Source organism: Ornithorhynchus anatinus, chromosome 7 (genome assembly GCF_004115215.2).
Source record: "Ornithorhynchus anatinus isolate Pmale09 chromosome 7, mOrnAna1.pri.v4, whole genome shotgun sequence".
NCBI classification, from domain to species: Eukaryota; Metazoa; Chordata; class Mammalia; order Monotremata; family Ornithorhynchidae; genus Ornithorhynchus; species Ornithorhynchus anatinus.
The window spans coordinates 41,728,937-41,850,832 of record NC_041734.1 but is presented as its reverse complement, the minus strand read 5'-3'; the positions used below and the strand labels follow the sequence as shown (position 1 = coordinate 41,850,832).

At 47.4% G+C, this 121,896-nt stretch overlaps 3 protein-coding genes across 8 annotated transcripts; 2 read left to right on the top strand and 1 right to left on the bottom strand.

The window, feature by feature from the left end:
* Window positions 1–4,522: 4,522 nt before the first annotated feature.
* Window positions 4,523–18,103, bottom strand: CFAP410 (cilia and flagella associated protein 410). The gene is made up of 7 exons (XM_029069260.2): window positions 17,905–18,103; window positions 15,026–15,044; window positions 13,046–13,092; window positions 10,622–10,851; window positions 7,864–8,038; window positions 6,819–6,912; window positions 4,523–5,326 (listed from the first exon to the last, which is right to left on the bottom strand). The coding sequence occupies exons 1-7, from the start codon at window positions 17,979–17,981 to the stop codon at window positions 5,195–5,197; spliced, it is 774 nt and encodes a 257-aa protein (XP_028925093.1). The 5' UTR covers window positions 17,982–18,103; the 3' UTR covers window positions 4,523–5,194.
* A 6,897-nt stretch (window positions 18,104–25,000) lies between these two features.
* Window positions 25,001–74,277, top strand: TRPM2 (transient receptor potential cation channel subfamily M member 2). Of its 6 annotated transcripts, none has more exons than XM_029069352.2 (34): window positions 25,005–25,252; window positions 26,092–26,158; window positions 32,250–32,507; window positions 32,924–33,009; window positions 33,609–33,768; window positions 35,268–35,448; window positions 37,019–37,185; window positions 37,372–37,552; window positions 38,229–38,290; window positions 38,791–38,991; window positions 41,789–41,891; window positions 42,877–42,998; window positions 43,480–43,830; window positions 44,366–44,503; window positions 45,645–45,774; window positions 45,999–46,144; window positions 47,905–48,017; window positions 49,324–49,537; window positions 53,149–53,267; window positions 53,948–54,080; window positions 54,351–54,522; window positions 54,804–54,987; window positions 56,452–56,633; window positions 58,329–58,461; window positions 60,908–60,995; window positions 62,322–62,409; window positions 63,856–64,007; window positions 65,031–65,107; window positions 66,089–66,190; window positions 66,636–66,722; window positions 69,724–69,829; window positions 71,004–71,105; window positions 71,991–72,107; window positions 72,871–74,277. In XM_029069352.2, exons 3-34 carry the CDS (start codon window positions 32,343–32,345, stop codon window positions 72,994–72,996), a joined length of 4,488 nt encoding a protein of 1,495 aa, XP_028925185.1. In that variant the 5' UTR covers window positions 25,005–25,252; window positions 26,092–26,158; window positions 32,250–32,342; the 3' UTR covers window positions 72,997–74,277. The 6 variants fall into 6 exon arrangements, with proteins under 6 accessions (XP_039768488.1, XP_039768487.1, XP_028925185.1 ...); XM_029069351.2 differs by having other exon boundaries at window positions 25,006–25,252; window positions 33,609–33,777; XM_039912552.1 differs by lacking the exon at window positions 25,005–25,252 and adding an exon at window positions 25,292–25,389 and having other exon boundaries at window positions 33,609–33,777.
* A 13,804-nt stretch (window positions 74,278–88,081) lies between these two features.
* Window positions 88,082–89,717, top strand: LRRC3 (leucine rich repeat containing 3). Its single transcript, XM_001513895.5, has one exon. It carries the CDS (start codon window positions 88,269–88,271, stop codon window positions 89,040–89,042), a length of 774 nt encoding a protein of 257 aa, XP_001513945.4. The 5' UTR covers window positions 88,082–88,268; the 3' UTR covers window positions 89,043–89,717.
* The last annotated feature ends 32,179 nt before the right edge of the window (window positions 89,718–121,896 follow it).

The following is a 121,896-nucleotide window of genomic DNA, read 5'->3' as shown; positions in this document are numbered from 1 at the left end:
AAAGAAATTTCTTTCTTTCCTAAAGAGGATGGGCCGAGAACTTTCAGTAGAATACACTGTAGCGGCGGAGGACTGTGGATCCTACTCTTTGATCTCTTCAGGGAAGCAGAGAAGCTTCTCTCCCTCACTATAACCCACCTCCTTCGTTATGCAGACAGACGCAAAGGCGAGAGTGTATTTGTGTGCGTGTGTGTGAGAAAGAGAGTGTGAATATATGTCATTTCTTAATTGCTTACTATGAGCCAAGCATTATACTACTTCCTGGGGTAGACACAAGCTAATCGGGTCTCATCGGGCTCACTGTTTCAGAAGGTTGGGAAGGCCAGACTGAGTCGCGAGAGGCTCGAACCCTCCGTCCGTGGTTCCCGTCCCTCCTGTATTTATGACGGTCTTTGTCCTCCATTTTGGTTTTGCGTTTTCATCGTTTCAGTCTCCTGCCTGTGATTCTTAGACTCTGAGTGCCTGGAGGGCCAGGAAGTGTGTTTAACTCCCACCTGTACGTGTGTGCGTGTGTTTCCCGGCGCTCAGTGAGCGTGGACAAATACAGAAAAGCCCTCAAAGCCGTATCTGTGACTGTCGTACTCTATAAGAGTGCGCAGGAAGTCAAATTCCAACCAGCGCAGGCTCCTGGGCTTCCAAGAAGTGGCCAGGGCCCGGTCCTGGAGGAGATGATGCGTGCGGTGACGGGTTTTCCCCATCAGTGGCTCTCTCCGCTCCCAGATCACCTTCTCTGAGGACCGCAAGCTCCAGGGCCGCTGCTACGAGTGCAGCGGGGACTGTGCTGACCTGCAGGCAATACCTCACTCGCTGCAACTCCATCCGGGTGGACTGCGGCTTGTGGGTCTTGTACGAGCGGGCGAACTACGAGTACGTCCTGAGGCGCGGAGAGTACGCCGACTACCAGCGGTGGATGGGGCCGAACGATTCCGTCGGATCCTGCCGCGGCGTTCCCCGGGTGAGTCCAGGGGAGTCAGCGGGAAGGCTGAGGGCCGGGGGCCGGAGGGTGTCGGATGATTTCCGGGGAATGGAAAGAAATTAATGCCGGCCCCCGTGGGAGGAGTTCCACCTCTCCCCCTGTGCTTCCACACCGGCCTATTTTTTTTTTTAAAAAAGGCTTTTTTTTCCGTGCTCATGTGCCCGGCACTGTGCTAAGCGCTGGGGTACATAAAAGCTCATCAGGTTGGCCACAGCCCCACGTGGGGCTCACAATCAAACCCCGTTTTACAGACGAGGGAACCGAAGCCCAGAGAAGTGAGGTGACTTGAGGCAAAGGTCGTGGGTTCTAATCCCGGCTCCGCCACTTGTCAGCTGTGTGACTTTGGGCAAGTCGCTTCACTTCTCTGTGCCTCAGTGACCTCAGCTGTAAAATGGGGAATAAGCCTGTGAGCCCCACCTGAGACAACCTGCTAAATCTGTATCTCCCCCAGCGCTTGGAACAGTGCTTGACACATGGTAAGCGCTTAACAAATACCATCATCATCATTATCGAATAGCAAAAGCAAAAAAATGTGAGGGGAGGAGGAAGTGGCGGGGGGAACGTTTTTGCCCACTAGATTTCTACGGATCATTAGCATCTAGTTTAAAATCTTTCGTCAAGACGGACAGAACGGTTCTGTGGAAGAAACCCAGACTTAGAAATTGCGGCAGGGATTGATTTATTGAAACTAGGCTTGAAACGTACACCACAAGCAAGTAATTTCAGAGAGAAGCGAACACTTCCCGACAGGAAAAGTAGTCGGTCTGCTTCTGTCTTACAAACTTCGGAGACTGCGGCCACGGGTTCTGGGCCCGCGGTCGTGACACCCGGACACCGGCACTGGTGGGGGAACCTCAAGCTTTCTTGATAAAATGATATGAATCATTTAGAGAATAGTTACTTTGGGGAATGAGGATTCAAACAGCACAGGAGAGACAAATTGATTATCTCTCTTCTGATGGAACAGCTGAATCGTTCACATAAAAAGTCACCGTCACCTCCAACTTTCTGAACCATCTCGCTCCCTTTCTCCCACTCCTCCTTTCTCCGTCCCTACCGCTGATCCTTGGGAACTTCAATACCCACGTGGATATTCCCGACAGCCTTCCCGGTAACCGCTTCCTCTCACTCATCAACTCCCCCGACCTGCTCCTTTCCACCGCACCAACTCACCGAGTCGGGACACGGGCTTAATTTCATCGTCTCCGGGAACCGTACGGTCTCTGACCTCGCCAAGTCTGAAACTCCCCTCTCCGCCCGCCATCTCCTCGCTTGCGTTCTCTGCTGCGCATCCCCTCCCTGTGAAACTGTCTCGTCCCCACGCAGAGAACTCCAATCTCTCGCCTAATTCCAATTTTCCAAAGTCATCACACCCATCGACGTCCTTACCCATCCTGAGTTCTCTTGATGCGTAAATCCCCACCCTCGGTACTGCCCTCACCACAGAACACAACCGCCCTGCTCCCGTCACTTCGCTTATCTTGTGCCACCAACCCACGATCTTGTGTCACCTCCACGGTTCCTCTGTTCTTGTGCTCGAGCCAACTGACCCTCGCCGGTTATAACTCTGCCCAGCGACAATATCGCTCCATCTTCATGGACTCCCACACCCACTGCCCGTGCCAGCTCTCTCAGAGCTTTGACTCCCTCCTCCAACTCCCTGTCCCCCCGCCTCCCCTCCTCCTTGGCCCTACCGACCTCACCACCGATTTCAGTGGAAAAATTGAAACCGTCGGGTGTGATTTCCTGCACTTCTTCAGTCCTGGCCTCCTCTTCTCACTTCCCAGGAGTATCTCATGAGGAGATCTCCCGCCTCGTCTTAAACCTACCCCTTCTCCACCTGCCTCTCCGAGCCCAGCCCCTCACACCTTATTGAAACACCTGGCCTCCCCCTTCTTCCCTCCCTAACCGCCATCTTCAACACTTCGCTCTCCGCTGACATCTCCCCCACTGCCATCGAACATGCCCGTTTAACCCCTATCCTAAAAAAAAAAAATCTCCCTCCTTCCATTCCTTCCTAAATTCTTTTAGTGAACTGTTTACACCCGTTGCCTCCACTCCCTCTCCTCCGATTCTCTCCTTGACCACCTGCAACCTGGCTCCTGTGCTCGTCCCCTCATTTGTATATATTTTTATTACCCTATTTATTTTGTTGATGAGATGTTACATCCCCGTGATTCTATTTATTGCTACTGTTTTTGTCTGTCCGTCTCCCCCGATTAGACTTTGAGCCCGTCAATGGGCAGGGACTGCCTCTATCTGTTGCCCAGTTGTACATTCCAAGCGCTTAGCACAGTGCTCTGCACATAGTCCTTCTTGCCAAATCCAACAGGCTCTACTCTATCTCCTGATTTTTAACCATACTTTAGATTTATGAACTTGGCTGATTTATCAACCACGCCGCGTCTGAGAAGCAGCATGGCTGAGTGGAAAGAGGCCGGGCTTGGGAGTAACGGGACGTGGGTTCTAATTCCCACTCCGCCACTTGTCGGCTGTGTGACCTCGGGCGAGTCACATAACTTCTCTGTGCCTCGGTTACCTCATCTGCAAAATGGGGACCTCTCGTCTACATCCTCTCTCTGGCCTGGAATGCCTTCCACTTATGAATAATAATAATAATTACGGTATTCGTCGGCTTACCGTGTGCCAAGCCCTGCAGTCGATACAAGGCGATCAGTCTGAACACAGTCTCTGTCCCACCTGGGGCTCGCAGTCTCGATCCCCACTTTACAGATGAGGTAACCGAGGCCCAGAGAGGTTAAGTGACTTTCCCAAGGTCACCCAGGAGATAAGTGGCAGAGCCGGGACTGGAACCCACACCATCTGGCCCCCAAGCCCGTGTTCCTGCCACTAGGCCGTGCTTCCGCTCTACACAGCCGGCAATTCCTTTCCCCATCTTCAAAGCCTCACCGTAGGCACACCTCCTCCGAGAGGCCTTCCCTGATTAAGCCCTCGTTTCCTCTTCTCTCGCTCCCTTCTGCGCTGCCCCTGCTTGGATCCGTTCCCTTTATTCCCCCCTCCCTCAACCCCATAGCACTCACGTACATATCCGTAATTTATTTACATTGACACCTGTCTCCCGCTCTGGACTATCAGAGAGGCAGCGTGGCTCGGTGGAAAGAGCCCGGGCTTGGGAGTCAGAGGTCACGGGTTCGAACCCCAGCTCTGCCGCTTGTCAGCTGACTGTGGGCAAGTCACTTCCCTTCTCTGGGCCTCAGTTCCCTCATCTGTAAAATGGGGATGAAGACCGTGAGCCTCACGTGGAACGACCTGATGACCCTGTATCTCCTCCAACGCTTAGAACAGTGCTCTGCACATAGTAAACGCTTAACAAATACCAGCATTACTATTATTACTGTGGGCCGCGAATTTGGCTACCAACTTATTATACTCTCATATTGTACTCTCCCAAGTGATCAGTACAGTGCTCTGCACACAGTAAGCACTGAGAACAAATGATTGATTAAGCAGTAGTGGCTCTCCGGGCCACTCTTCAAATCAGATTAAAAACAGGACAAGAAGGGAAAACAAAATGGAGCAGTAGCGTCCTGAGAAAAATGGTATTTATTTTGCAATCGACTTTTACATGTGTTCATTTAGAAAATACAGGTCAATGCTGTATTTTGGAAAAATATGTACTTTAATGGGGAAAATTACTTTCAAGGCCCTCCATTATGAGTCACGCTTCAGCGCGGTCCCTTACTTTACGAAGGGAGAGAAAATGAAAAAGAAGATCGACGGTGGAGACCGATTCTCGCATGCTATTTCCGGGAAAGGACAACTCTCGGAGACGCCAGCATCAGTCGAACGTGCTCGGAGTCACGTCGGTCACCACGAAGAGGCAATCGAAAGAATGATCTCTTTTACCTTTCTCGGGGTCATTTGAGTGTACTGGCGAACACGCAACCCTCCGGAGGAAGAGCAACATCTCTCCTGAAAAGTTCCACGGAGCGGTGAGTGGGGTCGTCCGGATACGGGCCCGAGGAGCGTCACGAATGATTCGGTCACGGGTCCCGAACACAGGCGTGACAACGGACGGCTCTCTGGTGGCCGGGTGATCCGAGCTTCCGACGTGAAGTTGCCACCCACCCCAGCTCTCACCCGAGGCCGGGGCACCTGGAGAAAACGCAGCAGGGAACTGGATGAGATGAAAATGAGGCCGCGCGAGCGGGGTCGCGCCGTTGGGCCGGACCGTTTTTCGGATCCCCGCGGCAGCCTCTACTGATCCTCCTCCTGACACTCCTTTCTCCGTAGGGCCTGGAGCCTGCTTCCAATCGTCTGATGGATGATGTCCAGTCCCTCTGTGTCTAGTTCCTTCAGGAGCAGCAAGATGGCATTTAGGATGTTGTTCTGCGGAAAGAGAGATATCAACCGCCATACGCAACCTGGCTGCATGCCACTTCTGATGCTCACGCTACAGTAAAACAAAAAAAAAAAACCGGCAACGGCCCCACAGCCGGCTCCTCGAGTAATCCCCTCGGCACCGTTCACGGGCCGGACTTGGCGTCAGAGGGCAAGTCGGGAGGACACACAGCGAAGTTCTGGAAGGTGGACACAGAGGCCACTTTCACCTCAGCACAACTGTGCTCCCTTTCCCTCCGCTCCACCCCCGTCCCCTCAGCGCTGTGCTCGTCCGCTCATTTGTATATATTTTTATTACCCTATTTATTCTGTTAATGAGATGTCCGTCCCCTTGATTCTATTCACTGCTATTGTTTCTGTCTGTCCGTCTCCCCCGATTAGACTTTGAGCCCGTCGATGGGCAGGGCTCGTCTCTATCTGTTGCCGACTCGTCCATTCCAAGCGCTTAGTACGGTGCTCTGCGCACAGTAAGCGCTCAATAAATACTACTGAATGAAGAGAATGAGCGACAGCAGCAGGACATCAAACGACCGCTGCACGGAACCCTGAAATTGGGAAACTGAAAGCACGGAGGGCAGAGGAACTATTTTAAGGACACAATAAAACAAGGCCTCAGACAACGCTACAGCCCAGCAATTCTCTCCCGAGGGCTTAGTACAGTGCTTGGCACGTAGTGGGGGCTCAATCAATAATGCCGACTGACCGGCATAGACACATGAGAGGTGGGACCGGGGGATGGATCCAGGCACACAAACATGTGGGAAGGGAAAAATGCAGTCGGGGTGACATCCGGGGACAGTAGCAGTTGTGGCTCAGTGGAGAGAGCCCGGGCTTGGGAGTCAGAGGTCATGGGTTCTAATCCTGGCTCTGCCACTCGTCTGCTGTGCGACCTTGGGCGAGCCACTTCTCTGGGCCTCAGTTACCTCATCTGTAAAATGGGGATGAGGACTGTGAGCGCCACGTGGGACAACCTGATCACTCTGTATTTACCCCGGCGCTTAGAAGGGTGCTCGGCCCATAGTAAGCGCTTAATACCACCGTGAATTAACTGAATCCTTATTCTGCTTGCAGCCTGGGGCCAACAGCATCCCTAGTGCTCAGAGCACCCACTCCTACCTTGAAGCCAGAGTTGGGAGAGAGTTGCAGGATTGAGACCTCTCTTGGCTCTAGATTCCAGCCGGCTCCTTTCTTACTGCAAGGGGTGGGAAGCTAACCAAGCTGCAGAGGTGAAGTCTGTGGCTCCACCCCCACAAACCCAATTCTTCTTGGACAACGGACTCGTGAACCGTTCCCCCCAGAGCTCAGGCCCGCCTGTGAGCAAACATTTCCAAATACATTTCACACTGGGACAGAGCTCATGGATCCAAGACTTTCCCCCAGATATGAAGAAACTCTGTATCTCTGATGAATTTTCTGGCCTATTACAAGAGGACATCACAGTGATCCGAATTACGACATTAATATCGAAAACCACACTCACCCTCTTCTTTCTGCTACTGTCTGTTTCCCGGGGGGAGAAGGAGGAAAATCTATCCCGCAGAAGTGGCTTCATCCCAAGCTGTTCACGAATTTTACTGGCAGGAGGAGAATGAGACGAAGTAAGTTTACGCTACCCTTTTCCATGGAGTGGACTTTTCTAAATTAAATAATTCCAATTTCTGTAGCTTTCTTCTTTTCACAAATGATGACATACGGATTCCAGCACAGAACAAGCACTAGGCCTATAACAGTACAGACCTTTCACCTCCCATCCACCTCCACAGTTCCTCCCACGCATTCCCTACCCACATTCACTCCCGGATTTATTAGCAGGAGGGAAAACTATGAGAGGAAAAAGTAACGCGATTAGGAATACCGACACCTATGCGTAGGGTCTATTTTCCTGCCTTTTATACGTTATTTCTCTCCTCTGACTCTTGTCTTCACTGTCTTAAAATGAGGCAGGGTGGAAAACTGAGCTTAGTTCCACCTTCTAAAAGGATCTCCTAATGCAGGATCGAGCGGAGAGATGACGCCGTTGACCTTTTCAATGACAGTGAACTCATCCCTTTCTCCGGACCTCTGAAAATCCCCAGCATCGTTCTTGACTCTTATCGCGTCAAGACCCTTTCTGTTGTTTTTGTGACCAGCCAGGCGACATCTTCAAAGTGCAAAAGTCATGATAGGTTGGAATATACCGCCTGGAGCTGTAGGCTAACAGACCCCGCTTTAAGAATCCCTTCTTCCCCTTTCTCAATTTTAGTTGTGATTTCCCAAAGAGGGCGAGGAAGGGAGAGAAAAACGGTACAGCCGAATAGGCGGTGCATTCCCTCTAGACTGTAAGCTCGTCACGGGCAGTAATTCTGTTGTACGGCACTCTTCCAAGCACTCAGTAAGTGCTCTGCACAGGGTAAAGACTCAATAGATACCACAGATCGATTCCCTCATGTCAAGGATAATTTTTAGGAGAGGTTGCTACAGACACCCTTTCACAATCCTGGGCTACCTCAGCCCCCAGAACAACTCTCCCTATTCCGAGTCCTCACTTTGTCTCCTCCATACTGTAGTTAAGCGGGTCACTTTGCGTCTCCGCCGCGGAATCCGACACACTCAGTTCACAGGACATTTCCGGATGGCCATTCTCTGTGCCCTGACGGACCGGAGCACTTATTATCTCCTCCCCTTCCACCAGAGCCTGAGACAGCTCTTCTTCTGTCACATCTACGAGAGGAATTAGGAATCAAATAAGGGCCAGTTGGGATGATGATGAACAAAACACAACCTTCCCCATCCTCCGCCCCCCCCAGAGCGACTCCAAGGCCTTCAGGCCTACAAAATTGGAATTGTCCACGCTCTCACAGCTCAGACGACTGCACGGTTTGGTCACGTCTGCTTCCTTCCCGCTGCCCCTTACCCCCAACCACCAAGTCAAGGGAACCCAAGTGTCTGTCTCAGTGGAAAGGGCCCGGGCTTGGGAGTCGGAGGTCACGGGTTCCAATCCCGGCTCTGCCACCCGTCACCTCTGTGACTGTGGGCAAGTCATTTCACTTCTCGGTGCCTCAGCGACCTCATCTGTCAAATGGGGATTAACTGCGAGCCTCGCGGGGGACCACCTGATGACCCTGTATCTCCCCCAGCGCTTAGAACGGTGCTCTGCACATAGGAAACGCTTAACGAATACCAACGTTATTATTATTATCTGTCAGAAGCAAATACCTCTATTCTCAACCAGCGGATGTAGCAGTCACGGCAGGTTAGCCAGGCTTTCCAAATCCTTGGGGACTCTTACTTATAATAATACTAATGACTGTGGTATTTGTGAAGCACCTACTGTGTTCCAGGCACTGTACTAGGCGCTGGGGTAGACATAAGCTAATTGGGTTGGACACAGTCCCTGTCCCACACAGGGCTCGCAGCCTTCATCCTATTTGACAGATGAGGGAACTGAGGCACGGATTCACGACGTGACTTGCCCGCGGTCACCCAGCAGACAGATGGCAGAGCCGGGATTAGAACCCACGACCTTCTGACTCCCCGGGCCGCCATGCTGCCTCATAAGGTGCCCCTCCTCTGAAACACCCTTCCCTGACGGCTGGGCTACGCCCAGGCAGAAGTCTTGGGGGCCTACTGGATCCAACATCATCTCCTGGGGGGGGGACTGAGGCTGAAGAGGTACGATGGCCTCTAAGGGCTGTAATCTCTTAGATCATCTCCCTATCGGAATCTCTATTAAAATGGAGAACTCGTAATCTTTATGAGCTCACAAGGGGACCTCTGCGCCTGGAGAGGCTTTAGTGGCGACCCAGCGGTTCCCTTGTTGGGAAACACTTTCCCCACCAGCCCGAGGAGGCTCAAATCTGGGGATGAGGAAGATCGCTCTTAATCGTATCGGGCCAGGCTATGGGAAGGTCCACCGATGGTCCTGAGCCCAGTGATGGGGCATAAACTGCGTTCGGGCAAATGCACCCGTTTTTTTTTCAATCTTGTACAGCGACAGCCCTCTCCACATACGCGTCTACTCAGTTCTCCCCCAACGGAGGTTTTCATTACATTAGAGAGGCAGCGTGGCTCGGGGGAAAGAGCCCATGCTTGGGAGTCAGAGGTCGGGGGCTCTAATCCCGGCTCCGCCGCTTGTCAGCTGGGTGACAAGTCACTTCCCTTCTCCGTGCCTCAGTGACCTCATCTGTAAAATGGGGATGAAGACCGTGAGCCCTGTGTGAGACAATCCGATTACCCAGCGCTCAGAAGGGTGCTTGGCACAGAGTAAGCACTTAACTACCAACGTTATTATTACACAGTTAAGACATAACACAATGCAAGTATTAGTTCTTCTGACCATACAGAGAGATTTGGGATAATTCGATCTCTAAGTTGGGGCAACATAGGAAGAAATACATGCGGACAGGCACGTGGTCGAAAGGGGAAGCTGCCTCTATCCCAGCCTTACTGAGCTGTACCACGCGGGACTCCGCGTGCCCGTGGGCATTTGCAATTTTACGTTATTGAATCCCGTAAAATGACATGCGGCAAGGTTAGAAGGCACTCCGCTAGTGGGGTATACAGAACCACACCCTAGGAATGTGTACCCAAAAACGTCAGTCATGGAGGTGATAACAACAATAATAATGGTGGCATTGGTTAAGCGCTTACTCTGTGCAAAGCACTGTTCTAAGCGCTGGGGGGATACAAGGTGATCAGGTTGTCCCAGGTGGGGCTCCCAGTTTTAATCCCCATTTTACAGATGAGGGAACTGAGGCACGGAGAGGTTAAGTGACTTGCCCGAAGTCACACGGCTGGCAAGCGGCGGAGTCGGGATTAGAACCCGGGACCTCTGACTCCCAAGCCCGGGTTCCTTCCACCGAGCCGCGCCGCTTCTCTAGGTATTAACGAACCACCCGCGTCCCAGCCCACTAATTCCCCCGCTCAACGGTTCCTCTAACCCAATGTTAAGTTCACAACGTTTGGAGGAAACACGACCTTCCCGCTCAAGGGAAGGCGAATGCATTTAAAGGGAAACAAAATGGAAAGATGTCTGCCCACAAGAGGAAGCAGAGGTTGAAGGGGGTGTCTACTACCCAGAGAATAAAAACGTGGGCTCCAAGAAAAATGCGGTTCTGGAAATAACCAGAGGTAAGGGGAGGGGAAAAAAAAATCTTACAAACCAGGAGGCTTCCATTTCATGTTACCTTCTGAAACAGGGCCAAGCGGGGAATCTAGCGTGCGACCGTTCTTAGCAGATCTCATCCACCCTGCCTGCCGTCTCAGAGTCCCCGAGCCTTTCCGAAAGTTCCCCGCGGTACCTACTCTGGTTGTCCAGCTTTTGGAGGTTAGGGAGGTTTCGCAGAACAGTCATCCTGTATCGGTGGGGATCGGAACCACAGCAGGGGTTCTCGGCCAGCCACAGGACCCTCAACCGGGGCAGGTCTTTCAGGTAGAAGAGCTCGGCCAAGCTGGAGATGCTATTCTTCCTCAGGTAGAGTTCGCTCAGATGCAGGCAGTGACTTATCGGCTCCAGGCTTGAGACTCCGTTGACGCTACATCGAGATCGGAACATCAGAAACCGATTCGGCTTTCGAACGCCTCCGGTGGGAGGCAAATCGGTAAACCAAACAGAAGCGCTGGACACGGCCGTCGGTCAACCCGAAATAAAGCCCCCAGACTGGCGAAGAGGCACGGGAGAAGAATGGGACGGCTGAAATTGGGGAGGCCGGGCCGGCCTTAGGTCAGATCACCCCTCAAATTGAAGAGAATTACTTCTATGCACGCTGCACGTTTACGGGGAAGTTCAACATCCCCCTTCGGTTTTCAGCAGTCTAGTGCAAAGAGCGTGGGCTGGAAAAGTGAGGATTTTAGAAAGCTCCCTACCACCGGTCTGCCGAAAGATGCCGGGGCTGTCATTTAACCTTTCCGGATCTCAGTTTCCCCATCTATCAAATGAAAGGATACTGGCCTTTCCCCACTCACGGGGAGCTTGAAGACAAAATGAGGCTGATGCCAGAGTGCTTCGCAAAAATAAAAGAGCGCTACAAATGCAGGACGTTCTCATCACTGCTGTTAGGTTCTTTAGTGAGGCATTAACGAAAGAGGCGATCTACTTTATGCTCATTTTAAAGAGGAAGTTACCGAGGTCCAAAGAGGTTAGCTCACTTACCCGAGTCAGAGTAAGTGGTAAGCTGAAAAATTCAAAGCAGCTCTTCCGTTTTATTTCTTACATTTTACCCGGAGCTGTGAGCTATAAGAAACTTGGACAATAAAGCAATGAAAATAGCTTCAGGTAAACATTAAAACCCCCTTTATTTTAACTTAGTACTATTATTATCACTGTACTTATAAGCACTGATCCGAACATTGGGCAGATGCAAGTTAATCAGGCTGGACACGGTCCCTGTTCCGTATGGGGCTCGCAGCTTAAGTGGGAGGGAAAACAGACCCTGGATCCCCATTTTGCAGATGAAGAAACCGAGGTACAGATAAGTTAAGATTAGAACCCGGGTCCTCTGACTCCCAGTGCTCTTTCCACTACCATGCTGATCCTTTGAAATATCTTTGGCGTGGGAAGCGGTAAACTTTCAGGTGACATTATCTTACTGGGCAGTGGTTTTGTGCATTTTCAGAAAAATTATTCAGAGTTTGAGAATTGTTCTACGGAGTTGAGGGTGCAAAGTCTAGGCCTACTGCCGATCAAACCTGTGCTATAGATCAGTGTTGGGTTTACAAACGAAACGTTTCATTCCAAGAGCCTCGGAAGAGAGATTCAGGTAAAGACGTAGTTTCATCGTGCAGTTAAGTTAGCTAGAAAAGTTACGGCTTTGGGATACCAGAGAATAAAGACGGACCGTAAGGAGGTGGTTCACTGTTGACGAAATCTCTCGAAACTGACCGAAGGGATGTCAAAACCCAGAAAGGTCTGGCAAGTGACTCAGAAATATTGCAAGAACTGCCCGGCTTGCTCGGAACGGCGACGAAGGTCGGAAGAAGGAATCCTATTGTTAAATCGTACTCTCCCGAGCGCTTAGCACAGTGTTTTGGACACAGGAAGCGCTCAGTAAATCCGACCGAACGAGTGAATCTTAAATAGGTCTTTATGGGACAGCGGGGAAACAAGTCATTCGTGACGTGCCTAGAGGCTAAAAAGGGTGGAAAGGAGAATACTAATGATGTTGGTACTTAAGCGCTTACTATGTGCAGAGCACTGTTCCAAGCGCTGGGGTAGATACGAGGTAATCAGGTTGTCCCTCGTGCGGCTCACGGTCTTCAACCCCATTTTACAGATGAGGTCACTGAGGCCCAGAGAAGTGAAGTGACTTGCCCACAGTCACAAACAGCTGACGGATGGCAGAGCCGGGATTCGAACCCGTGACCTCTGACTCCCAAGCCCGGGCTCTTTCCACTGAGCCACGCTGAGAATTTAGCTGGGACCAGTTCCACCCTCAGAAAAGTCTCAGCCAAGGTACTTTGCAAGGTCCCTCCCAGTGACACAGTACGACTGGAGAGAGGCGGAACTAACGGGCGAACAAAGCTATAATTCTCAACCCTTTTGCCAATCCCCGGTAGAGTTGAGAAGACGGCGCTCGCTGCCTTCTGCCCTGACTTTCCAGGTAAATTCCGCTCCCATTTCCTGTGGTGATCTGCTATCGCTGAGGACCTTATATGAACGAAAGCTTCCAGAGACTCCGAACAATTAATCTTATTAAAAAAACAAAACAAAAACTGAAGGCATTTGCTCACCTGAGAGTAATTACTTCAATGCTGGGCAACTCTCGGCATATTGAAATCTAGAGGGGGAGAAAAAAACGACAAGAATTTCTGAAGATTTTTCCTTTACAGGCGAAAGCTGAAAAACTGTTTATAACGAAGAGGGAAAAAAAGGAAGAGGCGAATCCAATCTCTAGCAAGTTTAAACGTGAAGGCTCCTTACTTGAGACTCATTTTCATTATTTATATTTTTACATCGGATCTTAGAAATAAAGAAGCTCGAGCACCCTCAGAGTTGTGGGGGAAGAGTCTGCCGCAAGAAAATTAAGGCTTCCTGTCTCTCCTTATATATAAATACAGAGCTGAAACCCGCATGCAGGAAAACACGACGACTCTGGCCCGTCTTGATTTCACCGTGCCTCGACGCCGCAACGGGACGGAGAGTCCAGCGTTGAGATGGTGGGTGAGAAGTCGGCGCACAAAGGCACGGGGAGCGGCGACAAATCGACGCACGGGCTTCGGCACGATCAAATTTCTCTTTATCAAGCACAGCCTCGGGTTCCTTTCCTCGCATCGAATTCCAAGGATAGATCAGGTATCGGTCTTCAGAATAAGCAGGGTCCCTTTATCACTCTGCTTTTGCTGAGCTGCACCCAAACGTTTACAGTGACTTCAAACGAATTCGGAGAGGGCTGGATGGGGAGGCTCTGAAAGGACGAGGACGACAGCATCACGGGCCAAGGATGTTAAAAGATGTGGAGCGTTGGGTTTTAACAGGCCAAGCACCAGTCCCCCGGTTCTCATTCTGTTAATGAAACGTACGTCGCCTCGATTCTATTTAGTCGCCACTGTCTTTACGAGACGTTCTTCCCCTCGGCTCTATTTATCGCCATCGTTCCCGTCCGTCCGTCTCCCCCGATTAGCCCGTCAGACGGCAGGGACCGTCTCCGTCTGTTGCCGACTTGTTCATTCCAAGCGCTTAGTCCGGTGCTCTGCACACGGTAAGCGCTCCATAAATACTATTGAATGAAAGCTCTCCCTGGCTAACAGGCGGGGTCTCCCAGTGAGGCGACGTGAAGGGCTTTTTCCCCGACCATCTCAGAAACGGGCAAAAAATGGATCGAGGAGCAAGAGAAATCGGACTGTTAAAAGCAAGCTCAACTCCACCACCCTGACCCTGGCACGGCCTGGCTTTCCGGAGAAGGAAGTACGGTCCGAGCGGGCGTGAATTTTGCTGCTGCGGCCACAGTGCTCAGAGGACACCCTCGCTAACGGGACCCTCAGGAACCGTGACTTTGCCCAGATCCCAGAATCTCCCAGTCAACCCATCCCACAGCCCCGGACCTCGTCGCCGGGGAGTCGGGTTCGGCCGGCACGGCGGGCACGGCGTCCCGGCAGGGTCGAGCCGTTTTCGGAAAGAGGCGAACCCCGATTAGGTGGAAATCCTCTCCACCTGCTCCGAGATCACCTCCGGGATCTGTGACGGGATGGTAATCGTGACCACCCCCGGAGAGGATCCCTTATTGGAGATGACCTCAATCCAGTTACAAGATGGCGATCGTCTAGATTCATTATGATGAACCCGAAAAGCACCGTGATTAAAGCTGCCATTGTCTTTACGAGACGTTCTTCCCCTCGACTCTATTTATCGCCATCGTTCGCGTCCGTCCGACTCCCCCGATCAGACCGCGAGCCCGTCAGACGGCAGGGACCGTCTCTATCTGTTGCCGACTTGTTCGTTCCAAGCGCTTAGGGCAGTGCTCTGCACCTAGTAAGCGCTCAATAAATACTACTGAATGAATAAAGAAGGAAGTTGAAAAATTCCAGCAGTTTCTAAAGTACGGAGAAGCTAAGCGCTCCAAAGATTAGAGTACCGTGTACGGGCCAGTGATTTCCTCTGCGGGTCACAGGGCACGGCAAGAGTTCTATCTCCTGGAATTCCTTTTTATTAGGGAATGTGAGATCGATTTTAAATGAGAGACCCGACGTGGAAATCACCAGCATAGTACTTACGTCTGTAAGGTGGCTGCCCCTAAAAAAAAAACCAAAAACACACACACAAAAAGTTAATACTTTTAAATCGTCAAGAAAAAATTGGTAAACAGTCTTAAAACGAACGGAGACACTGGGACTACGTAGAGGTGATAGGGGTCTCTTTCAGGAGACTTGGGGAAGTTTGATATCACCACTATCGCTGATAGGATTTACTGAATCTCTTCTTTCTAATAAATAACGTTGGTATTTGTTAAGCGCTTACTATGTGCAGAGCACCGTTCTAAGCGCTGGGGGAGATACAGGCTCCCGGTCTTCATCCCCATTTGCCAGACGAGGTCACTGAGGCCGAGAGAAGTGACTCGCCCGCGGTCCCACAGCTGACAAGTGGCCGAGCCGGGATTCGGACCCACGACCCGCGGCTCCCAAGCCCGGGCTCTTTCCACTGAGCCACGCTGCTTCTCGCAACTCTACCGTACTCTCCCGAGTGCTTAGGTCAGTGCTCAGCACACGGGAAGGGCTTAAAAAAACCCCATTGATTAAACTGACTGATTGATCGTATCTCGGAGGATAGTGGGAAGTTAGTGTACCCGTGCATGCACATAAACTGTAATTTATTTTACTATCTGTCTTCCCCTCTAAACTGTAAACTCTTTACTGGAGAGAGAAGAGGCAGGGAGGTCAGCAAGGAGGCTGATGCAAGAGCCCGGGCTTGGGAGTCACGGGTTCGAATTCCGGCTCTGCCACTCGTCAGCTGTGTGACTGTGGGCAAGTCACTTCGCTTCTCTGGGCCCCGGTTACCTCATCTGTCAAATGGGGATGAAGCCCGGGAGCCTCCCGTGGGACAACCCGATGACCCCGGATCTCCCCCGGCGCTTAGGACGGTGCTCTGCACATAGTAAGCGCTTAACAAATACCAACAGTATTACTATTCACTTCTCTGGGCCTCAGTGACCTCATCTGTCAAATGGGGATGAAGACCGTGAGCCTCCCGTGGGACAACCCGATGACCCCGGATCTCCCCCAGCGCTTAGCACGGTGCTGTGCACATAGTAAGCGCCTAACAAGTACCAACGTTATTATTATGATGATTATAATGAGGTAAACATCCCCTTGATTCTATTTATCGTGATTAAGTTGATTTGTTTTCACCCATCTGCCTGCTCGCATTAGAGAGACATGCAGGGCTGGTCTCTCTCTTTTGACCAACTGTCCAATCCAGGCGCTTAGTCCAGTGCTCTGCACACAGTAAGCGCTCGATAAATACTATTGGATATCAGTATCGACCGGCCCCCGTCACTGGGCAGGGCTGGTCTCTCTCTGTTGCCCAACTGTCCCTTCCAAGCGCTTAGTCCAGCGCTCCGCACATAGTAAGCGCTTAACAAATACCAACATCATTATTAACCTCTCTGGGCCTCAGTTCCCTCCTCTGTCAAATGGGGATGAAGCCTGGGAGCCTCCCGTGGGACAACCTGATGACCCTGGATCTCCCCCAGCGCTTAGGACAGTGCTCGGCACATAGTAAGCGCTTAACAGACACCAACATTATTATTATTATTCTTATTATTCTCTGGGCCTCAGTGACCTCATCTGTCAAATGGGGATTAAGACCGGGAGCCTCCCGTGGGACAACCTGATGACCCTGGATCTCCCCCAGCGCTTAGCACAGTGCTGCGCACAGAGTAAGCGCTCACTAAATACTATAGAATGAACTAGGCCAGGCGGCGCCGGTCCTGTGGATGCGCAAATAAAGGAGAGGTGTGGATATAATGCAGAATAGAGAAGCAGCGCGGCTCAGTGGAAAGAGCCCGGGCTTGGAAGTCAGAGGTCATGGGTTCGAATCCCGGCTCCGCCACTTGTCAGCTGTGTGACCCTGGGCAAGTCACTTCACTTCTCTGGGCCTCAGTGACCTCATCTGCAAAATGGGGGTGAAGCCTGGGAGCCTCCCGGGGGACAACCCGATGACCCTGGATCTCCCCCAGCGCTTACGACAGTGCTCTGCACATAGTAAGCGCTTAACAAACACCAACGTTATTCTTATTATTCTCTGGGCCTCAGTGACCTCCTCTGTCAAATGGGGATGAAGCCTGGGAACCTCCCGTGGGACCGCCTGATGACCCTGGATCTCCCCCAGCGCTTAGGACAGCGCTCTGCACATAGTAAGCACTTAAATACCCACAGTATTATTATGAACTTCTCTGGGCCTCAGTGACCTCCTCTGCCAAATGGGGATGAAGCCTGGGAGCCTCCCGTGGGCCAACCTGATGACCCTGGATCTCCCCCAGCGCTTAGGACAGCGCTCTGCACATAGTAAGCACTTAAATACCCACAGTATTATTATGAACTTCTCTGGGCCTCAGTGACCTCCTCTGCCAAATGGGGATGAAGCCTGGGAGCCTCCCGTGGGCCAACCTGATGACCCTGGATCTCCCCCAGCGCTTAGGACAGTGCTCGGCACATAGTAAGCGCTTAACAGACACCAACATTATTATTCTTATTATTCTCTGGGCCTCAGTGACCTCCTCTGCCAAATGGGGATGAAGCCTGGGAGCCTCCCGTGGGACAACCTGATGACCCTGGATCTCCCCCAGCGCTTACGACAGTGCTCGGCACATAGTAAGCGCTTAACAGACACCAACGTTATTATTCTTATTATTCTCTGGGCCTCAGTGACCTCCTCTGCCAAATGGGGGTGAAGCCTGGGAGCCTCCCGTGGGACCGCCTGATGACCCTGGATCTCCCCCAGCGCTTAGCACAGTGCTGTGCACACAGGAAGCGCTTAGCAGATACCAACATTATTAAATGGCTGTTTGGGGGGGGGGGGGGAGCAAGGGGGTGTCGGGGGCCCTGGGCAGCGCTCCCAGAGTGCAGCGCGCGGGGCGGCCCCTCCCCCCCCTCACCAACAGTTGAGCTTCCGCACTCTCTCCAGCTCCGAGGCCTTGGCCCGGGACAGGACCATCTCCCGCGTCAGCTTCATCGTTCGGGCCGGTTCGGTTCGGTTCGGTTCGGTTCGGTTCGGTCCGGTGGGGCTTGGCCTAACCCGGCCCGCGGCCCTGCCCGGCCTGGCCAGTCCTGCTCGGCTCCAGGGGGCGGGGCTACGTCTCCAGGGGCGGGGCTGCGTCTCCAGGGGCGGGGCTACGTCTCTAAGGGGCGGGGTCGCGTCTCTAAGGGGCGGGGCCGCGTCTCCAAGGGGCGTGCTCCGCTCGAGGGCCTCGGGACGGGGACCCGGGGCACGTGACACGCCCAGGGGCGGGGCTACGTCTCTAGGGGCGGGACGGCGTCTCTAAGGGGCGGGACTGCGTCTCCAGGGGCGGGGCTACGTCCCTAAGGGGCGGGGCTGCGTCTCTAAGGGGCGGGGCTGCGTCTCCAGGGGCGGGGCTGCGTCTCCAAGGGGCGTGCTCCGCTCGAGGGCCTCGGGACGGGGACCCGGGGCACGTGACACGCCCAGGGGCGGGGCTACGTCTCTAAGGGGCGGGGCTGCGTCTCTAAGGGGCGGGGCTGCGTCGCCAGGGGCGGGGCTGCGTCTCCAAGGGGCGTGCTCCGCTCGAGGGCCTCAAGACGGGGACCTGGGGCACGTGACAAGCCCGGGGCGAGGGGGGGGGCTACGTTCGAGGGCGTAGAATCGGGGGCCAGGGGCACGTGACCTGCCCGGGGGGTGGGGCTACGCCTCTAGGGGGAGGGGCTCCGCTCGGGGGCCTCGAGACGGGGCCTGGGGCACGTGACAGTCCGAGGGGGCGGGGCTTCGTCTCCAGGGGGCGGAGTTGGGTCACCAAGGAGGCACGTGACATTCCAATTCCCCGCCCCCTTTTGGCCTCAGAGAATCAGTGACATGCGCAGACGCAGGTTCTCGCCCTCCATTCATTCATCCATGCATTCATTCATTCATCCATCCATTCATTCATTCATCAATTCATTCATTCAATCCTATTTATGGAGCACTTACGATGGGCAGAGCACTATACTGAGCGCCCGGGAAGTAAAATTGAGAAGCAGCGCGGCTCAGTGGAAAGAGCCCGGGCTTGGGAGTCAGAAGTCATGGGTTCGAATCCCACCTCGGCCGCTTGCCAGCTGGGTGACTTTGGGCAGGTCACTTCCCACCTCTCTGGGCCTCAGTGACCTCATCTGTCAAATGGGGATGAAGACCGTGAGCCCCACGTGGGACAACCTGATTCCCCTGTGTCTACCCCAGCGCTTAGAACAGTGCTCTGCACGTAGGAAGCGCTTAACAGATACCAACATTATTATTGTCAGCTGTGTGACTTTGGGCAAGTCACTTCACTTCTCTGGGCCTCAGTGACCTCATCTGTCAAATGGGGGTTAACTGTGAGCCTCCCGTGGGCCAACCTGATGACCCCGTATCTCCCCCAGCGCTTAGAACAGTGCTCGGCACATAGTAAGCGCTTAACGAATACCAACATTATTATTAAATACCCCGGGGTAGAATCTGGCTAGGTTGGGAACTGGTTTGAGGGCACGTGTTCTTGTTTTATTGCTATTGTTCTCGTCTGTCCGTCGCCCCGGATTAGACCGTGAGCCCGTCAAAGGGCAGGGCCTGTCTCTATCTGTTACCCATCTGTCCATTCCAAGCGCTTAGTCCAGTGCTCCGCACATAGTAAGCGCTCAATAAATACTATTGAATGAATGACTGAATCTAGTGATGCCACTGTATTCCTGCAACCGCTCTGTAGGCCTTCATTAAACATTACTATTAATTGGCAAAGTGGAAGAAACCAGAGAAGCAGCTCGGCTCAGGAGAAAGAGCCCGGGCTGGGGAGTCAGAGGTCATGGGTTCGAATGCCGGCTCGGCCACTTGTCAGCTGTGTGACCGTGGGCAAGTCACTTCACTTCTCTGGGCCTCCGTTCCCTCATCTGGAAAATGAGAATTAACTGTGAGTCTCTCGTGGGACAACCTGATGGACCCTGGATCACCCCCAGCGCTTAGAACAGCGCTCTGCACCTAGTAAGTGCTTAACAAATACCAACATTATTATCCTGTCTTAAGATTCCCCAGGTCTAGAAAAGCAGCGTGGCTCCGTGGAAAGAGCCCGGGCTGGGGAGTCAGAGGGCATGGGTTCGAATCCCTGCTCCGCCGCTTGTCAGCTGTGTGACCGAGCAAGTCACTTCACTTCTCTGTGCCTCAGTGACCTCATCTGGAAAATGGGGATGGAGACTGTGAGCCCCACGTGGGACAACCTGATCACCTAGTGTCCTCCCCAGCGCTTAGAATAGTGCTTTGCACATAGTAAGTGTTTTTACAAATGCCATCATTTTTATTATTAGGGAGGTTAGAGTCTGGACCAACTGATGGCTGAAAAAGGCTCCTCAGCTCCATAGGGTCCACGCTGGAGAGTCGTAGCCTCCTAGACCGTAAGCCCGTCAAAGGGCAGGGACCGTCTCGATCTGTTACCCATCTGTCCATTCCAAGCGCTTAGTCCAGTGCTCTGCACATAGTAAGCGCTCAGTAAATACTATTGAATGAATGAATAAGAGGGCAAGAAGTAGAGATGCCATTTTAGCTCCATTCCGGCCTCCAAATGGAGCTAAATGGAGGCCAAGTGGAGGCCGGAATGGAAGCTGGGTGCCTTACCCAAAACCCAAGGGGCAAAGCCAATGACAAAGGTTGACCCCTCCCCAACCCACCGTGATCGGGTGACTGTTAAAGTGAATACAAGGCTCAACTGTGCAGGGCTCTAATAAATAATAATAATAATAACTATGGTATTTTATTAAGCACTTACTTTGTGCCAGGCACTGGACTGAACTCTGCTGTGGATACGAGCAAGTCGGGTTGGACACAGTCCCTCGTCCCAAGTGGGGCTCGCCGTCTCCGCCCCCATTTTACAGATGAGGTGAATGAGGCACAGAGAAGTGAAGTGACTTGCCCAAGGTCACCCAGCAAACAAGGGGGGGAGTCAGGATTAGAACCCATGACCTTCTGACGCTCAGGCCGGTGGCTCAGTGGAAAGAGCCAGGGCTTGGGGGGGGTCAGAGATCATGGGTTCGAATCCCGGCTCTGCCATTTGGCAGCTGTGTGACGGTGGGCAAGTCACTTCACTTCTCTGGGCCTCAGTTACCTCATCTGTAAAAGGGGAATTAACTGTGAGCCTCCCGTGGGACAACCTGATGACCCTGTATCTCCCCCAGCGCTTAGAACGGTGCTCTGCACATAGTAAGCGCTTAACAAATACCAACATTATTATGACCAACTAGGCCGTACTGCTTCGAACTCTAACTTCCCTTAAGTCTAGAGGAGTTAAGGGAAAGAAAATCCTAGGACAAATCTTGTGAACTTGTTCACGAGAAGAATGTGCTAGAATGGATTGCAGTCATTGCCTAAAAGAAGAAAAAGAGCTTAATGACTAAAACGAGATGATTTCTGAAATGCTCTCAATAGACACGCTACTTACGTTTCTTATCCCATGCCTCTTCCCATCCAGAATCATGACCTCATTGCTCCCATGTATTATTCACGGCCAGAAGATCCAAACACCGAACGGGTAGAAATTAAATTTTACTAACACAGCCTCATTTATGCTGTTAGAGGTTTCTCCGACCTAGACGTAATGTACTTTCCACCGTTTCCGCAGCCTGTTAGAAACAAATTCCATTTTGATTTACTTTCTGGTGAAGTTTAAAGAAAAAAAAAAAACTTGATGGTCTTCTCGATTTTTATCTTGCTCGTTCGTAGGGAGAGAGCATTCATGTTTTGAGGTTGCTGCTCGCAGAACACGGCCTTCTGGAACATTCCCGCTCTCTCCCGGGCAGTGTAGATCGCAGCTGCTCTGCGGGGTGATCTAAGTGCTCTCAAAATAATTTCACTAGTATTTACCTTAGATGAGATTTTTCAAGGGAGGGCTTCGGGCTTCGGATCACCAGCCTCTCCTCTGGGCATGTGGTCGTTAATGGCGTTGTTTTGCCGTGACTACGTTGCTTATAAAATATTAAAGGCATTCGCAATGTAGTGTGACCTCATTGAAAGAGAAAGTTATCATGCCAGAGGTAACCACACAGATTATCTGGAGCCAGAGGCCCTAACCGCGGCCTGCGGGGAGGAGGGGGCAGTTTGGGAAGTGTCCGGAGCCCATTCTTAGCGTGTTTCAATCTTTGAAGGAATTATTCATTCGTTCAATAGCATTTATTGAGCGCTTACTATGTGCAGAGCACTGTACTAAGCGCTTGGAATGGACACATCGGCAACAGAGAGAGACAGTCCCTGCCCTCTGACGGGCTTACGGTCTAATCGGGGGAGACGGGGCAGACGAGAACAATGGAAATAAAACAATGGCAAATAAATAGAATCAGGGTGATATACATCTCATTAAACAAAATAAATAGGGTGATGAAGATATACACAGTTAAATTAATTACTAGCTTCATCGGACTGATATTTAAGACCGGAGGGGATTGGAAAAGCAGAGAGAAAAATGAAACACCTCAGAGGCAAGAAACCCCAACTGAGCCTATTTGCTTTCATTTGGACTCCCCAGTTCAAGAGCCATTGATTGAAATAATCTTTTTTTTCGTCTTTAGTGGGGGAGAACTTGGATCTTCTCTCTCTTTTTCCTCATATTTATCGAAAGTCCATGGTGTCTGCTTGAGGTTTACGGGAAAGAAGGAAAATTGGTGATATTTGTTTCAAGGAGTTTACAACATAATTGGGGGACTGGTAGACAAAAATGGACAAATGTCACGGTTAAGAGGGAGAGGAGGCATATAAATGCTCAATATACAAATCTGAAGTCAGAAATAAAGCAGGTCACGTCATTAAATCGATTCAATAGTAAGGGGAATTGAAGAATATAGTAAGTGCCGGCCTGGAGACGAGGTCACACAGCAGACGAGGTCTGAGAACTTTTATAGATGGGGTCCAATCAGGGATTTTTCCATCTAGTGAGCCCCATTCACTTGGCGGACGCGTACTTAACTGGCAGTCACCCCCTACAGACACCTCAAACACTCTGGCGCTTAGAAGCGTTCAACAAATATATTTATTATCAGTCACCTCTCTGACGTACAAATATCCGACATGAATGATCCTGGACCACTTAGCTCTACGTCTTCACTCAGCGCAGACAGCGGTGGACTTTCCTCCTGGGATCCTCAAGGGAAGGAGTCCAGTGTTTTTGCAGTACCCTCCAAGGAGGATATTGCGACCTTTGGACATTGGATATTCATCCCATCCCCAGTCCCACAGCCCTTACGTATATATCTTTAAATTATTCCGTCGTATTTACTGAGCGCTTACTGTTTGCAAAGCGCTGCAAATTTACAGAGTGCTATTGTCAATCAGTTATTTTTATCGCTATCTCTCTCCCCCCCTAGACTTTGAGTTCGTCTGAGCAGGGAACGTAGCTGCTAGTTCTGTTGTTTTGTGCTCTTGCAGGCACTTAGTACAGTTCTCTGCACCTAATAAGCACTCGATAGATACCATTGATTGATTGATTGGATTGATTGGGAGGATCTCTTCTGGGATCTCATCTTCCTGGACTCTTGCTTGAATCCTGGGGTGGCCTCAAAGAGCTTCCCTAGTTGTTCGGGTTGGTTTCGGGTCCTGAACTGGATTCATTAGGTCCATTTTCTGTTCCGTAGAGAAGGGCCAGCTGTTTTTCCAAACACAAATGTGCATCCACAGCCGCCATCCTCCACCGGGGCAAGCTTCGAGGTCGTATCAGGCTGAGTCCTTCAGTTCCACTTGCGCGTTATGAATCGGAAGCGCGTCCACTAATGCGGTTGTGCCCTCCCAAGTACTTGGTAGAGTGCTCTGCACTCAGTAAGCGCTAAATAAATACCACTGATTGCCTGACGGCAGGGACTGTCTGTATCTGTTGCCGACTCGTTCATTCCAAGCGCTTAGTACAGTGCTCTGCACGTAGTAAGCGCTCCATAAATACTATTGAATCAATGAATGATTGACTTGGAGTGTGGAAATGACTGCCCTAGAAGAAGGGAGAGCTAGAAAACTTCTTTGCTAAGGATCGAAGCCCTGGACTGACCCCCCGCCTTGTCCCCGAGGACTTGTCAGCTGTGTGACTGTGGGCAAGTCACTTCACTGTGCCTCAGTGACCTCATCTGTAAAATGGGGATTAACTGTGAGCCTCACGTGGGACAAGCTGATGACCCTGGATCTACCCCAGCGCTTAGAACAGTGCTCTGCACATAGTAAGCGCTTAACAAATAACAACATTATTATTTAGTGAGCACCTACTGAGTGTAATGCCCGGTACTAGGCACTGGGAAAAGTACATGGAAAACCCAAGATCTGCTTCCCGTTGGCAAGGAGTTTACAGTCTAGTGGAGGAGACACACAACATATTTACGAATAGCAGAGTCAGAATTAATCGTCGCATACGACTTGGTCTGCCCATATACGCCGGGGCCGAGGGCGAATAGATGCATAAATGCCGAAGACGGCCGTTGGGTTGATGTGACTCGGGATTCAGGGAGTTAATCGGGGTGGTTTGGTGGAGGCGGGTAAGAATAGCTACTGAGAGATTTCCTATTGGGATGGAAACCTATAGACTATAAGCGCCTTGTGGGCAGGGAACTGGTCTGCCCACTCTATTCTTATGCTGTATTCTCCCCAGTGCTTAGCACGGTGCTGTGCACACAGTAAGTGCTCAGTATATACCACTGATTGATGTGGACGGCTTTAGTCATGATTGGACTCGAGACAGTCCGGGAGACAGCCCTGTCAAGGTTCCCTTTATTACGTGACCCGTCCCACTATTTTAGATTGTTTTTTTTCTTGTCAGTTCCTTTCCTTATACCAAGACATCACCAAGCCCGTCCTCCCACCTGCCCCCCATTTTATTCTTAGACTGTGAACCCCTGGGAGGCCAGGGATGGTGTAATTCTCTCCACTGCATTTTATTTTCCTCAGTGTTGACGGCGTTTAATAAATAGTCTTCCCTCTATATGTAGAGAAGCAGCTGAGTTGGATGTATCCTCTGCCGTGCAGTCACTTTCTTCCCCACAATCTCTCTCTGCTAGTTCCCATAGCTACCCTGGAGGTCAAAGGGCTTGGATGCCTCTGCAGTGTGATTTGTTGGAGAGCTGCCATCGGATCCTCCGCCTCCTCTGAAATGCAGTCAGTCCTTAGATGTCTCAGCTGACGCTTCCCTCACCAGCTGGATCCTGGTGAATGAAATGACTTGCCTGGAGTGGCGGGGGAGGCCGAGGTTTATCTCCCACACCCGGCACCGAGCTCCGGCAGGAGAAGTCGCAGGAGGGGAAGACGCTGCGGAGAAGGTATCGAACGCTAAGATGGCCCGTACGTAGCGTCCGTGCCCGTGGCTTGTCCAACTTCAGCCGCCGGCCCTGGAGCCGCACGGCCGGCGATTCCTACCTCTGCTTGTGTCACTTCTGCACCGGAGCAACGCAGGCAGGTCGGATAGAAATGGTCGCACTGCAGCTCTGCAGCGTTATTGGAATTCTGCTGCCGGCAGGGCATTCTGAAAAAGCCTGGATAGAAGCCGAAAAGCGTTTTGCAAAATGTTCGGTGCATGCATTACGCCTTATGCTGGGTTTGAGTTCATAGGGGTCTTTGCTTTTTAGCCTTGTGGGTGGATTATATTCATATCTGGGTCGAGGTAAAGATTCTTCAATAGGGCTATTATTATCTGGGTGATGTTCTTGTGGGACCTTCTGTCCCGCATGGATTTTCTTGACACTGCTGTGCGTCTGGATTTCTTGAGAGGAAGTGTGTGTATGTGTGCGTTGCAAGTTTCCTAGAGCCTGATGTAGATCTACCCAATGTGTTATCCCAAATTGTGGGACCTTACTTGTGTGCACATCTTGGGTGACCCCCAAATAGTTGTAGCTGTCCACTTTGACCCTTTCTACGAACTCATTATACATCCCAGCTTTTTCAAATGCTCTCCCGTGATTGAGTCCCGCATATGAATGTACACTCCTATTCCGTGCTCTGGTTTTAGTGCATTTGGAAAACGCTTTCAAAATGTCTCATAAGATATCCTTTTAGTCCAGAAAAGTCTAGCAGCACCACATATTTTGTGATTTCCTACTAATTTCTCCAAAACATCCTTTTCTTTTTTTCATATATTAAATTTTTATGGCATTTTCCTCAGTATGCAGATCTGTTCAAGATGATTTCTGGAGAGTTTCATCTATAAATTGTCAGCAAGAATGCTTAAGGTGAGTTGAAAAGTTGGGAGAGTTGTGGGGGCGGAGGGGGCGAGAGTGGGATCGAATAAAGTTCTTAGAGGATGAGTTCTTATTTAGACTATGAACCCTATGTGGGAAAGAGATCGTGTCAACTTTATTATCTTATGGAAAGAGCACGGGCGTGGGAGTCCGAGGTCATGGGTTCTAATCCTGACTCCGCCACTTATCAGCTGTGTGACTTTGGGCAAGTCATTTAACTGCTCTGTGCCTCAGTTACCTCATCTATAAAATGGGGATTAAGACTGTGAGCCCACGTGGGACAACCTGATTACCTTGTATCTACCCCAGTGCTTAGAATAGTGCTTGGCACATAGTAAGCACTTAAATACCATCATTATTATTATCGTATCTACTTTAATGCTTGATACAGTACTTGGCACATTAGTAAGTGCTTAATAAGTACTATCATTATTGCAATTATTATTAATATTATTATTGTTGCAGTAGGGGAAAAAGGAAGGACTTGAGAATCTGCAGAAATTCAGGAGGGAAATGAATTTGGAAAATTAATGGATGGAAGGATGGGTGAAGTAGGGGGAGAGGTGAATGGGTTATTCAATAGGAAATATAGCATAGAGGCAGATACTTGAGGAATGAATGAGTGACAGATGGGATGAGCTCTTATACCATCAGTCTTATAATGTTGGTATTTAAGTGCTTTACTATGTGCCGAGCACTGTTCTAAGCGCTGGGGTAGACACAGGGGAATCAGCTTGTCCCGCGTAGGGCTCACGGTCTTAATCCCCATTTTACAAATGAGGTAACTGAGGCACAGAGATGCGAAGTGACTCGCCCACAGTCCCACAGCTGCCAAGTGGCAGAGCCGGGGTTCAAACCCAAGATCTCTGACTCCAAAGCCCGTGCTCTTTCCACGGAGCCACGCTCCTTCTCTAAAATGTAGTCTTATCTAAAATCTAGGCAGTTAATGTCCCCTAGGGTGGAAGTGATCTAATTATGTGCGTCCCAACAGAACTCGCAAGGGTAGGTGATGATATATGAGCTATTAGATCCCAAAACACCTTGAACCTGGGAGGAAATCTGCCTTGTAAATGCAAGGATGGCTGTTTTTAAATGATGGTCTTGGGATTATCAACCAGATGATGTTTTTCCATCTAATCTTTTTTTTACCATATGGCATTCTGAGAACATTTTTATAGCAGTAGTTAAGCCAGGAATACTCTTGGATACTCTTAAGAGGATGAGGATGGGGGAATTTCTTTTGATCTGCATCTGGGGGACAGGCGCTCTAATTACCGTAAGGTGCAAAACCGTCTTCTCTTCACTCTACCCCACCTATCTCCATGGAGACTTCTCCCTTAGGGATAACGATAGTGGAGAATCAAGTCACTGGATTCCTCCCCGTCCTCAGTTGCAGGATTTGGGGACACACAGTACCTGCTGTTCTCTGAGGTCGCTTGTCAGCTGTGTGACTGTGGGCAAGTCACTTCACTTCTCTGTGCCTCAGTTACCTCATCTGAAAAATGGGGATTAAGACTGTGAGCCTCACGTGGGACAACCTGATTACCCTGTATCTCCCCGAGCGCTTCGAACAGTGCTCTGCACCTAGCGCTTAACAAATACCAACATTATTATTACTTCCAGGGCTGTGAGTAGCATCGGTTGAAAAGCATCGAACTAGGGATTCATTCCAACTTTGGTAGACGTCTGTTAACCAGAACTCCTTGCTCTGTGAAGAGAGTAATAATAATTAATAATTGCAGTATTTAAGCGCTTACTCTATGCCAGGCACCGTAGTAAGCGCTGGGGTGGATACAAGCAAATCAGGTTGGACTCAGTCCCACATGGAGCTCACGGTCTCAATCACTATTTTACAGATGAGGGACCTGATGAGGGAACAAAACGAGGAGACGGGCATCAATAGCATCAATATAAATAGAATTATAGATATACACATGAATAAAAACATATAATAAATATGTACATGTACACACAAGTGCTCGGGGCGGGGGGAGGGAACAGAGGGAAGGATTCGGGGCAATGGGGAGAAGAGGAGGAGCAGAGGGAAAGGGGGGGCTCAGTCTGGGAAGGCCTCCTGGAGGAGGTGACCTCTGAGGAGGGCTTTGAAGAGGGGAAGAGAGTTAGTTTGGCGGAGGTGAGGACGGAGGGCGTTCCGGGACAGCGGGAGGACGTGGGGCAGGGGTCGACGGGGGGGATAGGCGAGAACGGGGGACGGTGAGGAGGTGAGCGGCAGAGGAGCGGAGTGTGTGGGCTGGGCTCAGGATAGGCAGGGAATGTGTCCGTTCTATTATAATCTCCCAAGTGCACAGTACAATCCTCTATGCACAGTGCTCAATAAATACAATTGATACTTGGTCACACGTCAGCGTATAGTACAGTGTCTGGTACATAGTAAGTGCTTAACAAATACCATAATAATGAGTAGTATTATTCCAAAAGTCCTATCCCTGATTATGAGAAGCAGCATGGCCTATGGATAGAGCACAGGCTTGGGAATCAGAAGGTCATGGGTTCTAATCCCGACTCTGCCACTTGTCTGCTGCGTGACCTTGGGTGAGTCACTTCAATTCTCCGCGCCTCAGTGACCTCATCTGCAAAATGGGGATTGAGAAAGTGAGCCCCACGTGGGACGGGGACTGGGTCCAACCCGGTTTGCTCGTATCCACTCCAGCGCTTAGTACTGTGCCTGGCACAAGGAAGCACTTAACAAATACCATAATTATTATTGTTATAAGTCAATTACCGCACTATTCCCCCCCCCCCCCCTTCCCTGTTCATACAGCATTTCTTTCTCTCTTCTACATTCCTGCACCCTGAACTCCCTCTTTCCTGCTCTCCTCTCTGATGATGATGGTGGTTTTTAAGAACTATTTGTCAAGCGCTGTTCTCTGCTAATCAGGTTGTCCTACCTTTCATTCATTCATTCAATAGTATTTATTGAGCGCTTACTATGTGCAGAGCACTGTACTAAGCGCTTGGAACGAACAAGCCGGCAACAGATAGAGACAGTCCCTGCCGTCTGACGGGCTCACGTTCTGATCGGGGGAGACGGACGGACGAGAACGATGGCGATAAATAGAGTCGAGGGGAAGAACGTCTCGTAAAAACAATGGCAACTAAATAGAGGCTCGCTGTCTTAATCCCCCTTTTACTGATGAGGGAACTGAGGCCCGGAGAAGTGAAGCGACTCTCCCAACGTCCCCCGGCAGACAAGTGGTGGAAGCAGCATTAGAACCCAGCTCCTTCTGACTCCCGGGCCTGTGCTGTCTCCACAAGACCGTGCTGTTTTCTGCCTTTCCCACATCCTCCACCTTTCCCATGTCCAAATTTTTTCTTCAACGAATCCTAGTGGTGCCAGCCGCTGCTCCTGTCAGCTGCGCACATGGGCCCGTCACTGCGAGACCCCTCCGGGACACTGTCCCTTCCCGCTTGAAGCCTCAACTCCGTCTTGGGAATGAAGCCCGAGAGAGAGGGGGACAGGATGGGGGTATCGGCCGTTGGCCCACCCTCCCACGCTTTAGAGAAGCAGCGTGGCTCAGTGGAAAGAGCCTGGGCTGGGGAGACAGAGATCATGGGATCGAATCCCGGCTCCGCCTCTTGGCAGCTGTGTGACTCTGGGCAAGTCACTTAACTTCTCTGCGCCTCAGTGACCTCATCTGTAAAATGAGGATGAAAATGTGAGCCTCCCGTGGGACAACCCGACGACCCTGTATCTCCCCCAGCGCTTAGAACAGTGCTCTGCACATAGTAAGCGCTTAACAAATACCAACATTATTATGCCCTGAGCAAGGACTGCAAGCCAGGAACCCAAAGGGGAGGAGGGCCAACGTGATGGGTCTGGTGGTAGCCAGACCCAGAGCAACAACTGTTCAAATATAAAAAGAAAAAATTGGAGCACATGGGGCGGGGAGAGGGGACTAGGGAGGTGGAGAAGCCGCGTGGCTCTGTGGAAGGAGCCCGGGCTTGGGAGTCGGAGGTCATGGGTTCTAATCCCGGCTCCGCCACCTGTCAGCTGTGTGACACTTCACTTCTCTGTGCCTCAGTTACCTCATCTGTAAAATGGGGATGAAGACTGTGAGCCCCACGTGGGACAACCTGATCACCTCGTATCCCCCCAGTGCTTAGAACAGTACTTTGCACATAGTAAGTGCTTAAGAAATACCATTATTATTATTATAAGGATGAATTTGGGGTATGGAGAGCAGGACATCTGTTAGGATTAGGATAAGGGCTAGGAGATAAGGTGATGGGGAAGGATTTATAGACCAATTTTTACCCAAATGTCTGGTCCTGCAGCTCAACCTATTTGTATTTAAGTCTGAAAAAGTACACAACCCTTCATGGTGCAGCCACATTTTTGAGAAACATAATCCAGCCGTATCGGGGGAATGTGCCTCTAGTACGCAGGTACTTACGACAAAAGAACCGTGGTCTATAAAATCACAGAACGAGGGTTGGAAAATCAATTTTTCCCCCAAAGTGGGAAAGCTCCTGGGGTCTCATTTTCCTCATTTTCACCATTAGCATAAGTAACGGAAAAACATCAGAACTTACGGGAAATGTTTTTTTAGAAAGATTTGATCCATTTAACTGAACCTTCACCACACACTGGGCCTCGCACCCATAAAATGTTGAATGTGTGTGAGGGAGGGCGCAGGTGAAGGAGGTTTTGCTTGTTCACTTAGCTATAATGGCTTAAGGGCATCAGGGTTTTACTTCAGGGCTATGTGAATAAGCAGAGATGAGGGAAACAATGAAATTGCCTCATAAATCCTTTTCTGCTTCAATCAAGTGCTATTTAACTTCCATTTTTGATGTGAGTCTTCACAGTAAGCTGTTACTGCAATGTACTTGGCAATTTGAGACCCTATTAGCAATCATATCTTTAATGAGAAATGTAGTGAACCTGTTCCTAATAATTGCTGGATTGGTGGATTAGCAAAATGAGAATTACTCCTGTTCTATCTGGAGACATAACTATTGTTAAGCAAATACTAAACCACTGAGGTGGAATGCAGTATTTACTGAACATAAATAGAGATAGGCTCCATTCACAAAACAACCTAGTGAATAACTGGCATGGAAGATAGGTTCCTGTGTGAAGTATGCTGTATTCATTGGCTGCAGAAGAGTCCCAAAAGATTGTCCAAACAGTAAATCCATCCAGGTCAAGGCATAAAGGACGCCCGTTGGGAGACGGGCAACCGCTGCAAGTCATTAAGATTCCCCCCCACCCCTCAGTGGGAACAAATATCCTGCCTCTATTGTCTGAAGAAGCATTTGGTCATTTAAGGTTAAATTCTGGAGCTTAGCAAGGACTTACATTAGAGAGATGTTTTTAATTAGTCATTCAATAGTATTTATTGAGTGCTTACTATGTGCAGAGCACTGTACTAAGCGCTAGGAATGTACAAATCGGTAACAGAGACAGTCCCTGCCCTTTGACGGGCTTACAGTCTAAATTATCCATTACAACTAATCTGGTTAGGAACAATTTGGGGGTTAGGGGGAAAAAATGCTTATTCCAGTTGAGAGGTTCAGGATAGTGATCGATTAGAAGGCAACTCTTAAAAGCTCTATGTGAGCTTCCCGCCCCCTCCTCTCCCCACCCATGTCCTTCCCAAAGGAAATGGGAAATTGATTACTGCTTCTGAATTACATGGCATTTATCTTATCAAAATAAAGATGCTCAATGGTAAATAGAGGGCAGGGCCTAAATTCAAACTCATAACCTTTGACTGTAGCTGTCCCTCTCAGCTGAAGTTCAGGTCAGAGCATGTCCCACTTGTCACCAGGGAGGGATCTTCCCTCCAAGTCTGCAGAGGTGCCCTGGTAGGCTAGTTTTCACCTTTGACAGGAGGGGAAAGAATCAGATTCCATGCGTCTGGTAAAAATGTCGTGGCTCTGAATGCTGACCGTAGCGTAAAGCACTTGCCAAAATGTCATCACACCAACTCCTTCGTGAGGTGGTTGGGATGGGTGAAGCTCCATATTTTAGGGGTGGCTTGTCACTTGAGTTCTTGCTTGTGTGTGTGTTTTTTTCTTTTCTCCCCCCATCTCTGATATACCTGTTCCACTGTAGCACCCTGAAAATGGAGCTTTCCTGGAATCCTCAAGTTAACAAGCTAGACTGACACCAACCTGAGAGAAGAGGCCTATCTAACCAAGAATTAGAATGGAATCGTCAGGCCTGAAGAAGGCTTGCCCTGAGGATGGGGACGGTTACGTCCTGCAGCCCAAGAAGGTTTCGGATCTAGAAATGGTACCCAACCTCAGAAGAAGTAACAGTGGCCTTTTCAAGAGCAAGAGGTCACAGTTTACTTTTGGCAGTAATGAGAAGGTAGGCCTGTAGTCCAGCCTTGCTGCCAATCAATCAATTAATTAAATGAGAATAATAAATCCTAGCTGGCTCTCAGTAAGTTGGTCCCCTTGGTGGGCTAAAACAAATGGGGAAGCTTTCTTCCTTCTCTGCACAGGGGGCCCTGTGGCAGTTTAAAATATCTCTTGACCCTGAAACCTCTCAAATCCTCTTCCCCCTCAAGCCCCTTGGGCAGTCTGTTTTTTGTACTGCCTCTATGTCTCTGCCTCTGTGAGTTCCTCTTTAGAAAAGGTCGATGCTAATCAACCAGTGGTTTCTTGAGCACTTGCCATGCGCATTGTACTTTAATAAGCGCGTGGGAGATTGATTATGTTGTCTTGAATATTGCTAATTTTGTTGCTTGACCTTCCTCTCTGCCCGTCCCTCCTTCTCCCCAGGAGAATGTCAGCTCTTGGATTCCCGAAAACATCAAGAAAAAGGAGTGCATGTACTTTGTTGAAAGTTCCAAAACATCGGATTCTGGGTAGGAAAACTGCTTTCCAGCATTCCCTTCTCCAATCTTTATCTATCTTTGCTTCATCCTGAGATGGGGCTACCAAAGGACCTAGCAGAGGCGCTCAGATGAGGTAGAATGTGCTCAGGGTCTTCCATGATGGCTAAGAAAAATCCTTTTATCTCCTACATGGTCAGGCCATCTATTTCTATTGGTGTGAATCTAAGCCCCCAGTATAGGTTGGATTTAAGATTTTAGGTCATCAGATAAGGAATGAACCTGGGGGAATTAGAGTGGAATTAAAAGGTGACCAGCCTCTTCGGAGACTGGGGCTTGGAAACTAAAGATCCATGGAAAACCAAATTCAACAAGGCCCGCCAAGCCGGTGGAGCTGCAAGAGGAAATTCTCCTTAAAACTGGAGAGAGGGGGGTGTCAGAATGGGTGTCTCTGTCTGTCTCTGTCTGTGTGTGTGTGTGTGTATATATATTTCTCTCTGCCCCTTTCCAGAATGCTTGTGGACAGTGAGTAGAAAATGAGCCTTCTAATCTTGCCCTAAGTTGCCTAACCTGCGCTCTCCTGCCGTTCGTATACCAGGCTCTGTGAAACAGTTGACTGTGTCTTCTTGCAGGAAGGTAGTATGTGAATGTGGCTATACTAGAGAGCAACATATGGAGGAGGCCACGAAGCCCCACACCTTTCAGGGAAAAGAATGGGATCTGAAAAAACATGTCCAGGAAATGCCAACAGATGCCTTCGGGGACATTGTCTTCACTGGTTTGGGGCAGAAGGTGGGAAAGGTTGGTTTGCCACAGCTTCATCTTTCTTTCCTGCAGACAAGGGGCTTCATTCACATCAAAACTGGCTTGGGGGGGGGGGGGGTGTGTGCCTTCGGGACCTGCCCTGAACAAGGTGGTTTGGGGAGGACACATCACTTTCCCCCACCCCTCGAGGGTTACTACAACCTGTTCTCCCCTTTTGCGGTGGGGAGGGTTGGGTTGAAGAAGCACACTAATCTAGGTTTTCCTACTATTCTGAGTCATGTCCTTTATGAGATAAAGTTAATGGTTTTAGAGCACTAGGGCAGCTGTTAGGAGAAAGCAGTACCTGGGGACTCTGAAGAATTTATGTCTCTGACATGGACGTTGTTGAACATTGTGTTGCCTGGGTTTGTTCACCGAGAGCTGTTATTATGAGCTATCACTCTTGACAGAACTTCCCTATTTCCAAAATGCTTATCTACTGTATTTACTCGCATAATTGCTCCATTTTTTGCTTAAGTTTTGCAACCTTCAAACAGGAGAGTGGCTAAGTGGGGAATATAAGTCTAGCAATAAGGGAACTAAACTAAACTTGTTGTGGGCAGAGCACGTGTGTGCCAGCTTTATTTTATTTCACTCTCCCAGGCATTTAGTACAGTGCTCTGCACACAGTAAGTGCTCAATAGAATACCATTGATGATAGAGAGGAAAAGAGGGGACAAGGAAGCAATTGAGATTATCATCTTCTAATGCACTCTCCCAAGTGCTGCATATTATGGTCACTCAATGAACTATGATAGCGTGACCTTCCCCTCTGTCCCCCCACCCCGCCACCACCCGGCCTCCTCTTTCTACCCAAGAGGTTCTCATGTCTCTTAAGAAACTTAAGTAGCCCATTTCAGACTACGGCTCTTCATATCCCTGAATGTCCACGCAGGTTTCAAAGAAGAAACACAAGGCTGTATCCACGGCATTCTGACCATACTCATCTTTCCACCCTGATCCTCACTCATACCTCTCCAAAGAAATTCCGGTGGCACAAGGCTTAATCCCCTGCATTGTGACCTGACTCCTTTTCCTGCTCTGGCTGCTTTCACTGCTTAGACAATCTTTAATTTCCTCCTCAGCAATTGGCAGGAGGCAATTATGCGAGTAAGCAAGACACTGATATGAGCAAGCAGGATATTTCTTAAAAAGCACTTGTGCCGGGCTGGTAGATAGCAAGGATCGTGACTCCCGGTTTGTAGATGAGGAAACGTTAGAACCGTTCACTTTCTGAAACGGTGTGGATAATAAGACCACTGAAAATCATATTTTGTTCTCTCATCCTGGGCGTGAGTTCATCTATTCCCATATTATTTTTATATCTCTAAAGCATTTTTGTAATCACCCTGCCCAAGCGTTCCGTTTGCTTGGCTTTTCCTCTCCTGTGCAGTGAGTTCCTCAACTGTTCTTCTGTGAGTAGATGAACTGTATATGGAACCTTTATTTTCCTTTTCTTTCTTTCATGTGTTTTGATCCCTCTGCAGTATGTACGCGTCTCCCTTGACACCCCCTCCAGGGTTATCTATCATCTAATGACACAGCACTGGGGTCTTGATGTCCCCAACCTCTTAATCTCTGTGACTGGAGGAGCCAAAAACTTTAACATGAAGCTGAGACTGAAAAGCATCTTTAGAAGGGGTCTGGTCAAAGTGGCTCAGACGACAGGTAAGACTTGGTCTGGCAGGTTTCAGGAACCTGCCTTGTATTAAGAGACAGCGTGGCGTAATGGATAGAGCACAGGCCTGAGAGTCAGAAGGTCATGGGTTCTAATTCTGGCTCCATCACTTATCTGCTGTGTGACGTTGTACAGGTCACTTAACTCTTCTGTGCCACAGTTACCTCTTCTGTGAGCCCCACGTATCCAACCCGATTTGCTTGTATCCATCCCAGGGCTCAGTACAGTGCCTGGCACATAGTGCTTAACAAATGCTAACATTATTATTATTGTTAATAATAATTTAAAATTCTTGGAGGAGAGAGATTAACTCTTCTCTGTCTCCTTAAGACACAGAATACTAGGAAGTGGGTTTAAGCTTCAACATGAGGGACTTAATTTAGACCAAAGGACTTTCCAGGAAAGGAGGATTGCTTCCTGAGAGAGGTGAGGGAATCCTCTTCTTCTGACATCTTTCAAACAGGTTAGGGTGTTGACCGCTATTAAAATCGGGGGGGCGAACTGAATTAATTTCCAGTACATTTTCTTTGCGTTGGTTGAGCCTGGTCCATTGGATCCAAACTCGTAGGCCTCACTGAGCCAGATCCCGTGAGCCGCGGGCTGCTTGGAATGACTTCCCTATTGTTCCTTTTCTGCCAATCTGAGTTCCTCAGCAAGGGAGAGGAGAAAGGGGCCAAATGTCTCCTGCCTGAAACCCAACCAAGGACAGTTAAATAGAGTATATGTGTGTGTGGTTACTCCTACCCTGCAATGTCGGCAGTCCCAAAAAATGCTATTTTAAAAATGGGGATGAGGAGTGGACCCCAGATGAAACTAAGTCTATCCATGTCCTGAGACACCCCCGCACATCCAGTCGGTCAATATTATATCTCAAGGACTTTTTAAGTGAAGAGCAAGGTTGAAAACACAGGAAAAGACACTAGAAATTAGTATACGAGGTCCCTACCCTTAAGGAACTTGCACTCCATCAAGGAGACGGACACTACAATAATTTAGAGATAGGTTTAAGGAAGAACCCCTCTCAGGTCACACCTGAAGAGTTTCCAATACCCTACCAGAGGCATATCCATTCCATTCCTAGCTTGGGCAGTGGCTAGCGAGTGGAAGACAATCTGCTACAGGTCAAAACTCACCTTAAGTGACTTTAAACTCACCTTTAAGTGCCTTAAAGCCAAAAATCAGGAGTGTTTGCTTGATGTGGAAATGAATGGGTGGCCACTGGAAGTTCTTGAGACATGTTCAGAATGGCACTTTAGGATCACCATCAGGGCAATAGAACAACATATGTGTTGGAGGCAGGAGACCAATGAGGGGGCTGATGCAGTAATTGAGCTGGGATAAGTTTTTTTTTAAAAAAAATATATATTTATGGTATTTAAGTGCTTACTATGTGGCAGGCACTTTTCTAAGCACGGGGATACCACCCAGAAAGACGCAAGAGGGAATCTCCGACTTGAAGATGACCCTCTTGGTCCCCCAATCCCATCATTAAGGGTTTCAGTCAGTCAGGGCCGCTGCCCGGAACCCAGAAGCTCAGCAATCCCTCTACATTTCCCTCAGGTGCCTGGATTATAACTGGCGGATCCCACGCGGGAGTGATGAAGCAAGTGGGAGAGGCCGTCCGAGACTTCAGCTTGAGCAGCAGCTACAAAGAAGGGGAAGTCATCACCATTGGAATAGCCACCTGGGGAACAGTACACAACCGGGAAAGCTTAATCTACCCTATGGTGAGCTAGAGAGCCCATGCACCTCGGCGGGGGCAGAGGGAGGGGGGGTGGATGAGCCAGGGCAGAGATACGTTCCCTCCAGAATTGGTAGCTGTCGAGCTCTTTTCGGAGAACTCTCCAGGGACGCAGGGCTCGACGCGTCCTAGTATCGGGTCCATCCTGACTGTCTTCCCTGAATGTCTGCAGGGGGGCTTCCCCGCTGAGTATGTTCTGGATGAAGAGAGTCAAGGACACCTGTCCTGCCTGGATAACAATCACTCCCACTTCATCCTAGTGGACGACGGGACCCATGGCCGATATGGCGTTGAGATCCCCTTGAGGACTAAGCTGGAGAAGTTTATCTCGGAGCAGACCAAGGAAAAAGGAGGTAATGGTGCATAACTTATGGGGAATATCTCACGCCAGAACATAGGCCCCTAACTCAGTTGTTTTACTTGAAGGTAGAGGAATTTTTTTCCCCACACAGTTAGCATTTCTTTCTTTGCTATCTCCTAAGGTGTGCTGAACCTTTGAGTTTGTAAGTCAGAGTTCTAAAAGCTTTGTCCAACTTATTTTTTATGGTATTTGTTAAGCGCTTACAGTGGGTCGAACACTGTTCTAAGTGCTGGGATAGATGCTAGTTAATTAGGTCGGACACAATCCCTGTCCCTCATCGGGCTTACGGTCTAGGAGGGAGAACGGGTATCTGATCCCCATTTTACAACTGAGGAAACTGAAGCACAGAGAAGTTCAATGACTTGCTCAAGGTCACCCAGCAAGCAATGGGTACAGCTGGGATTAGAACCCAAGGCCTGTGACTCCCAGGTCCGTGCTGTTTTCTCTAGGCCATGCTGCTTCTCAGTGAACCTTGTTGCAAGGGCAATGGTGAGAATATTCAGAAAAAATCCTGAGCTATGAGGATTGAGCTCCCTATTATTTCCTTTGTTTTGAAGAGGCTGGCTTTTAAGAGGAAATGATGATGTCTTTTACCCTTGGCTGAAGCTCTCTAGAGGAGGTCCTGCTCTGTGTAACACTTAATTTTGGTGTGTCTGCTTTCTCCACAGGGGTTGCCATCAAGATTCCAATTGTCTGTGTGGTGTTGGAAGGTGGGCCTGGCACGCTTGATGTAAGTACCGAGCGGGTAAGGGGCTCCGGAGACAATGCTAGATGAAAAGGAAGACAACATCAGACCAAATTAGGTCAAACAAATGATTAAATAGCGGACTTTGATCCAGTAGGATAATCAGTGGAAAGGCAAGGTCTCCATTAGCTGGTTATTTGGCTAATTGGGGCCCCCACGATACACTTTGACCTCTATTCCCTAGTCCTGCTTATTTTTTCCCTTTCCCTAATCAATTTTAACAACCATCTCTCCCTGTAGACTGTAAGGATCTCATGGTCAGGGATCACGTCCACCAACTCTATTGTATTGTACCCTCCCAAGAGCTTTGCACACAGTAAGTGTCAAATAAATACCGTTGATTGTTTGTTTGAGTGATCTCATTCAGCTATTGCAGCTGAGAAAATGCTCGAAATCTAAATTCGAGGAAAAAAAACAGCAGATGGAACCCTAAGAGATGCTAGGTTTCGACTGAATTTTCCTCCGCCCCCCGATTTCTGTTGCAGACCATTTTCAACGCCATCACCAACGGGACACCCTGTGTGATAGTGGAGGGGTCAGGACGCGTGGCCGATGTCATCGCTCAGGTGGCCAACCTGCCCGTCTCCGAGATTACCGTTTCCCTGATCCAGAAGAAGCTGAGCATGCTCTTCCAGGAAACCTTTGAGACTTTTACAGAGAACAAGATTGTAGAATGGACCAAAAAGGTGAGTCTGCATTGAATGACACAATTCACGGTGTCCCAGGAAACGTTAAATTCTTCCCGGAGAACTCAAGCAGGGTGTGGAACAGAACTAATCATCGGTCTGAGCCAGCCTCATCGTTCCCTGTGGGTGGTGAAAGGGAAGGGGGGAAGAGTACCAGAGAGAAGAAGAGGAGGAGGAGAAACCCCTACTCCAGCTCCTTGTTTAGTTCTATCTCCTTAAGGAGCAGGACTCTGCTGACCCCTTGCCCGTGTCCTCCCTCTGGTCTGAAACTCCATCCCCCTTCACATACAACAGACCATCATTCTCCCCTCCTTCAAAACTTTTTATTAAAACCACATCTCCTCCAAGAGGCCTTCCCCAACTAACCCCTCATTGCAATGGCTTCTTCCCCACTGCTTTCAAAAATGCTCATTTCTCCCCCACCCTCAAAGAAATCCTCCCTTGACCCCACCGCTCCCTCCGGTTACTGTCCCATCTGCCTCCTACCATTCCTCTCCAAACCCTTTTAGTGAGTTGTCTCCACCTGCTGCCTCCACTTCCTTTCCTTGATCCCCTCCAATTGGCTTCCGCCCCCTTCGTTCCACTGAAACTGCCCCCTCAAAGTCACCGGTGATTTCCTTCTTGCAAAATCCGACCGCCTCTACTCCATCCTAATCTTCCTCAACTTCTCGGGTGCCTTTGACACCGTCGACCTCCCCCTTATCCTGGAAACATTATCCAACCTTGACTTCACTGACACTCCTTTCCTGGTCTTTTTCTATCTCCCTGGCCTCTCAATTTCTGATACCTTCACGCGATCCTCCTCTGACCCCACTCCCAAATTGAAGGAGTCCCTCAAGGCTCAGTTCTGGGTCCATTTCTATTCTCCATCTACACCCACTCTCTTGGAGAACTCATTTGCCCCCATAGCTTCAACTACCATCTATGTGGATGATTCACACATCTACATCTCCAGCCCTGATCTCTCTCCTTTTCTGCAATCTTGTATTTTTCTCCTGCCTTCGGGACATCTCTTTTTGGATGTTCTGGTGACACTTCAAACTTAACATGTCCAAAAGAGAACTCCTCATCTTCCCACCCCAACCCTAACCTCCCCTTAACTTCCCATTCCTCTAGACAGCACCACCAACCTTCCTGTCTCACAAGCCTGTAAACTTGGCGTTATCCTCGACCCATCCCTCTCATTCAACCCATATATTCAATCACTCACCAAATCCTGTTTGTTCAACCTTCACAACATTGCTAAAATCCACCCTTTCCTCTCCAACCAAACTGCACCTGCATTAATCCAAGTTCTTATCCTATGCCAACTTGATTACTGCATCAGCCTCCTTGCTGATCTCCCTGCATCCTGTCTCTCCCACTCCAGTCCATACGTCACTCTGCTGCCCAGATCATTTTTCTACTAAAACGTTCAGTCCGTGTTTCCCCACTCCTCAAGAACCTCCAGTTCTTGAGCTCCAGTTCATAGGCTTTAGAGCCCTCGATCACCTTGCCCCCTCCTACTTTACTACCCTGATATCCTACTGCAACCCACTTTACACACTTCATTCCTGTAATGCTAACCTACTTACTGCACCGCGGACTCATCTATCTCACCTCCGACCCCTTGCCCGTGCCCTGCCTCTGGCCTGGAACTCTCCCTCCTTCATATCTGACAGACAATCACTCTCTCCACCTTAAAAGCCTCATTTAAAGCACATCTCCTCCAAGAGGCCTTCCTTGACTAAGCCCACACTTCCTATTCTCCCACTCCCCTTGGATTTGGATTTACACCCTTTATTTACTCCTCTCTCAGTCCCACAACACTTGTGTACTTATCTGTAATTTATTTATGTTAATGTCCATCTCCCCCTCTAGCTTGTTGTGGGCAGGGAACATGTCTACCAGCTCTTTTGTATTGTACTCTTCCAAGCGCTTAGTACAGTGCTCTGCACACAGTAAGGGTTCAATAAACACAATTCGACTGATCTCCCCTACTCCCTCTCCCTTATGTGTCACTTATGCTCTTGGATCCGTATCCTTTAAGCACTTGATCTTCACCCCACCTCTCTTCCCCAGCACTTACGTACGTATCCATAATTCATATTAATGTCCGGCCCCTTCTCTAGTCTGTAAGCTCCTTATTGGCAGGGGGCATGTCCGCTAACTATGTTGTGTTATTGTCTCTCAAGCGCTTAGTACAGTGCTCTGCACACAGGAAGAGCACAGTAAATACCATTGATTGATCAAATTGATTTCTTGGTACAAGCAAACGGCTGCTTTCACACTGAGACTCTCAGGTTAGGAGGATCCCCAGCACCTTTATGGCGAGACTAATTCTGGGGTTGTTATCACTCCCGGATTCAAACCTCCATGGCTTATTCCCTCCTGTGGCAATATTCGGGAGAGAGAGAATAAAGGGACAGTCCTGCTATCGAGCACTCCTGCTCCAGAGAGGAGTCCCGTACTGCAACTCCAATTTTGGTTTTCATTCAATGGTGTAAGGATGAAAGACCGAGAGTTTCCAATTTCTCCTTCATTGCTATGACCATAAAAACTCAGGTGGCACTTCAGATTTATCAGACCGGGAGGTTAGTGTCTCATTCATGCCAGAAAACAATTGCCAATATGATGGAAACCAGACAACTATTTTGCCGGGGGAAGAAAAGTAGGTGGTGGATCTTTTACAGATTACCAAGGATGAGATGGGTACACAATTCCACCTTGAATAGACTGAAAAATCAGCAACTACTACAAAGAAACAGGGATTTTTTAATCCTAGCACTGTATCTCATACTCGGGAGGTTTCTTACAGATCCAAGACATCGTGCGGAGAAGACAGTTACTGACTATTTTCCGAGAAGGCAAAGATGGTCAGCAGGATGTGGATGTGGCCATTCTTCAGGCATTGTTGAAAGGTAAGGGTCATGGACTGGAATGATAATGGAGCTCAACTTCCCGAGAGGGAGAGAGCAAGAGTGGATCAGGAAAGAACTGCGTGCTTGGGGTATTCAGTTCCCTTCCAGACTGTAAGGCCGTCAATGGGCAGGGATTGTCTCTATCTGTTGACGAAATGTACGTTCCAAGCGCTTAGTACAGTGCTCTGCACATAGTAAGCGCTCGATAAATGCTACTGAATAAACAGAAAGTCCAGTGTTCGGACATTTGTGAGAATTGCTTTCTTCCTTCAGCCACGCTCCACACCTGATTGGGAGGAGGTGGCAGACGGGTTCTGATGCCTCGTCAGCCTGCAGCCTGGCCCCTGGAGACTTAGGTTTCATTCCCTGTTAGCTAATAGTCCTTCTTTACTCTGGTGCTCAGAACATTTCAGGCTATTTATTAGTAATAGTATCTTGAATCAAAAAAGCAAATTTAGGAAAGGTTTCCGAAGGTCTTTGCATGATTTTTCAAATATTGTTCTCCTAACAGCCCTGGGAAACAAGGTAAAACAGGCATTCTTCTTCTTCTTATGGTTATTATTACTCCCTTTTACAGGTATAAAAACATAGGCAAAGAAAAGTTATGTGACTTGCCCAAGGTCACGTATAGCATGCCAGAAGTCCAGCCCTCCAACTCTGAGACCCAGTTTCACTAGACTATGTTGCCTTTAAATCTTCGCAGAATCCCGAGATAGAGTGGCCTGATAGAGAAGCAGGGCCAGGAAGTGTTAACCTGGTACTCTGGTTAGCCCATATCTAAATCTTCCTCTTTCTTCCCCACTCCCATCATGCAAAAGGAATTTGTCCCTATTTAAGTGAACACTTTATTCCCAAGGGTGTATTTTTTCAACTCAGCTCATCATTAAATTAACTGAAAAGGTTAATGTACAACTTCTGCCTGGTTAGGCAAGAGAAATGATTCAAATCTTGCAGACTACTGAATATCTCCGTCTGTGCCTTGCAGCTTCTCGGAACCATGACCATTTTGGTCATGAGAACTGGGACCACCAGCTGAAGTTAGCAGTGGCCTGGAACAGAGTGGACATTGCTCGGAGTGAGATCTTTACAGATGAGCGGCAGTGGAAGGTGAGACTATCTGTCTTTGTTGAGCCGGGTCTTTGTTTCCCTCCAGGATTTCAGCAGGCAAGAGCGTAAAGATGGGCTTCCAGAGGGATTTCTAATGTGAACTAAGGCAATATTACAGTTTGCGGGCCTGATCCAACGATGAGTAAGGCAAGTGAATCTCTCTAATGGGAGGAAAGTCCTCACTCTTGGAAAATACAGGTACACGTCTTCTGTTGTGGGTAGAAGTCGTCCGTAAAAAGTCCTCCCAGGAATGTCATGAGGATAAATGAGGGAGATTGGTGAGAAGGGCTTTGAAAAATCAAAGTGCTCTAGGAATTTCGAGTGTAATTATTAAGGAGCTGAATTGAGTCATTACTTGAGTTTTAGAGCTGATTTTTCAGTCCTGGGTTTCAACTCTTAGGTTTCCTTCTCTCTGGTATCTTTTTTCCCCCCTTTTCAGTTCTCTCTGTGGGGCTGTTCCCAACTACTTCTTTTGTCTCAGCCCTCAGACCTTCATCCCATGATGACTGCTGCCCTGATTGCTAACAAGCCTGAATTTGTGAAACTTTTCCTGGAGCACGGAGTCCGTCTGAAAGAGTTTGTCACCTGGGACACCCTGATCTACCTCTATGAAAACATGGCCCCCTCCAGCCTGTTCCACAGCAAGTTGCAGAAGGTGCTGATGGAGGAGATGGAACGCTCTGCTTACCCCTCCTTGCCCAAGATCCAGATGCACCATGTGTCTCAGGTCCTGAGGGAGCTGCTGGGGGACTTCACCCAGCCCCTCTACCCAAAGCCAAAGCACACGGAGCGACCACGGCTGTCCTTAGCCGTGCCACACATCAAACTCAATGTACGCATTTCCTCTTTCTCTGGTCACGTCTAAAACTCAGCTGTTTGCTTCCAATTTGGAATTCTGATAGGAGGAAATCACTAGGAGGGCCCAGCCAGAGTTCCCATGTGGCAGCTTCTGAATCATGGAGAATCTCTCTTTCTCTGCTCAGCCTAGGGAAAAAGTCAGGACTAAGAATAAAGCACAACTTTCAACTTGCTTTATGCTCTTCGGCAGTGGTTTCCAACTGGTGAGCCAGGCCTCACCGACTTGACTTGAGAATCTCCATGACAAGAGCTCGAATGTCACCATTTTGAACTTAATTATCTGAACCACTCTCCCTTTTAAGATCCTTAATTCTTACAGTCCAGTGCCCCAGGCTCTGATTTCTTACAGTGGCCTATTATGCTTTCAGAAAATGAAGTTAAGGGACCCACAGGGAACAATTCCTGTGCCACGTAGGAAAACTCAGACATCACTGCTTTGCCCCCAGAACAAGTATAACACTTTCACAGGCTCGCCGCATTACACGGTTCCAATTCTCACGTCTCTCCAGGTGCAAGGTGTGAGTCTCCGATCACTCTACAAGCGCTCCCCGGGCCGGGTCACCTTCACCATGGATCCCGTTCGAGACCTTCTCATTTGGGCCATCATCCAGAACCGCAGGGAGCTGGCAGAAATCATCTGGGCCCAGGTACAAGGTTGTCCTCTTTCATGACTACTTGATGACTGAAACGAAGGTTTGTTTAGTTACCATTTTGTGCTGATTTTGTAATGGCCAGAAATCAGTACAGGGGGCAGCTGTTACTCCTGCTTTCTTATGGGGCAGAATAGCGATGGGCAGGATGGAGTTATATGGAACATGTGGGGGCATGGGCCCTGTGGCCTCACAGTCTATTTTACCACTTGGAACCATCTCCAATCCTCCCGGGGGACTCAGAGAGAGCACTCCAGAGGGTAAGAACTTGAAAGAAATTGAGAGAGATGGAGAGGATGCACAAACTGTTGATGGTGAAATTGTACCTGTGGATGTTTTGAGAGCCACCTCTTTCTCTTTCCACAAAATTTCAGTAAGACATTTTTTCAGGACCCTTTGCCCATTTAGGGATGAGGTAAGGGTGCTTGTATACCAAATATGTTGTCGAAAGGCACTGCAGTTTCCCCATCACCAGAAGATCGGAACGGTGCTGCCCTTTAAGTAGTTCATAGTCTAGAGGGGGAGACAGGCATTAAAATCAATTACAGATAGGAATTGCATCCAGTTAAGCTCTTAGTACAGTGTTTAGCACACATTAAGCTCTCAGGAAGTATGATTTTTGACTGACGATGTCCCTTCACTTCCCTGGGCAGTGTGGAATCCCACCAGTAAAGGCTAAGCCAGGGTCAGTCAGTTAATGGAATTTATAATACGGAGCACTGTAGTAAGCACTTGGGAGAGTAAGATAAGAAGATATAGGGTCTTCTGAGAAGCCAGTCCCTACCCCCTTAACTATTCATCCAGGTTGCATGAAGATCTAATGATTGGTTTATGGACAGATTTTGGAACAGCTGAAATGTTCAGAAAGGTGCAAAAAGAATTTTTCCAAAATACGTAGTCTAAGCTTTGGGTGGCAAGTGGTCTGTTTGGTTCCTACTGGAAACCTAGGGACTTGTAGATCTCAACCCAGCCCTGCCATTAACTCGTGAATGACACCAACTCATTCTTCATTTTGTTTTTCAAAATGAGCACATAATTCCCATCAGCCTGGAAGGGAGAGAAGCAATAAAAAATAATTGCCAAACCCTCTGTTGCGTTAATGACCCATTATAAATTAAGTGATCCCTTGACATTTTAGAGCCAAGACTGTATTGCAGCAGCTCTGGCGTGCAGTAAGATCTTGAAGGAACTCTCCAAGGAGGAAGATGACACAGACAGCTCAGAGGAAATGCTAACCCTTGCTGAGGAATACGAGAACCGAGCCATCGGTGAGATATTGGACCGAAGTTCGGAACCACGGTGTTTGCGAGCTCCAGGATCCAAGCGCGGAGCTCTCCTGGGTTCTCTTAATTCCCTTTATGTCGGAAACGTGGTAAAGTGCTGTGTTTGGAATGGCTCAGATGCACGGCTGACCTTCCCCCTCGAACTTTTCCCCGATGTCCCGATGTGTGGGTATTGTTCGTTCATGGTTCTCTGCCACCTGACCTTTCAGGAGTCTTCACGGAATGTTATCGGAAGGATGAGGAGAGAGCCCAAAAGCTTCTTATTCGAGTGTCTGAAGCCTGGGGGAAAACTACCTGTTTGCAGCTGGCTCTAGAAGCCAAAGACATGAAGTTCGTGTCCCATGGAGGCATTCAGGTGATTTTCTTGAGGAGGGGGAATTGTTCCCCAGAGAACATATTTACTTTCATCTAGAGACTTTTAAATCATGTATGTTATTAGCCCATCAGCCTTTCAGTCCTTCTAGTGATGACCTTTGGACTGAAAGTGACTCTTTACAATACAGAAGTCCGTTGGGTAAATAATCGTAAAATGGGTTTCGTTGTGGGATAAGAGTAGTTTGCTTGCAGGATTGTTTGTATAACCGTTGGGCCTCTGATATTTAAAAATAAATCTTATTTGACTGGGTGTGTCCCAGTGCTTAAGTTATCCATTTTGGGTGTGTCTGCATCTGTTATCTCCCTGACCTCTCATCATCTTCATTTTCATCATCATTACTATCACCATTTGTGCTATTTATTGAGCACTTACTGTGTGTGGAGCACTGTCCTAAACTTTTTGAAAAGTACAATACAACAAAGTTGAAAGATACATTCCCCACCCCCAACGAGCTTACAGTCTAGTGTGGGGACAGAGATGTTAATATTTTATAGAATATATTACAAGCCTAATAAATGCTCTCAGCCGAGAAAGCAAAAGGTATTTTTCAACCAATGGTTGAAAAGCATCGGCCTGTACTCCCATTCTCCTTTCATGGCTGTGGAGCTCAGATAGTGAAATTGGAGCGAGACATCAATCCACTCTAATTATTGAGTGCTTAGCCTGTGCAAAACACTGTACTAAGTGCTTGGGAGAACTAATCCTCACCCTTAAGGAGTTTACAGTCTACGTAGGAGCTCACATCTTTTGGTGCTTACTCAGGGGAAAAACAATTCACCTTAAAACAGCTAAGAAGCTTCTCTGTTGGTTTGAAGATGCTGATCACTTCTCCACATGGAGTCTCTCAGTTTCTTCTCCAGAAGATAATTTATTTCCTCTGACTGCTGTATCTTGGAGCTGTTTCATTTTTGAATGGTCTTTGTTAGGCACTCACTATGTGCCAAGCCCAGTACGAAGTGTTGGAGTAGATAAGAGATCATCAGGTTGGCCCCAGTCCCCGTCCCCATGTGGGGCTCACAGTCTCAAACCCCATCTTACAGAAAAGGTAACTGAGGCAAAGAGAAGTTGAGTGACTTGCCCAAGGTCACACAGCACACAAGTGGCAGATCTGGGATTAGAACCCAGGTCCTTCCACCTTCTGGGCCCGTGCTCCGCCCGCTAGTCAGTCATTTAATCGGATTTATTGAGCACTTACTAAGCGCTTGGGGGAGTGCAGTATAACAACACTAGGCCGGGCTGCTTCTCAAGAGGTGATGGTGACATCTAAATAGGCTTCCTCCTCTGTGGATCTCTACATCCGCGGCCTGGCGAAGAGGATGGGAGGGTGAAGTCTCCCCCCTGCCTCCTCTTCCCCCCTGCCTCCCATCTCCCAAAGGGACAGGACCCAGTAGGCCTGGAGGGTCCCAAGTGTTGACGGATATCTTGGCGTAGGCATCCCAAGGAGAGACGTTCCGGGTCTTGCAATGTCCCGCGTGTTTAGCCATCCTTTTAGAATGTTAGCTCGTTGTGGGCAGGGAATGTATCAGTTTATTGTTGTACACTCCCAAGCACTTAGTACAGTGCTCTGCACACACTAAGTGCTCAATAAAAGCAATTGACTGACTGACAACCCTGATTGCAAGATACCTGGTCTGGGGGTTTCTGGTCCTCCGTAGACTGGTTTAGGTGAGAGAATTGACTGAAAATATTTCCTCAGTGGGGTCAACTTTTGCCCCAGGTGACTCTTGTTTTGTTCACAGGCTTTTCTGACCAAGGTCTGGTGGGGGCAACTCTGTGTGGACAATGGGCTGTGGCGGGTGATCCTGTGTATGCTGTTTTTCCCCCTTCTCTACACTGGTCTCATCTCTTTCAGGTACCTACCTGGCTTCCCTTGGGCTTTTAGGAGCGGGGAAGTGATCCATCTTCCTTAGAAATTTCCTCAGCTATTCTCCTCCTGTCCTTGCCTGGTCATCTCCCTCCTTGAAACCTGAACTCTTGGCTACTTGATTTAATTGTGGTATTTGGTAAGAGCTTTACTATGTGCCAAGCACTGTACTAAGCGCTTGTTCACCTGCTGCATCAGGCTACTACCGACAAACCCCTGCTACATCCTCCCACGCTCTTCCTCTCTTCAGTTTGTTTCTCCTCCCTCCTTTCTCTCCAAGCTCCTGCTAAAATTTAGTCCCTCATTCCCCCCATTGGCTTGTGGATATAATTAAGTTTGAGGAGACAATGATTCCTCTTATATAAAGACCAGAATTATTAACGTTGCCCTTAGAAAAATCCCCAAGTGACCTCATTTAATCTTTTCGAACAGGGTTTGTGATGTTTTATTCTCCAAGTTGTTTTGTAGGGGATATTTTAATTACAATGCTGGTTTTTCTTTTTTTGTGGCTGCTGTTGAGGAGATTCCTGTTTTTAGCAATGTCGGGATTTGAGTCACTCTAAAAGACACATCCTTAAAGTCTGGAAGCCTGATGGGTTCTCATTTAGAAACACTGTCATCTTCGGTTTCTATTGACATTCAAGTATTCACAAGCACGTGGCCTCTGGTACTAAAATAACTGGCTTGAGTGCATCTTCTGAGTAGATACTTATGCTCACAGGGATCTCCTACATAACTAAGATGGATTAGGGGTACCAATTTGTGCTTGGGGAGAAATTAGAACTGACATGAGATGTTTAGAAACCTAAATGGAAAGATTCCCCCATTTGTCAAAATCTCTAGAATGCTTTTTTTTGGTGTGTGTGTGTGTGTGTGTGTGTGTATAGTGCTGGAAGAAGCAAAGGGATATGCTGTGCTCCCATGTGAAGTGATTTACCAATGTTTATGAATGGTTCCGTTACTACTGGTGAATAACCAATATTTTTACCCCATTTTCAAATAGGGAAAGGGAAACCTGGGGAGGTGAAGCTTGACACCTGCTCTCCAGCAATGTAATGGTGGCGTTGGGAGAGGAACAGTCTTACTGCTCGGAATTCTACTTAATCCCCCGATATGTGCCTTCTTCAAAAAGGGCTCACTTCAGTTTGCTCAGTCAGGAATATTTATTGGGTACTTTCTCTGTGCAGAACCCTGTACTAAACGCTTGGAAGGTTCCAATACAGAAAGACATGCTCGCTTCCCACAGGAAACGTATACCGTAGCAGGGGAGAGTGACCTTTCTCTGCCTCCACAGGGAGAAGAGGTTACAGTCTGTGAGCTGCCTCGCCCGGTTCCGAGCCTTCTTCACGGCCCCGGTGGTCATCTTCCACCTGAACATCCTCTCCTATTTCAGCTTCCTCTGGCTCTTTGCCTATGTGCTGATGATTGACTTCCAGCCAACACCTTCCTGGAGGGAGTATGTCATCTACTTCTGGCTCTTCTCCCTCGTGTGTGAGGAGACACGTCAGGTATGTAGAAACCCCCAGAATTTGGCTGTCGTCTGGTCCGAGCCAGAGTGCGCCCCTTCATTTTGGTGCTATTCTTGTCAGCCCTGGTTCCAAATCTTTATGAAAGGGAGACCCCCTTTTTGCCTTTGTCACAGTATTTTGCCATTATTAGGTGGCATTGTTGGTGAAAAGCAGTATCTTTAACTTCTCAGTTTCCCTGCAGAAGCAGACATAATCTACATCAATTACATCCAGTTTTCTTCAGGTTTTTTTTTTAAATGATATTTCTTAAGCGCTATGTGCCAGGCAAATGTACTGAGCGCTGGGGTAAATACAAGGTGATCAGCTAATTTTCTGAGGAAACCTAAACACAGAAAATTGTAGGAGCTCTTCTACAGTGGGTGAAGTGTCAGTAATCATCAACACCATCGTTTGAGAGTAGATTCTAGGCCCTAGATACGTGCATTGATCGGTGATGAGGTAGAATGAGAACATAAGGGAGTTTCTGCAGAGGGGCCAACCTGTGCGTCATTCTCTCCCACTGCCATTTCCTCTTCCTCCACATCCAGCAGATCACTTCTCTCCCCAGCATGAAAGTCCTGAAATCACATATCTTCCAGGGGCCTCCCTCGATGAATCTCTCACCGCCCCATGCCCTCAACTACCTTGAGCACTTCTGTGTCCCCCACGAACTAAATACTCATCCCCCACTCCCCAACCGTAGCCATTATGTTCACATCTTTATCTTTTATTGCTTCCTCCTACCTGTATTTTATTTTAAGTATCTGTCAGCCTCACTAGATTGTAAGCTCCTTGAAAACAGGGTCCCAAGCACTTACTACAGAGCTCTGCGCACAGTAGGCATGCAATACTATTGATCGAATGATTTGATGATATAAAAAGTTATGACATACAGCTCTTTACTTCCCTATTAAGACAAGCAGGAAAGTAATTGAATACTACTTGTAATATTTAGTTAAAATATGCACATCTCTAAATACCATGTGTAGTATTTTCTGGATCTTTAAACTTGACAGAATCGAAAATTTAAATTTTCTTAAACTGGATAATTCTAAAAAATCAATATTCTCTAGTCTGAGTTTCTATGATAGTAATAATAACTGTGATATTTGCTAAACATTTACTACATTCTAAGCACTGGGGCAAATATAAGGTAATCAAGATGGACAATCCCTGTCCTTCATGGGGCTCTCAGTCTACCGAGGCATGGAAAAGTAAAGTGACTTACCTAAGGTCACACAGAAGGCAAGTTGGTGGAGCCAGGATCAGAACGGTGCTGTTACTCCCAGGCCCGTTTTCTTTCCCCTAGTACATTACACAAAGAGAAAACAAGCTAGTTCCTTGAAACCGGAAGTTTATGCAAAGCTCAAGGTGAACTCATTAAATGTGTGCAATTAGAGAAATTTGATAAATATCTTTTTTTCCCAGTTTCATTCCCCCTGACATGTCACTAAGTTTGACAAGTCAAGAATTCGACAAATCATTTTGAGGCAAGAGACTTCCAAATAAAACAAAACGATTCTTCAGGAAAGGTGTATTGGAGATGAAATTGGATCAGGATTTTTTTTTTCTTGTAGAGAGTGCTTTTTTTTCTTAGCACTATTTATCTGAAACTTCCTTCCTCTGAATGTCTGAAAACCCAATTCCATCCCCTCTCTTTTAACTCTTTTTTTTGTGAAACTTTTCCCGAACCAGCTTTACATACACAGAATTGACCCAATGCCACAACTTGATCTTTCTCACTGTTGCTGAAGTAAAATATTCAATAAATACACAATGAACTGTACTAAGCCACTTGGAAAAGAACAAGAGAAGCATGAGATCCGCTCCTGGCCAAGGAAGAGCTTGCATTCTGCCTGGAGAGTTAGATATAAAAATATTTACAAATAGCATAGAATAGATCAACATACAATCCATCATACAAAAATATATAGAAGTGCTGAAGGAGGGAAATATATTTTGTGCTAGATGGGTTGATGTCTTAGTTTTGGGATGTTCCTTCATTTCCTTGTGAAACTGCTCCCCTTTTTGCATATTTTTTTTTTTTTACCACCTTGAGGGACTATTGTAGTTATAAAGTTGGAGGGCGGGGAGAGAAAAAGAGGACATAGGGGGAAAAGGAAGAGAAAGGTACAAGACATTTGAGACATACGGAAGTGGAAAGGAAAGGCATTTGAGACAATAGACAGTCACTGAATTACTCTCCCATCCCCTCTCTCTTTTTCCAACCCCAGAATTTGCGTGTTTTGGTAAAGAAACTCCCAAGTGTGTGTCAGTGTCTGTGGTATTGGCATGTTCTGCTGCTACTCCAATTTGGACAGGGGAAAATTATTCAGATGAATTCAGTAATCTTGGGAGACTTGGAGGAAATGAGACTTAAGGAGGGCTTTGAAGGTAGGGAAAGCAATATAGGTCAGAATGAAGTAGGGTAAGGAGTCCCTGCCTCAGGTGGTAGGTTAAGAGAGGAGATGGAGGGAAGAAAATAGAGTGAAATATGACTAGAGGGTCGACTTGGGGAAAAAATAAGAGAATTTGCTGGAGGGAGGCAGGTGAGGGGTTTTATGTAAGATGGTTGTTGATAGAACTTCAAAAACGGATTGTGAAGCTTTTTTTTCATTCTCTTATATCTGTCTGATTAAAAGCTCTCTGGAGTAGGAGTCATACCTAGTTTTAGAATCCCCAGTGTCTAGTGTCCTGTTGACTTGCTACACACATTTAATAATGATAATAATAATAATAATAATGTTGGTATTTGTTAAGCGCTTACTATGTACCGAGCACTGTTCTAAGCGCTGGGATAGATACAGGGTAATCAGGTTGTCCCACATGAGCTCACAGTCTTAATCCCCATTTTTACAGATGAGGTAACTGAGGCAGCGAGAAGTGAAGTGACTTGCCCAAAGTCACACAGCTGATAGGTGGCGGAGCTGGGATTAGAACCCATGACCTCTGACTCCTAAGCCCGGACTCTTTCCACTGAACCACGCTGCTTCTCTGATTTTTATAATATCATAATATTTAATGATATTAAGCCTCTCCACATTATCTTGCGAAGAACTCACTCCTAGTGGAAAATATTGGACTCATTTTTAGCATTCTGAACTTTTGGTGTACTGTAGTGATTGAAATCTGCTACATTCTACTTTCTACTGTCATAGCCTGCTCTGTATCCCGATAAGATAACCAGTATGTACATTTAGGAAAGGAGTGTGGCCTATAATGTCTGCCTCCCCTGCTAGACTGTAAGGACATTGTGGGCAGGGAATGTGTTTGCTTACCGTTCTATTGTCCTCTCCCAAGCTCTTAGTACAGTGCTCTGCGCACAGTAAGTGATCAATAAATACAAGTGACTGAGTCAGAAGGACCTGGGTTCTAATTCCACTCCACCACTTGCGGGCTGTGTGACCCTCGGGCAAGTTACGTCTCTGTTCCTCAAGTACCTCACCTTTAAAATGGGGATTAAGATTGTAAACCTCATATGGGACATGGACTGTGTCTAATCTGAATTGTTTTTATCTACCCCAGTGCCTGGCACATAGTAGATGCTTACAAATTCTATAAAAAATGTAGATTACAGATTACTCAGTGAAATACCTCCATTTCCTCAACAGCTTTTTTATGATCCGGATGGTTTTGGATTACTGAAAATGGCCTCTTTATACTTCAATGACTTCTGGAATAAATTGGATGTTGGTGCTATTTTGATCTTCATAGCAGGTTTGACTTGTAGGTGAGTATGAAATTACGAAGAATAGTTCTGTTTCCCTGTGTTTTCCCCCACCCTAAGAAGTTAAAATCTGACAAGTAGATAGATGTTTCCTCCTTTTTCTTCTTCTCCTTCCCTTCTGCCGTTCATCTTTTGGTGATCACATCACAGCTTGGTTCATTCCTTCCCCAGAAGATGGGTAAAGGCAGGAGAAACTTTAGTTAGCCCGTTTTACTGTTCATTCACATCCCCAGTGAGAGGCCTAGTTGGGAAAATGGAGACTTTGGGCCAAAAGGAGAACTTTTTGGATTAGATTGATGCATTTTATTTATTCAGGCTGTCCCTGTCCCCAGTTAGCATAATTAAAAGATGGCTCGTCATCTCCAAGGTTTCTCTATTGGGAGGCAGTCTGGGAGCCTTTCAGAACCAGATGCAGCAGCTGCTGCTGCTGCTTCCCTTCAGGAGCCAAACTGTGCCTCAGTGAGGAATCCTTTCAGGTCCACAAAAATTCTCTTCCCTACCCTCTCGAGGGTCTGTTACTGTTAATTATGTCCCTTAACCCTTATCACTACATTGACTCTGGAACAAAACTTTCAACTCATCAACTGAAATTTCTAAATCCTCCCTTTTTGTTGAAATGCCCACTTTAAATCGCTGGTGAAAGAAATGAATGGGTGCATTCTGTCTTTCTCCCCGCTGACCAGGCTAATTCCTGCTGCTTTATATCCGGGACGGATCATACTGTCTCTGGATTTTATTATGTTCTGCCTTCGGCTGATGCACATTTTTACAGTTAGTAAAACTCTGGGGCCCAAGATCATCATCGTGAAGAGAATGGTGAGAGTGCATGAAGGGTGCATGAGGGCTGTCTGGGGGTTTCTGCTTGGTGTGAGGATGTCCTTCCTGTTAGCCAGAACCTTCGAGGCCTGCCTTTGGCCTGCCCTCGGTTCTGATGGTCATGATGGCATGTACTTCTTGGGCAAATGCCTATAGCTCTCGGGGTGGCCCAGAATCCGAGAAGATGAAGACCTAGTTTCCCGCTCTGGCTTCATAACCAGTTTCGGGCAGATGAGCAGGGTAACACTGATTCCTTTCCTGTCTCTGCAGATGAAAGATGTCTTCTTCTTCCTTTTCTTGCTGGCTGTTTGGGTGGTGTCCTTTGGGGTGGCCAAACAGGCCATTCTGATCCATAATGAAAATCGAGTGGACTGGATCTTCCGGGGTGTGGTCTATCACTCCTACCTCACCATCTTTGGACAGATCCCCACCTACATTGACGGTATGGAATCTAGGGTTCCCGCAAATCGTACGCCTCAGTCCCGTTGCTGCTTGTGATTATTTAGAAATGGCCTTGGGTGCATTGTTATCCCATCACGGGATGATCTCTGAGGTAGAACATAGCATTTTTAAAAAAAATTTTCCTTGGGTCTTAAGTTTCTAGCAAGAGTCAGTGGGACTCCGTGGGTGGGTCAGGCCCTGGGATGTATCTGTGACCGGAAGGCTAACCTTAATGGGAAGCAAGGAATCGAAAGAAAACAGATTTTATTTTTTTTAATCCAGGAGTGAACTTCAACCCTGAGCAGTGCAGTCCTAATGGAACAGACCCCAAAAAGCCAAAGTGTCCTGAGAACAATGAAACCAGCAGTGAGCCCATCTTCCCGGAATGGCTTACTGTCATCTTACTCTGCTTGTACCTGCTCTTTACCAACATTCTGCTCCTCAATCTGCTCATTGCCATGTTCAAGTGAGTCAGTTCTGCATTTATTTTCCCTTTGGAAGGATGTGTGGCTCCAGGAGGAAGCCCCTGGTCATGCTCCATTTGGGAAGGAAGGTGATGAGTGGGTTGAGATGGTCTCTAGCTCTGCACCTTGTTGCCTTTGAGGACTATATTGAGATAGTTCCACAAGTCACACTTCCCTGATGCCTACTGGGGCTACGTCCCGTGGGTTTTTATGGATTTATTAGAGAGGGAGAGAGAGAGAGAATTAATGCCTCCTGTTTACTCACTAATAGAGCGTGGCCTGGGAGTCAGAAGAACCTGGGTTCTAATCCAGCTCTGCCACTTGCCTGATATGTGCCTTTGGGCAAGTCACTTAACTTCTCTGTGCCTCAGTTACCGCATTTATAAAATGGGGATAAAGAGTGTGAGCCCCATGTAGGACAGGGACTGTGTCTAACCAGATTAGCCTGTATCTACCTCAGTGCTTAGAACAGTGCTTGGCGCATCGTAAGTACTTAGCAAGTACCATCCTTATCAGCACAGAGATTGTGGAGAGGCCCCTTCCTCGGTCATTTAGTTAAGCCTATATTGGGATCATTTTTTAAATCTCAGCAATGCTATTGAAACTGATATGTCCGACCAGGAAAACCAAGTTTGGGGGTTCCTGCAATTTCTGAATTTTGTTTTATCATCTTTTTAATGAAAAAGAAAAATTGAAAATTTCTTTGCTACCTCTTCAGAGTAGTAACATGAACAAAGCCTCAGGCAAGCTGCAGTTAAGCAGTAATGATACTTTTGCTCCCGGGAGACAGTGTGGGGAGTCGTTTGATCAGGAGAACTAGCTATTAAAAAAATTATTGGATTTTGAGAGGTAAGAACCTTAAGTTCTCCGAGTCCTGGTTTCCTTTAGTGCTTTGAAAAAAATTCATAATTTAAAAACCTCGTAATTTAAATCCCGTCTATTCCTACAGATAGGATTAGAGGCACAAATAAACCAATGGTCTATATTTTTAAGACTTCAAATACCACTATGAGTTAGAGCTTTGTCTGAAAAGTGTCAGGTCTGTGCTACACTGGGCGTAGCTTCACTTCAAAGCAAGTGTTATCTATTGCTAGTGTCTAGAGTTCTAGGAGTAAAAGTCCAGTCTTAACTAAAGTGGCCTTGGGCCTGGCACAGTTCCATATGGCAGTTGAGGACACAAGCTTTGTTTCATTGCTCCAAATCCACCCAATTAAACCTACAGCATCTGAAGATGCAACAAGATCCTGGCTGATTGCTGGTTTCCTCAAGTCTGATCCCCTCTCCCTCATTCCATCCTAGATTCATTGGAGGAGGTGCAGGCTGTCTACGTCTGCTACTGCCTGAGCATTGAGGTGTCATAAGGATTCCAGATTCAAAGATGGAAAAAGACCCAGAAGGGTTTCCGTTGGGGTCCGTAGGAAACAAGCACTAAATAAACTCTCCGCTTTCTGCCTTTTTCTTACCAGCTACACATTTCAGCAGGTCCAAGAACACACCGACCAGATCTGGAAGTTTCAGCGTCACGACCTTATCGAGGAATACCATGGCCGTCCCCCCGCCCCTCCACCTTTCATCCTCTTTAACCATCTCCAGCTGTTCGTTAAGCGGGTCATGCTTCGGAAACCAGCCAAGCGCCACAAGCAACTTAGTAAGAAACCCCAAGTTGGGATTTTAGGCGAGGGCCCTTCCAGGAAGGGTTCTCACTATCCCTTAATCCACTTCAGGATTTTCTGGGATGCCTGATAATGGGGGTTTCTTCAACGTCACCTGGGCTTGGGACCTACCCCCAGGGGCAGTGGGGTTTGGGAGCCCTTGATCTACAGCAAATTATTTTCATTCTGCTCCACCAACCTCAGTCACGATTTTCCTGCCTCCCCATTTTCTGTTTCACTTAAGACAGTGCAAATCATCAGGTGTGATGAGGACCAAGGCCCACAGATCACACTTTACTATGATGCCGGAGCATTCCTACAGAGCCCTTCCTGTTGTGGAAATGGTAGTGGGGGGTTGAACGCCGTTACATTTAACGACATGGGTTTGGGAAAAGTAAACCCAGGGAGGGGAGAGGAGACGGAATTGAAAAGTAGGGTGGAGGAGGGCAGGAGGAGGAGTGATGGGGAGTAGGGTTGGGTGAAAAGAATCTCAGGAAACTGGAGGCCCCCAAAGTCTTGTGACAGTTGAGAAGAGAGGAATCGACTGAGGAACGTAGTAAAAGTAGAATCAGGATGATCTGGGAGAAGAGGAGGAGGAGGAAGAGAGCAGTGGATTATTTTTCTGGAGGAGTTGAGCAGTGATTTGGGAATACAGGGCAGGAGAGGAAATGGAAACTGGAAGTGGCGACCCCTTTGCCCCAACCCTTCGACTCTTCTGTTCGTTAGTAGGAAAACTGTCTTCTGTCAATACATATCTGGATAGACTGTGATGAGCTGTGGAAAGAAACGGTTGCGTGCGGCTCAACCTCTGAGTTTTACCATGCTTCCTTTAATCAGAAGTCGTTCAAAAATGCAAACTGTATTGGAACAGAGTATTTCTAGGTCTCTGGGACTGTCTCTCCTCCTCCACTGGATATGCAGCGTGGTTCAGTGGAAAGAGCCCGGGTTTGGGAGTCAGAGGTCTCATGAGTTCAAATCCTGGCTCTGGCACTTGTCAGCTGTGTGACTGTGGGCAACTCACTTCACCTCTCTATGCCTCAGTTACCTCATCTGTCAAATGGGGATTAAGACTGTGAGCCTCACGTGGGACAACCTGATTACCCTGTATCTCCCCCAGTGCTTAGAACAGTGCTCTGCACATAGTAAGCGCTTAAAAAATACCAACATTATTGTTATTATTCTCTCTACCTTACTCCTTTCACTTCTCCAACCACAGTTCCACAGAAAACCGGTAAATAGATTTCATTTTGGCAGTACGTGCATGCAAGAGGTTGAATCGCCCAAAATGGAGAGTCAAAGTTAGGGTTATAGAGGCCAGATGTTAACAGGTTAGATCACTAATCATCATCAATATTGAGTGCTTCCTATCAATCGTATTTTTTTTAACACTCTGTGCAGAGCACTGTACTAAGCGCTTGGGAGAGTATACTACATCAGAGTACATATCCCTAAATATGAGGATGAACACCTAGGAGGATTTCCTTTACACCCCGTAGCTTGTTATCCTGTCAGATAGAACACTAGACTGGTTGGACCTGTGGCCTGACTCAATAATGGCTTTACTTACTTTTTTATTGATGGGATTATCATCGGATGAAGATGGGTACCTGGGTTGGGGAATGACAGGTTGTCCAGATGAACTCTTCCTCTTGTATTCAAATGCTTTTTTTGCCTTCTTTTTTTCCTCTCAGAAAAAAAGCTCGAGAAGAATGAGGAAGCGGCTCTTCTTTCCTGGGAAATCTACTTGAAGGAGAATTACCTTCAGAACCAACAATACCAGCTGAAGCAGAGGGCCGAACAGAAGATCCAGGATATTGGGGATAAGTGAGTAACCCGTTCTAGAATCTGTGATCGTGCCATATTCTACAGCAAGTCTGAGAACATTGGTAATCTCTCAATTCTACTTTGGAAGACCCTCAGGTGTTCAAATTGTGAATCAAGTTGTTCAATCAAATATATTTATTGAGCACTTACTGTGTGCTGAGCTCTGTACCGAGCACTTGGGAGAGTAGAGAAGCAGCAGGGCTCAGTGGTAAGAGCCCGGGCTTGGGAGTCAGAGGTCGTGGGTTCTAATCCCAGCTCTGCCACTTGTCAGCTGCGTGACTTTGGGCAAGTCACTTCTCTTTTCTGTGCCTCAGTTACTTCATCTGTAAAATGAGGAATAAGACTGAGCCCCACGTGGGACAACCTGATAACCTTGTATCTATCCCAGCACTTAGAACAGTGCTTGGCCCATAGTAAGCACTTAACAAATACCAGTGCCTAGAACAGTCCAGTGCTTAAAACAATGCTTGGCACACAGTAAGCACTTCATCATTATTATTATTATTAAAAACATAATGGAGTTAGTAGTCACGTTCGTGTCCACGATGAGCTCAGAGTCTAGAGGGGAAGACAGACATTAATAGAAACAAATAAGGGTTATGTACGTAAGTGTTGGGGTGCTGAGAGAGGATGAATTATACCAAAGTCCATATCCTGGGAAGCCTTGTGTGGCCGAGGGCTTAATCGGTACCTTCCTGATTAGTTCTCTGAGTTAGTTAAACCTAGCAATAACAGCACTTCTCTGGTCTGTGGCAACGGGACCCTCCCTTTTTTTCTCCAGTGCCACTCAAGATCAGTTAGGGGTGCTGGTGACCCAGAGCCAGACAGGACTGGGGTTCCCTCGGGAGTACACTGCCAAGTTGACATAAGGTATTCGAGAGTGGGGTTGAGGAGACACATTTCCTTTACTCCCACGGCACCACTCTGGCTCCAAGCCAAGGAGCCGTTCAGAAACGAATATTTGACTGACGCCTCTCACCCAACACAGTCGCCTCAACCCAGACCGGTCCCCCCGAGTGCCCGTCACAGAGGCCCTAGCTAGTGGGGCCTGGAGCAATTTGTCCCTTGCATAAGGGTTAGTTGAGTCCGAAACAACTACCGAGACAAATTTAGTTCCACTGAGGACACCAAAGTCAACTGGGAAACTGCGAGGTGGGCAGGCTTATCTTTAAAGGAGAATTCCATAACATTGGCTGGGGTCCCTTCGTCTTCCTTTTGTCAGCTAAAAAATGTAATATGCCCCATTCTCCTTTCATTTCCCATTTGTTAGGTTTGTATGGGAGATAAAGTCCTCTAGACTGTCGGCTTGTGGGCGCGGAATATATCTACCAACTCTATTGTACTGTACTCTCCCAAAGGCGTAGTATAGTGCTTTGCACAAAGTGCTCAATAAATACCATTTGTTGATTGGTTGATTCTTTTTCCTTTGGAGGTGATTGATCAGGGTGTTTTGTGAATAGGCTGGTGACGTTGTTTGTGGAGCCCTGAATGTATTTGGTTATTGGTTGTGTGGAAGGGAATTGGATGGGTAGATTGAAGATCAAAACTCTTCTGCTTTGAACCCTTCTCCTCCTCCATGGACTGATTGAGTTCTGCACCCCCAAAGATCATTCCGTAGTATTTGAGTGGTTACTGGGTGCAGAGGTCTGAACTAAGCGCTTACAATTCTACACTCACCGTTCCCAAAATAAGTAAACTGAGGCAAGGAGTGATGATCAGAAAGTGAGTGGCAAAAATGGGAACAGGATTTTGGTCTTTTGAAAGAATAGTCGTCGTCATTTTCCGTCAGACCATACATCCTTGGCCACACCACTCACCTCCATCTGGCACTTTCTCAGCAAATTGGATGGAGAAGAGGCATGGATTAGTGGAGAGAGCACAGGCCTGGGAGTCAGAAGGACCTGGGTTCTAATTCCGACTCTGCCACATATCTGCTGTTTGACCTCGCGCAAATCACTTCAGTTCTCTGGGCCTCAGTTACTTCATCTGGAAAATGGAGATTAAGACTGTGAGCTCTATAAAAGACGGGGACTTTGTCCAACCCAATTACCTTGTATCTACCCCAGCACTTAGTACAGTGCCTGGCACATAGTAAGCGCTTAACAAATGCCACAATTACTGTATACATCACTCTCTATTGCAAAACATTCTTGTTTACTGAGGACACTTTAGAGAACTGCTACAAGTGAGAAGAATAAAAAAAGGCTTGAGTAAATTTTACTTCATACTTATTTGAAATAAACATTTAAAAGGCTTTTAGAGAAATGACTGTAATCTTAGGTGAGTTTTCCCTTTTATAATTTTATTGTTCCTGAAACAAGATATAGCCTATCAAATGAAATAGGCGCAAATCCAGAATAGTGACACCCTTGCAACTGAAATTTTGTTTCCCCAAATCCTTCATTCTCTAAACCTGGCTCTTGTCTCTTCCAATTCTTTGTCTCAGAGTTGATGTAATGGTGGATCTGTTAGACTTGGATAGGCTGAAAAGGACAGGATCTGTGGAGCAGAGACTGACGTATCTGGAAGACCAGGTAAGTTAGAGGTAGGATGGATACCAAGACAATCTTCTTGGCATTTTTAGGAAATATGTATAAATTTAGGAAATTAATTTAGCCTTGCCAATGGCTATATGAATAATTAGGAAGCTATGATGGAATATTAGTAAATAGTCTGAAATTGCAGGAAGGGATTCAATATCTGTTCTCCCTCCTACTTAGACCGACTCCTCATGTAGGACGAGGATTCTGTTCCACCTGATTTTATATCTACCCCCGTGGTTAGAACAGTGCTTGGCACATAGTACGTGCTTAACAAATGTCATTATTATTAATTTAACTATAAGGCAATAGTTTTCTGTTTTCCAAGGAAATTAACACTCCAAAATCGTCTAGCTGAGACACCAGTATTCAATTCTAAGAAACGTTCATTAAAATTATCTTCTAGCAGACCGATACTCTCAGGCCTCATCTGACTCCATTTCTCCAGAGTACGTCTGAAGGGGAAGGTAGTTTGTACTTTGAAGGATAGAAGATTGTTCTAACTGCTTTCTTGGAGCTGAAAGATTAGTAAGATGTGGCCCTTTCCTCGGGACACTTTGTGGGAAAAGCATATTTAAATGACCTCCTCAGCAGCTGGGGGTCACTTCTTGGCTGTCTAGGCAAAAAGCAGCACCCTGTTAAGGCACTAATCCAGAGGGTTTAGGGGATAGTGCTTCTCAGTAACTGTAATCCTCAGAGTTGTGACTTTAACAGTCATCAAAATACTGTGCAAAATCATGATCAAGCCAGTCAGTTCATCTTTGAAACTCAGAAAGGGGTAAGGGAATGTTTTCCACTCAAATTCACTTCCAGGTTACTGATTTCGTCTTTCCCGGAACTTTGAAAATAATGGAAAAACGGAGTTGCTCCGTGAAATTATTTTCTCTGTGGTCTTGGGAGGATTGTCCTCACATTACACATCCTTTCTGACTGATCTAATGGGCCTTTGAAATTAGAAGTGGTTTCGTCTGATGTGAGTGAAGTGGATATGAGGTCTGAGGGATGATTTTGCTAATATTACAAGAAAACAGTCTCACAGGCAATGGTAATAATATATTCAACTTCAGTAATAGCACTGGGGAAGGATGTCTTGCAGTAATAAACCAACCTGTATCCACATTCAGTGTTTTAAAAACGATTAAAATATTGGGCTGAATAGAATAGGTTGGCTTTCATTTTGGAAATACAAACTGGGTAAATAAATGTGTTTTGAAAAGTGCTTACCTCAGTTAATGCTTCATTTCCTCCCAGTCCGGATCAAAACAGAAACTGTAGGGAGAGGAGAATTTTCATGGAGTGTCTTTGAACTGTTTTGAATAGATGTGCCAGTCAGCCAAGGCCTTAAACTGGATTGTCAGAGCACTGAGGGAGAGTGGTTTTGGTTCGGAAGAGAGCTTCCCTGTTTTGGGTAAGTTAAGGAATTTCACTCCATTTGTATACAGAATTATGAATGTGATGCTGGGTGCAAGGAAACTACAGACAGAAAATGATGCAGAGAGGTGTGGGCTAATGAGGAAGGGTATATTCGTGGCAGAGGCGAAGGAAGGATGATAGAAAAAGAGAAAAGTTGAATGAGAGAGAAAGCAAGCAAAGTAGATGGTTGAAGTAAACACCAGAATGACGCACTGAAACTGATTTTTGCCAATCTAGTGCCACAAGAGAATAATGCTTTCCTCAACATTACATCCAGAGAATAGAAAATTGTAGTGCCCCTTGGAGGGTCAAACCGGGACCAGCCTATATTCAGGCTACGGGCTCTAACCCAAATTGGTTTTGGGTGCTCTTACGGCCAAACACTCATTTTTTTAAACTTAGCTCTATAATACCTACTGGGGGAAAATAGTATTCATTTGAATTATATTGTGTTCTGGCTTAAAATATAAAACTACTATTATTTTGTGAGAACAAGAACATCACTTACAATTGAAATCTAATAAATCACTGTTACTGAGCTTACTATTCTTACACCACCTGGTTCAGGGCTGGAGGGTGCGCTCTGAAGTATCCCGCAAGAGATTAACCGGGTTCAGAGCAACTAGGCCACTGGCAACATGAGTTATCTCCCTCCCTGCCTCCTCCCGGACCCAACCAACTGTCTCTCATGGCCATGTACTTGACGTACCTGCTTCGGAGCTAGGCTTTTATTTTTCCTCATGAGTACAGGTTTATTAACACGCGAGTCCTCCCGACAGGTGCTCGATGGCCAGTTCAGGCCTGCCTCCTTCAGTAGAGAGATTCAGAAAGCAGAAAATTTAACTTACCGGGGAAATGTTTCTCTGACCCTTAAGTGAATTCTTCTGGTCCTGGAGATCCCTGGTCCGTAGTTCCGGACCTATAGATGCTTGCCGACCATCGGATGAGAAGTGGTGAAGGATTCTGGGGTTGACTGGGAGAATGACTGGAATGGATTCTGAAGCCAAACACATGCTGGAAACAGTGTTGCCTAGTGGAAAGAGGATGAGGCATGAGACCTGGGTTCTAGTTTTGCCTGCTGTGTGACTTTAACTTCTCTGTGCTTAAGTTTCCTCATCTGAAGTATGAAGGGAAAAATACCAGTTCTACTTCCTCTCTCAAACGGTGAGTCCTGTATGGGACAGAGACGGAATATCTTTTATCTATCCCAGCAATTACAACAGTACTTGGCATCTAGCTTAGCGGGTACCATAGAAATACCATCATGAGTGTGACAATAGGGAACAGGAGCATTGATTTAAGTAAATTCAACCATGTCTTCACTGACACTTCTCAAAGCTTGCAGGCTTGGCTTCTGAAATATTTTGTTGTAATTGGTCCTGATGGGATTTTAGATGGTTTGTGCTGCATCTGCTTGTGGGTATGTATGTGTGTATTTTAGCATCTAGGAAAGCCACTGAAGTGAAGGAATTTGATTTGGGCAATAAGCATGAAGTCATAGAAGATTTCTACCATGTGAATGCCCGCCATTTTCTCTACCCCAACTCCACTGTTATGCGCTTTCCTGTGCCCAATGAAAAGGTGCCCTGGGAGGTAAGGACTCTTTGATTCTGAGAGACAAATCAAAATATCAATAGTCAATTTTCTTCTGGCAGAACAGAAACCTGGGATTGTAGAATATATGAACGATGAAGTCTGGAGTGCATTTCAATGATGGTACCCACCTCATACTATCGAACGGCAGGAGCTAATAGTTCACTTCCAAGATGCTCAGAAGTCACCACGCTGCCAGCCATATCCTTACACCAGGAACTAAATGCTTGTGAGGAAAAAAAACTCCAAAAGCTACCTGGGTACTCATAAACAGGTTCTCCCAGTTGTCACCGAGAGCTCTACACAATTTGCGGCTGATACTTCCCCAAAATATAATGAATGCCCAGTTAATAACACAGATTTGATAATATGTGGTTCTTTAAGCCTTTGAAGAATGACCTTTTAGGAGAGGGCACAGGCTCAGCCTTTTCAGCTGGTTTTATGCAGTGCTGAGCATAGTGGGGTGTGCCGGTGGGCATTTCGCGCAGGCAGTTGTGTAGCAACGGGATTGCGTTCTCGATAGACCTCTTGCTAAGGACAACTCTTGTTTTATTCCTCGCACCATGTCCGATGCCCCTTGCATATTCCAGCACTGTCGCATTCGATCCTCTTTCTGCCAGTGTGTTCTATATCTGAAAATACAGGGGAACAATATGCATCATGTCAGAACTAACGCTTTTGAAAATGAACGATATGTCTGGCTGCAGCAGCCTATAGTTTCACTACCACTCCTATTTCGGATCTTGAGTTCTCTCATCATAGCCCTAGCAAAATTTCCCGAAGTCACGGTTTCACTCTCCTTCCCCAGTAAAACCAAGTGATTTGAGTTCTTCCTTTTCTCCTGTTCACCCTTGAATAAAGGAGTCACCTAGGGAAGTTGAACCAAAGTTTGGAAGCTGGTAGAAGGGGGAGGTGGAGTAAAGTGGTCTGAATAATCCACTGGAGTGGATCATCAGCTCCTGGAGCATCACAGATGGGCAGCATTTAGATCGCAAACCCTGACGCGGCTTTTGTACTTTTCAGAGGGAGTTTCAGATCTATGACCCTCCCTTTTACACAGCTGAGAGGAAGGAGAAGGCCACTTCTGACCCTCTGGGCACGTGAGTGCGAGACGAGTCTTTTTACTCCCTCCGTCCATTTTCCTCGTTCTCTTTTATGTGGCAGAGACTGAGAGCCTGAGCCCTTATGGCAATACCTGGATTCCAAAGTTTCTGATGTTAGCTTCTGGGTAGAACAGGTGGGAACTGCACCTCACCAGTGGTATGTGCCCTGGGATCACTATATTGTGACACAAAACCAACATCTGCCCAGCGTTTTCTTTTCCAATATTATCAGTAGAACAGAACAAATACAAACACTCTGGTCATGGTTAATTAAACTAATAACTGGCACTGGGGAAGTTGTCCAGAGGCAAGTCATTCCTCACACCAGCCACAGAGTGGGACTGCACTATCCCAAATATACGTGGTGAGGGATGACAACTTGTCACTGCCTCCCTTGAGCTGTGAGTGTTGAGTTTCCACATGGATATCATTTGGTTATATTTATAAGCCCAGAAGGCTACTGTTCGTAGCGGTCACTGGGGTAAAATCTGTTTTTAACCTTTTAAAAATCACTAAATCTTAAAAGAAAAAAAAAAAAGATTAAACCATTTGCCAAAAAGTGGCAAATGATTGATGATGAAACCCTGACCTCTTTTGCCTAATCCTTTAGATCTTTTCTCATTGCTAAATTCTGCCCCTGCACTGTAGCTACAGTTCTCGGATCATGGGGGAAGCATTTTTTTAAAAACTATCCTCTAGTCTGTAAGTTCACTGTACACAGGGAACATTTCTACCAACTTGGTTATTTTGTACTCAACCAAACATTTAGGATGTTACTCTGCGCACAGTAAATGCTCAATAAATACATTTCATTAACTGACTTGCCAACTCGTGTCAGTTTTCCTGTCCAACGTTTGTTTGCTGTCTTCACTTCTAGCTCTGTGCTTCCTTTCCCTCCCTTTGCTGTCTGAATAGATTGGGGATTCTAATTGTGGCTCCTTCCAGCTCAGAGGCCTTGGCCTGTGTTCTGTTTTCCAGTTCCCTGGAGGCTCTTTCCCAGATTAACTATAACACTGTCGACGGGCTGATAAACCGGCAGAGCTTCCATGGCCCCTATGTGGTCCAGGATGGACTTCCACTGTAAGTTCTGTCGGGCTTCTAAGTTGACCTATGAATTTCTCTGTTCCGCCCTCCTCTTTCCACACCCAGGTTTTAGGAGGGGACTTTATCTATTCTGCTTTCGCTCAGGAAATGCAGCCCAGAATGGGCTCTGAGCTTGCTTAGAGGAGTTTTTGGTTTCCATCTTGGTTTCCTATAGTGTTTCAGGACCATCCCCTCCCCACCCAACCCTTGAGAGACCCCTTCCACCCGCGTTAGGCTGCTGATTTTTAGGGATACGCTACCCCTTTCTTCCACTTTGCACGACTACTCAGTTTCACCCACAGATGATCCTCCCCCGACGTCGTCTCCCCAGATCTAGTCTTTGCTTGAATTACAGCAAAATCCCCACTGCCCTAAGCGTCGGGAAATCGGTGGGCCCTGGGGGAGATCCACTGATGTGAGGGGTATCTCTTCTCTGAATAAGGAACCCCATGGGACGCACCGGGTTACGAGGCAGAGGAAGCCTCAGCTGCTTTGGACCAAATCACGCCCTGCACCCTGTTATAACACGGTAAGACAGTGGGGTACCTTTGGGATCATATGTTGTGATGTTGTGATTCTTTCTACACCCCCTCCCCCCACAACCTGGAAGCAGCTTGGCAGCTTGGAAGCAGCGTGGCTCAGTGGAAAGAGCCCGGGCTTGGGACTCAGAGATCATGAGTTCAAATCCCAGCTCCGCCGCTTGTCAGCTGTGTGACTTTGGGTAAGTCGCTTAACTTCTCTGGGCCTCAGTTACACCATCTGTAAAATGGGGATTAAGACTGTGAGCCCCACGGGGGACAACCTGATCACCTAATATCCTCCCCAGCGCTTAGAACAGTGCTTTGCACATAGTAAGCGCTTAACAAATGCCATCATCATCATCATAGTGGATAGAGCACGGGCCTGGGAGTCAGAAGGTCAGAATTCCGACTCCACCACTTGTCTGTGTGACCTTAGGCAGGTCACTTGACTGACTTCTCTGAGCCTCAGTTACCTCATCTGTAAAATGGGGATTGAGACTGTGGGCCCCACATAGGACGGGGACTGTGTCCAACCCTATTTACTCATACCCACCTCAGCGTTTAGTACAGTGCCTGGCCCATAGTAAGCACTTAAGTACCATCATTATTACAAAAGAGATTATTATTATTATTATTATGAAAGACTCCAGCTTTTGGCAAGCGTGGAGACCTGAGGAAAGTCTTTTTGGGCTCTGAGTTTCTGAGTCCATGGTAAAAACCACTGTACCTCCACTGGAGGACAACCGTCTCCTCAGGAAAACCTTGCATCCTATGGGATGTTTCTTTATCAGGTGAAGAAGGTGGCTCTAAGCGTAACTTCTGGTTTGGAGCTCTGTCTTTAGCCATCCTTAAACAAGGAAAGCCCTCAGTGGTTTATTGTGTGAATACTGTTGCTATATACTGTTGGTAAACCCTTTGAGGGAGTGAGCGGAAGGAAGGAAGTGCCTGGAGCTTCCTGCTCTTTCCCTGGAGGTGAGGAAGCCACTGTACCACCACCCTTACGGTAACTTTCCCACCTGTCTGGGAAGTTGAATTGACTTGGAGCAGAGGGACTGATCACGTCTTAGAAGCAGGCGGGACCCCAGTTCTGGTGAAAACTTCAGCACATCGAAGATTAAACAAAAGTGCCACCATGCTGCTCTTCCTTGATCCCCTGGTCTTTCCTGCTTTGTTGCCCAGATACACTGTCTCTACCCTCTTGGTGGCCCGCTGACATCTGACAGACTTGCTTCTCTAGAGAATGAAACGGGACTTAGCTGAGGAAGGGGATTCTCTTCACGGCCGTCCCTAAGGCAGGGCCAGATTAAGTCAGGGTTGGCTTTGTGGGAAGGGGGAACAAAGGGAGAAAAATGTCATTATTGTAGGGAAGGGGGTACTTCCCCGCCGCTGCTGTGCCTTCCTCGCCGCTGGGCAGTTGCTGTTGGGTCAGGCCCAGGAAAGGTGAGCTGAGCCAGGACCACTTCCTCAGGCCACTGTGGAGCAGGAGGGTGGGACACCGGAGGGGAGAATTGGGGGTCCTTAACATTAAATGTTGGTATTTCTTAAGAGCTTACTATGTGCCAAGCACTAAATGCTGGGGTAGATGCAAAGTAATCAGGTTGTCCCACATAGGGCTCACAGTCTTCACCCCCATTTTACAGATGAAGGAACTGGGGCACAGAGAAATTAAGTGACTTGCCCACGGTCACACAGCTGACAAGTGGCGGAGCGGGGATTAGAACCCATGACCTCTGACTCCGTAGCCCGGCCTTCTTCCACTGAGCTATGCTGCTTCTCTAGGCTAAGGAGTTCAAGATCACCTAAGTTTCTGTAAATATTAATCGGTTTAATCTCGCGTCCTTTCTGTTAGAGCGAACGAGAGGCTAGGGTGGAGGTTTTCCTCATACTGTAAGCTCCTTGTAGGCAGGGAAATATGTCTATCAGCTCTGCTACACTGTACTTCTCTGGACCTCAGTCACCTCATCTATAAAATGGGGATTAAGCCTGTGAGCCCCTTGTGGGGCAGGGACTGGGCCCGACCTGATCGACTTGTGCTTAGAACAGTGCTTGGCCCATAGTAAGCGCTTAATAAGTACCATAATGAATTATTACTACTCTCCCAAGTGCTTAGTACAATGCCCTACACAGAATAAGCACTCCATAAATACCCCCGACTGATTTTAGAGGGGCTAGGTGCGTGTCACGGTGACACCTCAACATTCAGGCCCTGTGGCAGACAGAGGAAGGTCCAGGAATCCCAGGGGCAAAAAAAAAAAACAGGATCGGCAGAGCAGCTAGTGGAGAGGAGAGAGAATGTCCTACCTCAAGGCAAAGCAGTTTTCCTTTTGTCACCTCTGCCGGCTTCAGATCTCTGTTCCATCACTCAAAGGGCCCCTGGCTCCAGTGAAGAGGTGTTTCCTGAGGAGATGCTTCAGGTGAAACAGTCAGGCCCTAGGGACCCTGTTTTGAAAAAAAAAAAATGACAATCCCTAATTCAGTGCATAGTATGGGGAAGTGGGGATTCGTTTTCCCGATTTGTCACTGATTCTCTCTTTCTGCCGCATGATCTGAACCACCACCTTTCCTTCCTTTCTATACTCTATATAACTTTATATCTATGCCTTTCTTTTCAGCCAAGAATAACAAATGTTTAACAACTTGATTTTCCCATGTGAAAGATAAGGGAGGTTTGGAAGACATTTCCTGTTGCTTTTGTTTTGGGTACAGTTTAATTTATTAAAATTAAAATATTTTATTGGATTCTGTTTTAAAGAGAAGTTGGAAAATTTCCAAAAGGTGATAATGTAGGCAGTTCACGGTTGAAACCAGGGTGGGAAATTCTTTTGGCTGGGGGACTGCTTTCCCAATTTGAGAAGCCTGAGGGGATGGGGGACAGACGGAGACACACAGACACACGCGCACTCTTGCCTACCTTTGCCTGTCAGGCGGAGAATGGCTTTAAAGAAGAGTCGATGGCTGCGCTTCTGCTTGAAATGGCACCTGAATAATCACCCATTTCTGTTTTTGCAGCTGGAGGCGGAATCTGGATGGAGGAATCTGTAGAAAAAGCATAAAGAAAATGCTGGAAATCTTGGTTGTCAAACATTCCCTGTCAGAACACTGGGCTTTGCCAGGGGTATGTGATCCGTCAAACTTCTGATGCCGAGAAAACTTTAACAGCTGACACGGACCCTCTATTTTCTCAGTGGGCCCATTAACTCAGCTTCACATGAAGGATAAAATCCCTGACAGATACCTAACTCTACAGTGCCTTTGCTATTGAAGGGACTTCTTGCACTATGGGAAATGTTTGGGTTTTAGCTTATGGTATGGCAATACAGTCAGCTTTGGCATTAATGTGATTTGCTAAAAAAGTTTGAAACTTTACCGTGGTTTTGGTCACGATAATCTCCTCTAGAAATCAGTTCCACTGCTCCATTAGACTTGGGAACACATTTTTAATGATTTGAAAATGAGATTTTCACACGATAGGTGTTTTTAAGTGAGGAGGATGAGGTCAAAGAGAGAGTAGATGTGCAGGTGAAGTGCAACTCTGTAAATATAAAGGATTTAACCCAGCTCACAGGGACACATCATCCATACTGGGGGGGAGAAGAGGGTTAAAATGTAGCCTTTGTCCACTTCTGAAGATAGCCCAGAACAGCCAGAGATTTTCCAGGCTGGCCAGAAAGCAGGGCAGACCTGGTCTTACCTGTTGTGGGTAGAAAAGGAACATACGGGGGAGAGAACTTCCCCCATGAACTTATTCCACCCTGAGGCATGAACTGAAGGAAGAAAGGGAGAAGCAGAGTGTCTTAGTAAATAAAACCTGGGCCTGGGAGTCAGAAGGAGCTGGGTTCTAATTCAAGTTGCTTAACTTCTCTGTGCCTAATTTACCCCATCCGTCAAATGGGATTTGAGGCCGCGAGCCCCATGTGGGAGATGGATTTGTCCAACCTGATTATCTTGTACCTACCTCAGTGCTTAGTACGGAGCCTGGCACATAGTAACTCATACCACAAAAAAAAGTTTAATACTTTCAGTATTGTCACCCTTATTCTCTTAGAATTGGTTTTATTAGTTTGTAAATCTGCACCCAAAATGTGGATACTAGACAGCTCACAGCAATATTAAACCTCCTGATATATTTGTACACTAAAGGAAGTGCTATCAGTCCTGCTCTGACCAGCGGTTAGTTAACATGGAAACTCTCTCTTTCTGCTTAAAACACACTTTCCCCTAATTCTCTTGAGTTTATCTGACTTTTACTGCTACAGTAAGTCTCCCTAACTTTTTTTTATTCTGCTCAGGGGTCCCTAGAACCCGGAGAGATGTTGCCACGGAAGCTGAAGCGGATCCTGAGCCAAGAATTCTGGCAGTATTTCGAGAACCTCCTGAAGCAAGGTGCAGAGGTAGCCCAGCCAGCTGAGTCTTTCGCTGACGGACAAATGCAAATTCTGCAGCCCTCTAGTGTGGGAGCTGCCTTTTCTGAGCTTACCCCCTATTCTTGGTGGAACAAAACACTCAGGGTCTGTAGGTTCGAAAAGGATTTGCGAAGGGCAATAAGAGAACTTGTGGAGTTGGGAAAGTGAGTGTGGGTGCTAGCTAGGATTGTGGGGAGAAAACACATACGAAGGTCTAGCAGGAAGAGCAGGGAAGCAGCGGGGCTCAGTGGAAAGAGCCTGGGCTTCGGGGTCAGAGGTCATGGGTTCGAATCCCGGATTTGCCACTTGTCAGCTGTGTGACTGTGGGCAAGTCACTTCACTTCTCTGTGCCTCAGTTACCTCATCTGTAAAATGGGGATTAACTGAGAGCCTCACGTGGGACGACCTGATTACCCTGTATCTACCCCAGCGCTTAGAACAGTGCTCTGCACATAGTAAGCGCTTAACAAATACCAACATTATTATTATTATTATCTTTTTTGTTTCCAACTGCCTCAAGAAAGACAGGGCATCTGTTTAAGTCAGACCTGCCATTTTCCATGACTGTAGAGCTTGATCCTTCTAAACAAACTCTGCCACTGCCTATCCCTAAGAGGCCACACGAAAGGGACTGTCTCTTTCTGTTACCGATTTATACATTCCAAGCGCTTAGTACAGTGCTCTGCACCTAGTAAGCGCTCAGTAAATACTGTTGAATGAAAAGGAAAGGCTGCCTCCCATCCCAACAAGTTGAGGTCACAAGTTGGCTACCCTAGTCCTTACTCTTTCAAGAAGCGTGTTGCCTTTCACTTACCTAGAGACCTGTCTCCGCTTTCGTCTCTTTCCTCCCTCCTCTCACCGTACCTCGGCCAGGTGTACAAAGGCTACGTGGATGATCCGAGGAACACAGACAATGCTTGGATCGAGACCGTCGCCATCAACGTTCACTTCGAAGACCAGAATGACTTGGAGTTGAAGCGGCTGAATTCGGTGAGGGACGTGACCGTGGGCCATTAAAAGTACGGTTTGGGGTCGGGGGTTTGGTCCTAAAGAATGGGCAAGAGAGAGGCGGCAGGTGATCCACAGGACGCAGACCCTCAGGGTTGTTCCCAGATGGGCTTCTCTGCGATGGACTGAGGTTAGTCTTCTGCCACCAGAACAACCATATTTCCTCCATTTATTCCGTCTTTCTGACTACTCACAAAGGAGCAAAAAGAGAGGATTGAAGGTGATGCTCAGAGGGTAGAAAAATGCAGAGAAAGAGAGAGAATGGAGAAAAAAAGGGCTGAACGGAGGAGAGAGCAAGAAGCTGCATGGAGTTGGATGAATATGAAGAGGGGAAAAAAATAGAACAGAATAATATGTATTTAATCCTTCAGCAAGATAATACTCAGAAGCTACTGAAGGTCGATATTCCATCTGACGGTCGTAGAAGCAGCGTGGCTTAGTGGAAAGAGCGCAGGTTTGGGAGTCAGAGGACATGGGTTCTAATCCTGTCTCCACCACGTCTCTGCTGTGTGACTCTGGGCAAGTTACTTACCTTCTCTGTGCCTCAGTTACCTCATCTATAAAATGGGGATTAAGACTGTGAGCCCTATGTGGGATAATCAGTCCTTAGAACGGTGCTGGGCCCATAGTAGCACCATCATCAGTTTGCAGGAGAAAGCTTAGCGCCTAATTTCTCCATGATAGTACATATCGGGACAAAGGGACCAGATCAGTTCAGTAAAGTCTGGGACTTGTTTCCTTCCAGCATCTCCAAGGCTGCGACCCAGAGGTGTCCATCAGATGGCAAGTGGTGGACAAGAGAATTCCACTTTATGCGAATCACAAAGAAATCCTTCAGAAGGCCTCTGCCCTGTTTGGGGCCTATTACTGAAGACCTGCCCCCGACCCCGGCTCCAGGAGTCTCCTGTCTTTGGGAGCTGGAGGGGAGTCCTGTGTATTATTTATGATCAGAACAGAGCCGTCTGGTCCCTTCATTTCTGCTCACTTCCTAAGAAGAATTTACAGCAGAAAAACAAACTAATCTCCCTAGGCTGAAGACTTCACGGAACCATCGGACCCTGATTATCCTCATCGTTCTCAACGGCTAGTAGTGCTCCGAGTGGGAAAGTGGGGCCGACGGCCCAAGAGCTACGTTTTGTCTGGGGTCCCACCTTCTTCCACACACATTCCGATCCAAAGACAGCCCCCCCCCCCCCCCCCGCCGGCTCCTCCCCGCTGCTTCTAAACCCAGAGCTTCCACCAAACGTGAACTTGTGGTATTCGATGCGGGTCGGGAAAATGGAAATTTATCCTCACGCTTGATGTGCCGGTTGCTTTACTCTCATTGGTCATTGGTATTTACTGAGTGTGCAAAGCACTGTACTAAGTGCTTGGGAGCGTACACGTTCCCAGCCCACAATGAGCTTACGGTCTAGAGGGGGAGAAGATGGAATTTGCTGCCTCTGCCCTTCCCGCCGCCAGTCCCGAGGCAGCGGTTGCCCCCGTCTTTTCTTGTTTCTCAGATGCGCGTCTTTCTGCCGTGCCCTAATCTGCGCTCCCCTACCCTAGCACATTACTACCGGGCCGGGCCAGTTGCAAAGCCACAGTTACGGGCAAGAAAATATCAATTTTCCACTGGAGTTTTATCCTTCCTTTCCCCACTGTCCTGGAGCTTACCCCACTGTGTTGCTGGACCACCACCCTGGTGCCAGGGCCTAGGTTAGACGCTCAGCCCGAGACTCGCTCCCCTGAAGAGAAGGTTAAAGGGCTCTTTCCCCATTGTGGGGCTGAGTTGATGGAATTTGCAGGTGACTGGTTGGAAGTTCCAGGCCCGTTCTTCCTCCCCACCCTCCCTCCAGGATCCTTCCCTGGACCTTTGGGCCTGAGCTTCTCTGCCCGGAAAGGAAGAGCGATGAAGTCGGGGCTAGATCCACCCTCTTCATACAGTTCTTCCCTCTCCGCAGCTGGGCTGGGGGGGGGGGGGGTCCACGTACCTGCTCAGATACAGGGAGCCAAGCCGATGCCTCTCCGTCATACTGACCGGGGCCCTTTTTGTCAATCTTGTAGATGTAGGGGGAAGCAGTCTGTAGCTGTGAGTGCAAATGATATATACCGTAATATCCTTTGAGACGGAGGGTGCTCTGAAAAAAGAAATTAAATCTCTCAACTCTAAGTTGGTGTGGTCTTTTTCTCTTCGCTACGGTGCAGAGATGAAATATACAAGTAAGGGCTTTAGAAAACGGGTTTTGACCAAAGGGATTTTTTTAGGAGTTAATTCTGTAACCTCTGCTGCCATGTTTTTGCTCCAGTTTGGTTGCTTACAGTCTGAGCTCTGAACCACTCTCTAACTTCCACTCCTAGTGAACTCTTAAAAGTATTTAAGCCCCGTGCAACAGCAGCTTTTTGAACCAAAAATAAGGTTTGTGGTGAATTCGGTTAAAGTTTGCTGCTATGGATTTTCCCTTCCACCTTTCCTCCCCCCGCCCTTAACCGGCGGCAGGCGGGAGAGTGGCTGTCCCCAGCCGGTTCAAGTGACCAAGGAGCTGCAGGGAGTAATCGGGAAGTCGAGAGATTGATCCCAGGAGAAAGCTCAGAGTAATGACCCTCCCAGGAGGCAAGAGGAGAGGGGACCATCCTTCCCTTACCCGATATCCTGTGGTTCACTCAGAAGAGCGAGAACGACATTCCACTTCTTTTTCAGATAGGCAGATGCCTGTCACTTTCTCAGGGTGAATCCCTAGGGTCAGAGACATTAGGATGGGCCCCGTGGGCACAAGGACGCTCCACCTAGGGATGGGACGTCCATGCTGTGAAGCCGAGACCACGTTAGGTGAGCTCTGGATGCCAGGGCTTTTATCATCCCGGCTGGGCTTATTAATTATGGTATTTGTTAAGCGCTTACTATGGGCAGAGCTCTGTTCTAAGCGCTGGGGTAGATACCGGGTAATCAGATTGTCCCACGTGGGGCTCCCGTTTTTTTTTTTACAGATGAGGTAACTGAGGCACAGAGGAGTGAAGCGACTTGCCCAAGGTCACGCAGCGGACAGGTGGCAGAGGCGGGATTGGAACCCACGACCTCCGACTCCCAAGCCCATGCTCTTTCCACTAAGCCACTCTGCTTCTCTAATGCCATCTGCAGTGGTTGCTTTCCCGTCCAATTAGACCGGAAAGGCCAAACAAATGAATCGAGAGCAGCTGGCCCAGATATCACAAATTCAGTCTGCCCAAAGACACAATAAATGGAACTTCACGGGCACTTTTCCCTAGAGTTTCTCTAACCGGACCTGACAGGAGCCCAACTGGCACAAGGTAAGTACGCAGAGGGACTACCTTCTCTACAAGAAGTCAGGCTGTGCAGGAGAGGCTGGGAAGAATGAATCCCACAGCGAGGAGTAAAGTCGAACAAAACTATAGTAAGCATTTAACCGTGAAGATGAAAATGGGATTTCCTAATTGGCAGTAGGGTGAGTTGGGGGGGGGGGGGGGAGGGGTGTCCCTCCTGCTGATGGAAACTCTGGGACGTTGTCCAGGGCTAAACCTGACCGACACTCGCAAGAGGAGCTGTGTTACGCTCACTTCTGGGGATCTGACCTTACTGCAATTCCATAAGACGATTCTAACGCGGGGAGAGAACAGAACACCTGAGGTGGGGAGAAGCGAAGAGGGAGAATGAGATGGAGAGAGACCAGATCCCGGAGGAGGAGGAAGAGGCTCTGTATGGTGGAGGGAAAAGGTACCTCTTGATACTGTTGGTATTTGTTTAGCGCTTAACCAGGTGCAGAGCACCGTTCTAAGCGCTGGGGTAGATACAGGGTCATCGGGTTGTCCCACGTGAGGCTCGCAGTCTTAATCCCCATTGTCCAGATGAGGGAACTGAGGCACAGAGAAATTAAGTGACTTGCCCACGGTCACACAGCAGGCAAGTGGCAGAGCCGGGATTCGAACCCATGACCTCTGACTCCCAGGCCCGGGCTCTTTCCACGGAGCCACGCTGCTTCTCTAGAACAAGCATGTACAGGTGAAATTCAGAAACTTTATTTCTGACTGGGCCAACTGGCTCCATTTATAATCTTTAAAAGCCTAAAAAAACCCACTCCTCCGGGGGCTAGGTGGCTGGCACTCTTTTGCAGCACGCCCTAGTGGAAAGAGCACGGGCCCCGGGGGTCAGAGGACCTGGGTCCTAATCCCAGCTCCGCCACCCGACTGCTGTATGCTCTTGAGCAAGACACTCAACTTCTTTATGCCTCAGTTACTTCATTTGTGAAATGGGGGCATTCGATAACTCTTTTCTCTCCTACTTAACCTCATATGGGACAGGAGAGTCCGACGTGATCATCTCGTCTCTATCCCGGGGGTTGTTCAGGGCTTGGGACATAATAAATACTGAACAACGTCACGGCCACTTTTCCCAAGAATCTCTCAAGCCAGCTAGAGCCCGTGTCTGAGTCGGACCGAAGAGTCCGACCTGATCATCTCGTCTCTATCCCAGGGGTTGTTCAGGGCGTGGGACGTAATAAATACCGAACAACGTCACGGCCACTTTTCCCACGAATCTCTCAAAGCGGCTAGAGCCCGAGTCTGAGTCGGACGGAAGAGTCCGACGTGATCATCTCGTCTCTATCCCGGGGGCTGTTCAGGGCTTGGGACGTAATAAATACTGGACAGCTTCACGGCCACTTTTCCCACGACTCTCTCAAACCGGCTAGAGCTTAACAGTCCGACAGGAGCAAAATTGCTGCGAGGTAAATAGATAGAGGGGCTTCCTTTCTTCTCCAACACAAGCCATGTTGTTCATGGAAGCCTGGGAAGACTGAATTGCCCAGCAAAGAGTGGAACTGAACAAAACTGCCGATCAAAGTGCCATTTCCTCATTGACATCAGCTAAGGAGGATCAGAGGTCCCGCCCGCTAGCGGAGATTTAATAATATGCATTAATGATTTAACAATATTATCCTTTAATGGGTCCTGTCACTCAAAACTTCCTTCAGCGTTTATCCAGGATTCTCAGCGTTGAGGAGCAGCATGGCTTAGTGGATAGAATACAGGCCCGGGAATCAGAAGAACCTGGGTTCTAATCCTGGCTCCGCCACATCTCTGCTGTGTAGCCTTGGGCAAGTCACTTAACTACTCTGGGCCTCGGTTACCTCATCTGTAAAATGGGGATTAAGACTGTAAGCCCCACAGGGGTCAGGGGCTGAGTCCAACCTGAATGGCTTGGCTCCACCCCAGCACTTTGAATGGTGCTTGGTACGTAGTAAGCGCTTAGAAGCCCGAATTATTATTATTATGATTCCCAGAAAATAAGCTCCACCCCAGCACTTTGAATGGGGCTTGATACGTAGTAAGCGCTTAAAACCCCTAATTATTATTATTATTATTCCCAGAAAATAAGCCATTCATCAGGTGCTAAATCATCCAGTCTGATGGCCTAAAGGATGCAGTGGACCACTGTGCATTCTTCACTAGGTTCACTAGGCTGGAAGGAATGTTCCTGACTCTCTTGCCTCGACTCAGACGTCTCTTCACTCAAATCGTCAGTGAAAATAAAGTTTCATCACAACGTACAAGCCACAGTCCGCATACCCTAACGGTCTGGCTAAGAAAGATGTGTCAGCCTGCTGAAAACGGCCTTTTTACTTGGACTGATTATGCAACAGAAAATTGAGAGGGAAACCCTGAACCAAAAAAGACATCGCATCTGCAGTCTCCCATTATTTCCATCTCCCTTGTTTTCTAGCAGTTTGGTTATTCATTTTCCTACTGGTATTTCTAGAAATAAGACTATTTGTCAGGAAACGAGACGTGATTGATAAACGACACGAATTTCTATTTGGAGAACTGTTTCGAAGGTGAACTCAGCCAGCTAACAGGGGTATCCCAGCATCCTCCTGATGGGGATTTTTATCATTTTGAAAACGCCTCATATCGCTAAGCCTTCAGGAAGGCAGACCAAGGATGTTTTAGAAGCTATTAGCCAGGGCTGCATTGACCTTATAAAGCACTTGGTTGATTAAAAAAAAAATAATAATAATACTAATAACGGACAGTACTGTTTTAGGAAGTTTTAAAAATTCTGTTTTAAAGTATTAGAAGATGAATGACATCTAGGGAGCGGCTTTGAGCTCCAGGGCCTACCGATGGCTTACACTGGCTCTGGTCTCTGGTGGGAAATTGACCCTTTTTGAAGTGCCGCAGCAGATCATTTATTCATCCATCAGTTTCCAGTACCACATTTCCGGGATTCCGCCTATCCTCTGGACGGTGCCAGTTTACCACTTAAGTGCATAGTACAGTGCTCTGCACATAGTAAGCACTCAATAAATACGATTGAATGAATGAACCGCTTAGTGGCCCCTTAGAAAACGAAAGCGTTTTGCTCATACTTATTAAGATTTCACCAAAACCAAACATTTGTTCACAATCTGCCCCCTTCCTCCTCCAATTGGTCCCCCGAGATAGATCTGACTGGTAGGAAAATAATAAAAATGATATTTGTTAAGCACTTACTATGTTCCCAGCGCTGGGGTAGATACAAGCTAATCACATCCCATGAGGGCTCACATTCTAAGAGGGAAAACAAGAGTGGAATCCGTTTTGCAGATGAGGGACCTGAGGCCTAGAGAAGTTAAATGACTTGGCCAAGGTCACTTGGCATACAAGTGGCAGAGCTGGGTTAAGAGCCCACTCTCATGTCCCACTCCCTTCTGCATCGCCCTGACTTGCTTCCTTTGCTCTTCCCCCTCCCCCCAGCCCCTCAGCACTTATGGATTAGCTTAGAGAAGCAGCGTGGCTCAGTGGAAAGAGCCCCGGCTTGGGAGTCAGAGGTCATGGGTTCAAATCCCAGCTCAGACACTTGTCAGCTGCATGACTTTGGGCGAGTCACAACTTCTCTGTGCCTCAGTTACCCCATCTGTAAAATGGGGATAAAGACTGTGAGCCCCACGTGGGACAACCTGATCACCTTGTATCCTCCCTAGCGCTTAGAACAGTGCTTTGCACATAGTGAGCGCTTAACGAATGCCATTATTATTATGTATATATCTGTAATGTTACTTATGTGTACTGATTTCTGTCTCCCCCCCCCCCCCCCCCGTCTAGACTGTTAGCTGGTTGTGGGCGGGGAGAAGCAGCGTGGCTCAGTGGAAAGAGTCGGGGCTTTAGAGTCAGAGGTCGTGGGTTCTAATCCCGGCTCATGCCACTTGTCAGCTGTGTGACCTTGGGCAAGTCACTTAACTTCTCTGGGCCTCAGTTACCTCATCTGTAAAAATGGGGATTAAAAAATGTGAGCCCCACGTGGGACAATCTGATGGCCCTGTATCTATCCCAGCGCTTAGAACAGTGCTCTGCACATAGTAAGCGCTTAACAAATACCATAATAATAATAACGCCACTGCTTACTGTTGTATCGCACTTTCCCAAGTACTTAGTACACTGCTCTGCACACAGTAAGTGCTTAATAAATCTGACTGAGTGAATGAACCCATTCCTTTAGACTCCTAGGCCCGTGCTCTTTCCACTAGGCCATGCTGAAAATCTGTTGAAAGTTCACAAGGGCCCCAGAGTGATTTTTCAACCACACCCCTGGGCGAAACCCAGACAGGGTGAGGGCTGGAGAAGAGGGAAGGGAGACACCCCTGATGGTTAGTGTCCTTTTTAGCTGGGAAAGTTACGTCTGAGCCGTTCGAACATCCCAAGATGTCTAAAAACCCAGGGACAGGACGTGTGCCTTCCTCCGTGTGTCGCACAGCAATGAATGCCCCGCTGGGGTGCAGGGTATCATCATCAGTAATGAGAATGGCTCCTTTCTAACCGTGAGCAGTATTTTTATTGAGTTGTACAACGATCGTGGGTGGCATGCGATTCTTAATATTAGTGAGGAGCTGGATTTGCCCCTCGTGTGATTTGAATGTGTGATTCAAACCTGCGGGACTAAAGGACAGGGCGTCATCAACTGAAGCAGATTGGCTCCGAGTTCTAAGGGAGTGACCGGCTGAAAACCAGAGTGATCTGAATCAAAGTGGATGCCTGGTCACCCTAATTGCCCACGAGCAAGGGATGAGGGAAAACGTACAATTAACGAGTACTGACTCGTGAGGGAAAAAGCAAGTCAGATATTTTCCAGAGGAAGTACAGCCAAGATAACAATACCGGCTTCAGGGACAGGCTTTCTTTTAAAAAAAACGGTGTTTGCTAAGCATTTACTGTGTGTCAAAAACCGTTCCAAGCGCTGGGACAGATATAAATTAGGTTGGATGCTGTCCCTGCCCCGTATGGGGCTCGCAGTCTAAATAGGAGGGAGAAAAGGAGAACTTAGGTACAGAGAAGTCAAGTGACTTGCCTAAGGTCACACAATAAGCAGTGGTCAGATCAGCGATTAGAACTCAGGTCCTCTGACCCCCAGGCCACGCTGCTTCCCCTGCACATGGAACTCCGGTCCAATTTCCAGGGCTCTCTATAAACAAGATGAGTTGATGGTGAATTTCAAAACTCAAAATTGCAAATAATTTTTAGAAACAGAAAGTGATTTGGAGTTTGGGAAATTTTGTAATTCCCTTCCCTGGCAGATCCCTGTCATGAGTGCGTCACTTAACTTCTCCGTGCCTCAGTTACCTCATCTGTAAAATGGGGGTTAAGACTGTGAGCCTCCCATGGGACAACCTGATTACTCTGTATCTACCCCAGCGCTTAGAACAGTGCTCTGCACATAGTAAGCGCTTAACAATACCAACATTATTATCTTTACTGTTGGAAGGAAAACTAACGGAGGATGACTTCAGAAACAAACTGCAGCTCAAATTCTGCCATCCGTTTGGGGACACCCATGTTCAAAGTGCAAGTCCTAAAGAAATCATTCAATCTGTAACAAGAGTTTTTAAAGGAAGAAGCTTGAGCCTTATAGTACAGGCATCTTATGGGTCTCATTCTAGTGAGAATCTAAACTGGTCATGGAAAGAAAACACATATAATGAGACGCAAAAAAAAAAAAAAAAAAGAAAGGTGGTGTAGACTAGTGGGGAGAGAGCAGGACTGGGAATCAGGAGACCTGTGTTCTAATCCCAACTCTGCCATTTGCCCGTTGTATGACCTTGTGCAATGAATTTAACTGCTCTGTGTCTCAGTTTCCTCATCTGTAAAATGGAAATTGAATTTCTGTTCTCCCTCCCTCAGACTGTGAACCCCTTGTGGGACAGGGGCTGTGTACAATCTGATTAGCTGGTAAACACCCAGAGTTTAGTAGAGTGCTTGGCACATAGGTGCTGAACAAATACCATAAATAAATTATAAATACCATTTTTTTAAAAAAACATTTGTCAAATAAAATGTGTCGACATGAAATCTGAGTCTGGAGAATGGCAAACGTTTCCATCTTAATCTTCTTGCATTTCCAGGCTGGGAGAACAGATACCCTAATAGTAAGGGTAATTATAGAGTGTCCACTGGGAAACAAAGTTGCTTTCTGCCCACAAGGCGCTTATATTGTTGTCAATTCATACTCAGCCACAGAAAGAAAAAAAAAGCCACAACCGATGTCATTCTGGATCAGAACACTGGCCCACTCTGCTCGGTATCTGTTCTCCAAGAGTGGAATCGTCAAAATGGTGAAATAGTTGCCCTCTATCTTGGTTACAGATACACCATCTCAAAGTCTCACTCATTCCTTTAAGATTCGGGCGTATGAAGTCCAAGCCCTCTAATATGCCTACTTTACTCTTCTAATAATCTATCATAGACTTGAAGCTCATGAGCTTTTCTAAGTCCCTCTGACTGAGCCTTTCTGCAAACGTCTGAGGAAACTATCTGAACTGCTATGTGAATGACTGGGTACAGAGCAAGTGTACTAGGTGCTTGGGAACATACCATTAAGGAAGAACACAGTCCCTGTCCTCAGGGAACGTACAACAAATTATGTGGTCGTCCCATTTACCACGGGGAAACAAGGTCGCCTTTGTTTTGAGGCTCCCTAGTCCGGGAGAACAAAAGTGCCGGGACCACAGCCCGCAGGATACTCTAGACTCTCAAAGCTTATCTTTCCAGATTAAAGATGTAATCAGTGGCATTTATTGAGCACTTACTGTAGGCAAGGCACTAAACACTGGGGAGAGTACGACTTCTCAACATTTTCAAATCTCCATCCTCCACACACCTTGGCACATCTACATGCCTCCTCCGGTCTCTTGTCAAAGTGCCGCCGCAAGAATAGTGCACGTAATTCCTGGTGGGACTCTTCCGTGGCTTTACAGAGTTGCAGAACCAGGCCCATTTCGTTCTTGGCCTTGCTGATGATGGGTAGCCCGGTCACGTGCACCCAGCATTTCCAGCTCCAGAAACCTCGGCACTAGCTTATACCATCAGGCCCCTCCTCGCTGGTCTCCCCACCCTTCCCCCTTCCACACTTGGGTTCTACAACACCCCGTGTCTTCCATCATCCTTCTAACATGTCATGCGACACGACACTCTACACTACGCTCCTCCAAAACTTCCAAGTTTACCCATTTTCCACCAGATCAAGCAGAAACATCTGCCAGAGACCTTCAGAGGCCACCTGCTCCAGGAGACTCTGCCTAATTCATTTCCACCATGCTAGGTCATGACCACCTCACAGCCATCCTGAGCACTTACATACACCGATCCCTAGCTCTTATGTAAACTATTTATTTTTTCACATTTTTATCTTTCCACCTTCAAGCTACTATCCATTGTAACCGTTTTTTCTTCAGCTCCTGCTTTTTCTAACAATAATGACGTTGGTATCTGTTCAGCGCTTACTAGGTGCCGAGCACTGTTCTGAGCGCTGGGGGAGATACAGAGTGATCAGGTTGTCCCACGTGAGGCTCACAGTCTTCATCCCCATTTTACCCGTGAGGGAACTGAGGCCCAGGGAAGGGAAGTGACTTGCCCACAGTCAAACAGCTGACAAGTGGCAGAGTGGGGATTCGAACCCACGACCTCTGACTCCCAAGCCCGGGGTCTTTCCACTGAGCCACGCTGCTTCCCAGACCCCTGGGGGGGGGGGGGGAGGTCAGTGCAAGAGCAGAGCTCTAAGCAGTTCTCTTTTAAGGGTTGAAAAGAACAAGTTTAAGCCCGTGGAGAACTGCAATGAGTAATATAATACGATTAAATGAATATTAGTGTCATCCATGTTGGCCATAGCTATAACTATAGAGGATGCTTTTGCCAGAGGAAGGGAAATATTACTTGAGTTTGCCAATGTAGAATTCCATGCCGCACTTGGTTACTTATACCGTCTTATGAAATTTAGTTTTGGAAAAGATATCACTTGGAGCAAAATGAGCCCTAACTGCCTCGAAAAGGTTACTGACTGCATTGGATAGATCAGAGAGCCTTCTGGGGATTTATCTTCGGAAAAATAATTAATAATGTTGGTATTTGTTAAGCGCTTACTACGTGCAGAGCACCGTTCTAAGCGCCGGGTAGAAACAGAGTAATCAGGTTGTCCCACGTGGGGCTCACAGTCTTCATCCCCATTTTACAGATGAGGGAACCGAGGCCCAGAGAAGTGAAGCGACTCGCCCACGGTCACACAGCCGACAAGTGGCAGAGCCGGAAGTCGAACCCATGGCCTCTGACTCCGAAGCCCGGGCTCTTTTCCACCGAGCCACGCTGCTTCCTATTCTTCGTTGGGTGGCGTCAGGGGCCGTGAATACCGGTCAGCTCCGGCAAATCGTCGATCTCGCGCTGTGAAGGGGGAACGGTCCTCACCTGTCTTCTAGAACTGGGATCAGTAGCTCAGCAAACCTGGAAATAAAATACTACAGACGGGCAAATGTCATCACATCTGACTCCAGGACACCTTAGACCAGGGTAATTAGCTATGCAGATTGAGGTGGAAGAAATGATCTCCTTCCTCCTTGAGGCACATCATGCCATGTTGCCTCCTGGGGCAGAGTCCCACGATGAATAGAAATGACTGCCAACTCCGTTGGGAGGGTGCCACGGTGTGCCAGGCTAGGCGGTCTGCCACTGGCGGCTGCTGCCCCGCTCCGGACGGTAGCTCAGCATGGCTCAAGGACTGAACTGGAAGAGAGGGGACTAAAGCTAGCCTAATTCCCTGTTTAGCAAAATAACGACCATAATCACTGTGCTATTTCTTCGCTCATTATTATGGGCCAGATACGGCACTGGGCGCTGGGGTGGATAGAGAAGTAGCGTGGCTCAGTGGAAAGAGCCCGGGCTTGGGAGGCAGAGGTCACGGGTTCAGATCCCCACTCTGCCACTTGTCAGCTGTGGGACTGTGGGCGAGTCACTTCACTTCCCTGTGCCTCACTTACCTCATCTGTAAAATGGGGATGAAGACTGGGAGCCTCACGTGGGACAACCTGATGACCCCGTATCTCCCCCAGCGCTTAGGACGGTGCTCTGCACATAGTAAGCGCTTAACAGATACCAACGTGATTACTATTAAAAAAAACTGGGGTATCTGTTAAGCGCTTACTATGTGCAAAGCACTGTTCTAAGCGCCGGGGGATACAAGGTGATCAGGTTGTCCCACGTGGGGCTCACGGTTTTTCTTTTTAATCCCCGTTTGACAGATGAGGTAACTGAGGCACAGAGAAGTTAAGTGACTTGCCCAAGGTCACACAGCTGACTAGCGGCGGAGCCGGGATTAGAACCCGTGACCTCCGACTCCCAAGCCCGCGCTCTTTCCACTGAGCCACGCTGCCTCTCACAAGTAAATCGGGTCGGACGCAGTCCCTGTCCCACGTGAGGCTCACAGTTTTAATTCCCATTTTACAGATGGGGTAACTGAGGCCCAGAGAAGTCAAAGTGACTTGTCCAAGGTCACGTCGCAAACTAGCAGTGGAGCCAGAATTAGAATCCAGGTCCTTCTAGAAGGGTGCTCTATCCACTAGGCCATGCTGTTTCAGTTGTCTCCCATGCATTTACTACAGTGCTCTACATTCAGCAAGCGCTCAAAAAATACCATGGACTGATCGATTGAAAAGGGACTGAGAGAAGCTGAGGACCGGGGTGGAAAGAGGTGGAAAGCAGGAAAGATTCGTTCATTCATGAAATAGTATTTATGGAGCGCTTACTATGTGCAGAGCACTGTACTAAGCGCTTGGAATGGACAAATCGGTGACAGAGAGGGACGGTCCCTGCCCTTTGACGGGCTTACGGTCTAATCGGGGGAAGGCCTGGCTGGGAGAATGAGAGCGGGGCGCGTAGATGGGTGCCGGAGTAGTCAAAGCTAAGCCCGGACAGGCTGCGTGTGGAAAGGCAGGGCATGAGGGAGATAGCTCGTGCTGTGAGGGGTGGAGAGGGGCCATCACTTGTCTGCTGTGTGTGTGACCTTGGATAAGTCACTTCGCTTCTCTGTGCCACAGTTACCTCCTCTGTAAAATTAGGATCGAGACTGTGAGCCTCGCATGGGACAGGGATGTGCCCGATCAGATTTGCTTGTATCCACCCCAGCGCTGGGTTCAGTGTCTGGCCCAGAGGAAGAGCTTAACCAAATGCCCTAATTATTATTATAGAAAAGATGGGGATACAGTGAGTAGGCTGGTGCTCTCCTGTTTCAACTTCTTTGCACAAGGCCGACCTGTCTCCTGTTGCGGTGTCCTTATTCTTCACTGCCGGGCCACATATTGCTTGAAACCTTGCCTCGTCGTATCTTTGCTTGCATCGTATCTGTTTTATTCACCCCATCTCAGCTCACCGTAAGCCTACTGGCTTTTTTTTTTGCACGCTCCGCCCAGGGAAGGAGTGATGTGCCAAGCAGCGACTGGACACTGGTGGCTGGACCGTCTTCTAGAGCCTTGCTGTTTGGCCATTTGCTGTCAAATATGTCAGAGGAGAAGCACGGCCTAGCGGACAGAGCACGAGCCTGGGCGTCAGGAGGACCCGAGTTCTAATCCCGCCTCCGCCACTTGTCCGCTGCGCGTCCTTGGGCAAGACACTTAGCTTCCCGGAGCCTCAGTCACCTCATCCGCAAAATGGAGGTTAGGGTTGCGAGCTCTGTGTGGGATGCGAACAGTGTCCAATTTGATTGTCACAGATCCACCCCAGTGCTCAGTACGGTGTCTGGCACATAGCGTCTAACAAACGCCATCAAAAATATTAATACGGCATACTGGCAGAGCTGCTCTCTGAGGGGTAATGCTTGATTTACTGGAGTGCAGATGAGGGTGATATGTCAAATTTTAATTAACGGCCTTTTTTTTTTTCCATATCCTATGTTTATAAGGATTTCAATAGCACGCACTGTTGTATTGCCTCCCACAGACGCTGCCCCTGCTTTCGATAGGCCGTTTCTGCTGCCGTGGTCTGCGCCGTTTTCCCTGATTTCCAGATCTGTTTGCTTTCTTCCCTTAACAGACCTCCTCCGGCCACCCCCACAGCCACCCAAACGCACGCACGTTGCCGTCTTAAAAAGGTAGACCGGCAGCACTTTGACTCACTACGCCACTGAACTCTGATCCATCAGTGCCCCTCCTGGGGCAGGGCACCAGACGGAGGAGGAAACCTCAGGAGGACTGGGGTTGTGACTGTGACTAATTCCCACAAAGCTGGTGGTAATTGTTTCGACAGCCATCCCTCCTTAGGGGCTCCTGTCACTTCCTGAACTTGAGGAGATTTCTCGGAAAATTAGTCCATTTCCACGGATGAGGAAGACATAAGCAATTTCTCAGTTATCCCTTTAAAAAAATCCACGCTTCTTCCAACACAGAGATTGTCAGCGACAGATCAGGAGCTCTCCGATTACAGCCCTCAGCCTTCGTGAATGGTCCGCTCCGTCCGGCACGCCGTCTGGAGAGGGGGCCCAGTGGGAGAGGCAAGAGACGAAGAGAAACGAGGAGAAACGGGGGTCTCCACAGGTACCGACGGGCTCTAAAAAACCCGTCCCTCCCCAGAGCGCCACAATCAAGAAAAGAGGATCAGCCGTAGTTCCTTTAAGAACGGAAACGCCGGGAACATCTAAACCAACAACCAAGTGGGGACATCTCTAATCTACAGTTCAGGTAAGGGAACTTGAATCAAATGAACATTTATTTTTTCTTCAGAAAAATGGAATTTGCTAAGTGCTTTCTACGTGCCAGGTATTGTACTTAGTGCTGGGGCAGATACAAGCTAATCTGATAAATATCCTGTAACAGTCCCTCTGTGCTCTCGGTGAACTGACTTAAGCAGTTTTGACACACTTAGAGGAGAGTGAGAGAAAGACTAAACTGAACAGCTGAAGTCAAGCCCATTTAATAGTTCCAATGACAAAAGTAAACTCGGGGGTCTAAAAAAATACTGGGGGAGTTTTCCAGATAGTGTGGCTATTAGTAATTAGTCGTCACCGAAGTCTTTTTTCAAGCCTTCTGTAAGCTTTCGAGATAAGACATCACTGAGAAATACTGCCCTGTAGAATTATCTACTTCGTTTCTTCTTTTACCCAGATTTCTGAAGACAAGGAAGCAGTTTCAAAATAAAACCTCCTAAGTATGTCATCAATTGTGAGTTTTATTTCATTATTTCTCTTCAAGTGTAGGAATTAGAAGAAGACGACTATTTGGGGAACTAATTGCCATGAAGGTTCTAACAGCCAAAATGGAAATTTATTTCTAGTTTTTGGGAGGAGTTTCAGGCAGAATTCAAAGGCGATTGGGTAGTAGAAAAATATGATCCGGTATCCTTAACAAAATATCCATGTCCTATTTATATGAGAAAATATTGTGGCTTTTCCAAAGCATGAACCGAAGACCGTTGAATTCAATTCGTGGCTTTTATCTAGAATATAAATAACCGTAATTGAGGAGCTGTTTTAAGGCCGGCTTTTAAATGGGATTTCAGTAATACAAGGGAATGAGTTACAAGGGGAAGCTGGAAGAAATTTAACTACCCATTTTATAGTAATTGATTTTGGTAGGGTGTACTGAATTGTAGGTTCACATAGCTAACTTTCTAAGGCCATTACATGTGTGTCATCAAAAATTATTTGAATTTGTCTGCCCCTGGCTTTTTAGAACCTGAAGCAAGCTTCTCTGAAAGGCATGAACAGAAATCTCATGGCACTTCACATGACTCACCCGCGTAGAGAATCCCCGCCGGCTAAAAGTGAATCTCTACGGAAAACGGAATAAAAGGAGTCCTGTCAAAGACTAAGAGAGTCACGCTCCCCATGCCGATTTGGAAATCGCCCTTCGAACAGGAAGCAGAATGATCCTTAGGAAAAAGACGCCCAAGTCTCCCCATCTGTACCCGAAAGGGTTTGCCTGTCTCTTCCTCTGCCTTCACGTCAGCGCCTCGTGCCCTCAACTCTGCCAATGCACAGACCACACTGGGGTTATGGTGGTTTACTGCAGTTCGAGAAATCTCAGAGAAATCCCAAAGGATATTCCAAAAGATACGGTGTTCTTGAAGTTAGATGCTAACAAAATCTCCCAGATCCCCAGTAACGCTTTCAAGAACCTGACCCATTTGCAAGAGCTGGATTTATCGAAAAACACCATTGAGACGATTGACATCGCCGCCTTCAAGGGAGTGGCCGGGGGGCTGAGGCTGCTCGACCTCTCCAACAATCACATCCGGAGCCTTCCCAAGGAAGCCCTCGTCAAGCTCAAGGCCAAAATCCGCCTCTCTCACAACCCCTGGCACTGTGAGTGTACCTTACAAGAGGTCCTGTGGGAACTGAAGCTCGACCCCGAGTCCGTCAACGAGATCACCTGCCAGACCGCCGTGCAGGAGGAGTATATCGGCAAATCTCTAATTCGGGTTCTGGATTCAGGAACCAACTTCTGCAACATCCACCACAAGACCACGGACGTCGCCATGTTCATCACCATGTTTGGCTGGTTCGCTATGGTGATTACATACGTCGGGTACTACGTTCGGCAAAATCAGGAAGATGCGAAGCGGCACTTGGAATACCTCAAGTCCCTGCCCAGCACCCAGGATGCTAAGGATTCTGACGCCATCAACACTGAACTCTAATAGCCAAGTCAAACTTAACTGTGCCGTTACACTGGGGACGGGCGACTTAAGAGACTTTTGTTAGAAATGCAAGAGAGAGACACCTTACTAATAATCTGAGAAGAGAGAGATGATGATAGGGTACTTGCTACAGGTTTCCTGGATCACCTCTGAAGGTAGAGGGTTTAAAATTATAGTTTCTAGCCTTGGCATTAAAAAAGAAAAAGAGAGATGCTCCCACTCAAAAATGGACATTCCTAACCCAAGCTGATAATAGTCAAGACCAGTTGTTTGAGCAGGAGAGTTTCTCCACCCAAGGCTACGTAAATCTCAAAGGCAAGAGACAAGTGAGTCAAGAGACAGAGAATTGCAACGGTGCTATGTCCCTGTGGCAGATCCTCAAGAGGAAGGCTTCTGAAAGTTAGAAACAGTACTCGTCCACCCCAAGTTTGGAAGGTCACAAGTGAGGGGAGCAGAGAAAGGAAAAGCCCATTCACTCTGTGCCTGGTCGGTAATAGGCAGGGAATCATTCCTGCCTCTGGCTGTGATTGTGCCTTGTTTTTTATTCCTTTGAGTTAACTTCGAAATGTTCCACCTGAACGGGAGAATGATGAAAGTTCTTAGTAGCTTCCAACACATGTTACTTCACCACAGCTTAACAACCCTCCAGCGGCATGACAAAAGTGAGCATCTGGCTTCAAGACTATACTCTTCTATGGAGGCACTCCCAAGTCAGCATAAGACCTTTAGAGAACATGAATTTGCTATTTTCCCCACAGAATGCACCATGTGTGCATATAAGAATTTTATTTATAAACATCTCTTCAGGAGCGAGATTGAAATGCCATTTCCTTAGGTACACGGCTCAGGAAGCTTGAAATGTTACAGATACTATCCGAAGGAAGAAAAGACCGTCCTGGAGGTACAGACTACAGGTTACAAACAGGCAGGATTCTACAGTTCTAAACTTTAAGCTCCCCTCTAGACTGTAAGCTTCCTATGGGCAGGGAACCTGCCTACCAACTGCTAAATTGTACTCTCCCAAACGTTTAGTAAAGCGCTCTGAACACAGTAAGTATCAGTGAGGGATACAAATAATCCCCCTAAAGCCGACGAGGGAGTATCAACTGCTTATTCACCCCACCTCAGTCCCAGAGCACTTACGTATAGCTCCGTAATTTATTTATATTAATGTCTGTTTCCCGCCCTCTAGACTAAGCTCCCTGTGGATGGGAATGTGTCTACCAACACTGTAGTATTGTACTCTCTCAAGCGTTTAGTAAAGCGCTCTGCACACAGCAAGTATGACCGATGGATACAAGTTAACCCTCTAAAGCTGCCAAGGGAGTATCAACTGCTTATTCACCCCGCCTCAGTCCCAAAGCACTTATGTATAGCTCTGTAATTTATTTCTATTTATGTCTGTCTCCCCCTCTAGACTGTAAATGCCTTGTGGATGGGGCATGTTTCTACTAATTCTGCAGTACTGTACTCTTCTAAGCTTAAGTCCTTAATAAATACCACTGGATTCTAACATTACAGGTTAAAGAGGACAGGTACCGGCTAGGTAATAATAATAATAATGATGTTGGTATTTGTTAAGCGCTTACTATGTGCCGAGCACTGTTCTAAGCACTGGGGTAGATACAGGGTAATCAGGTCCCATGCGGGGCTCACAGTCTTAATCCCCATTGTCCAGAGGAGGTAACTGAGGCACAGAGAAGTTAAGTCACTTGCCCAAAGTCACACAGCTGACAAGCGATAGAGCTGGGATTAGAACCCATGACCTCTGACTCCTAAGCCCGTGATCTTTCCACTGAGCCACGCTGCTTCTTGGGTTGGAGCATCTGTAAGCTTTCTGCTCACAGGAAACCAAAATAAAAACCGGTGTTTTTTCCTATCTATGAGGCTAATACCTAAAGGTAGACATAATGTTTTCCTCGGCACTGGGGGATGGCAGGGAGGGGAGTCATAAACCTGTCAGTATAAAATTCCCCAAAATGAAACGTTTATTTATGGAATGAATGCTATTAGCAGCATTTTTACTTAAATGGTTTGATTTAAACCGACTAGATTTTGACTTTCCTCACTGCAAAGTGCAATCAGGAAACTCGATGGATGTTTTATTCCAGTGATTTTGTACCTGAAGACTATGTGGCAGAGTTACAGAAACTATAGAGATGCAAACCTGACAGTGATTTATGAAGGAAGTCCAGGGAATTTGGAATTCTGAGGGAAAAAGCCATTTGGACTTCCTAAAATGAGCAGGTGACTCTAGGTTCTGCCAGGAATAAACTTGGGCCTGAAGGAAGACAAGGAAAGCCAGCCTGATTTTAGGGTGCTTAGCTCATGGACTTTGTACGGGTAGAGGGTCACCTCTAGAACAATGATCCTTTCTGTCGGTTCTCTTTGAGGGTTGCAACTGGTCATTGTCAAGCTGAAGCAAAGGGTTAAGGCGATCTTGAATCTCAGCGGAAAGTCCTGCTCTTTTCTGAATTCCCAGGTCACACGATAGGAAGTTTTACTTGAGTAGTCTGGGAAATAAACTCAATTCCTTGCTTCAGTTTGCCGGTGGAAGCCAGCCAGAGGAATATTAAGCATTACTGATGTTGATCAAGTGACTTTCAGCGTTCATTCCAAAACCATTGCCTCTGGGTTTTTCTGGTTTGATATCCCTGTTGAGGCACAGCTGCAGGTAGACTCATTTCCCTGAGTACGTTTATTTATGGAATTCCCTCCCCACCCTGAGGGGCAACTCTGCTGTGGCCGATGGCCACCTACAAGGAGGATTGTCACTCTTCTGTCCCTCCTCACTCTCCAGCATGCCACAGCCTCCCAAGCTCAGTTGGGGCATTCAGGCATTGGAAATGCTTGGCACAAATAAGAGGCCCCCTTGGGCTCGCCCTTACCCCAGGTTAAGGCTCCCTGGACCTCAGAACAGCCACTGTTTAATCAGTGGGGCTAGGGCAAATGGAGGACTCAGAACCTTAAAAACAAAACAAAACCAAAAATACACACCCTGAAACTCCATCGTTAATGATTTTGAAGTGGATTACTTATTTCATCCTGTCTTTTATCTCTAGAAGGCCTAAACCAACACTACAACTGAACCGGGAACAAGAAATGCTACTTGTGAATCCTGCCGCAGAAGTGATGAGGGAGTTAGGTCACATCACAGCTTTGACTGATTCTCTCGCAGGCAACCGCCCTCCTCCCTTGGCGGATCAATGGTATTTAAGTGCTTAGTACGTACAGAGGACTGTACTAAGCACTTGTACAATACAAGAGAATTAGCAGTCACATTCCCTGCCCACAGCAAACAGAGTCTGGTGAGGAAGTGTCAGCTCTGATAGAGAAAGGTCCCGTTTTGGGGTGGGCCCAGGCAACAGGGCAGGAAAGAGGGGGCCTAATTAGACTTCCTCCCCAGCAAATGGGCACCAGAGGTGAGAAAACATTACCCCTGAAGCTGGGATCATCACTTCGGGAAACTTCAGCGAGTTAGAAATCGGGGTGAGCCCAGGGGAATGAGCAAAGGAGTCCTCGTGAAGGCCGGACAGCTTCAAGAGCCGCTTAGGGCGTGCTTGAAACTTCAGGTAAGATGTTGTTTTCTAAATGATTCAGAGTTGGAGAAGAAAGCAAAGTTGGGGGGTGGCATTTTTTGGAGTAGCAGCACGATTCCACCCCTAAGGAAGCCACCGACTCAGTGTGAACAGCAGGTGGTTAATTCTCCCGTGTGAAGCGCGTAGAGTTCTCAGGGACACAGACACCATCATGAAAACTAGAATCGGGCAGCCAAGGTGATAAGGAGAGGGTAGGCCCGATCCAAAGAGATTAGTTTACGATGTACCGATAAAATTAGTTTGGCTTACGATGTACCGATCCCCACGCTGATTGCCGGGATAAGTACAAGAGAATCAGATCGGGCACGGTCCCTGTCCCACGATCTAGGTAGGGGGAGGATTTGGTAGCTTAATCCCACTTAACAGATGAGGAAACGGACTCAGGGAGGTTAAGTGACTTGCCTGTGGTTATGCAACAGGCCGGTGGCAGAACAGGGATTAGAACACAGCTGTCCTGCCTCCTAGCCCCAAGGCCTTTTACCCTGCAACGGAGGGTCACTGTCCACTGGATAGAGGCAGCTTTCCTTTTCTCCCACTCCCTTCTGTGTCACCCTGATTTGCTCCCTTTATTACTGCCCCATCAGCCCCACAGCCGTTACGCACCTAGCTGTAATTTATTTATATCCATCTCCGTCCCCCTTTCCAGACTGTAAACTCGTTGTGTGTATAGTATGCATCTATGAACTTTGTATATTCTACTGTCCCAAGTGCTTAGACCAGTGCTCTGCACACCGTAAGTGCTCAATAAATACAACTGATTGATACTCCACAGGGTGGGCTGCAACCCAGGCAGATGCTGGGCCAAGTTTGAGGGGCAAGTCAGAAACCCCCCAAATCCCCTGGAGAGTGAGGTAATGGTTAAAGTAGATGCTCTCCAGTGTAGCTCCGGGCCATCAGAAGTGGTTTACCTCACAGCACCAGAACAATCCTTCCGTCTAAAGGATTTTCATCGGGGTCACGGTCCCCAGCCAAGTCTTCCGCTTTCAACTCTCCTGGCCGCTTTCAACTAATCGGGTGGGGCTTTCCCCTCCTATTAAAAAAGCCTTTAAATTCCATTTTCCAATAAGGGTTTTCACTCTGAGTACCTTATACTGCCTCAGGCAAAGGTCCTGTCATTCATCTTTAAAACCATTTAATCAGGTTTCTGCCTTTTACCTGATTAGATTTTACATTTGGAAGACCGCTTCAGATCTTCAAAGCATGGCAGGAAGCTGCAGCCTTGAAGGGTTTAAAGATTCTGGGCCAATCTTACATCAGACAACCCCTTCCCAGTCTCAGGCCTGGGGTCGGAGCAGGAGGGAGGAGAGGTGCGGGAATAGGGCAGTTAGGCAGGAAGGGCCAGTCTTACACTGTACAGACACTATCGGTCCCTCGGGTCTTGGGCTGGAGGAAGGAGCAGAGCGGGGATAGGGAGGACTGGACTGGTGTGGCCAGTCTTACACTGAACAGACACTGCCAGTTTCTCAGGCTTGGAGGGTGGAGAGGAGCGGGGATGGGGTGATGGGGCCGGAAAGGCAGTCACCGCAGACTCTCAACCAAGCAGTCTGAAAACGAACATCTACGAGCCAGAATTTCCCAGCCTAGAACAGCAGGAGCCTGGTTAGTCCCCGGCCCAGGGCCCTGTTTCCCCCAGAGGGAGCATTGCTCTGGGCGGCCGAGCCCGGGCTGGTGGAGGCTGTGGTTTCTCAGATCCTGGGACCCCGTCCACGGGGCTGAAGTTCCTGCTGCCCTGGGCCACCACCGGCCCCCAAGAAAGCCACTTCTATCACGACCGGCCATCTTCCCCGCCTCAGCGCAGGTAAACTCCCAGACTTGGGTTGACCTAGCGGATAGCGCACGGGCCTAGGACTCCGAAGTTACAAGCAGCTTGGTTTAGCGGATAGACCATGGGCCTGGGAGTCAGAAGGACCCGGGTTCTAATCCTGACTCTGCCACACGTCTGCCGTGACCTTGGGCAAGGCACTTCACTGGGCTTCAGTCATCTATAAAATGGGGATTAAGAGTGTGAGCCCCACGTGGGACAGGGACTGAGCCCAACCTGACTGACTTGTATCTACCCCAGTGCTTAACATAGTAAGCGCTTAACAAGTACTATTATTAAGGACCTGGGTGCTAACCCCAGCTCTGCCACTTATCTGCTGTGTGACCTTGGGCAAGTCATCTGTAAAAATGGGAAATAAGACTATGAGCCCCATGAGGGAAATGGACTGTATCCAAGCTGAATAGCTTGTCCCTACCCCAGTGCTTAGTACAGTGCCTGGAACGTAGTAAGTAGTTACAGATACCATTAAAAAAAACCCCAAAACAAACTTGAGTTGGCAGAGCACAGGGCTGCACCCAACCAGCTCCAGTGTGCACCTGCCACCCGACAGCTCCTCAGCCTCCGTGCTCGGCACGGCTAGAAACTACGAATATGACACTACGAAACTGACTACCAACTGGCACTGGGGGCCTGCCCCGAACAGAACAGCTCCAAAATCCCAGAACCACAGGACCTGAAGAGACCCTGAGAGCTTAACATCTGCTTTAAAGTGCTCAATCACCTTGCCCCTGCCTATTTCACCTTGCTGCTCTTCTACTGCAACCCAGCCCACACACTTCTCTTCTCTAATGCTAACCTTCTCACTGTATGTACCTCCATCTCTATCTCACTGCTGACCTCTCATCCAGATCCTACTTCTGGCCTGGAATGTCCTCCCTCTTCATATCCTACATTCACTCTCCCCACCTTCAAAGCCTTAGTGAAGGCACATCCCCTCCAAGAGGCCTTCCCCTGATTAAGTAAGCCCTCCTTTCCTCTTCTCCCTCTTTTTAATTCATCTCCCTAACCGGCTCCACAACACTTACGTACGTATCTACAATTTTATTTTTTATTAATGCCTGTCCCCCCCTCTAGACTGTCACTTGATTGTGGGAAGTGCTAGATTGTACTTGCCCAAATGTTTAGTACAGAGCTCTGCACACAATGAACACTCAATAGATACGATTAACCAGTGGACAGAGAGAGATTCTTCCTGCAGATATCTTAACCTTCAGTCTCAGCAATAGCTGCTACTCGCGGCTCACACTTTTCTACATGCAAATTACCTGGCAGGAACAGCCTTGCCTTCTTCCTGCGTAGCACAAAACATTTCTCTGACATTCATCCCTTTTCTCCTCATGGGAACTGAGCAGTCACATTCTTAAACATAAAAACTCACAAGGAGGCCCCGTCCCAGACTCCCAGAAGGCCTCCATGCATTACTGACAGGAAGGCCTTTCTGGGTTATCAACTTCATTTCTTTACTCCCCACTTCCTAAGAGGGGTGAAAGAACTCACTCAGCTTGTCTCCCAGCTCCTCTTCAGAATCTTCCTCATTGCCAGAGGGAGAAAGTGTCACCCGGGGCGCTGCTCCTGCAGGCTCCTTTCCAGACCGCAGTCGGTGCTGGCTTCTGAGGCTTTCCCCTTAGCACCTGCAGATGAGAAACAGCTCCCTTTTGGTTCGCATTCACTTGGTTTTCTCCAACAGAGGTCAAGGTTTCACTCTTGTTCCTTCTCCTGGCCTCCTGCCCCCACCTGCCTCTCCCTAAGGAGATGAGGCCATACTCAGGGCTTCGCCAGACACACCTGAGGAGCTAATCAGGTCTCTCGCTCTCTCCTGTGCAGTTCCGAAGTGAGCCGGAGTGATCAGTGAGTGGGGAAAGCAGACTCTCTCCTCACTGACCATCACCACTTCCCTGGGAGGAAGCAGAACAAAGGAAAGCCTTTTCATGGCTGGCCACTGAAGTTCAGCGCTTAAGGTAACTCTTCGGGCCAGTAAGCTTGAGCTAGGCATAGTTTTGGAAAGGAAATTCTACTTACCGTACAAAATCGAGTGGGACGAATTTCACCGATGGCCCCACCTGAAATTCTCTCCCACTTCATATCAGATGACCATTCCTCTCCCCATCTTCAAAGTGCTACTAAAAACTAATTTCTCCCGGAAGCTTTCTCTGAATAACCTCTCACCTCCCCATCCCACTTATACCACCTTGGAGTCCTCAGCCCCTAATAACTTAACTACTTGCCTCCCAGCAATTATGTACATATATCTCTTTTTAGTATTGGCTAAGCGCTTATTATGTGTCAGATACTCTAAGCCCCAGGATAGGTACAAGTTAATTAGGTGGGCCACAGTTCCTGTTCCACCTGGGGCTCACGGTAAGAGAAGCAGCGTAGCTCAGTGGAAAGAGCACGGGCTTTGGAGTCAGAGGTCATGAGTTCGAGTCCCAGCTCGGCCACTTGTCAGCTGTGTGACTTCGGGCAAGTCACTTCACTTCTCTGTGCCTCAGTTACCTCATCTGTAAAATGGGGATGAAGACTGTGAGCCCCACGTGGGACATCCTGATTCTCCTGTGTCTACCCCAGCGCTTAGAACAGTGCTCGGCACATAGTAAGCGCTTAACAAATACCAACATTATTATTAAATAAGAAGAGAGAACAGGATTTAATCCCCCTTTTACAGTTGAGAAAACTGAGACAGAATTTAAGTGACTTGCCCAAGGTCACAGAGCTTGCAACTGGCAGAGCTGGGATTAGAACCCAGGTCCTCTGACTGCCAGGCCTATTCTCTTATATATATATAAACTTTGTTTCTCTCTCTGCATGTATAGTACTCTAGACTGCAGGCTCACAGAGGGCAGGGAATAAGTCTGTTTAATGTTATATTGTACTCTCCCACACATTTAGTACAGTGCTCTGTACATAGTAAGTGCTCAATAAATACTATCGAATGAATGAATGGCTTACTATGTGCCAAGCACTGTTGTAAGCGCTGTGGTAGATGCAAGGTTATCAGGTTGTCCCACATGGGGCTCACAGTCCTAATCCCCATTTTACAGATGAGGTAACTGAGACGCAGAGAAGTTAAGCGACTTGCCCGAAGTCACAGGGTTGACAAGTGGAAGAGCTGAGATTAGAACCCACCACCTCTGACTTCCAAGCCCACGTTCTTTCCGCTAAACCACGCTTCTTGACTGATCTGTAATTTTAGTGTCTCTTCTCAACTAAATTGTAAACTCCTTGAGGGCAGGGAGCCCTCACTTGTACTCTCCCAAGTGAACTGTACTGTGCCTTGCACACAAGAAGTGCTCAATAAATACTGATTAACTTCAGCTTAACAGGGAGACACTTGTCCCTGGGAGACAAGGCTGTTGTTTTAGAGCTGGCCGTCCTTAAGCCTGCTTCAGAGACCCTGACTTAATAAAAATAATTGTAGTACTTAAGCACTTAATTTGTGCCAGGCACCATTCTAAGCACTGAGGTGGAGACAAGCAAATTGGGTTGGACACAGTCCCTGTCCCACCTGAGGCTCACAGTCTCAATCCCCATTTTACAGATGAGGTAACTGAGGCACAGAGAAGTGAAGTGACTTGCCCAAGGTCACACAGCAGACAAGTGGCAGAGCTGGGATTAGAACCCATGACCTTCTGACTCCCAGCCCCGTGCTCCATCCGCTATGCCTTGCTGTTGATATGGGGTCCCAGCGCTGGTCAGGCTGCTCTTACTCTGTGGCTGCTTCCTCCCCTGCCTTGGATTTTATGCTGTGTCCAGGCAGGTACCAGGCAGCTAAGTGCACGTCAGATGAAATGACTCCTTTTCAAACGCTAGGTAAGTTGTCTCATTTCTGAACGCTTTTTGGAAAGATTTTTTTTTTTAATTCATGCTGATTAGTCTCTCACACAGATCCTTAAAACAAACGTTTGTTCCCCCATCATGGCAACATCATCCAAGCCTACTGCTTAAATTGAGTCCTTTTTTTTTCTTGAATTGCTCCCTGTTTTTGCTCTGGAACGGCATGGCAGGTTTCTGGAACTTTGGAAGTCAAAGAAGTGGGGGAGAAATCTTGGAGAAAGGGGGAGGAGGGAGACTGAGTTTGAAGGGTGGAAGGGAATTTGAAAAAGATTCCTCCTGCCCTAAGGCCAGTGAAAGATGGGAGCATATATGAATAAACAGTAACACTAACTGTGATATTTGTTAAGGGCTTACTATGTGCCAAGCCCTGTGCTAAACACTGGAATAGAAACTGGATAATCAGTTTGAAAAGACACCCTTCTCCCTTCCTCTCAGGGACAGCGATTGCAGGAGTAGGCATCAATTATATTTATTGAGCACTGTGTGCAGAGCACTGTAAGCTAGCTGCGGACAAGGAATATGTCTATCGTGTCTGTTGCATCGATGCTCCCAAGCACTTAGAACAATGCTCTGCACCCATTAAGTGGTCCATAAATATGATCGATTAGTAAGTGCTTGGGAGGGTACAACACAATAGAATTGGTAGACACGATCTCATCCTCAAGGTGCTCGCCGGAGGCAGGGAACATTTCTACCACATGGTCCTGGTTCTGAAGAAGGAGTGGGCAGAGATAGGAGTACCAGGAAAAGACAGTGTCGGTTTAGTCAAGTTTACATAATTTTCAAGGAGAAGGTCCACAGTGACAAAGGCAGCTGCGAGGCCGAGTAGGATTAGGAAGGAGTAGAAACCGTTAGATTTGGCAAGGAGGAGATCACTGGTGAGTTTACAGAGGGCAGTTTCTGTAGAGTCAAGGGGTGGAAAGGCAGATTGGAGGGGTGTCAAGGAGAGAATTGGAGGAGAAGTGAAAACAGCGGGTGTAAACAATTAGCTGGAGGAGTTTGGAGAGGAATGGTTGGAGGGGACGGGGCAATAACGGGAAGGAGCCGGTAGACCAAGAGAGGGTTTTGTTACGATAGGGGAGACATGAGAATGTTTGAAAGCAGGGAGGGGGGGGGGACAAAACCTTTGGAAAATGAACTGTTGAAAATGGTAGTTGAGGGAACCAAGATGGAAGAGGATAGGGCATCTTGCTGCCGGCGTACCTTGTGGGAAAATGTTATGAATTCAGAGCATTTGAGAATGAAGGCAAATCCTCTTCATCCTCTAACAGGGCAGAATCCCCCATCTTAATTTCCAGTAAATACACTGAACACTTAGCTTCCTGAGCTGAAGGTTTGTTCTGCTTTCATATCTAATTGGATGACTTTGCTCTTACCTTGTGTGAAACTCTTATGAGATATGGACTCAGACACAAAGGCGTTTGCAATTATCTTCTGGAACTGTGACTCAGTCCCAATCACCCTGGTTGTTTCAGGACAGGAGTTGAAATGTTGTAGTGAATTCCCTAAACAACTGCTTGGCCATTAATAGGCAGCATGATACTAATTTATGTTAAATTCGTTACTGGAATACTATTTGACTGAGCTGAAATTCCTGAGTTGGGAGATTTTGTTTTAAACGATATTTGTTAAGTGCTTACGATGTGCCAAGCACTGTACCAAGAAGTGGGATAGATACAACCTAATCAGGTTGGGCACAGTCCATGTCCCACGAGGGGTTCACAGTCTGAATCCCACTTCACAGATGAGGCAACTGAGGCACAGAGCAATGAAATGACTTGCCCAAGGTCACCCAGCAGACATCCAGAACCACACACGACAGTAGGATGGGAAAGGGAAGGTGCTACGCGATTGGCCGGGGCTTCTTCCCTTGCCGGGACGAGGGCGCTTCTAGGTTCCCAAGATTACCGATGTCAGAACCGCAAGAGGATAATGTTGAGAAGAAGAAACATCAAATACGAAGTTGTTTGAAAAGGCTTTTCAAATGATACGCTGCATCAAGGATCAACAGTGGAGTGAAGCAAAGCAGAGCAGCTACATTTATTCAATTCCAGTCCACATGGTCAAGCTGAAACTGATTGTCAGCGAAGATACCTTCAATTTTGCACAAAGAATTTGGGCCTGTGAGGGTTGTGCATTTGTTACCTAGGCAACCGGTGCTTACCGTAATTTGGAGGGTCAGGTTAATGAGCTTAAACCTCCTGTAGCCGGCTGCAACTTCTCTCCAGCGTTGTTTTCCTATATTAACAACCCAACTCCTGTCCAATGTACCCAAATGAATGCCTGATTTCAATGAAGGGCTTGAAAGATTTATTGAAAAAAAATTAAGGTAGGATACTCGTTTGATTTTGTTTGGCTTACAGAACTTCATTAAAAAGGGAAGGGAACTGAGTACAAAGGCAAATTGACAAGAGCGAAAAAAAAAATGAGACACAAGTGGGAAGCAGTATAGTGAAAACAGCAAGGGCTCTGGAGTCAGAGGACCTGGGTTCTAATTCTGGTTTCACCATATTTCTGCTACGTGACCTTTGGCGAGTCACTTTGCTTCTCTGTGCCTCAGTTTCCTCAACTGTAAAATGGAGATTTAATGCCTGTTCTCCCTCCTGCTAAGACTGTGAGCCTCATGTGGGACAGGGACTGCGTGCGATCTGATTGATTTGTGTCTACCTCGGTACTTAGAACAATGTTGGACACGTGTTAAGTCCTTAACAAATATCATTTAAACTTACACTCACACACACACACACCCAGAACAAAGAAAAGGAAACATAAAAAATTATGAAAAGATTCTTTTTCAGCATGAATTATGGCCTGTAACTAATAGCAAAGGGCAAGACAAGATCATAATTTATGAAATTTTGAAACCCAGTCAGTCTCTTCATATTAAAACTGTTCACCTCAACATAGCTATACTGTGTGGGATATGTCAGGAGAACAAACGAACAGCAGGAAATCCAAACAACTGCTGAAAACTTTTGAGACCTTTTGAGAAGCAGTGCTGCTTAGTGGAAAGAGAGCGGGCTTGGGAGTCATAGAACATGAGTTCTAATCCTGGCTCCGCCACTTGTCAGCTGTGTGACTTTGGACAAGCCACTTCACTTCTCTGTGCCTCAGTTACCTTATCCGTAAAATGGGGATTAAGACCGTGAGCCCCATGTGGGACAACTGATTACCTTGGACCTACCCCAAGGCTTAGAACAGTGCTTGGCACATAATAAGCACTTAACAAATACCGTTATGATTATTATTACCATCATTTTAAGGACAAGGAAAAACAAAGACACCGACAGTGCCACAAACCAGCCGAAAAGGAGAAATTTGCTGCGGAGGATTGACCATCATAGCCTACTGCTATCAAGAAATAAGAGTAATCATAGTAATGATAGTAATAATATTACTATTTGTTAAACATTTCCTATGTGCCAAACACTATACTAGACATTGGGAAAGGTTCAAGATAATCAGGTTGAACACACTCACTGCCCCCTTGGAACTCCCAGACTAAGAGTGGGGGAGAATCGATATTTAATAGCCACTGTGCAGATGAGGAAACTGAGGTACAGAGAACTGCCCAAGGTCACACAGATGGCTAGTATTGGGGTCAGGGTTAGAAGTCAAGTTCTCTGACTCTCCAGTCTGTGCTCTTTCCACCAGGCGACACTGCTTCTCCCCGAAAAGGAGTGGCTATTTTTGAGCAAAACCTTCATAAGAAATGAGACAAGAAGGGTAAGAGAGTAAAGAGAGCACCAGTCGTTTAACACCCCCAAAATAGACAGACTTTTAAGGTGCATAATGTGCCCAGGATCCTGAGTTTCCGTAATGGTCTAGTTGTAGGTAAATTTCACCTTTAGTGGCTCCTTCTAAACACACATGCAAATATATAATGAAGTTTAAGTACATAAACTTACTAAGGTACATAAACTTACTTAAGTATATAAACTTACTAACTTACTTATGTCCCTTTCTCCTGTCCCACCTTTAAAATAGAATCCTACTATCTTACAGTAGGGGATTAAAAACAAAAGCAAAAAACTCTTTTTGCTACTATATATTTAACCTGGTTTGTTAGTTACAGCCAAAGACAGATGAGGTTATGCCTCTATCTGGCTAGCACACGTCCTTGAATAATTTGCCCTACAAATCCTGGGGAGAACATTTTTTCTGTCAGATCATTGTTTCCCAAGAGAGGACTGAAGGTCAAATCCTAGATTACGATTAAAAACTGTTTTAAGGATTAAGAAGGACAGCTGTCTGTGAAATAAAGCTTTGGTACTGAATGCCAGATGCTGAACTATAGAGAAAGAGCTGGGCAGGTGGAGGGCTTGGGAGAGACTGGGATAAGATCACTGTTTCCACCTTGAAAGTTCCTTGGCAAGGTTGTCAAAGGAACAGGTGCACACTTTCTGGGCCCGCAAGTTTCACGGAAAAGGTTGGATTAAGTCAGTATCTTGTAAATCTACAATTATTTCTCAGACATTCGTACTTACGAATTATTTATTCACCATGAATTCTTGGGAAGCAGCATGGCCTAGTGGATAATGCACAGGCCTGGGAACCAGAGGACCTGGATTCTAATTCTGGCTTTACCACTTGCCTGCTCTGTGACTTTTTTATGGTATTTTCAAAGCGCTTATTACGTGCCAGGTACTGTGCTAAGCAGGTTGGGCATAATCTATGTCCCACATAGGCCTCACAGTCTCAATTCCCAAGTAAAGAAGAGGGAACTGAGGCCCAGGGAAATTGTTACTTGCCCTAGGTCACACAAGCAGACATATGGCGGAGCCAGGATTAGAATAATAGTAATAATTATGGTATTTGTTAAGCGCTTACTACGTGCAGAGCACTGTTCTAAGCGCTGGGGTTGATACAAGGTAATCAGGTTGTCCCATGTGGGGCTCACAGAATCCAGGTCCTTCTGATTCCCAGGCCCATGCTCTTTCCACTAGGCAACACGGCAAATCACTTAACTTCTCTGTGCCTCAGTTTCCTCAACTGCACAAAAATGGGGATTCAATCCCTGTTCTCCTTCATACTTAAGACAGGAAACCCTAGCTGGGACAGAGGCTTTGTCCGGCCAGATTAACCTGCAAGGTACCCCAGCACTTGGAACAATGCTTGACACTTAGGAAGTACTTAGCAAACGTCATAAAAAATAAACACCTCTGACTTTCATCTTATGTAGAGCTAGTTGATAGCTATAGTACTCTTAAAAGAGTTGTTAGAATTCTTTTACAGCCTTTTCAACATGCTTTTCAGAAACAGGCATTCTTCTGTACTGCGAAGACCAAATGGGCCCTGTTTTTGAATCCTGAGAAAAGGTACAATGTCCATTTTTATTCCAGAAATGCCTTCATTTCCTCTTCCCCTGCACCCTTCTCTATTGCCCAGACTTGCTCCCTTTATTCATCCCCGCTCCCAGCCCCACAGCACCGATGTACATATCTGTAACCTTCATTTATATTAATGTCTGTCTTCCTCTCTAAAGTGTAAACTCTAGGAATGTGTCTGTTTATCGTTATATTGTACTCTACCAAGCACTTAGTCCAGTGATGTGCACACAGTAAGAACTCAATAAATACGATTGAATCACTGAATAAATGATCTGGATTTTTGCTGACCTCTGCTGTCTCTGGTCTGGCAGGACTGGAACCTTTATGTCTAGTTCTTTGATGTTCAGCACTCAGCCTCCCTCTACCGCAGTTCTGCATCTCGGATTGGTGTTCAAGGCACCTGGGAGGGAAATGGAATAGCTCTGACACAAACCAGGAAAGTAGTATGGCCTAATGGATAGAGCACAGGCCTGGGAGTTAGAGGACCTGGGTTCTAATCCCAGTTGGGTCAATTGTCTGCCGTGTGACCTTGGGCAACTCGCAACTTCTCCATGCCTCAGTTCCCTCATCTGTAAAGTGGGGATTAAATCCTACTTTCTCTACTTAGACTGTGAGCCCCTTGTCGGACAGAAACTGTGTATCTTATATCTACCTCAGTGCTTAGGACAATACTTAATGCAGAGTAAGCATTTAACCAACACCATTATCATTATTACTCTTATTATTATCGGGGGACCTCCCCTGGGAAAAGCCTCTTGGTTCGGACAAACTTGAGCCAAATGATATTGTACTTTCCCGAGGGTTTAGAGTACAGTGTTTTGCGCACAGTAAGCACTCTGTGAATCATTTGATTAATTGTACTTTTATGCCGCATGCTTGGGTCAACATACGTGACATCACAAGCAATTCCGTGACCAGTATTTGTGTGTGCAGTTGGTGGCTAAATGGAACTAGGCAATATGGAAGAACAATGGTCTCTTGAAAAAGAACTGTTTGACAACAGGGAAGTCAACCAGCTCTAATTCATAGGGTCACTAGTCTATTACGCCTAGTTGAGCTTGAGAAAATCACATCTGCCAGGACAGATGAGACATTCCAAAAAAATTGCTTCTGGCAGCCGTATCAAGAGCCGTATTCAGATGAATTGAATAAAGCCACTTTTGGGATAAGTCCATGACACTTTGACGTAAAAATAATTTCAACCCAATGGGCTGATTATGAAGTCATTTTTTGTTTGCGTGTGGTTGCCGCCGACTCAGTCTTTGCGGTTAGCAAATGCCACAGTGTGCTATGTGGTAGATGGCCTACCTAGAGCTTATCTCCCTTCTTTGGGAAAGAGCTCAAGGAAGGAAGTGTGAGGGGACGAGGGCCACATCACTGTGTGTTCATAATAATAATAATACTGGCATTTGTTAAGCGCTTACTATGTGCCCAACACTGTTCTAAGTGCTAGGGGGGGAATACAAGGTAATCAAGTTGTCCCACATGGGACTCAGAGTCTGAATCCCCATTTTCCAGATGAGGTAACTGAGGCACAGGGAAGTTAAGTGACATGCCCAAAGTCACACATCTGACAAGTGGAGCGGAATTAGAACCTATGACCTATGACTCCCAAACCCGTGCTCTTTCCACTGAGCCATGCTGATTCTCACGTGTGGGTTTCCTGGCCCTATCAGGGCAAAGGTGGGTCACCTTGGACAAGTTGTTTAACTTCTCTGAGTCCGTTACCTCATCTGTATGTAAAATGGGGATTAGGACTGTGAGCGTGGGGCAAGGACTGTCCAACCTAATTATCTGGTACTTACCCCAGCGCTTAATACAGTACCTGGCACATAGTAAGCACTTAACAAATACAGTTATTGAAAGAAAAGAAGCTTATTTTACCCATGACCCAATTATCCCAAAGTACTGCCAAAAAGGCTGAATTTCATGAAGGAGATGATCCATCAGTCAACTTTTATTGAATTCTTGCTACACGCAGAGCACTTTGGAAACTACAGTTGAGTAAGAGACGTGTTTTCTGACCTCAGCTGAAAGGAAAGCCATAGCCTAATGGAAAGAGCACACGCCAGCGTGTAAGAGGACCTGGGTTCTAATCCCAATTCTACCACTTGTCTGTTGTGTGACCTTGGGCAGATCACTTAACTTCCCTGTGTCTCAGTTACCTCACCTTTAAAATGGAGGTTAAATCCTACTCCCTCCTACTTAGACTGGAAGCCCAGTGTGGGACAGGGACCGGGTCCCACCTGATTACCTCGTATCTACACCAGCACTTTGAACAATGCCTGGTTTATAGTAAGCGCTTATACAAGAACCATTAAAAAAAAAAGAAGAGTGACTGATAGAAACAAGCCCCAAAGTAAAAAATATTTTCGCAGAGCTCCTACTTGCCTGTTGTTTCCCTCTGTAAATCAACAAATGGAAATTTCAGAAGGCAGAATGATTTAGTGACAAACAAGATAGATATTGCGAACAACTGACATGAACTCATCTTCCTCGGCAACTGGCGTCAGACACATAAATACAGTTTCCTGGAGTTTTTTTTTAAAAAAATAGCAAAGCATCTGTGGGTCAAGCCAGAGCCTAAAGGAAAGATTCTGTATATTCAAAGGTCCCTAAAGGGAATAGCTGTTCCTTACAGTCCTCTCTTGAAGAGCACCCAACATTATGTGGAGTTCATGAACTTATAACACTTCTCAGACAAGGAAAACAGCATAACGGGCCGGAGAGTCAGAAGGCCCTGAGTTCTAATTCCGGCTCTGCCATTTGTCTACTGTGTGACCTTGGACCTTGCCACTTCACTTCTCTGTGCCTCAGTTACCTCAACTGTGAAATGGGGATTAAGACTGTGAGCCCTGTGTGGGACATGGACTGTGTCCAACCTGATTTTCTTGTATCTACCCCAAGACTTCGTATAATACCTGGCACATAGCAAGCACTTAACAAATACCATAAAAAAAATGATCATCATATGAAACTGTTTCAGAAGCTGGATTCCAGTGGGAATCTTGCAGCCAGTGAAAAGCAAGAAGATATGTTGTATTTTCCATAGCCAGCTCCTTTTCTTCTTGAGGGTGAAAATTAAGAGGATGTCTTTGAAGTCTGGTGGCACTTCTTTGGTGTTTCATATTTCAAGGGAGGCTCATGCTGCCATGCGAATAGACTCTGTTGGAGCCATTCAACGTCTGATTACATTTCTTTACGAATAGCACCTAAATCCATGATTCTGGAGACGGTTTCTTACTCCACTTTAGCACCTGGCTGACTAAAACCACTTCTTTTCTGTATTCATGACTACACACTCCTTTCTCCTTTCTACAAACGCTCTCTCTACCTCTCCCACACAAATACACACACACACACACACACTCATGGGTTAAGAGAACAGCATCGGAATGAGAAGGAGCACTAGCAAAGAGAGATGAGAAAAGACCGCGTAAGTGGCAGTATTTGGATCAGTGTGGCCTAGTGGAAGGAACACAGGCCTGGAAGTCAGAAGATCTGGGTTCTAATCCCAACTCTGCCGCTTACCTGCAAGTCACTTAACTTCTCTGCTTCAATTTCCTCATTTCCAAATGGGGGATTAAAAATCAAGTCTGTTCTTCCTCTTAGACGGTGAGCCCCAGGTGGGCAGGGACTATATCCAAGTTGATTATCTTGTATTTACCTCAACAGTTGACACAAAATAAGTGCTTAACAATTATTATTATGACCATTATCATACCCCCTTCAACTGCATGCCCAGAACCACCTCCCTGATCATCAGATCCTCAGCTGACCCTGCCTGGGCTTTTGTCTGTGTGGTTTTCCAGTTGGAGAGTGACATCATGTTGTATTCTTGCTGCAATTTCCCCTGGGGACAATTTTCCTACCACTTTGAAGTTTGTAACAGGCAAGACTTTTAGAAATGCTAAGGGGCGAGGTGCTTCTTACTTTTGACTTGCCAGGCTGTTACAAAGCAAACTGTGGTTTAGGAGCAGAGGAACAAGAGGATTTTCCCTAGCTTGACTTTGAAAAGTATCAGTGTTCTCTTAGAGCCCTTCTCCTCCTCTCCTCCTGCTGTCCTGATCCTACCACAGCTAAGAGGACTCTCTTCTGCCACCCAGAAGGCCTAAATTGACGCTCATTAGGGCCCTGCCTTTGTGAGGGGGGCAGAGGGGATGATAGAATCCCTCCTGAAACGTGTCCATTCCCCTTTCTGTGAGCTACCAGTTCTTTCAGCCTTAATTTGATGATTCAAAACTCTTTTTTAAAAAAAAAAAACAAAAACTCCATCTGCACAGCTGCAGTCTGGGCTGCCCAATCAGCTCTTGGTCTTTTTAAACATTTCAATTTGGGCTTCTATCTCCCCACTTATGCCTTGATAATGTTTCCAATTCTTTTGAGGGCAGTGGCCCCTGCTACTGACGAAGCAGGCTAATCCAATCCACGAGAGATGAAGGTTTTTCTCTTTGAAGTGAACCTTTGGAGAGGATGTTCTAAGGCCTCTGCCTTGTTGCCTAGCAACTTTTGCTCTTGACTCCCCTACTAACTCTTCCTTTAAACACTCTGATCTGACATACAGTGCACAGTACCTGATCCTTAATTGCCATTTGAGATTTTAAAATCTAACAAATAAGTGAAGGTATATGCAACGCAAGGAGATGTCTTCATATACATATACTATCGGGTCACTTGGAGACCGTGATTTAGACTCAGTTTCACTATATTAAAAAGTCCACCATTTCAATAAATTCAGACCCTCCAATTTAACTAAGCCAATTAACAGAAATAGGTGGTCAGTAAGTCTTAATTGACTAGAGGCTGTATAACATTATAGTGGGTGCTCGGGAGCTAATAGAAGGACTATCCTTAATTTTTAATTTCAGCCAAAAGACCTGACAAACATCAAATAATAATAATGGTATTACTAAAGCCACTTGTAAGGGATTATGTGCCAACAACTGTACTAAGTCTGAGGTAGATAGAAGATAATGAGATAAGATACAGTCTCTGTCCCAGAGACTGGGGAAAGCCGGGGATTGAATCTGCATTTTACAGATGAGGAAACTGACACCGATAAATTGAATGACTTGTTCGAGGTCATACAGCAGGCAGGTGTCTCTGATCTAGTGGGAAGTGGAGTTCCCTAGAGGAAAGAGCATGGAAGGAACTGGGAGTCAGAGCGCCTGGGTTCTAATCCCCCGCTCTGCCAGTTTTCTGCAAATCATTTAACTTCTCCATTTTACCTCATTTATCTTATCTGTAAAATGGGGATTAAATGGTATTTTCTCCTACTTGAGACAGTGAGTCCTATGTGAGACAGGGACTGTGTCCAACCGGATTATCTTATATCTACCTCAGTGCTTGACACACTCAATCAATAGCATTTTTTGAGCACTTAGTATTTGCAGAGCACAGTACCGAGTGCTTGGGAGAGTACAGTGCAGTGGGGTTGGTGTACACAGTCCCTACCCAAATGAGTTTATTTGTTCATTCATTCAATAGTATTTATTGAGCGCTTACTATGTGCAGAGTACTGTACTAAGTGCTTGGAATGTACAAATCGGTAACAATAATAATAATAATGTTGGTATCTGTTAAGCGCTTACTATGTGCCGAGCACTGTTCTAAACGCTGGGGTAGACACAGGGGAATCAGGTTGTCCCACGTGGGGCTCACAGTCTTAATCCCCATTTTACAGATGAGGTAACTGAGGCACCGAGAAGTGAAGTGACCTGCCCAAAGTCACACAGCTGACAAGTGGCCGAGCCGGGATTCGAACCCACGAGTTCTGACTCCGAAGCCCGTGCTCTTTCCACTGAGCCACGCTGCTTCTCTAACAGATAGAGACAGTCCCTGCCCTTTGACGGGCTTACGGTCTAATCGGGGGAGTCGGACAGACAAGAGCAATAGCAATAAATAGAATCGCGGGGATGAACATCTCATTAAAACAATAGCAAATAAATAGAATCGAGGTGATGTACATCTCATTAACCAAATAAATAGGGTAATGAAAATAAATACAGTTGAGTGGACGAGTACAGTGCTGAGGGGAGGGGAAGGGAGAGGGAGAGGAGCAGAGGGAAAGGGAGGAAAAGAGGGTTTAGCTGTGGAGAGGTGGGGGGGTGGGGGGCAGAGGGAGCAGAGGGAAAAGGGAGAGCTCAGTGTGGGAAGGCCTCTCGGAGGAGGTGAGCTTTAAGTAGGGTTTTGAAGAGGGGAAGAGAATTAGTTTGGCGGAGGTGACAGAGCCTAGAAACTTAGGGCTAAACAAGTATCGTTAAAAAAAAAAAGCAGGGACTAGAACCCATGTCCTCTGACTTCCAGGCCCATGTCCTTTCCACTAGGCCAGACTGCTTCTATACCAAGAGTATTTGAGTGTTTAGTCTGTGCAGGATATTGCAGTAAGTGCTTGAGGGAGTATAATAGACAAACTAGTCGACAAACTTCAACTGGTAGACAACCTCTAGCCAGTAGACGATCTCGCCTGGTGCCCCGATGAACCGCAACATCCCACAGGGAGTCGGATGCTGCCATCCGCTGCCCGGCAGGGAGAGCGTCCACTTCCCGGAAGGGAGAACGGCCACTTTCCGGAAGGGAGAGCGGGGACTTCCCAGAAGGGAGAGCATCTGCTTCCCGTGCACTTCTAACAACGCACTCCTCAGGGCTGCATTACTGGGAACACGGATGCTCGGAGTCCCTCGCGTGTGGCTGCATCGGACCCCCCCTTGCCCAGCCTGGGGCTCGTGGCAGCCTCGGGAGCTCATCATCATCATCATCATCAATCATATTTATTGAGTGCTTGCTGTGTGCGGAGCACTGTACTAAGCACTCGGGAGAGTGCAATCTAACAGAGTTGGTAGACATAGTCTCCGTCCACAACCAGAAGGCCATCTGCTCCAGGTTGCAGTCCCAGGCCCAGCAGCCGGTTCAGGAACCCCAAAAGAGGTTGGGGCAGTTTCAGGACCAGTTAGGATTTCGAATCCCCACCTGGGGGTTCTCAGCCCGGGCTCTCAGGCCCAGGGGATCTAAGTAGACCCAGAAAAGCCACACAGTTGAAACCCTGAGGGAGGGAAGGGGAAGCCAGAACCAGTATCCCAAAGTGCACCCCCTTTTCCCAGATAATAATAGAAGCAACATGGCCTAGTGGATAAAGCACAGGCCTGGGAGTCAGAAGGACCCGGGCTCTAATCCCGGCTGAGTCACTTGTCTGCTGTGTGACCTTGGATAAGTCACTTCACTTCTCTCTGCCTCACTTACCTCAGTCAAATGGGGACTGAGACTGGGAGCCCCATGTGGGACAGGGACTATGTCCAACCCAATTTGCTTGTGTCCACCCTAGCGCCTAGTACAGTGCCTGGCACATATTAAGTGCTCAACAAATACCAAACCTAATTAAGAGTGCAATGAAGACCATTGATTGAGACAGTAAGGATGAGTCAAAGGACAGTAGCATGCATTACATCAAATCAGGGAATAATAATAATAATGATGGTATCTGTTAAGCGCTTACTATGTGCAGAGCACTGTTCTAAGCGCTGGGTAGATACAGGGTAATCAGGTTATCCCACGTGAGGCTCACAGTTAATCCTCATTTTACATATGAGGTAACTGAGGCCCAGAGAAGCGAAGTGACTCGCCCACAGTCACACAGCTGACAAGTGGCAGAGCCGGGAGTCGAACCCGTGACCTCTGACTCCGAAGCCCAGGCTCCTTCCACTGAGCCGCGCTGCTTCCCCCATCTGCTCCTCCTTCCCCCCCTTCTGCTATTCCCCCTTTGCCCCTCTTCCCCTTTATTCAGGGAAAGCTTTCTGGAGTTGGTGGGTGAAAATTTCAGTTTCAAAGAGAGGAATGTATTGCAGCAGTCAGGAAGAAGGACATTTGGCCATGCAAAAGGAACAAACTAGACAAAGGCTGAGAGGAGATGGAGAGGGGGGACTCAGTGAGGAGCACAGAAAAAGTTGAGTACCGAAGTACAATTGCTCTCCTGTCAAGCGCTGAAGATTAAGATACAACAAATTATTATTACTGTGGCCTTTTGGATTTTTCCAATTCGATTCTCCTAATTCTTTTAAACTGTGCCCAAAATATTTCAAATAATAAAAGCAGAAAGAGGGAGTTTTCCGTCCTTGAACTTGATGCCCATTTTCGATCCCTTTGGTTATACGAAGCACAGTAAAGAACACATTTCTGACCAACTTGGGCCACGGAGGTTTGGGCTGGAGAGGTAGACTGGGGAATCACTGCTAGCTGAAGCGAATGAAGTTTCCAAAGGAGTGGGGGAAATTGGAGAACAAAAGGGGACCCAGAATTGAGACTCGAGGGACTCTCATAGGGTGTGGGGGCAAAGGAGGAGCCTGTGAAAGACATTAGGAAGGGGCATTTCCAAGGAGATAGGAGGAAACGAGGAGAGGACAGTGTCAGGGAAGCCAAGGTTAGAGAGTGTTTCCGAGAGAAGGCCTTGGTCCACACTGTGGGAGGCAGCTGAAAGGTCAAGGGGGATTAGGATGGCCATTGGATTTGGCAAGAAGAAGGTCATCAGTAACCTTATTCATTCATTCATCCAATTGAATTTACTGAGCACTTACTGTATGCCCAACACTGTACTACGTGCTCGGAGGAGTACGATATAACAACAGACAGACACTTTAAGTAAGGTAGTTTCCAGGTAATGGAGTGGGTGGAAACCAGATTGCAGCAGGGAAAGGAAAGAATTGGAGGAGAGGGAAAGGAGGCAGCGTATCTGTTGCCGATCTGTACATTCCAAGCGTTTAGTACAGTGCTCTGCACATAGTAAGCGCTCAATAAATACTATTGAATCAAAGTGTGTAACCAGTTGGGTCAGTACTGAATTTATAAACTCCTTTTGCTTCTATCCACCTATTTTAGGACCCATGAAATTTTTTTCCAGTATTTTTTCCAGTATTTAATTCAACATTTGTCATCATCTACCGGTTTGGCCATTTGGGGAACTTTACGCAGTGACCAAGGCTCGCCTGCATCTCCTCCGTCTCAACAGGCCTGTGTGGCTCCCTCTCTTTTGAGAAATACTCAGAAATAACTTCTATTTCAGTTTCAACAAGCTGGAGACCTTGTAAATCAACTGATGGTATTTTCTAACTGCGTGCACTTGGGAGAGTATCACACGGCATAATTGGTAGACATGTTCTCTGTCCACAGTGAGCTTCCAGTCGAGAAGATTGAAAATGGCTCAACTTGTTCTGTTACGGGAAATTTCAGTAAGGTTTCCTCCAATTTAAATATATATTTTTAAATCAACTGATCCTTGGCAGGGGCAGTTTAAAATAAAAGGACCTCAAAGATTGCAGATTGGTCGCTAGGCTACTTGAAGCCCAACGGGTAAATTCCATCTTCCACTCAATCAGCAGAATTTATTGATTCCTGAGTTAGTATCGTGCTTGGGAGATATATATTGAAACTATCGGTGCTCTTAAAGAGCCTACGGTCTAGTACGGGGCTGTAAAGACGAATTACAAATAGAGTAATCAAGTAATCAAATATTTACACAAGTCCTACATAATAAGCCTGAAAATTCACTCAACAGGGATTGTACCCTATTGATTCTGTAAAGATGATTTTCTGAGCATGAAGCAGGTCTCCTTGGCTCCAGTCCAGTTTGGGCACCACCTCCCCCCACCTACTCAGTGGAACGAAAGGCACCGAAGCCTGCTCCCCACCCAGACGCCATGGTTGCCAGCATCCTTTGCCCCTCCCGCCAGACACAACCCACCTCCCAGCGTACTGACCTGTTAGATCCCTGAGGGACACAGACTAATTCCCACCCGAGTATTCTTTCCCAGTGCTTAAAATGGTCCTCTGCGCACACACAGTAAGCGCTGGATACCACCCCCGGAGAGCTGAAGCCCACTCCTAGATCCTGGCCATGGTTCAGGTAATTCGGGTGAGTCGAAGGTTAGAGTTTTCCCTCACCAGCTTTTCCTTGGTTCATCATCCACTGGCTGGGAGGAGGGGAGCAGGAAATATTAATGATAACAATAATAACAGTGGCATTTAAGTGCTATGTGTCAGACACTTTACTAAGCACTAGGGTGGGTACAAGCACATTGGGTTGGACACCGTCCCTGATTCATGTAGGGCTCACAGTCTTGCCCGCTCCCCCCCATTTTACAGATGGGGTTACTGAGGCACAGAGAAGTGAGATGACTTGCCCAAGGTAACACAGCGAAGAAGGGGCAGGGCTGGGATTACAATCCATGACCTTCTGACTCCCAGGCCCATGGTCTATCCACTATGCCATGCTTCTTAGACCCTCTCATTTAAGTTTCACAAAAAGGGTCAGCTTCTGTCTCAAGGGACATCCCCTCCCCCCGGCTTAGTCCCCAGAGCATGGACTTCCTCCAGCTCCCCTCACTTCCAGATCCAGTGGACAAATGCTGGCGGTGGTGAGCAGGTGTCTTTAGAATACCTGCACATCGGGCGTCACCGAGAATCAAGCCAGCATTCCTGCATGGTTCTTAAACCAGGCTGTGAAAATCCCAGATGGCAAGAAGCTGACTGGATGCATTACTCACTTACTGAAAATACATAGGTCACTGCAAACCAATTTTCTGGACCTAGATGAAGCTGTCCACAGCTATCCACTCGATCAATCATTTGATGAATTATATCTTTGGTTATCGAGAACTAATGACTCATAAAATCCTTTCCAATTTTAACTCCTCTAGAATGGTGTATACATAAAGAACGGCCTTAGAAAAACAGAAAAGAAATGAAGGGCGGGATGTGATATTTAATTTTAACCCAAGCATTTTTTTCCTCTTGAAGTCAAGTACCGCCTTGTAGCTCGTGCCAACGGTTCTTTTGCCCCATGTGGCAGACTTGTTTGTTTGTTTTGCAGCTGTGACTAATGAACGGGAACAACTGCTTTTAACAGAACTGGATGCCAGTTTCTAAGATGAATTATGCAAGACTTAAAAGGCACAAAAGCAGGGCACATTTGAGGTGAAAGAACCTCAAGAAACAACCCACAGTCTGGGAGAAATGGGTTTTCTGTCCTGCTGCTCTCCCTCTGAGTCCAGCTCCAAAAGAAGACCCCCCAAAACCCTTTGCATCCAGGCCCAGCCCTTGAGACCCATCACCCACCCATAAGGAAGAATTTGGATTAGGGGGAGAGAGAAAAGGGGGGAGAGAGAGGGATTACCTCTCCTGTTACTCTCTTTCTGCCTGGACGGTAGCACAGAATGACTGATTATTGTGGATGGGGACAGATTCCCTTATTTCCTTCTGCTTTTCCAGTTCTTCGTCTTTTCTCTTCCCCACTGCCAGACTAAAGCTAACCTAAACCCTAGGGAAGCAGGTAGAAACAATGAGTGATAAATGCTCAGCTCTTTGTTTCCAGTTTCTGCTCAGGCACCGAGGTGATCTGGCATGTCTCTGCTCAAGTAATGAACTCACAGAATATTTAAGAAGAACCCATCCACTCTGCTCTCAGCTCAGGAGGGAATGGTGTCACAGGCACGCTGACGTTCTGAAGCTCCAGAGATATTTTGCCCACCACCCCGTTAGCCTTTTCATTTTAGGGATTTTCAACCCTTTCTCAAAACTAAATCCTTGTGCTTGCAAGGCTTTACTTTCACAAACATAGGATGCCCCATCATATACGGACACACAGCAGGAGCAGAGCAGAGGAGAAGTGAAACAGTAAAAAGGGCCCTGACCTAGGAATCAAGGGAACGTGGGTTCTAATCCCAGTTTTGCCTCTTGCCTGCTGTGTGACCTTGGCAAGTCAGTCAACTCTTCTGTTCCTTACTTTTCTCATCTATAAAATGATTAAATCCTCTTCTCCCTCCCCCTTGCACTCTGAGCAGCTCCACATGGAGCGGGGACTGTTCAATCTATCTTGTATCTATGCCAGTGATTAAAACAGTGACTTTAAAGTAGCTCATAGAGTAAGTGCTTAATAAATATCACAATTATTATTGAAAGCCTTTGTCTTTCAAGCCAATGCTACCTTCACTAACCCTCCAGTGTCCATGCCCAAATCCTGCCTCTGGCCTGGAATGCCTTCCCTCTTCGTATCCGACAAACCATCACTCTCCCTACTTTCAAAGCTTTATTGAAGGCACATCTCCTTCAAAAAGCCTTCCTTGGCTAAGCTCCTCTTTCCTCTTCTCCCACTCCCTTCTATACTGCCATTGCACCCTCTATTCACCTTTTCTTCAGCCCCACAGCACTAATTTGGAAAGAGCCCGGGCTTGGGAGTCAGAGATCAGGGGTTCGAATCCCGGCTCTGCTGCTTGCCAGCTGGGTGACTGTGGGCAAGTCATTTCACTTCTCTGTGCCTCAGTGACCTCATCTGTAAAATGGGGATTAAAACTGTGAGCCCCAAGTGGGACCACCTCATCACCTCGTATCCCCCCAGTGCTTAGAACAGTGCTTTGCACATAGTAAGCACTTAAATACCACCATTACTATTACTATTATCCATAATTTATATTCATTTCTGTCTCCCTCTCTACAGTGTAAGCTTTTTGTGGACAGGGAACATGTCTACCTACTCTGCTGTAGTGTACTCTCCCAAACACTTAGTAGAGTGCCCCGCACAGAGTAAGCAGAAGGGGCACAAGCTTCTGGAGGACCCTACGGACAGCTTCAGTGGATTTCATGATGTTTCCTGGGTGCAGATTCAGAGAACAAAACCTCAGAATTGCATCTGCGGGTTTTGCAAAGGTATCTGACGCCATCAGCGGATCAAGGGGCTGGAAAACACTAAAAACATTTAACTGTGAAGGTTCATTAAGATCCTAAGGTGGCGTGGCTGGATGAGCCGCATCTGAGGGAACTGAGTGTCCTCGGCAGAGGATCTCTGGGCCCGCCAAGCCGGGCCGGTATAGAAGCTGCGGCCCTGCCTCCCCAGACCCTCTTCACCTCCCGCCGAGAGGCCCTCTGTGCCCTTGGCCCTCCCGCTGCTTCTGCCTGCTCTAGGTGCCAGCCACGCTGCCTCCGTGGGAACCGGCCCAGCTCCCCTCCGCACCACCGAGGAGGCCTGTTCCCACCTTGTTTTCCCCTGCCCTGCAGGAAAGAGAAAACCCACAGCAGGGGATCTCCACCGAACCTCCAGAAGGCTAGTGACCATGGTAGCCATTGCTGTGGCTTTGGATATACCATAGACTCAATCACGAGGAGTCTGAAATTCGACTCCTCTAGACACAGTTCCCTCCAGACTTTTGTTTTTATTCTGCACATCTGCCCTCGTCTCTTAGGTTGTTTTAATGTTTTCTTTCATCGCTTCTATTGTGTTTGTTTCAAGTCCTTTCTATCCTACCTTTTTATTTAGAGATTGTTAGCCTCTTGATGGTCAGGATCTGTGCCTAATTCCCAGTTGTATACTCTTTTCCAGCATTTAAAAGTACTCTTCACACAGTAAGTGCTTGATAAATACTATTACTACTAGAGGTGCCTTTTCGGCTTCTTTCCTCATCCCCACGGAGAAGCAGGGTGGCCCAGTGGATGGACCACGGGCCTGAGAGTCAGAAGGACTTGGGTTCTAATGCTAGCTCTGCCACTCATCTGCTGTATGACCTTGGGCAAGTCACCTCACTTCTCTGTGCCTCATTTCCTTCATATGTAAAATGCAAGTTAGGACTGAGCCCCATGTGGGTCAGGGATGGTATCTGACCTGAATGATTTGTACTTACCCCAGCGCTTAGAACAGTGCTTGACCCTTAGGAAATGCTTAATAAATATAAAAAGCCCCCCCAAATCCTCCTGTAACCAGAACAGTGCTCTGCACATAGTAAGTGCTTAACAAATACCAACATTATTATGTGCCAAGCACTGTTCTAAGCACTGGGGGAGATACAAGGTCATCAGGTTGTCCCACGTGGGGCTCACAGTCTTAACCCCCATTTTACAGATGAGGTAACTGAGGCCCAGAAAAGCGAAGTGACTTCCCCAAGGTCACACAGCAGACCAATGGCGGAATCGGGATTAGAACCCACGCCCTCTGACTCCCAAGCTCCCGTGCTCTTGCCACTGAGCCACGCTGCTTCTCCTTGCTGCTGCTAAGTCCCTTGGCCTGCTTGATCCTTAAAATCAGAGAGAAATCAGAGGAGTAATAACAAAGAGAATTCAAGGGTGTCATCACTGAGCTCTAGACCTGTGCATGTATATATTCTGGGGTGTAACACGCCCCAAGGGGTCACGCTAGCCAAGAGAGACATAATATCACTCATTCAATCGTATTTGTTGAGTGTTTACCGTGTGCAGACCGCTGTACTAAGCACTAGGGAGAGTACAATAGGACAATAAACAGATACATTCGCTGCCCGCAGCGAGCTGAGCCCCCCTGCTCGCAATTCCCAGTCACCATAAACCTCCTTGTCTTTCTCACTATGATAACGGTATTTATTAAGCACTTACTATGTGCCAGGCGCTGTTCTAAGCGCAGGGGTAGATGCAAGGCAATCAGATTGTCCCATGCGGGGCTCACAGTCTCAATCCTTCTTTTACAGATAGGTACCTGAGGCACCGAGAAGTGAGGTGACATTGGCCAAGGTCACACAGCAGACAAGTGGCGGAGTCGGGATTAGAACCCAACGCCCTCTGACTCCCAAGCCCGGGCTCTTGCCGCTAGGCCATGTACGCCATCCCTCCCTGTGCCCTCCCTCCACTTCTTTCTGGCTGTGATGTTTCAGTACGACAAACTCATTAGCAGGATTGACCCCTCTGATCCTCTGAGGATCCTCTCCCCCAGTTAGACCGTAAGCCCGTCGAAGGGCAGGGGCTGTCTCTATCCGTTGCCCATTTGTCCATTCCAAGCGCTTAGTACGGTGCTCAATAAATACTATTGAATGAATGAATGATGAAATATCGCAGTGGGAGTTGATGAGCTTCCTTCCTCAGAGACCTCTGGAATGATATCCCACTGTCACCTTCTGTCAGTAGAGAAGATTCACTGAATTTATCCAGTGGATGTGCAGACTGAGCGATAGAAATTCAACAGCCGAGGGGTAAGTAGAAGAAACCACAAGGCCTAGTGATTTTTAGACCGTGAGCCCCATCAGGGACACAGACGTGTTTCATTTCCCACCTGTGTATTTTCTCCCCGTGCTTATTTCTGCACTAAGTGCTTAATAAATACCCTTACTACTACTGCTAGTGGAAAGAGCGTGAGCCTGGGGGTCAGAGGAGCTGGGTTCCAGTGCCAGCTCTGCCACTTGCCTGCCGTGTGACCTTGGATAAGTCACTTGACTGAATCTCAGGTTCCTCCTCTGTAAAACGGGGATTAAAACTGTGAGTCCCGCGAGGGACAGGGACTGTGTCCGACAACTATTATTACTGTACAGAGAAGCAGCGCGGCTCAGTGGAAAGAGCCCGGGCTGGGGAGTCAGAGGTCATGGGTTCGAATCCCGGCTCCGCCACCTGTCAGCCGTGGGGCTGTGGGCAAGTCACTTCACTGCTCTGTACCTCAGTTACCGCATCTGTAAAATGGGGATTAACGGTGAGCCTCACGTGGGACGACCACATTACCCTGTATCTCCCCTAGCGCTTAGAACAGTGCTCTGCACCTAGTAAGCGCGTCACAAATACCGACATTATTACTGTACACCAGGCACCGTACTAAGCGCTGGAGTAGATACAAGCTAATTAGGTTGAACAGTCTCTGTTCCCTAGAGGGCTCACAGGCCTATTCTCAATTATTCAGATGGGTATAAGTGAGGCACAAAGAAGTGAAGAGACTTGTCCGAGGTCAGCTGACAAGCGGCAGAGGTACGATTAGAACCCAGGTCCTTCTGACTCCCAGCTCCGTGCTCTAGCCACTGGTCCACACTGCTTCTCGTTACTGTTATTAGGCACCGTGCGCAGAGCACCGTACTAAATTCTGAGAAAGGATACAGAGGTGGGAATTAGTCACAGTCCCTGGGCCCTTAGGGGTTCACAAGCTAAGATAAATACGGTGACTTTCCCTAGGCCCTAAGAGGGAAAAATCAAAGTTTATAAGTATATGATCGGTATATGAATTTCTTGCAACTATACAGAATGAACATTCTACTTTCTGGTATTTTCCAATTAGAATCTCAGTACTGTTTCCGTAAAGTTGTCATTTCTATATTTTTCTTTTGTTTCTTCTTTCCCACTATCACTGACCCAGATTTCCTCATCTGAGTAGTTCGACCTAGACAGGGAGGAAGATAGAGCCTGGTGGAGGATGTGACAGAACAGCAAGAGTCCCCAGGACATAATTTGGAGAAAGCAGGACCGCAAGAATTTTAACGGGGACTAGAAGAGATTGGGGAGGAACCAGAGAAGGGCTTATTAGCAGAGATGATGTCGAAAATGAACTCCTGGCTAAGTAAGGCTGTATTAGGGAAAGAAGGAGATGTGCTGCTTTTGTAGGTGAAAGAGGGAGAAAGATTTTTGGGGTTGCTAGATTAAAGAATTGCTAATCCCTGTTAAAATTTGCAGTTTTACCTTTTCACACTCAACAAGCCAGACTCGCCCTTGGCCTCTACACGACTAGGTTTGTAAGAACATTGTCCCGGTGAGAAGCAGCATGACTTGGTGGATAGAAAGAACACGGGCCTGGGAATCAGAAGGGCCCGGGTTCTAATCCCAGCTTCGCCACTTGCCTGCTGTGTGACTCTCGGCAAGTCGCTTAACGTTTCTGTGCCCCGGTTACCTCATCTGTAAAATGAGGCTGAATTCCGTGAGCCCCATATGAGACAGAGACCGTGGACAACGTAATTAGCTTTCATCTACCCAGCGATTAGTAAGTGCTCTGCAGTTATTCCTTCCAGAAAAATTCATCTATTTTAGTCTGAAAAACATGATATTCCCATGAAAGGGATGATGAAGGGGATTTCCCGAAGCTGAATTTTATGGCCCATCCTGTTTTCCCAAATCCCCAGTCCATGGTTTAGCAGTAATTTCACAAGATATCTATTGGCCAAGAGTGACTTAAATTTTCATTATTTTTCTATTTTATTTTTGATTTACTGGGGTGAAGGAGCCCATCTTTACTCAATGCCGGAGCAGTAGCTCCACCTGCCTGAGGAAGAGACCAGCATACTGAAGAAGTAACACCCCTTGCTGAAGAATCCGTTTTGCCATTTCAAGAAAATCGGCATAGTTGAATGGAAAGAGCCCGGTACTGGAAGTCAGGGAAAACTGGGTTCTCATTGCTGTGCCTCAATTTCCTAATCTGTAAAAGGGGGATTAAATACCTAATAATAATGATAATAATGATGGTCTTTGTTAAGTGCTTACTATGTGCCCAGCACAGTTCATTCATTCATTCATTCAATAGTATTTATTGAGCGCTTACTAGGTGCAGAGCACTGTACTAAGCGCTTGGGATGAACAAGTCGGCAACAGATAGAGACGGGCCCTGCCGTCTGACGGGCTCACGGTCTAATCGGGGGAGACGGACGGACGAGAACGATGGCGATAAACAGAGTCGAGGGGAAGAACATCTCGTAAAAACCGATGGCGACTAAATAGAATAGAGGCGATGTACAATTCATTAACAAAATAAATAGGGTAACGAAAATATATACAGTTGAGCGGACGGGTACGGTGCTGAGGGGGTGGGACGGGAGACGGGGAGGAGCCGAGGGAAAGGGGGGAGAAGAGGGTTTAGCTGTGGAGAGGTGAAGGGGGGATGGCAGAGGGAGTAGAGGGAGAAGAGGAGCTCAGTCTGGGAACGCCTCTTGGAGGAGGCAGTTCTAAGCGCTGGGGTAGATACATTAACAATAATAATAATAATAATAATAATGTTGGTATTTGTTAAGCGCTTAATCTGTGCAGAGCACTGTTCTAAGCGCTGGGGTAGATACAGGGTCATCAGGTTACCCCACGTGAGGCTCACAGTCTTCATCCCCATTTTACAGATGAGGTAACTGAGGCACAGAGAAGTGAAGTGACTTGCCTACAGTCACAGCTGACAAGCGTTAGAGCCGGGATTTGAACCCACAACCTCTGACTCCCAAGCCCGGCCTCTTTCCACTGAGCCACGCTGCTTCTCTACAAGGCAATCAGGTGGTCCCACGTGGAGCTCAGTCTTTATTCCCATTTTACAGATGAGGTAACTGAGGGCCAGAGAAGTCCAGTGATTCGCCTAAAGTCACACAGCTGACAAGTGACCGGGTCAGGATTGGAACCCATGACCTCTGACTCCAAAGCCTGTGTTCTTTCCATTAAGCCACACCGCTCCTATATACCAGGCACTGTAGTAGACCCTGTACCAATACCTGTTCTCCACCTGTCCTTAGACTGTGAGCCCCATGTAGGGTAGGGACAACATCCAGTGC

Coding starts and splice junctions, on each gene's coding strand:
- CFAP410 (XM_029069260.2), bottom strand. CDS start 17,981: ATGAAGCTGACGCGGGAGATGGTCCTGTCCCGGGCCAAGGCCTCGGAG. Junction 8,039..10,621: donor CCAAAAGCTGGACAACCAGA/GTAGGTACCGCG, acceptor TTCCTCTCGTAG/ATGTGACAGAAGAAGAGCTG. Junction 6,913..7,863: donor TACAGTATGGAGGAGACAAA/GTGAGGACTCGG, acceptor TCCTCCTGCCAG/TAAAATTCGTGAACAGCTTG.
- TRPM2 (XM_029069351.2), top strand. CDS start 32,343: ATGGAATCGTCAGGCCTGAAGAAGGCTTGCCCTGAGGATGGGGACGGT. Junction 42,999..43,479: donor CAGATGAGCGGCAGTGGAAG/GTGAGACTATCT, acceptor CTTTTGTCTCAG/CCCTCAGACCTTCATCCCAT. Junction 49,538..53,148: donor TGTGTGAGGAGACACGTCAG/GTATGTAGAAAC, acceptor TTTCCTCAACAG/CTTTTTTATGATCCGGATGG.
- LRRC3 (XM_001513895.5), top strand. CDS start 88,269: ATGATCCTTAGGAAAAAGACGCCCAAGTCTCCCCATCTGTACCCGAAA.